The sequence below is a fragment of the Amblyomma americanum genome, chromosome 11 (assembly GCF_052857255.1).
Source record: "Amblyomma americanum isolate KBUSLIRL-KWMA chromosome 11, ASM5285725v1, whole genome shotgun sequence".
NCBI classification, from domain to species: domain Eukaryota; kingdom Metazoa; phylum Arthropoda; class Arachnida; order Ixodida; family Ixodidae; genus Amblyomma; species Amblyomma americanum.
Window position 1 is genome coordinate 99,844,336 of NC_135507.1, and position 144,179 is coordinate 99,988,514.

At 47.9% G+C, this 144,179-nt stretch overlaps 3 protein-coding genes and 1 pseudogene across 7 annotated transcripts; 3 read left to right on the top strand and 1 right to left on the bottom strand.

Annotated features, from left to right (window-relative positions):
* Positions 1-14,422: 14,422 nt before the first annotated feature.
* On the bottom strand, positions 14,423-20,279 carry LOC144110189 (uncharacterized). Its single transcript, XM_077643024.1, has 3 exons — positions 19,690-20,279; positions 18,887-19,015; positions 14,423-17,922 (listed from the first exon to the last, which is right to left on the bottom strand). Exons 1-3 carry the CDS (start codon positions 19,816-19,818, stop codon positions 15,826-15,828), a joined length of 2,355 nt encoding a protein of 784 aa, XP_077499150.1. The 5' UTR covers positions 19,819-20,279; the 3' UTR covers positions 14,423-15,825.
* Positions 20,280-23,162: 2,883 nt separating this feature from the next.
* LOC144109826 (uncharacterized) lies at positions 23,163-24,056 on the top strand (annotated as a pseudogene).
* Positions 24,057-74,062: 50,006 nt separating this feature from the next.
* Positions 74,063-112,790, top strand: LOC144109457 (proton-coupled folate transporter-like). Of its 5 annotated transcripts, XM_077642262.1 has the most exons (9): positions 74,063-74,128; positions 74,203-74,323; positions 79,069-79,247; positions 83,891-84,171; positions 87,304-87,938; positions 92,838-93,077; positions 96,823-96,906; positions 101,314-101,470; positions 112,149-112,790. In XM_077642262.1, exons 3-9 carry the CDS (start codon positions 79,152-79,154, stop codon positions 112,249-112,251), a joined length of 1,596 nt encoding a protein of 531 aa, XP_077498388.1. In that variant the 5' UTR covers positions 74,063-74,128; positions 74,203-74,323; positions 79,069-79,151; the 3' UTR covers positions 112,252-112,790. The 5 variants fall into 5 exon arrangements, with proteins under 5 accessions (XP_077498388.1, XP_077498384.1, XP_077498387.1 ...); XM_077642258.1 differs by lacking the exon at positions 101,314-101,470 and having other exon boundaries at positions 112,149-112,580; XM_077642261.1 differs by lacking the exon at positions 74,063-74,128 and having other exon boundaries at positions 74,184-74,323.
* A 16,763-nt stretch (positions 112,791-129,553) lies between these two features.
* Positions 129,554-139,042, top strand: LOC144110285 (4-galactosyl-N-acetylglucosaminide 3-alpha-L-fucosyltransferase FUT6-like). The gene is made up of 2 exons (XM_077643126.1): positions 129,554-129,686; positions 137,601-139,042. Exons 1-2 carry the CDS (start codon positions 129,630-129,632, stop codon positions 138,825-138,827), a joined length of 1,284 nt encoding a protein of 427 aa, XP_077499252.1. The 5' UTR covers positions 129,554-129,629; the 3' UTR covers positions 138,828-139,042.
* Positions 139,043-144,179: the final 5,137 nt, after the last annotated feature.

A 144,179-nucleotide genomic window follows, 5' to 3' on the forward strand; every position in this document is an offset into this window, starting at 1 on the left:
GTTTGCTGGCAATAAAATAGGCATGGTTATTCCAGGTCATTCTTTCATTGAATACAACGCCCAGTGTTTTAAATGTAGGTACTATATATAAATAAGCATTATTGAAGCAAATGTCTTTTACAAGTGTAACTTTCTTATTTTTTGCACTACAAATTGCTTTTGCTTTCGCGACTGTCACAAAATTCAGCGCATTTTCGAAAAACCGGCGCTGCGCCTAAACAATCGCGCCCGCGCGATAAAATAAAACAAAAACAGCGCGGAAGGACCCCCGGAGAGCGCGTAGCTTTGCGCGTACTGCTGCAACTCAGCTCGCCGGCGCGGCGCCGAGGGAGACATGGCCGCGCGCGGCGTCGATTTTTCTAGAATGTCGGAGTAGTTTCTGTTCATTGTCGACGGAGAGGGCATTGCCTTGTCCGCGCTAAAGTGTTACCCTCTCCACTTCGCTCCTGCGCCGAGAATGACCTAGTTTTTCTGGACGGTGATTTCCGCGCTCGACCAATGGGGTCGCGCGCCCGGCGCGAGAAGGAAGATGAGTTTGTGCCGTAGAACTGGCGTATATGTGCGCGCCTGCCTTGGCGCGAAGAACAAACAGACGCGGTCTGCGCCTATAAATGAGGGGCTGCAACCGCTGTCTGTTAGCCCGAGCCGCCGTTCAAACTTCTGAGAAGCGCGCCCGCTCGACTCCCGGGAGAACACCACACGCCCAGCCCGGACCAGCGAGGCAACGTGCGCCAGCCTGCGGGACGGCCCCGTCGAGCTCCTCAGGTCGTCGGGCTGTCGCAGTGCCCGGTGAACAAATTGTGTTTTGTTTGATTGTCTCTCTGCGTTAGTGCACTATAGTTGCAAAGATTTTTTTGAATTGCAATCCCTCTCGATTGTTACTTTGCACGAGTTGCATTGTATTTTTAAATCACTTTGTATGTGCTAGTACGAGTGATTGTAAATTCCTCTTTATCGTCTATTAGTTGAATAAACTGTTTTGTTTTGGGAACCGTTGGCTCCGACCCATTCTCTGGCTTGCGACCGGCGAAAGCCGTGCACAAAACGACCAACGCCCTTGTCACCTGGTAGCTAGTCTCCGGCTGAGCTTGCCACGCTGAGACGAGGGCATCACTGTTGTGACCGAGACCGCTATCTCCACACGCTCTAAGGGTGTCTGGGAGCGCATGCAAAAGTGCGCGAAGTGGACAGCGACATTTACCTGTAAACCATTTTTTTGTGTCCATTCATATAAATTAGAAAGGACAGAATTCACTGTATCTACTAAAGTATCTGCATGAGTTCCTGAAAAAATATACTCGTATCGTCAGCATATATTATGTATTTTGCAGCGGCGGTGGGCACAATATCATTAATAAAAATATTAAAAAGAAAAGGACACGTATGCTGCCCTGGGGAGCACCGGGGTGAAGTGATTCTCTTTCCGCTGTGTACCCATTACTACTGACCGTTTGTCCACGATTACTCAAGTAAGACTGTACAAGAGATCCTGCGTGATCTCTGAAACCGTAGCGGTCAAGTATGCGGATTAATAGTGAATGGCTCAACAAATCAAACGCTTTTGTAAAGTCTATGAAAATGCCGATGGCTATTTTATTTTGATCAAGATGTTTTAATATGTACTCTTTTTAATATGTATATTTTGTTTCTCCTCGAGCTTTGCGAAACGTTTGTGAATTAGTTTTTCGAGTGGTTTAGAAAATACTGGTAGCACAGAGATGGGTCTATAATTGCCGAAGCCATTTTTGTCGCCTTTTTTGTATATGACATACACACGTGCAATCTGCATTTTAGATGGAAAGATAGCATTAGCAATGCACGAATTAAAAATATGTGTGAGGCATAGAAGCAGGACATCAAGGACAAACTTAATAGGTTTTGATTGCATCCCGTCAGTGTCTATACTTGTGGTATTGTTAAGCTCCTGGAAAACATGCATTACCTCCTGTTCCTCAACAGCGTCGAGAAATATTGTTTCACTGCTCAAAGGGATGTTGCGAAGGTCGTTATGCACATATGGCGGGATTGAAAGATTAACGAAATGCTGGTTGAACTTGTTTACTAATTGTTGTCCCGATATCTCAACCCCATTTTGCTTGATAACATTAATCTTATTGCGAGTATTACAAAGAGAGAAAAGATTGCTTAATTTTTTAAACATTATCTCCGTCCTACCATCAGCAGAACCAAACTGGTTAGCGTAGTAAGTGTTTCTTGCTCACTCAAGTTCTTTGTTCAGGCGGTTTTGGTATATTTTGAAAGTCTTCAGCTCACTGATCTCTTTTGATTTGATAAATTTAGGATAGAGTTTATGCTTCTTATTAATTTTATTTTTCAGGTCAGGTGTGATCCATGGTTTACGGGTGCGATGACGGCGCTTTGTTGTTCTTACAGGAAAGCTTTCTTGGTAAACACTCTTGACGATGTCTAAAAAATGTTCGTACGCTTTGTTCGGGTCTGTCTCGTGAAGCACACTAGTCCAATCGACATTTGTCAACGTGCCTCTGAATTTAAGGAAGTTGTCGCTGTTAATAACCTGAAAACACTGCTCTGAATTCGTGAACTTATTTTTTCTGTGTTTTGTACAGAGGAATATGGGCAAGTGGTCACTGAGATCAGAAATAAAAATCCCAGCTTTGAGACTGTCAGTTTAAAAATTTGTGATGAACACATCTGGTAATGACGAGCAGGAAGGTGTAATTCGAGTTGGTGAATTAATTATATTGCAAAATTCGTTTACATTTAACAAAAGGTCTAGATATTTTGTATGACTATCTGGCAATAGTAAGTTAATATCTATATCACCACCAAACAGCAGCGTTAAACAGTTATCATTAGCATAAGAAAGCAATGATTCAAGAAAACTAAAGAAATTAGAAATACAACCTTGAGGGGGCCGATAACAAACAACAAAAATCACTGTTTCGACACGAGTGGACAAAATTTCATAATCGCATGTAGAAATAGTGAACATGGGTAGTAACCCGGGTTGCCATGCCTTCTTAAAACACACACACCGCCACCGCGGCCAAAGGCACGGTTTAAAAAGAAAGTCCGGTAGCTGTCTAACCGAGGGACGTCTATTTCGCTGGTACAACAGGTTTCAAAAATCATAATCACATCAAATGAATCATCAACATTCAAGTAAAGCTGATAGCTGCGATTCCTTATTTCTTATTGACCGAGCATTGATATGGATACATTTTAAGTGCTTCGAAAACGTTGAGCCGATATGCCTTCTAAGCTCACCCGGAAGAATCTACGGGGTGGTATAATGACGTACAGCATAGCCATGTGATTGAAATGCAACCGTAGGTTAGCCGATCGAGTTCAGACGTTTTAGTGATGTGAATGGCTCACATACCATCAGACTTCCTTAGCAATACCTTGCCATTTGTGTGCCAAATGTACTTATGATCGTGTACTTTCGCCCAATCCTTGACAGTTTTCAAGAGTTCCCGATTTCTTCTAGCCAGGTTTTCGACCACATGCACTCCGTCGCCAGCAGCGATCAGTTTCTTTCGATTCGTCCACCACATGTCCCTGACGCCTTGCCTAGCGAACCGGCAGATAACGCCCGGACTCTTATCGCGCCTTGCTGGCAAGCGATGGAGTCCATCTACATCTTGGTCACTAAGCAGTGGCAGTTCGGCGATAGCGTTCAGTTTTACGAAAAGATCTTAACTGTCCGTTTCCTGAATTCTATGAAATTCTTAGTTTTCTCGCCGATGTCGTCATTCCAGTTGGTCGATCTACCTTGAAAGTGATTCAACACTTTTCTCTTTCGCCTCAAGCTTGTCCACTCTAATCCTGATTTCTTTTATTTCTCGTTCATTTTGTTCAGTGCGCTGAAGCAAGTCAGACAACTGATCAGACATGAACTGCACGGCATCCTCAATGCCATCGACTGTTACTTTCAATGGCATTTAGACATTAAGTTTTTGACTTATTGTTCTGAGAATGATCAGTATATCCTGTTGTTGTTCTTCGCTGTTGGTTTCAGCTTTCTCAGTTCGCTGTGCGCGACCTTTCGGTCCTCTACATGCTGACACCTCCAGGCTTCGCGATATACGTCGCCTTTTGATTTCAGGGTAGCCCCAGACACTCCAGCGCACTTACCAATGTGATACACAGTGCTACAAACTGTGCAAAACACGCCATCATTTGATTCTCACACACTATCTTTACATGCAGGGCACACAGAAATTCTAGACATTGCGATGATTTTGGCGGCGGCGGCGGCAGCGGCAGCAGCAGCAGCAGCAATATAACAATATTAGATTTAGTTCATGATGACAAAAGGCCACCAATCTGCAACAGTACAGGCGACGGTTTAGCAGTGCGTTTCCGCGGCCACCGCTGCTGCCAAAGTGCTGCTGTTGATCCCTTAAGGTGATCTCATATCCAGTGCTGGCGACGACGTTGGCGCCACTGCGGCAGAAGGGCGTAGTCCAGAGCAGATGACGGGGCCGCTTTCACGGTGTGAAGGGGGCGTGCGCAGACTTCTTTCCACGTGTGGCCGTTGCTCAGTGCAGCAGGAAATCTGCAACAGTACAGGCGACGGTTTAGCAGTGCGTTTCCGCGGCCACCGCTGCTGCCAAAGTGCTGCTGTTGATCCTTTAAGGTGATCTCATATCCAGTGCTGGCGACGACATTGGCGCCACTGCGGCAGAAGGGCGTAGTCCAGAGCAGATGACGGGGCCGCTTTCACGGTGTGAAGGGGGCGTGCGCAGACTTCTTTCCACGTGTGGCCGTTGCTCGAGTGCAGCAGGAAATCTGCAACAGTACAGACGACGGTTTAGCAGTGCGTTTCCGCGGCCACCGCTGCTGCCAAAGTGCTGCTGTTGATCCTTTAAGGTGATCTCATATCCAGTGCTGGCGACGACATTGGCGCCACTGCGGCAGAAGGGCGTAGTCCAGAGCAGATGACGGGGCCGCTTTCACGGTGTGAAGGGGGCGTGCGCAGACTTCTTTCCACGTGTGGCCGTTGCTCGAGTGCAGCAGGAAATCTGCAACAGTACAGACGACGGTTTAGCAGTGCGTTTCCGCGGCCACCGCTGCTGCCAAAGTGCTGCTGTTGATCCTTTAAGGTGATCTCATATCCAGTGCTGGCGACGACATTGGCGCCACTGCGGCAGAAGGGCGTAGTCCAGAGCAGATGACGGGGCCGCTTTCACGGTGTGAAGGGGGCGTGCGCAGACTTCTTTCCACGTGTGGCCGTTGCTCGAGTGCAGCAGGAAATCTGCAACAGTACAGACGACGGTTTAGCAGTGCGTTTCCGCGGCCACCGCTGCTGCCAAAGTGCTGCTGTTGATCCTTTAAGGTGATCTCATATCCAGTGCTGGCGACGACATTGGCGCCACTGCGGCAGAAGGGCGTAGTCCAGAGCAGATGACGGGGCCGCTTTCACGGTGTGAAGGGGGCGTGCGCAGACTTCTTTCCACGTGTGGCCGTTGCTCGAGTGCAGCAGGAAATCTGCAACAGTACAGACGACGGTTTAGCAGTGCGTTTCCGCGGCCACCGCTGCTGCCAAAGTGCTGCTGTTGATCCTTTAAGGTGATCTCATATCCAGTGCTGGCGACGACATTGGCGCCACTGCGGCAGAAGGGCGTAGTCCAGAGCAGATGACGGGGCCGCTTTCACGGTGTGAAGGGGGCGTGCGCAGACTTCTTTCCACGTGTGGCCGTTGCTCGAGTGCAGCAGGAAATCTGCAACAGTACAGACGACGGTTTAGCAGTGCGTTTCCGCGGCCACCGCTGCTGCCAAAGTGCTGCTGTTGATCCTTTAAGGTGATCTCATATCCAGTGCTGGCGACGACATTGGCGCCACTGCGGCAGAAGGGCGTAGTTCAGAGCAGATGACGTGGCCGCTTTCACGGTGCGAAGGGGGCGTGCGCAGACTTCTTTCCACGTGTGGCCGTTGCTCGAGTGCAGCAGGAAATCTGCAACAGTACAGACGACGGTTTAGCAGTGCGTTTCCGCGGCCACCGCTGCTGCCAAAGTGCTGCTGTTGATCCCTTAAGGTGATGTCATATCCAGTGCTGGCGACGACGTTGGCGCAACTGCGGCAGAAGGGTGCAGTCCAGAGCAGATGGTGGTGGTAGTGGTTTTATTAAAAATAATAGTAAAAAGGAAGGAAAAGATTTTTGCTAGCCCCGGCATCTGCCATCGATACTGAAGCACCTGAGCTGGGGCAGCGGAAATAAAGGACAGCAGGCAGAATGGAGAAATGAAATAAAAGAGGTGAGGGGACAGGAATAGAGGATAGGGGGAGAAGTAATATGTACAAACTATTTACACAATAAGTAATGTGTCCAGGTTGTGCGCGTGATTAGTTCATTTTAGAGGAATTAAATCACACACGCGCACAGCACTGTGTAGGTTACAACTGGAGTGGGGCGTCCAGTTATTAATCGTTCAAGGTAGAACTCGCGGAGCGTTCGGTCACTGCGTGTAACTACCTGACGGAGAACAGACGGGACGTCAAGCCCGTGTGTTCGAGGAATGCACAGAGGCTCACCAAAGTTCGCTCACGAGTGCGCGCACTGCCCTGCGGCCACAATAGCGTCTTGATGGAGTCTGGTAGTATGCCCTGCGCCCTATAGGCCGCGAGCATATCGCGACGAGCATCGGCGAACGCGGAGCAGCGAAGGAGCAGATGTTCTAGTGTTTCCACTGCACCGCATCCGTCACACACATCACTCGTCGCGATTCCGTGACGCACCCGTCGTTCCCCGGGCCACACGCAGCCAATGCGCGCGCGGAGGATCATTGCACGTTGCGACCGTGTAAGTGCGCGACAGCCGGTGACGCTGTCGATGCGCTCACCTCCCGCGATGCGTGGGTCGGGGTGCTGCTTTCGGAGATGGTCGTGAACCGATGACGGGGCCGCTTTCACGGTGCGAAGGGGGCTTGCGCAGACTTCTTTCCACGCGTGGCCGTTGCTCGAGTGCAGCAGGAAATCTGCAACAGTACAGACGACGGTTTAGCAGTGCGTTTCCGCGGCGACTGCTGCTGCCAAAGTGCTGCTGTTGATCCTTTAAGGTGATCTCATATCCAGTGCTGGCGACGACGTTGGCGCCACTGCGGCAGAAGGGTGCAGTCCAGAGCAGATGACGGGGCCGCTTTCACGGTGCGAAGGGGGCTTGCGCAGACTTCTTTCCACGCGTGGCCGTTGCTCGAGTGCAGCAGGAAATCTGCAACAGTACAGACGACGGTTTAGCAGTGCGTTTCCGCGGCGACTTCTGCTGCCAAAGTGCTGCTGTTGATCCTTTAAGGTGATCTCATATCCAGTGCTGGCGACGACGTTGGCGCCACTGCGGCAGAAGGGTGCAGTCCAGAGCAGATGACGGGGCCGCTTTCACGGTGCGAAGGGGGCTTGCGCAGACTTCTTTCCACGCGTGGCCGTTGCTCGAGTGCAGCAGGAAATCTGCAACAGTAAAGACGACGGTTTAGCAGTGCGTTTCCGCGGCGACTGCTGCTGCCAAAGTGCTGCTGTTGATCCTTTAAGGTGATCTCATATCCAGTGCTGGCGACGACGTTGGCGCCACTGCGGCAGAAGGGTGCAGTCCAGAGCAGATGACGGGGCCGCTTTCACGGTGCGAAGGGGGCTTGCGCAGACTTCTTTCCACGCGTGGCCGTTGCTCGAGTGCAGCAGGAAATCTGCAACAGTACAGACGACGGTTTAGCAGTGCGTTTCCGCGGCGACTGCTGCTGCCAAAGTGCTGCTGTTGATCCTTTAAGGTGATCTCATATCCAGTGCTGGCGACGACGTTGGCGCCACTGCGGCAGAAGGGTGCAGTCCAGAGCAGATGACGGGGCCGCTTTCACGGTGCGAAGGGGGCTTGCGCAGACTTCTTTCCACGTGTGGCCGTTGCTCGAGTGCAGCAGGAAATCTGCAACAGTACAGACGACGGTTTAGCAGTGCGTTTCCGCGGCCACCGCTGCTGCCAAAGTGCTGCTGTTGATCCCTTAAGGTGATCTCATATCAAATCTGCAACAGTACAGACGGCGGTTTAGCAGTGCGACGGTTTAGCAGTGGCTTGGTGTAGCTTTCACCATCCATTACTCGTTCTTAATCGTTATGGCTGATAGCCATGCATGTTCTATCTGCGGGTATGACGAGACTATATCCCACATTCTTTGTGACTGCCTTGCCTACAGCGCCGAAAGGCAGTCGCTCTGCAGTGCGCTGGAACGTCTAGATCCACGCCCACTGACAGAAATGAAGATCCTCGGCCACTGGCCGCGGCGATCGTCGACGGTAAAGGCCTCCAAGGCGCTGCTCTGCTTCTTACGAACTTCTGTTCTGCACGATATCATCATCATCATCAGCCTTACTACACCCACTGCAGGGCAAAGGCCTCTCCCATGTCTCTCCAATTAACCCTATCCTTTGCCAGCTGCATCCACCCTTTGCCTGCAAACTTCTTAATCTCATCCGCCCACCTAACCTTCTGCCGCCCCCTGCTACGCTTACTTTCTCTTGGAATCCACTCTGTTACCCTTAAGGACCAGCGGTTATCTTGCCTTCGCATCACATGCCCTGTCCAAGCCCATTTCTTTCTCTTGATTTCGACTAGGATGTCATTAACCCGTGTTTGTTCCCTCACCCACTCTGCCCGCTTCCGATCTCTTAACGTTACACCTCTCATTTTTCTTTCATGGCTCGCTCCGTTGTCCTTAACCTAAGCTGAACTCTTTTCGTTAGCCTCCACGTTTCTGCCCCGTAGGTGAGTACCGGTAAGATTATGCTGTTGTACACTTTCCTCTTGAGGGAAATTGGTAAACTGCCACTCATGATCTGCGAGAATTTGCCATATGCGCTCCACCCCATTCTTATCGTTCTAGTTATCTCCCTCTCATGATCCAGATCAGCGGTCACTACCTGCCCTAAGTAGACGTATTCCGTCACAATTTCTAGGCTCTCGCTGCCAATTGTGAACTGTTGTTCCCTTGCTAGGCTGTTGAACATTACCTTGCTTTTCTGCATGTTAATTTTTATACCCATCGATCTGCTCTGCCTGTCTAACTCATTGATCATGATTTGCAGTTCACCTCCTGAGTGACTCAGCAAGGCAATGTCATCAGCAAATCGCAGATTATTTAGGTATTCTCCATTTATTCTTATTCCCAACTGTTCCCAATTCAGGCCTCGAAATACCTCCTGTAAACATGCGGAGAACAGCATTGGCGAGATCGTGTCTCCTTGCCTAACGCCCTTCCTTATTAGAATTTTATTGCTGACTTTATGGAGGACTATAGTAGCTGTGCAGTTGCTATATATATCTTCCAGTATTTTGACATAAGGCTCTTCTACCCCTGATTACGCAATGCCTGTATGACTGCCGAGGTTTCCACTGAGTCGAATGCTTTCTCGTAATCAATGAAAGCTATATATAGCACGATATAGGCTTTGACTTTTACGAACGCTGACTTTTATAATATAATTGGTTTTGGGGGGAAAGGAAATGGCGCAGTATCTGTCTCATATATCGTTGGACACCTGAACCGCGCCGTAAGGGAAGGGTAAAGGAGGGAGCGAAAGAAGAAATGAAGAAGGAGGTGCCGTTGTGGAGGGCTCCGGAATAATTTCGACCACCTGGGGATCTTTAACGTGCACTGACATCGCACAGCACACGGGCGCCTTAGCGTTTTTCCTCCATAAAAGCGCAGCCGCCGCGGTCGGGTTCGAACCCGGGCTTTTCGCAGGGACTCTCTCTTTCATTTGAACGCGACAGCGTTAACGAGCTCGTGTCGCAGAAAAGCCGGTGTCGGCGTCGGCGGCGTTGGCCGTCCGCGAAAAATCCTCCTGCTCGCACTCCTCCGCCTCCTCCTTTTTCTTCCCTTGCGGCTCGGTATGTGTGTGCAGCGAGAATTGTGAGACAGGCGTCATTTTTTTCCTTAAAACCAATTTTCATTTTTCTTCCCTTACGCCCTGGTTCGCGTGTCCACCGAGATATGTGAGACAGGCATCATTTCCTTAAATTGTCCAACAGGCCACGCGTCGCGCTGAACGGGCGATGGCGTTCCGTGCACCCCTTGGCAACGCCTCAACACGCTGTCGCGTCACTCTTAAAGACGAAGCTTAACGTCTCCTCCAAATTTTCACTCCCTCCTTTATCCCTTCCATTCGGGAGCGGTTCAGGTGTCAGCCAATATGTGAGACAGATACTGTGCCATTCCATGAAATCTTGGCACATTATCAACTTGCTCGGCGGGCGTATCCACTACCGCATCCTGCACTTACTAGACCACAATCGTCGGCCTTTGGCATGTCCATATATGCAGACGACATAGCTCTGTGGTGCCGGGGACCACCGCGCGAGGCGTTCCGCGTGCGGGGGTGCCTTCAGGGAGCCCTGACCGCAATCGATGCCAGATTGCGCGGCCTTGGTCTGTCGCTGAGCGCGGGCAAATCGGTGGCCATGGCCTGCGTTTCGCGCTCGCGCGCGCACCTTGCGCCACTGTCACTGGACGGGACTCCGATTCCTTGGCGTAAATCGGCGCGGTACCTTGGCCTGGACATCGACTGGCGCCTTTCCTTCCGCCCCGCGGTGACCAAGGCCTGTCTGCAGATGAAGAGGATCACCGCCGCCGTGCACAAGCTCACCGCTCGAGGCCAGGGCATCTCCCAGCAAGCCGCGCTGCGTCTATACAATGCCGCAGCTTTGGGGGCGGTGCTCTATGCGCTGCCGCTCGTCACGGCGCGCAAGCCGTGCTGGAAGAAGCTCGAGCTTCAGCACCGCAAGTCCCTGCGCGTGTGCCTAGGCCTGCCCAAAAACTCGCAGTGCGCCGCAACGTTGGCCGAGGCAGGAGCGTGGCCCCTTGAGCTTCAAGCAGCGCGCAGGGCACTGAATCACATCGACCGGCTTCACCGCGCACCGGATGGCGGCTCGCTGCTGCAGCGTATGCGCTCGCACCCGCGCTCACGAATGGGCGCGGCGCTGCTCGAATATGAGCAATTGACCCAAGGCCCACCCCCCCTACGGCTCCTGCGCGCCCTGGCCTGCTGCCTCGGAGGTACAGCGAGAGATCGTCGGCATCGCGGGAAAGCGGAGCACACCCCTCTGCGCTGTGCAGCAGCTGGCCAGAGCCGTCATACACGAGGAGCTCCAGGACCATCTCCTCGTGTACACCGACGGCTCAGTGGCCCGCGACAGCTGCTCCCTTGCTGCGGCGGCCACCATCCCCGCCCTGCGACTGCACAGCCAGCAACTGGCAGCCATCCTGGGCTCCTCCACCACGGCGGAGTTGATGGGGATCCGGCTCGGGCTGGACCTGCTGCTCACCCTCGGCCCTCCGCCGCCCAGGAGTGCTCTGCTGTGCGACTCCCGCGGCACCCTCAGCCGCCTGCAATCTAACGGCCGCGGTACCCCACTAGTGCGGGAAATTCGCTCGCGCATCGAGCGCCTCGCGCAGAGAGGTTGTGCCGTGCGTGCACAGTAGGTGCCCGGTCACTGCGGCATCGCCGGCAACGAAGAAGCTGACGACCTCGCGACCGCTGCACACCAACTACCTGCCAGCGATCTGCCCCTTGCGCTGGAGGACGTGCGTGCGGCCATTCACGACCATCTCCGAAAGCAGCACCCCGACCCACGCATCACGGGAGGTGAGCGCATCGACAGTGTCACTGGCTGTCGCGCACTTACACGGTCACAACGTGCAATGATCCTCCGCGCGCGCATTGGCTGCGTGTGGCCCGGGCAACGACGGGTGCGTCACGGAATCGCGACGAGTGATGTGTGTGACGGATGCGGTGCAGTGGAAACACTAGAGCATCTGCTCCTTCGCTGCTCCGCGTTCGCCGATGCTCGTCGCGATATGCTCGCGGCCTATAGGGCGCAGGGCATACTACCAGACTCCATCAAGACGCTATTGTGGCCGCAGGGCAGTGCGCGCACTCGTGAGCGAACTTTGGTGAGCCTCTGTGCATTCCTCGAACACACGGGCTTGACGTCCCGTCTGTTCTCCGTCAGGTAGTTACACGCAGTGACCGAACGCTCCGCGAGTTCTACCTTGAACAATTAATAACTGGACGCCCCACTCCAGTTGTAACCTACACAGTGCTGTGCGCGTGTGTGATTTAATTCCTCTAAAATGAACTAATCACGCGCACAACCTGGACACATTTCTTATTGTGTAAATAGTTTGTACATATAACTTCTCCCCCTGTCCTCTATTCCTGTCCCCTCACCTCTTTCATTTCATTTCTCCATTCTGTCTGCTGTCCTTTATTTCCGCTGCCCCAGCTCAGGTGCTTCAGTATCGATGGCAGATGCCGGGGCTAGATACTGCGCCATTTCCTTTCCCCCCAAAACCAATTATAATTATTATTACTCCAGGGAACGATTCAGTCACTTCGCGCCTAATGTAGAACCCCACTGTCCAGGCTGTGGGGAGGCGTACTGCTCTTTATCTCATATGCTCTGGCAATGACCTGCGTTACGCAGCTCATCGCTTACCACCCAATCCGACTGGGAGGCAGCCCTTAAGAGCGGCGACCTCTCAGAGCAACTACGGGCTGTCCAGAGGGCCTGCGACAGGGCGGAGGACCACAGTCTTCCGACCCCGACGTGGGTGCGGCCCGCGACGGCTACGGGGACTCCCTGAAAAGGGACGTACCCTAACGCGGTTCCTCAGGGCCGTCAATAAAGTTCTTTGTCTGTCTGTCTGTTCCTTTCCCCAAAAACCAATTTTCAATTTCCTAATGCATGAAAATGGAGGGAGAGAGGAAAGAGAAATGATTTTGCACTCAAGTGCAATAATGTAATTTTACCCCAAGGGTGTAAGATTGCATGATCTGCAAAAATCATATAAAACGCGTGAGCTAAGAGGAAAGACATGCGGGAGTGAGAAAAAAATAAAAAGCTTGAGATATTAAAACAAATTTTCTGCAGAAGTCACACATAAAGCCAGTCAGCGTTCTATGGTTCGGGAGAGTAGAGTGCAGGTGTTGGGGCCAAGGAGTGGGCGGGACCCGTTTTTTTCACGGAGTTAGCCGATGGGCGGAGCTTGACGTCGTCCGACGTCACAAAACAAAAATCTAAATAATGTTGTCGCGCTTGCCGCGACCTACCGCGGCCGGAGAACGACCGGCCAGATGTGAGATGAGCCGAGTCACCGAGTTGCGGAAACTAGCCACAGCTAGCCGAGCCATGCAGAGAGGCCAGGCAGGGTATGTCTGAGCGCGCTGTCTGGAGCTGTTCAGCCTTAGTAATAAAAATTAAGGGGTGCACATGAGTCTCCTTACGTGCAGAAATTCGAAAGCCCCAGCACATATCTCGAAGATGTGTTGCCAAGAGAACTTGCATTAACTAGGCGCGCCTTTACTCAGCTTCAAACGTCGAAATACATGATGGAACAGTAAGTGATGTGACAGCATTTAGTTGCAGAACTCTTTCAGGTTGCGGGACTTGCATTACTGTGCTCCGGGCACTTGCGACGGGCTGTAGACAATTCACTTGTGCAGGCACTCCTTTCAGCTAGTTCCTGGCTGCCAGGAACACCAAAACATTATCAGAAGGAAGAAAGCTTAGTAAACCACGGTTCAAGACAAGACAAAAGGATGTCAAAAAGTGTTCACAGTCATGTAACTACAAAGCAGCAAGTTCAGTGCCTATGCAGCTATATTAAATGTAATATGTGCTTGTTCCCTTTGCTGTTTCCCGAGAAAACACCCGTCGATAAAAACCAGTGAATCTGGCTGTAAATGGATTTGACTGAACGACTTTCACGTGAGGCAGCCCGAGAGCAATAGGTTAAAATAAAGTTTGTATGCCATTCCTTATGAGCCAAAACTCGGCTATACATGCTGCATACACAGAGTAATTGAAGAGGTACTGATATGAGGTTTACACGAGTTCAGTGCCTGTTTGCTGTCGTCAGATCCCTTTACATAGAGTACATTGGACCTGATCCATTGTCAACAAATAAGATTGGAGTTGTGAACGCAGGACCTCTTCTTCCCTGGAGATTTGTCTGAAGACTGCCGAGAATGAATGCCAGTGCACTGAAATCTGCTTCAGCTTTCTTCTCTCCGATAACTGAACAAGCATTCCACTGCATTTCATGGCTCATCGGGGAAGCTATACAAAGCTGCATTTATTTTATTCTATTTTTATTTTATTCAGCACTGCCGGCAACCTTTTGGTAGCTAAGACAGTAGCAATTACATAGCATTTCAAGTTATATTTTTTACAAATCATTGTCATACTATAACAAGAAAAATACAAAAACAACAAAATTGTACAGCGAAAAATCAACATTTATTAGCAAATTTTGGCACTTCTGAAATAAGGAATGCAAAGCAATCACAAGTAAAGAACAACGGCTGTTAAAATAGATTCGGACATTGACAGGCACCTTATTTGGCAACCCGTTCCACTTGCAATAGTCCATGGGGGGAGGGGGGGGGAAGGAACTGGTGTCCGCATTGGTCCGGTATTGAGGTACCAAAATCGCCTTGTGTTTCATCTGGGTTGGTCATGACGTGTTAAACCGCATGTATGTCTGGAAATCGTTTTATCTGGTTGTAAACGATGTTGAATATCATTTTTAGGCATTGCAACTTTCACCATGATTCGAGTGTGCAAAGACCGGACGGTTTTTAAACATCTGATACGGAGACCTGCCCAGGTATATTCAAAGCATGCTGTGCAAGGTGTGAATGATATTTTTTTACTGTGTTTCCACGGTGACAGCCTGGGAAGACTGCAGGGAGTGGCAGAAAAAGGCCATTGTGGGGAATTATCCAAGTAGCAGGTTAGAGTGTGTGATGAATTGAGAAGCACCCTCTGTGCTTCATTAAATGTGTCCATGACACTGCTATATGAATTAGAGGAGCAGCAACCCAAAGTCTGAAGAAGTACATTAATGCACCCACCAACTAACCCTGGATGCTTCCAGCAAAGATGAGCGTGACAACTCAGCCGCAGGCATGTGGCGTCGTCGCTGTACAAGCTTACATGGCATGATAAGGGGAGCACGTGAACAGAGGAAAAGTTGAATTGGTACAGCTGCCACTTCCTGACACACAGTGTGACTAAATAACAATGAAGCCTGAATCGCGTTAGCAGGTGGCTATGCACTACAGCCTTGCCGAGAGGTCCAGGTGCAGTGCTAGAATGGTCTCGTTTAGTAGGAGAGGCCCACAAGCCGAGGTGGACAGATGCAGTAGACTGATTTCTTGACGTAGCAAGGCTCAAGCAGGGAGTAAGCCTTAATAGAGATGCAGGCAAAGCTTTCAAGCTTCCTGTAGTTCTATTGCAGAACACTCTGGTGGTTCACCAAAACTGAGGGCATAGTCAAGATGATAGGATTATTACCATGTCAAAAATTGTCCCATTTGTTGACTCTTAAGCATAACAAGGTTCAGCCTTGAGGGAGAAAGTATCTCATGATGGTGGTTAAACTGGGCCAAGAATGAATAAGAAATCTTGAATTGCATCCTCCTATCCTCCATCTTCACTATATGAATAATGTGTTCTCCTAATAAGCCACACACCTAAGAAATGCGGTACAGCTGGTCCCATAGCAACCACTTTTACTGGTAAATACCTACTGTAGTGGCTCAGGCACTCCACTGTTCAGCATGGCATTGCAGATTAAATCCCAGTTGAGGTGACAACATTTCAGCCAGGACAAGATGCGACGATTCTTCTATTTTGTGCAATGCCAGCGCATTCTAGACCCTCTGGTCATGAAAATTTATCCTGAGCCCTGTACTATGGCATCTGTCATGGCCAGGTGCTTTAAGCTCCAGATATCATTGCTCCTTGTTTGTGAAATTTTCCTCTTGCATCATGGTGCCCCACTGAGTGATTCCTTACTCTAAGGGGTTAACATTAATGGTCTTGCGCAGCTCATCTGCCTGTTTCCCAACACGGCCTCTAGTGCGCCAGTGCTCCTTGTTCGTCCTTTCTGTTTGCAAAATCTTAGGTGCTGCTCGTACAGCATCCTTCTGTGAAGCGTGGGATGCTTGGCCTGAACAGCCTTTTGTTGGGGAGTTTCTGATGAACAGACCGCTGGTAGACGGAACTGATTGTGCAAGAAGAGAATAGGCTTCCTCCAGTTTTTCTGCTGCTTTGTCTAGAGCTGAAGAATCGCTGCAGTAAAAAAGGAGACTGCCACACTTCTCCATTATGCTTCGAAAGTTGTTTCGCTTCATCTTCAGCTGATTCGAAGAACATAGAGGTATGCTGAGAGCTGTCACTTCATGCGAACTTGCTCCTCCTCCATGCCCTTCCTGGCTGTCTGGTTCGTTTTCTTGGTCATCAGCAGTAGCACAGGCTGTCACAGCAACATGAGGCCGATTCAGGTAGCTTTCAGGAAGGTCAGAAAATGAACTCTCGGTCAGCCTGAACACTGCACAAAAGTGCTTGCACGGAAACTTTGTTGCTGCAAAATCCATGCACGTGCAGTTCGGCCCTGCAAAATCCACCGTGTGCCAGCTGGATGACGACTGCGACTGTACGAGGTACTGCCCTACCGCAGATTTTCTCTTGATGTCTTCATGCGTGTACTCGCATGCAGTGAACATCCTCTGCATTACATGCTTAATAAAAGCTGGTGGCCGGTTGTGCAAATATTCTGGGATGTTGTTTTTGTATGTCCGGTACGATGATGACAGGCTCATTACCTTCCTTTGGTGCTGATGTTGTCTGTCAGGCAGAAATTGCTTGACAAGTGTAGAGATCAGCATTGCCAAAGACTTTCTGCCATGGCTGTTTTTGATGTAATACTGCTTCAAGATTTTGTTTTGTGCTTCAGTGCCATTATTTGTCGTCAGCACTACATCATAGCTTAACCTATATGCACGCACCCACATTTCTTTCACTCTCAGCCAATGTGTGTCAATGTAACATCTGAATTTTTCATTTTCCCAATGCCGAGATGCTTTGAGATCATTAATACATTGATTCATTTCTTCCTCAGAGGTTGCATTGGCTATTCTTCGCAGCAGAAAGAGGACATCTTCTTTTGCAACAGTGCAATTCTCGGACCTTTTTAGCCACCTTCCCCATGCCTGCTCTCTATGAAAATCACAAATTGTGATTTGGCTTTGGGGGAAGCTGCTCTGAAGGGCATTGATTTCTACCTGACTGTAGTCAATCATCCAATACTGCGGATTGAAGTCGGGGCACCACTGCCTGAACACTTCAAGGGCCTCTGCGACGCAGGCACTCGTTTCAAATTGCGTTATGAAAACACCGGCACACATGTAGCCTTGTGCTGTCTTCACGACAATGAAGAAAAGTGGCAGAGCATAGTCTGTCGTTTTGTTCGTTGCATCCAGGCATGAAACTGATTGTCCATATTTTATGAGCATTTCATTCATAAATTTTGACTGGTAACAAAACAGTAGCGTTTCCTCGCATTCCTGCTCCATTTGCTCCAAAATGTCATCACTTGGAAGGCTATTGATTTGTTCAGTTTTCTTCTGATACTGTCTGTAAAAGAATTTGCTATCAGGCTCCTCTCTCTGATATTTATCAATTAACTGCTTAGCATTTTCTTGATCAAAAGAGCTAAACCTATCTCTCCGAAGAGCAGCCTGTATGTGGTTGTGTATGTCTTCTTGTGTTGGGAAGAATGCTCTGCAGCTTCTTGATGGCTTGTTTTTCCCTCCAAACAGAACGTCTTGTACATAATAGTCAAGACACTTTTTCACTTCCTGTACCGATGTCACGCCCTCACAAACAAGGTCCTGAATTCGTGCCGACACAGCTTTGTTTACAGTCTGGCTGAAGCCTGCCATTTCGCCAAATTGGTGAGCATGGTGGAAACTCATGGGCGAGATTGCCACATAGATGCGCTGTTCGGTTCTGCAGTTTATATGGGCCTTTTGCTCCTCAAGTTCTCTTATTTTTGCCGCCTTCATTTGCAGAGATTTTCCTATCCCTGTGTGTTGAGGGATGTCAACCTGAAATGCAAGCAGAACAATGAACACATAAAAATCTGATCACAATAAGAGTTCAACACAATAAAAGAAGCTCACTCTTTTATGTGGAAAAGATCCTTTCTGACAAATTAAACAGCAAAATAATTAATTTATCAGGGGCCAAGTGAAAGAAATGTGGTTTAGCATGAATTTTCTAAATGCCTTTGTTCATGCCTCCAATGACGTTAACTAGGCTTGCTTTTTCCACATAGCAATTCTTGTTAATCGATTAGGATGAACTCGAGGTTACAAGAAGGTTTTATTATTACAAGTAAAAGAAACTGATTTAATTTGTTTTCCTGTTCAACAGGATCCCTAAACTTAGCAAACAAATGATTATTACAAAAGGCCTGGCAAGTATAAAGATGAGAATGTGCAAATTGTGTGTTGCAGTGAAAGCAGAGCATAAACTTGATTTTTTGGTATTAATCAACTTGCGGTACAATCTGGTGCATGATCATACTATGTGGATACATAAATGGTCATGATAAAATATGCATATTCAATGCCGAAGCTTTATGCTTTAATGTAGGAAGTATTATAAATTAAAATCCAAGGCAAAGCACATAGCTGAACTTTTAAACACATAAAAAGAAAAGGCTAAGGCCTGACACCTGGTGCAATATCCAGCGAGAGCTACTGCTTCTTCCGCATCTAATTATTATAACTGGTGCTTCAGTGAGGTGCTATGAGGAGCTTCACATAAACAGCTCTTGCTGTAAAAGAGAAGCGTAAAACCATAGGCCATAGTTTCAGCCAAAACGAGCTGTACACTGAAATTTTGAAAAGTCTATTGGTCAAAGTATTGGTCTGAAATGTGTCTGAAAATGCTGTGCAGTATGTTCTGTGTACCTAATTATAAATTTATTCTTCTTGTTTTTCCAACTCGGAGATAAGACTTGTGCTTCACTGCATTGTTCAATAAAATGCGTGAACAGTGGCCAACCTTGAATTCTGGGTACATGCTGATCCACTTTAGATGCATGCTTGCAGTGCACCCCTTCTTCTTGGTTCCTTGCAGCTTGATCTTTTTTTTGCAAAAGACTTCGCTGGACCAGTCAGTTGGATCTTGTGCCTAAAAGCATAGCCACACATGAAAATTACCACTGTCTGTGCACGTTATTGCAATGAAATCAGTACCTTACTGCAGATTTTATGTAGTTCATATGCACAGGGTCTGCCATGTTTAGCTAGAGGATTTTAAAAATTTTCTGCCTCCAAAACACTACCCTATTTGTAACCAGAAAGTAGCAAAACGTTATGGTCTGTTTTGCTTAAGAAATGCTTTAATATAGACAGCTGCCTGCGCTGCCCTATATAATTCAGAAACTGCTGTTAACTGACTCCCGTTTGTAGGCAAACAAGGAAATTAGACGGGCAGCGTCAGCTGCTGACATCATTCGTAGAACTCGCCCATCTTTCGGGTTGGTGCTCTTTGCCCAGGCTGCCCTTCGACCCTGGATGGTCCTCCATACAATCTCCAATGGCTTCATAACGCGACTATGGATATAAGATGAATTACTGTCGAAACATGGGATTCAGCCAATGAATGCAGGACTTGTGCTGAAGCTAAACTTGATTACTAAACCGAGACTCATTTTTATAAATACTTAATATAATCATTTGCTTAACGAAAACATATGCCAAATGTGTCATCAGCCTGTACACAATTAAATAAGAAATAACTGCACCAATGATTGTTATTGTCATTATTACTCTACAATATTGTTTGGATCACAAGGTGCTTACAGTGCTAGTGCTTTCACATTTGTCCTTATGGTGATCAATTCCAAGCACACAGTCCTTGTCCACTTGTCGGACGACTTGAAACGGCATGTCCAGAGAAACAGGCACTGTACCCCGGTTTGAAGAGAACATCAGTTGAGCTGGGTAAAGGGAAAAAGTACACTCTGAGAGACACCAGTTAGACTTAGGGGCCCTAGGGGTCCGTTTGGGCGCGACACGTTGCAGGAGGAAGATGAGGCGTAGGCAAACTTCTCGGCAGAAATGTACAGCTTGGTTTATCTATTAAACCATTTACATATTTTACACATCGACCAGTGTGGTCGCTGCCATCAAGAACGATCAGGAGCGTCAGGCCAAAGCTCGCCCCTACGAAACTGTCCTGCCTGACCGACTTGACTCGTGCTACACATAGGGGCTCCTCGTTCTTCGGAACGTGGCCAGCGCAAAGTTTGGCCCTGTCCGTACTCTCACGACTCCGACTCTCCACCAAGAGCCCCTGCCCAAGTCACCCCCTTTTGGTGCCAAAACGCCTCTTTAAATCCGTTTCCCCAGCATCCTGGGGACCATTTTAGCGACCAATCAGGAATGAGCTTCTTAAAGCCAATCGGAGCATTTTCTCTTAAATTGAAGGGGCCAATGACACACCGGTGCCCTCGAGCTTGTTTGCTCGCGAGGACCGCGAGCATTCCAAGAAGTCGATCGAACTTTTCCACAAACTCCAAAAGCAACATCAACATGACAACAAAATACACACAAGCGCAACTTCCACCAGCCGGTGCTCTAAAAACAGATACAGGGTGGCATCTGAGCCCCGCTGGCCAGAAGCACCGACATCCAGCTGCACGACCGTCGCACGTGCACCCAGAGGATGGCCCGCCAGTAGCCTTCCAAGAGAGCTTCATTCTTCAAGCTACGTCCTCAAAGCTTTCTTTGACACTGCGCTCGAAAAGCCATAAAACGGACCTAAACAATGCGCCGGGGCGCAAGACACGCAGGCACTGCGCAGGCATGGAGCGGGTCCCATTCAGGCACCCCTCGCTGCCGTTACTGCTTTTATTTTTTAGCTCGGCAGCCCTCTGCCAGCAGCATTTGCTCTGTTTGTTTTAGAACGGCCGGGCGACCGTCGCCGGACTGTGGGCCACGCGGCGAGCTGCTTAAAAAAAAAAATCTGCATACAAGGACCAAGTCAGCGGCGCCCGGGGCGAAATGTGGATAACCCATTGCCCCACGGCCCGCAAACCCAACTACATCTACCCAAGAATCTATCTAGCACATAAAACAGGCTAATCACACCAGCTTGACACTTGCAAAAAAACAAACAAACCAGTGTTCCGAATCTTGCAAATTTTAGGTTCCAAAGATCTTTCTCTGAATTAAGTGACTTGCGGTTTTAGGCAGTTTTGTTACTCAGAGTGAATTGTGCTATGCAACATGACGAAAAAGGTTTTACAACTATAAATTGCGACTTCTTTCTGGTGAGAAGTTTTAAGCGTGGATCAACTTGTTTGGATGGCTTGTGCTATATACATATCCTGCTATTATATACGAGAACAATCTCTACTCCCCCCCCCCCCCCTTTCTTCAACCCCAGAAAAAAAAAAAAGCAAGAGTGGTTCAGATCTTGTGCATCATTGAAATCCCATTTGCAAGCTGTAAATATTTTGCTGCGTTAATTACTACAACAAGACCGTGACAATAAGATGGCTGATCGAACACACAGCGAGTATAATATTCGGCCAGTTAACGAAAGCGACTCAGGCTATGAGAGGGACATCGTAGCGAAGGGCTCCGGAAATTTCGACCACCTGGGGTTCTTTAACGTGCACCGAGATCGTAAGGCAAACGTGCTTCTAGAATTGCGCCTCCATCGAAATTCGATCGCCGCATCAGGATCGAACCCGCGTCTTTCGGGTCAGCAGCCGAGCCTCATAACCATTAGGCCACCGTGGTGGCTGCATTATACTATATATAAAATGCGTACATATATGTACTCTGAACATCGCTAGTTCGTCACGTTACATTAGTAGAGCATATATACTTCATACTTGAAGAGTACTCACATGCCCCACAGTTGTGATTCCTTGACGACGTCGTAGAAAACTGGACATGAACGGCTGCTAACTTCTTCTCGAACGCTTGCAGCTCTTCATCGGACTGCAAATAGCCAGTCCACTTGTCACCAGTTTTCTTGAGATCTCGGAGGCATTCCTTCATAATCACGTCTTGTGGGTCGTCCGCCGAATCAGGGTCCATCATCTCAAACTTTTACTAAACTCGAAGAGCCGCGCAGGACACTGTGAGCGCGTTTAAAGTTCCGTTTTCAACGCGCGAGAAGCCGCGCAGGACCCACTGTGAGCGCGTTTCAAAGTTCCGTTTTCAACGCGCGCAACACAGGCGCAAGCGCAGAAACAGCCTTTTTATTTTTTTTTAACAAATAACCACGTGACCACAACCGCTGGCACGCCTCTAGAGGCGCACACCGCGCGCGCGCGCACACAATTCGTTTTCTTTTCCTTCTTTTTTTTTTATCGCGGAGTGCCCACGTGACTTTTTGAGGTGACGTCAAGCTCCGCCCATCGGCTAACTCCGTGAAAAAAACGGGTCCCGGAGTGGGCGGTTCTGTACCCAGTGTTGACGGGTTACGGCGAGTTCTCTGTTGAGAGGGATAACTACCCTCTGTTGAACAATTTCAGATTATGTTGTCCAATGTGGCATAAATGAAAATCAGAATTGGCTGGCTGGCTGGCTGGCTGGCTGGCTGGCTGGCTGGCTGGTTGGTTGGTTGGTTGTAGCGAAAGCGCGGCGGCTTGTGCATCGGCAGAATGCATTTATGGTTAAAGCTTGAGCCGTCGTGGCGGAGTGGCAGCGCCTCCGCCTTTAAACGCCAAAAGCCCTGGTCCGATTCCGAGGCTCGGCACGTGTTTTTAACGTTACAGCGCTAAGGAGCCCGTGTCACAGAAAAGCCGGTGTTGTTTTCGTCGGCCGTGAGCGAAAAATTCCTCCTTCTCGTCCTAGCAGCGTACGCCACTGCGCAAACAAAATTGAAACAGGAAATGGCGCAGTAACTGTCTCACATATATAGGTGGACACCCGAATCAGTTTAGAGGAAATGGCATAGTAACTGTCTCGCATATATCGGTGGACACCCGAACCGCGCCGTAAGAGGTTTGACCTCTGGCTCATTTGAAGGCATAATAATAATAATAATAATAATAATAATAATAATAATAATAATAATAACAATAATAATAATAATAATAATAATAATAATGTAAAGACGAAGATGTGACAACGAGGTAGCGGCAGTGCTATCACTGAGCGCGTGCTGCTGCCGGGCACGCCTAGAAGGCCTCGTTCTGCGCCTGGTTCTGCCTTCCTGGTTCTGGTGGTGCTTGAGCTATTAAACCCTCTTTCAAGTGGTGGAGGTTGCTCCTGATCCCGTCCTGGAGCTCCGCAGCGGCACTGTAACGCCAGCAATGCCGAATAACGCCCCCCTGGCTCCCCAGCCACCGGCTGCTCCGCTTGTCTGCTCCGGCACACCTCGACAACGGGACCCGGCTGTCTTCAGTGGGCTCGGCGACTCTGACGTCGAGGACTGGCTGGCTTCCTACGAGCGGGTCAGCACGCACAACCACTGGGACGACGCCATGAAACTAAACAACGTCATCTTTTACCTGGCTGATGTCGCCAACCTCTGATTCCGTAACCACGAAGCCGATATCGCCACATGGTCCACGTTCAAGACGAGCTTCACTGAGGTATTAGGCCGTCCTGGCGTGCGCAAACTTCGCTCCGAACAGCGCTTACGCGAACGGGCTCAGCAGCCTGGCGAGACATTTACTAGTTATATTGAGGACGTGGTGGATCTTTGCAAGCGCGTGAACAGCGATATGATCGAGGCTGATAAGATCCAAAACATCATGAAGGGTATCGATGAAGATGCGTTCCAAATGCTTCTAGCCAAGCAGCCGGCCACCGTGGCCTCCGTCATCAGCTTGTGCCAGAGCTACGAGGAGCTCCGCAAGCAACGCGTCCTCACTCGTCGCACCGTACAGCCTGCCGACGTCCTGTCCGCTGATGTCGAGACCGCAGGAGGGCAGCAGCTCAGGCATGACATTCATAAGTTCATTCGAGAGGAGATCGCACGCCAACTCGCGCTCATCTCTGGAGTTCGGAACCCCCCGCCAGCGCTGTCTCCCACCCTTCAGCAGACGATCCGAGCCCAAGTCGCGGAGGCCCTGCACCCTGCCCCAGCAACCTGTGGCTGCCCCTCTTACGTACTCCGCCGTTCTTGCCAGACCACCATCCCATCCCTTGAGCCCTTTTCAAGACGCCACTCAAGCGCCGCCACCTTCGACGCCCCCGCCTGATTTCTCGTATCGGGCTCAGGTGGCACAACCGTCACCTCGCTTCACGCCGGCAGTCTCGCACTACGGTCGTTTGTGGCGTACTCGCGACAATAGGCCTATTTGCTTTGCCTGCGGCTTCGCCGGCCATGTAGCCCGCTACTGCCGCAGACGTCCTTCTTCGCCTGCTGACGTCCTGCCACCATCTGCGTATGGGTCTTACATACAGCCGCCCCGCGTGCAAGCGGACCCATTTCCTCCTGCCTTCTCTACCAATCGCCAGGCTGCCACCTCTCATCGTTCCTCTTCTCCGCGGCGCCGTTCTCTATCTCCTATGCGCCGTCGGGCCAGCCCTTCCGCTGCGGAAAACTAATGAGCGCAGTTCCCGAGGCAAGAGCTGCGTCCCCTGAGAACTCTACAAGGCCTCTGCTCTCACCAACAAACGTTATTGATGTTTTTGTCGAAGGTGCTGCAACCTGTGCTCTCGTGGACACGGGAGCTGCTGTCTCAATTATGGACGCGAAATTTTGTCGGAAACTGAAGAAAGTCATGACGCCATTTTCGGGAGTTTCTCTTCGCACTGCTACCGCCGAACAGGTCGAGCCGCTCGCAACCTGCACCGCGCGAGTCGTTATTCAAGACGCCTTGTACATCATTCAATTCCTGATCCTCTCCTCTTGCTCCCATGACGTAATTCTAGGATGGAACTTTCTTTCTGAGCACTCCGCCGTCGTCGATTGTGCCCGCGCCGAAGTTACTTTCTCTGCCCTGCCCAACGCCTACCCGGCCGCACCGTCTCCTGAATATCCGGCCAAAGTACACCTGTCTCACGATGTCGAGCTCCCGGCAAATTCCTCTGTCCTTGTATCCCTCTCGTGTGCCTCACCACGCAACCAACCTGCTGTAACTGTACTCTTTACCCCCTCGGAGTTATTTCTTCGCCGCAAGAACATGCCGCTACCCTTCGCTGTCCTCACGGTGACTTCCGGAACGACAGCCATGCTCGTCAGCAACCCTCTCTCATCTCCAGTGACCCTGATTCATGGTGAATGCCTTGGGTGCGTCGAACCGGCTGAACTTCTGCAACTTGACGACGACCTAGAAACTGCTCTCCCGCCATCGCTGGACTCTCTTACTCCTGTTCCCCTGTCACCCCCACCGCCCTCTGACATTCTGTATAGCGCCATTGATCAAGATCTCACTTCTCCCTACCGTGTCCAGCTGTTCCACCTGTTACACCAATTTCGTTCATCGTTTGACGCGTGCCAGTCTCCCCTCGGGCGTTCTTCACATGTCCACCATACCATCGATACCGGCTCCCATCCAACTCTGCGACAGCGCCCATATCGCGTGTCAGCGACAGAGCGTCGAGTCCTCAACGAGCAAGTGGACGACATGCTCGAGCGTGGGATTATACAGCCGTCGCGCAGCCCTTGGTCATCCCCGGTCGTACTGGTTCGAAAGAAAGATGGCTCCATAAGATTCTGTGTGGATTATCGCCGCCTAAACACAATAACTAGGAAAGACGTTTATCCTCTACCACGCATCGATGACGCCCTCGATTGTCTGCAAGGTGCGGAATTCTTTTCGTCCCTGTATCTGCGTTCTGGATACTGGCAAATCCCCATGTCCAAATGCGATCGTGAAAAAACTGCTTTCGTCACGCCCGACGGACTATACGAATTTAACGTCATGCCATTTGGTCTTTGCAATGCCCCCGCAACATTCGAACGCATGATGGATAACGTCTTGCGCGGCTTGCGCTGGAAGACGTGTCTTTGCTACCTCGACGACATCGTTGTTTTCTCGGCCGACTTCTCCACACATCTGACGCGTCTGCGCCAAGTGTTGACTTGCCTCACCGCCGCCGGCCTGCAACTAAATTTGAAGAAATGCCACTTCGGCGCTCGCCAACTGACCGTACTCGGCCATGTCGTATCCAAAGCGGGCATCCTTCCGTATCCGGCAAAGCTTCGCGCTGTTGCCGACTTTCCAAAGCCCTCTACTCTCAAAGAACTGCGGAGTTTCATTGGCCTCTTCCTACTTTCGGCGCTTCATCCGAAATTTCGCTACAATCATTTCGCCTTTGACGCGGCTTCAAGCCCAGAACTCCTTGTCGCCATGGTCCTCTGAGTGCGATGAAGCTTTTGTTACCCTACGTCGACTCCTTACTTCACCTCCCATCCTTCGCCATTACGACCCTAACGTCCCGACAGAAGTACACACGGATGCTAGCGGCGTGGGCATTGGTGCTGTGCTCGCCCAGCGAATACCTGGATTTCCAGAATACGTTGTCGCCTATGCGAGCCGCACGCTGTCCAAGGCCGAGATCAATTACTCCGTCACAGAAAAGGAATGCTTGGCCATTTTGTGGGCGATAACCAAATTCCGACCATACCTCTACGGCCACCCCTTCGACGTAGTCACCTATCATCACGCTTTGTGCTGGCTGTCATCGTTGAAGGATCCATCGGGTCGCCTTGGCCGCTGGGCTCTGCGCCTCCAGGAGTACGACATTCGAGTCGTCTATCGCTCTGGCCGTAAGCACTCTGACGCTGACGCCCTCTCCCGGTCTCCGTTGCCTTCCGACACTGCGACCATCTCGAGCATTGACTCCGAGCTGTCCTCGTTGCGCCCGGTAAACATGCTTGTGGAACAGCGCAAGGACCCCTGGATTACATCTCTCGTGCACCATCTGTCTGGGCCCGCTACGGCAGCTTCCTCTCGCTCACTTCGGCGACAAGCCCGCCACTTCACTCTGCATGACGGTCTCTATCGTCGCAATTACATGCCCGACGGTCGAAAATGGCTCCTCGTCATCCCTCGCCAACTACGAGCTGAAGTCTGCGCCTCTGTCCATGCCGACCCCCAGACTGCTCATGCTGGTGTTTTGAAAACCTACACTCGACTTCGGCACCGGTACTACTGGCGTGGAATGTAGAGCTTTTTACTCAAGTACATTCACTCATGCATTGCGTGCCAACGCCGCAAGTCTCCGTCACAGCGCCTTTCTGGCCCATCGCATCTATTACCTTGCCCTGCCCGTCCCTTTGATCGCGTCGGCATCGACCTTTACGGGCCCCTGCCCTCTACCCCTTCAGGTCACCGTTGGGTTATAGTCGCCATAGACCATCTCACGCGCTATGCTGAAACGGCGGCTCTTCCGGCGGCTACAGCGCGAGACATGGCCTTCTTCATTCTCCGCCAGCTCATTCTCCGCCACGGCGCCCCTCGTGAGCTTCTGAGCGACCGCGGCCGTGTGTTTTTATCCGAGGTTGTCCAGGCGCTCCTCGCAGAATGCCGCATCGTTCACAGAACCTGCACAGCGTACCATCCTCAGACCAATGGCCTCACCGAACGGTTTAACCGGACACTCGGTGACATGCTCACCATGTATATCAGTCCCGACCATTCCAACTGGGACCTCGTTCTTCCGTTCGTCACCTACGCATATAATACCGCCGTCCAATCCACCACAGGCTATTCTCCGTTCTTTCTTCTTTACGGCCGCGAACCTACAAGCATGCTTGACACCATTCTTCCCTACCATCTTGATGCATATGACTGCGCAACTGCTTCTGAAATTGCCAAGTATGCCGAGGAATGCCTCCAGCTCGCCCGTTCCCTCACGTCCGCTGACCAGAATCGACAAAAAGAGCGTCGGGATTCCGGCAGTCAAACTCACGTACCCCTTTCCCCCGGCTCACTTGTCTGGCTCTGGATCCCTGCTGGCTCTCCTGGCGTGTCGTCCAAATTCCAAGCCAAATATCAAGGTCCTTACCGTGTTCTTTCTCAACCTTCCCCTGTGAACTATGTCGTCGAACCACTGACACCCTCGTCTGACCTTCGCCGTCGTGGCCGTGAAATGGTGCATGTCAGTCGCCTCAAGCCTTACCATGACCCCTTGGTCTGCACTACGCCTTGAGTTGCCAGGATGGCTCCTTTCATCCCCGGGGGTCATTGTAAAGACGAAGATGTGACAACGAGGTAGCGGCAGTGCTATCGCTGAGCGCGTGCTGCTGCCGTGCTCTAGAATAACCGCGGACGCCTAGAAGGCCTCGTTCTGCGCCTGGTTCTGCCTTCCTGGTTCTGGTGGTGCTTGAGCTATTAAACCCTCTTTCAATAATAATAATAATAATAATAATAATAATAATAATAATAATAATAATAATAATAATAATAATAATAATTGTTTTTTTCAGCGTCTCCCGCTCGTCTCGTTTGGGTGCAGTGGGGACGTGCGGGCACGCAGGAATCACGCGGTGAGCGGCGAACGCAGCGCACATCCAAAGCGCGTTCACCACGAAGCTTGCGGCTTGCTGCCCGTTCATTCGGCGCCGAATCTATGCTGGCGTTCGTGGCATCTAGTTTGTCGAGAACGATGTGCCGACGAACTATGCCTGCAACTTGAGTCCCGCGCGTTTCGGTGAGGCGCCTGGCAGCGCTTCTACGTGTTTTGCCGCTCCGCGAGTCCGTTTCAAGCGGTAACCGCATGAGGCGAAAATTCGCGGCGACACGCCGCGCGATGGCATCGCGCGGTGGGCCGAGGGCCGCCGAAGCGCTGTCGCTCATCGCGTCGCCAAGGTTCTGGGTTTGTAGAAAATTTCGCCCATCGCCCGGAAGTGCTGTGCGAGACTAGCCAATGACGGTAGGCCTTGCGGGTGCGTAACGTCCGATCCGAATTGCGCGCGAAAGTGTTTTTTTTCTTCCGGCGGGCTTTCGGCGGAGCAGCAGCCGACGCTTCCCTCACCATGGCAGGTATACAAGAGTTTAATGAAAGGCTTATTGAATAAGTCCAGGAGGAAAGGGTGCTGTGGGATATGTTCTACACGCACTATAAATCGCAGCAGCGCAGGAATGTCGCCTGGCGCCGCATCGCAGCGACCCTTGGGTCCACTGGTGAGTCGCAAACCTTCCGCTGTCATTGTCGCTTCTTGCACGTGCGCTTCGCGCACTGGTTTTTTTTATGCCGCGTAATTACGTGTCTATATTTATATTCATAACTGGAACGTTGTCAGTGTCTTTGGCTCATGATGCTCAGTGGAATGCGAAGATATGGTTGGTTTGGTTTGGTTTATGGGGGTTTAACGTCCCAAAGCGACTCAGGCTATGAGAGACGCCGTAGTGAAGGGCTCCGGAAATTTCGACCACCTGGGGTTCTTTAACGTGCACTGACATCGCACAGTACACGAGCCTCTAGAATTTCGCCTCCATCGAAATTCGACCGCCGCGGCCGGGATCGAACCCGCGTCTTTCGGGCCAGCAGCCGAGCGCCGTAACCACTCAGCCACCGCGGCGGCGCGAAGATATGGAATATTTCGGCGGCTGGCATTTCGTTTAAATGTGAATGGTATGCGAGTGAGTGCTTTTCAGCGAGTCGCGTGCTTATCGCCCGCGGTCACGGCATTGAACTTGACAGCCTGGAGTTTAGTTTGTGGATCGTGAACATGACTGAGAACAGCGCGTGGACGCCGGACAAGCGCGTTAATTACGGCACCGAACCACATGAAACGTCTGACTTGTACTGTAATCATCGCTTAACTAATTAATGCTTGAAGCATTCTCTGTTTAGCGCACACTTGCGTGGTTATAAGTATAATCTACACTTCGCAGTTCCTGACGTGAAGGCCCGCTGGAAGAACCTACGGGATACGTTCCGGAGGTTGTATAAGGCCCGCAACCCCACACCCAGGAGTGGTGCTCCTGCAGAAGACGAAGACTGCTTTGATGGCGACGACGCTGCTACGAAATGGTTTTTTTATGACCAACTGCTGTTTCTAAGAGACACAGTCACTGGCCGTCCGTAAGTACGCTGAGTTTTACTTTTCAAAGTACAAGATGCTGGGCAGTGATGTAAACATTTTGTCATCATTAATCTGCAAGCTGCTTTTATCACTCACAGCCTTTATGTACATTTTCCTACCTGTTCCTTTTTCACTGCAGTCGTCAAGAAGTGGCATCTATATTGCATGATACAGCTATAGCTATAGATCTGGGACAGTTATCACTCTACTGTGATCAAGAAGCTGTTCGGTTGGTCATCACAAAATCATACTGTCAGGAAGCATAAGGCATGCACACTGTTTACTTTAGTGTTGAGCACCTTTGCTTCCTCGTATCTCTTCAGGACTTCAGGTAACTTGGAGCCACTGCCAGCTGACGACTGTGCAAATGGCAGTGTAACACCAGAGCAGATTTTTGCAAGCATGTATGCAGACGATGCAACATGCACGGACACTGGTGCTGGAGACAGCGATGCAGGCTCCACAACAGTGGTGCAGACTCCACAGCCATTAGTTACGAAATTGGAATGTGCTGCTGGCCCTAGCGGCATCACAAAAAAAGCAAAAACAGGTGTATGATGATGAAATTAATGCCCTTTCAAAAATAATAGGTAAGGAAGCTGATGAGGCTGAGCATTTTGGAATGCTGATTGCTTCCTATGTCAGGCAGTGCCCAAAAAGGCTGCGTGTACAAATGCATGCCGATGTGCGTGCGACAGCAGCAAAGTATGTGCTGTTCTCAGACTGACTTTTTTTTATCACTCTCTCCGTGTACATGCAAACATAACTGCTGGTGGAATTTTTACTGATGAAGTGGACTTCAAATCTGCAGCAAACACGGTGCAGTTTTGTGTGATGACTGCAAATATACCATTTGATTTCTTGTAAAAGAGGATTTTGTTCACTGTGCAATATATTACGTAAATATTTGTCAACAGCATTTAAAGATATATTCAAGGAATGGTTTGGTTTATGTCGGTTTAACGTCCCAAAGCAACTCGGGCCATGAGGGACGCCGTAGTGAAGGGCTCCGGAAATTTCGACCGCCTGGGGTTCTTTAACGTGCATTGACATCGCACAGTACACGGGTGTCTAGAATTTGCCTCCATCGAAATTCGACCGCCGCGGTTGGGATCGAACCCGCATCCTTCGGGCCAGCAGCCGAGCACCATAACCACTTAGCCACTGCGGCGGCTGTGTTAAAGAATGCAATAAAGGTAAAATTTTCATCCTGCCTACCAAAGAAATAGTTATAGGGCTTTGAAGTTGTCACTTCAGAAACGTGAAGTATATTTTTTATTCCCATTTCTGAAATAGCAAATTAAAAACCTTGTCAATCAGGTTTTATGATAGATAGGGTGGTAATAAAACCTTTATATTGCATTCCTTGATGTTCCAAAAACTAATGGCATGAATATTGGAGAGTTATCTGTAGCAAAATTTCTTATAAGCTGTTCACAAAAAATTTACATACCATGCCTCATAAGTGCGCAAGGACTTGTTACATGTGAAATCAAATGGCATATTTGGAATTGGCACACAAAAATACATCTTCCCTGAAGGTTTCATCATTGTTACTTTACAAGACCGTCTTCCATCCCTACGCATACGTTTCATCTCATCTGTCCATATCTTGTATACATTCTCCTGAGACCTGGCTATGGAAATTTTGTCCTTAATGAAGTGGAACAAAAGGCTGTGGCTGATTTTGTTTACTGCTGTGGTTGGTTAGCAGAGCAGTACAGCACTGTGGACCGTGGGCTGTTGTTGACAACTGCTGCTTATTTTTAAACTCATGCTTTTAGTCAGGTAGACTGACATCGTGGCGAGTTTTCGAGTGCGCTGTGCAATATAGGAATGTGAAATGAGTGGAACTAACTGATGTCCATGACAGTGCTATACTTTTTGTAACGAATTCTACAGGCAGAACAATGTTTTCTATGTAAGTATTACATGCTTGTACTAATCTCCAGAGGCCTCCACTACGGCGTCCCTCATAACCTGAGTCCATTTAGGACGTTAAACCCTCACAAACCAAATAAAATCTATATTGATACTCTTTCATAGCAATGATGAGCACTGTCAAAATGGTCCTAATTATAAACCACTCAGTGCTGAACATGTTTGTATAGCTGCAGCTTATTTCCTATTTATAATTCATGATTATGCTGTACTGTGCAACAAAAACAGTGGGCTTCAAGTACCTACAGGTACAAATATGCAAGTAGAAAGCTTTTCAGGACTTGTATAAATGTTTTTAGTCAAGTTGAACCAAAGTTACATGTGCATTTTTACTTCGTCGTGTGATATTTACTCAAGACTTTCTGCATTGTGGTTTTTAATGCAATACATATGTGATGTTAACTCAAGAAAACCTTGCAAGTTTTGTATTTTTCATTTCTGTTATGTGATGTTAAGGTAATTTGTACCTTTTAGTTTCCCTCACATGTTATTTGCTCAGGACAGGCATAAGTTACTTCTGCATTAAATTTGCCATGTATGAGGCAGGAAGAGTTGTTTTTATTTTTTTTTATTTCTGTACTCAAAGCAGCAGGTTATTTGTTTCTGGAAAGGGACTTTTTCCCACCGTGCTGCATCTTCATGCTCTGTGATATTAAAATGAAAGTGATTTTTTTCCACCATGCTGTATCTTCATGTTCTGCGATATATTAAAATGAAAGTGATTTTTTTCCACCGTGCTGTATCTTCATGTTCTGTGACAGATGAAAATGAAAGTGATTTTTTTTTTCCACCATGCTGTATCTTCATGTTCTGTTATATATCAAAATGAAATTGATTTTATTTTCCACCATGCTGTATCATCATGTTCTGTGATATTAAAATGGTACAAGTGGCAATGGTCCAAATGTTTTCATCTTTAAACAATAACTGCTCTGGCGTTTTCAACGCTGCTTTCCTGAAACGAGGCATTTTGTTATCGAGCCCGCAGGCTGCATTTTGATGGAGGTAGGATGCAACAATGCCACCACAATAGAAATCCGCTGGATGTTCAGAGAGAATAACTGTAATGGCATTACTGATATCAATCAATCACTTTATTTTGAACTAAGAAAAAACAGTTTACAAGTTCAGGCCTGCCAAAGCCTCATTGGGCTTTTACAGCAGCGCCTGGCAGACAGCGAAAAGTCATGGGCAGTGCTTTATAGAAATGAGGGATATATAAGTACAAAAGCAAACATAACGGTAGGTCAGAAAGACCGAAATTACATGGACACCGAACACTACATGGGATAAAAGGACAGGAAAAAGTGACCACGAAAGGGCCATAGAGGAGAGAGGCGAGGAATTGCTGTATAGCAGAAATCTAACATGCAATTGAAAGGTAAGGGGAAAACAGATGAACGCAATAGCTTCTTTAGTTTATAATTGGCATTCATAGACGAAGCATTTGACAACAACGGCCTGAGGCATCTACTCGGAATATACTGAACTTTACGCAGACTTGATCAAAAATGCTTCAGCACAACTGTTTCAAATAGGAGAAAGAGAAAATTTGGAAGCCTTAAAAAACAAAAAAACATCACATTCCTTTGAAATTTGAAAATCATAAGCACTGTTTTTTAACATTGAGCACAAGATGGAGTTGAGTCTTTTTTTTGCCACCGAAGCCTACCCTTCAGCAGTCATGGCAGCTGCTGCCGCACTGGCCTCTGCACTCCAGGCTGGTTCCATTGCCATGGCACCTGGCCCTCGTTAGAAAAAAAATGGATGAAATTCCTGCGGACACTGGCTGCAGCTTGCGAGCTTTTGCGCACCCTTGTGCCTTGCAGCTCAAACATCCCTGTTCGGCCTGGAGCCTCACTCCTCCACGCTCCCTCCAAAATATTGCCAAATACATCCTCAGCGTCTGCATAGTCTGCATAGCCGACAGGGCAGTATTCTGACTCTGAAGCACTCATTCCGCTTTAAAAGTTGTGTAATATACATGTTGCTTTTACTACGCTATCAGCATTGCTTGGCTGCAGGTGGATGGTACGGCCATAAATCTTCCACCGTGAAGCCAGAATGCCAAATGCATTCTCTGCATACCTCCTGGAAAACAAAAAGTCAGTTTCCTTGTTTAAAAAAACAGCACTGCTTCAGCAAGAAAGGCATGCAGGTACACTCACTCTGCACTGCAGTAAAACTTCTTCTCTGGCAGTAACAAACTGCGCAAACAAGTGGATAGACATTTAACTTGTGTCATTACAGAAGACAAACTGCACACCATAGATGCAAACAAAGGCAATCAACATCTCAAAATGACAGGACTTACACCAATACCTCTTTGTTAATTTTCATTTCTGTTTTCTATACGTTGCAAACAGAGGACTTTTCATGATGTAAAAAATGGTGCGAAGAAAATGCAAAGGGCGGACAGGATGACTCAGAGAAGCATTAATTAGAGAAAACTCGAGAGAGCCTGCAATTCTGGAGGGAAAAATCAGTAGCGAAGATGCCAGGAAAACATCACAGCCTTACAAGCACAGGGAAGAGTGCCGTAATGACTGCAGCGTCATTAAAGTTGAGGTTGTTAAATGGAAAAGAGCCCACTGAACTAGAAATCAGATTAAGTAAAGCCGAAAGTGAGGCGAATTGGTGAACGTTCACCAACTCGCCGAAACTTTTGGCTCTACTTAAGAGCACTTTTCTGCTGTCATTTAAAAAAAAACTTCATATAGAAAGGCTCAAAGCAGCAAATTTGTGCCATGCTGTATATACCTTGCACGGCACAGGCGGTAATTGAAGATCATCTCTTCATTGCTCGTCCGGCTCCCAGGTAGCGGTTGCATAAAATCTGGACGAAGCTGAAATGCCTCGTCGCCGATAAACACGTGAGGCAAAGTTGTAGCTGATCCTGGCAGTTGGGCTGCCCTCGGCAAGTTCAGCTTTCCCTTTTCAAGTCGTTTCCCAATAGGGGAATCCTTGAATATTCCTCCGTCGCTGAGGCGTCCAGGTGCACCGACATCAATGAGCCTGAACTGGTACCTGCTGTCAACCACTGCCATTAATACAATGTAGTAGGTGTCCTGTAAAGACATACAACTGCGGGTAATGCATGCATTACATTGCACATGATATCACAGAGATGTTAGATCCTTCAGTACTGTAACAACTTAAATAAAGCCAACACTGCCATACCTTGTAGTTGAAGTAGAGACTTCCAGACTTTTTCGGCCGCTTTATATTCACATGCTTGCCATCAGCTGCACCTAAGCAGTTCGGAAATTGCCACTGGTGCCAAAAACCTGCAGCTATGTCACGCCATTCACTCTCTGTTGGAGGCTGTAATAAGATAAGACACGTGTTTTGTATTGCTACAGTACATAATAGAGTGCATCATGATTGATGACATTCATCATACAACTCCTGTCAAGTGCATTTACTGCAGTATGTGATGTGGACCTTTGGTTCATAGTGTGCCTGCCAAGTGATGTTGGAGCAATGCTAACCATATCCATGCACAGTATAACAGGAACCTGCAAGGCATCAGCAATAATAATAATAATAATTGGTTTTGGGGGGAAAGGAAATGGCGCACTATCTGTCTCATATATCTTTGGACACCTGAACCGCGCCGTAAGGGAAGGGATAAAGGAAGGAGTGAAAGAAGAAAGGAAGAAGAGGTGCCGTAGTGGATAGCTCCGGAATAATTTCGACCACCTGGGGATCTTTAACGTGCACTGACAGCGCACAGCACACGGGCGCCTTTGCGTTTTTCCTCCATAAAAACGCAGCCGCCGCGGTCGGGTTCGAGCCCGGGAACTCCGGATCAGTAGTCGAGCGCCCTAACCACTGAGCCACCGCGGCGGGGCGCATCAGCAAACAAGGAAAAATATTCGTGGCGTAGTAAAGATATTCAAGAAAGTTAATTAGCCTATATTTTAGTAAGTGATCTATTACATGTGCAGTAAAACAGGAGAATACAGCCTAACGCATTTTGTGTCATGCTAAATAATGTATTACACCACATATTTCCTACCTTCATGTACAGAGGTGAAAGCACGTCCCACAGCACCTGGCAAGTGAGGTGTATAGCCTCCCTTGCCGTCTCAATTCCAATCCGGAACGCCATGGAGACGTCCGGTATGGCCATGCCTGACGAGAGGTACCTGCAAATGCGCATGTAAACATATACTCATGCGTTCAGATGACATATATAATTTACGGCATACAGTACATAGCCGCACGCAAGCACACATACTAGAAAGCTGCTCAACTGTGATGCCATCGCCGAATTGCAATCAAAGGAGCCTGTACATAGCGTGATATAACGTGCAGTGGGTAATTACAATGTTTAAATTACTCACCGCAGCGTCAAGGCAAGCCGTTCACCCGATGAGATAGGGTCTCTGCATAGCCACTGTTTAGATAACTTCTCGTCAACCATGCTGTGCAGCATGTCGAATATCTCCGGAGACATTCGGTAATATTTATGAAACAGGCTTTCGTCCCCATTCTTCATGAGATGCATCTGAAAACGTTTCAAGGAAAAATGGAACCAGTGCGCTAACACTACAGCATGTCCTGACTTACCGCTGTGAAGTATTCGCTCTCCTCCGCGCGGTTTTGCCCCACAGGACGCACCCAGTGCCTGTGAACTCCAGTCTGCAGTTGTTTCAGAACCAGCAAAGTTCTAAACATTGCCATTTTCCGGCGCCGTTCCATGGCAGACGACGATGGCGGAGGCGCGAACAGCAGAAAGAAAAAAGCGCGCGCTTTTCTGCATCACGTGATTTTGTGTAGTAGACTAAAAATAAAATCAGTACCTAAATAATTTTTTCAGTGTTTTTAATGTGTTTTATCTCGTATGAAGCCTTAAGAGCGTTGTTCAATGCGTTAATTAACGCAAAATGACTGAACGCTGAAGCTGCCGCAATCGAGCAACACTGAAAACGCGCCGCTCCAACGCCGAGTCCCGTCGCTTCGTGCGGTTTGCGCCAGCGACAGCGATGGGCGACGGCGGTGTCATCGCGCGACGTATCGCGAAGGAATATCGCCTCATGCGGTTACCGCTTCAGAGCACGTAGCAGAGCGATTTGTCTAACGGGCAAGGGGTCGCGCTGAACGGGCGTTGGTGTTCTGTGGACTCCCTGGCAGTGCTGCAACACGCTATCGCGTTCCACTCTTAAAGGCTAAGCTTAACCTTCTTCCAAATTTTTTTTATCCCCACACCCGTTTCCCTTCGTGCAGGGTAGCAAACCGATTATTCATCCGGTTAACCTAGCTGCCTTTCTTCTTCCTCCTCCTCCTCCTCCTGTAACATAATGTTTTAAAGCGAAAGCTTTACTACTCCTCTCCATAGCTTCGTCGTGTGCGCCGTGTGTGCGCGTTTGACCTTGAACCGACCTTGAACTAAGTGCAGCTATGACGTCACTCAGCCGCCGCCACCGAAACCGAGCGCTCTCCTCTGTTTCTAAAGGCCGTCGGCCGGCGTCCATTGTGTTCATTGGCGTTGCCGTTGGCAACGTCCGATGATTTTGAGGAAAGGAAGGGCGCACAATTGGCTCCCCGGGGCAGTGGACGCTTCAATCGCGCTTTGAGGTACGTGGCGGTGGTGAGAGAGAGATGCGGGCTAGATGCATTAGCGCTGACAACGTTGTGGCAGACACGCGGCACTGCAGCAATAGGCCGCAACGTTCATCAGGTGACCAACCTCTCGCGATCAACCATTAACTGCCACCTACAAAGGTGGCAGGGTGGGCGCGCTGCCTATCCAGTGCGCGGAACGCACGTTACAGACGCCAAGCCGCGTCTACATGCCCGATACACCGCAGCTTTCGCTCTCTAACCAGGTTTAGCAGTAGTTAAATCGCAGCTTTTTTTAAGTGATGATGATGATGATGGTGATCCGAACCCCCGTCGCAAGGTAGCCTCCAATTTCGCATCTCGACATCCCGGTGGACGCCTCAACCGCACCTTAAGAAAATGTAGTCTCATAATGCATGCAATTGAAGTTGCAGACGTCATTGGTCCGAACCCCTATCGCAAACTAGCTTCCAACTCGACTAAAGCATGTTAGCTATATTCAAAGAGAAATGCCATGTTGCAACCGGGAATGCTGTACGACGAACGGCTGCTTAAAATTTTGGTGAATGTACTCGGGAATACTGCCATTGCTTTGAGGTCAATTAGAGACCACGTCGCTGGTATTTCGTCTGGATCAGCGACATTGTTACTAGTAAGTCGTCAGTTTCCTTGCTGAGTTGAGTTTCTGAGCTTGCCACTCAGATCGAGTGTGATGTCATCTCTCTCTAACTTTTGTGTCATCCTGTTACGTCATCTCGCTCACCGGCGGCGCGGGTTCGATTCCCACTTAGGCCCAAGTTTCTTTTCTCATTTTAAGAGCGCGCGCTCTTACTAACGCTTGTCAAGGACGCGTCTGTCTGCAATGAATGTCCAATTGACCAAAATAGTTGCCACGTGACCACATTGTATCATATACCAACAGTGGGCGCGTAGCGTCTGAACTGATGTCTATACTTTTGATCCGTTGTACTAGGTGTTACAGGGAAGACTTAATTTTCAAAAATAGCCTTTTTGGTTTCAAAATACGGCTTTTGCGGCATAGTATTACTAGTGTTGGAGGGCACCAGAAAACCGGTTAATCGTTTTAAGTAGTCAGCTGGTTAACTAATTTTCAATAATTAACATTTGAACTGTTACGGTTAGGTACTTAGATGCAATTAGAAATTTGTAGCCGATCGTTGGTAATAACCATTTCCCCGCACGGGGGCGTCTGCATCTTGCAGGCGTTGGCGAGTGGCGATCCCATGGTTCCCGAGCATCTGCAGGGACATCCCCGAAGGGGATGATGGTGAATGATGCATCACCACGGACCCGAGCACCCGCGTTTCGCCGTGCGTGGCATCGCCGTGTCCGGGGAAAAGGGGATCCTGGTTGTTGAGCCGATGCCGAGCGTTTGGACTTTTAAGGCCCGTCGGCGGAGGCAACACACCATTTTGTCCCCAGCTTCCTGTAGACGGCACCTCCAGCCTGACCCGACCGGGGGAAATCGGCAGTCGCCTTTTCCTGTCCTTCCCTCTACTTTTCACTTTCCTATCTTCTTTCGCACAACTCTCCTTTCTTCTCCTCTCTTAATTACTTTTTCCTTCTTCCTGGCGGCTATGGTTAACCCTGTGTGAGTAACTACCCTCAGTTACTTCAGATTGCGTTATAGTGGCGGTGTACAGCTGGCGTGGGCAGGACTTGCGTCCAAGTTCCTGTCCCGTCCCCTTGTTGGGCTCCATGGTGGGCGGCTGGCCCCGCGGCCGAACAACCACATTTTATGGCTCCTTCCTCATCCAAAAGTGATCGCCATCCTAAAAAAAAAGGCGGACTGAAGATGTAACATCCCAGCTTCTGAACACAATGAAAGAACCTCTTGCCAAATTCCGTATAGTGCGCAGCAAATAAAAATAAAAAGACAGCGCAAATGATGTCTCCTTTTCTTGTTGAAAAGACACTCACAGAAACTTTGGGCACTGGCTACAAGCCGACGAAGTTAGCCAGTGGTGACCTATTACTTGAGATACGCGATAAAGTCCGACTGCCCAAACTCTCAAACATTACCGCCTTTGGAGAAACCCCAGTCAGGGTAACACCCCACAGGTCGCTTAATACTGTGCGTGGAGTAATATTAGACAATGACCTCAGCTACCTGACAGAGGAAGAAATATTAGAAGGGCTAAAGGAACAGCACGTAACAAATGTCCACAAAATAAAAATCCGAAAAGAAAACAAGGAAATCCCTACTAAGCACCTAGTTCTCACCTTTGCCTCCTGCACACTGCCTGACTCAATAGACGTAGGTTACAGAGATACCAGTCCGGACATACATTCCTAACCCCGCCGCTGCTTCAGGCGCCAACGATTTGGCCATGGTTCACAGAGTTGCCGTGATCAAGAAAAATGTGCAAAATGCTCCTCAAACGATCACATCTCGGATAAATACACTGCTCCTCCACACTGTGCAAACTGTGGCGAGGATCACCGAGCCTACTCACCGCCTCCCTCATGCTGCGTGGTGTAACACCCAGGAGAATTCGGGTAGTGATCACATTATCGAGATTCTCCTACAAGCAGGCCCAACACGTAGACCCTCTCGTGATGCTACCATCACGAAGTGGGACACCATCTCGGACATAGCCACTTGGTGCGACCAACTCCAGCGTGACGTCCGCGCCGTGAGTCGCCAACTCCCAGAGGACTGCTCTGCAGACGAGATGGATTCCCATCTATTGCACCTATGGGACGCCAAGGCGGGTCTCGAAAGCAGATGGCGACGTTAGCGCTGCACTCAGACGCCGACTGGCCCGGCTCAACAAGGAGATTGAGACGCATGCTGCAACTCTGTCTCGCCAAAATTGGGAATCTCTTTGTAACAAGCTGGACGGCAACATGAGCCTGCCCCAGACCTGGAACCTATTCCGCCATCTCATTGATTCGACTCAGTCCAAGACACACCAGAAACACAACCTCATAAAGCTCATGCACACATCCGAGGCCTCCCCGCAGGAACTTCTCGAGGAGCTTCGTGATCTCTACTTCCCGGCATATCCCTCCGCAGACCACCCTGACTACACAGGCTCCCCCATCGACCTTCTCGACCAACCGATCACCGAGGCGGAAGTGAGGGCGAGAACTTCAGCGCCACAACGCGTCCTCAGCTCCTGGCCCCGACGGAGTGCACAAGGCACTCCGCAACCTCGATTCCCCTCCGTCAAAGCCCTAACCGACTACTTCAACGAATGCTGGCTGCGCGGCGCCCTCCCACCTCAGTGGAAAGACGCCAAAGTAGTCTTTATTCCCAAATCCGGCAAACCACTTCTCCCCGCTAACCTCCGTCCCATCTCTCTTACGTATTGTGTGGGCAAGCTCATGGAGCGCGTTCTCTAGACCCGTCTTAGCCAGTATTTTGAGAACAACAACCTTATGCCTTCGTGCATGTTTGGCTTCCGCCCGGGCTTGTCCACTCAGGACGTCTTTCTACAGCTCAAGCACCACATCCTTGACTCCCCCGCGGGCGACACCAAGGCTATCCTCGGCGTCGACCTAACAAAAGCTTTCGATAACGTTACCCATGCAGCCATCCTAGAGGGCCTCCACGCCCTAGGTGTAGGCCCGCGGGTGTACAATTAGGTCCGCGATTTCCTGTCCGAACGAACAGCCACACTCACCATGGGCGACCACTGGCTGTCCGGAGTCTCACTGGGACCACGGGGAACCCCTCAGGGTGCTGTACTGTCTACTATCCTCTTTAATATAGCCCTTCTCCAACTCCCCACCAACTCGCCCAAATACCCGACATCCATTTCAGCCTCTATGCTGACGACATCACTATCTGCGCTAATCGAGGCAGTGATTCCGACATGGAACACAACCTACAGTCGGCGCTCAACATCATCGACTCATACGCTCGCGCGCGGCCTAGCCTGCTCCCCTTCTAAATCAAAACTCTTCTACCGCCCCAGGCCGCACGACCCCGCCAACCCTCCCATCTTACTCTAGGAAACCACCCCATTTCCCTGGTCTCCAAGATTCGCATCTTGGGCCTCGTCCTTCACTCCCACGGCGCGCATGGCAACACCATCCAAACTCTCCAGACCCAAGCCCAGCAAGCCACCCGTCTCATTCGGCGCGTGGCGAACCGGCGCGCGGGTCTGCGAGAGCGGAACACTCTCCGCCTCACCCAAGCTCACATCACGAGCCGCACGGCGTACTCATTCCCCTACCTCCCCCTAAATCAGAAGGAGCGGGACCGCAGCAACGCGCACCTTAGGAGCGGCACGAAGGTTGCCCTCCGCCTACCCCCCAGCACCTCTACTACCCGGCTGCTCAACATCGGTACCCACAACACGTTTGAGGAGCTGGCAGAAGCCACCCTAACAGCACAGCTGACTCGCCTGTCGAGTACCGCTGCAGGCCGCACTCTACTCTGTCAGCTATGCATCACCCCGATCAGCCATCCTACCGAGGGGGTTCCCATACCTCCAGACCTACGCTCCCATCTCATGATCCTTCCAATCTCTAAGAACATTCACCCCGAGCACGACGGAGAACGCAGGACAGCCCGCGCTAAAGCCCTGCACAAGCTCTACGGCAACAGTCCCGAGGTAGCCTTCGTGTACGCGGCAGCGTACTCGTCGGGCTCCCGCATGGTTCTCGCCGTCGCTAATTCTCAGGCCCGACTAATCGCATCAGGATCCGTCACCACAGACTCATCGGAAATCGCAGAGGAAGCGGCCATTGCACTCGCTGTTGTCTCCACCTCTGCCACCAAAATTATCTCCGACTCAAAATCCGCCCTATCCAATTTCGCCAAAGGCCTGATATCCCGGACCGTGGCTCGGCTTCTACGCTTCTGGCACCCTCACCCACCCCGTAACCCTTATTTGGACCCCCGCACACGCAGGCCTCCCGGGTAACGAGGAGGTCCACTCCCTCGCCCGAGGTCTCACATTCCTGGCCGGAGTTGGACCTCCTCCGCCATCCCGAGAGCGTCTGCTTACGTTCAAAGATATTCTTGCCTACTATCGAGATACTCGGCGCGTTTACGCACCGCCGGCTCCCTCCCTAACCTTAATCCAGGCCTCCCACTGGCGCCGACTCCAGACCCCAACTGCTCCCTACCCTATTCTCCTTCATGCCCGCTACCCCGATCAATTCCTTTCTTCTTGTAACCTCTGCGGGAAACCGGGAGACTTCCTGCATGTCCTCCTCACATGTCCTGCCTTCCCACACCCTCCATCCCCCACCACGGCGGAGTCATACTGTGAGACTCTCCTGGCCAGCTCCGCTGCTGCTGACCAGCGCCGGATAATTACCGACGCCCTGAAGTGGATAGCCCTCCAAGGTCTGTCCTTTGCCCTGTAAGGGCAGCCCCTTAAGGGTTGCCTCGTGCCATGTTAGAGAGTTTGCCCCCCTCGGTATTTGGCAATAAATGTTTCCACCACCACCTACTCACGATCATGCTCAAAAAGGAAAGTAGAAAAAGAAATAACTCTCAAAACAAATGAAAACATTACCTTCAAGGAAGCAGGGCGACGCGTCACAGCCAGCAAATTTTTCCTAGCTCCGAATGCAAATTTCGCCGATGCGGTGCGATGGGGTGGCGCACCGCACCGGTTTTCAACGCCTGCCCAGGCCTCACCGAGTTAGACCGCGGCAGAGCAATCCACCCCTCTGGCAGAGGCAGCGAAAGCTGCCCCGCCAACTCCGAGAGAGGGCCGGCCGACCTCCGACTCGGGAGCCAACAAGGCTTCTTCCAACCGGGAGAGGCCTACCACTCGTACACCCGTAGCTTCACGGGAGTCCGGCGCCTCTAGGGAGGCGATGGATACCCCCCCCCCCCCCCCCCGCACTTCTGTGTTGAAGGGGCGGCATAACTCTCTCGAGAGAAAAGGAAAGTAGAGAATAACGCCTCCTGAAAGCTAATCTTCCCCAACACCCAACACACTAAAACATGGCATTTTTGGTTCAATGGAACTTTAGAGGAATAATGAAGAACTGCACAGAAATTACAGACATACTAAAATCAATGTCACCTATAGCTCTATGTCTTCAGGAGACAAACCTAGGGCCAAAACACAAAAACATCTTGAAAAAATTCCGAATTTTTCGACGAGATAGAGAACAGGCGAACAGGCTCTCAGGTGGCGTCGCAATTATAACGCAAAGCGGCTTCCCTGCACGAGAAATAGCATTGAAAACAAACTGAGGCTAAAGCAGTCAGTCTAGTTACACACAAAACAATAACAATATGCTGTGTGAGTATACTACCACACCTCAAAGTTACTATCCACGATTTGGAAAGCCTTTTCCATACACTACATGAACCATATGTGGTAGTTGGGGATTTTAACGCGCACTCCTCCTTTTGGGGTAGTGAGCGCATAGACACCAGAGGCCAAATAATTGAAGACCTGATACTTACTAACAACATATGCCTAATGAACACAGGAAAAACTACATATATTGCTATCCCAGCTCGGGAAAAGTGAGCTGCCTTGATTTAACTTTCGTATCACCATCAGCTTTTAATTATTCTATTTGGGACGTTTTAAATGACCCCTGAGGAAGTGACCATTTACCCACAGTTTTAAAATTATCATCCTAAATCCAAATCATTCCAGCACGACCCCAGCGTTGGAAACTCCAGCTAGCTGACTGGTCGGTGTTTACCGAAAATGCCACATATTACATAAAGAATTCAATGATAGACTTAGCATTGATGAAAAAAATGAAAAATTTACCACCTGTATAATTTATGCTGCAAAAATAGCGATCCCGCAAACATCAGGACAAATCAGAAAAAATCACAAGGTTTGGTGGACACAGGAGGTTTGGTGGACTGGCAAAAAAAGAACAAAACAAAGCATGGGGAATATTTCGAGGATATCCCACAGCAGAGAACCTGTTATTATTTAAAAAGACCCGAGCCAGTGCACGTCGTATTCGCAGAAATGCCGAAAAAACGTCATATAGGAAATGTGTACCTAAAATAAATAGTTCACTACCGGCCAAGAAGTTGTGGAATGAGGTCTGCAAATTCAGTGGTGACTATTCTCCTTACACTTTTCCACTACTATCCGCTCCTTGTACACTAACAACATTACAAGAAACGGCAAACATATTAGGTGAGCACTTCGCTGCTGTTTCCAGTTCCTCAACATATGTGTACTTCATCGGCCGACGCCATGTGTATGGTGGCAGCAGGCACAACTTCGGAGGCAGAGGGGGCAGTCGCCATTCCACAATCAACTAGCCTTGTGCCGCACACATGAGCTAGCAGCGCGGCTCTGCAGAATACAGGCCGCGGACTGTAGACTTCGGTCGGCAGCGCATAGCGGCGCGTAGTCGAAGTGCATCAAAGCTGTGGCGTAGTAGTGGTTTGTGAGTTTAATGTCCCAGGACTCTACGTAGAGCATGGGCAACGCCGTATTAGGGTTCTCCGGATTAACACATTTTTTTATATATTTGTACGATAAATACGCTATGTACAGTAGTTACGACAGTATGGCAGTAGCGGCAACGCAAGCGCAGCAATTGTAGGAATGGCAATGCGTTACTATATTAGTCGTACCAGCGTAGGCCGGTTCTAAAACGCTTTAATATAAACACCCTGAAATTCGTTAACGCTCCCCGACATAACGAAATGCGTTTTCGTATTCCCCCCAAATCGAAATGTGGCGGGATTCTACCCGCGACCATGGGGTCAGCAGCCTAGCGCCAAAGCCACTGAACTCTTTTCTTACCGCGCCTATTCGAATATTTCAATTTGCGCGATGACGCAAAATGCACTATTGTGAGCAATCCCAACAGCATCTGGACAAGTGACGCCATTCAGTATGTTGCAAAAGGCCTGGACTTCAGTTCCGGGGGGTTTTTTTAGATCGAAAAGCCATCGACGTAGTGGTAGTAGGCACCGCGTGTCGGAAATAATCGGGAGCTGCGTAAAAAAAAACGTAGCATGATAATTTGTGGTTCTGGTGATTGATTGGTGTGTGATAGGCGATGACGAGCTGACGAAGTCGATGTAATTAATTAATTAAAGTGTAAATAAGAAGATGACAAAGACAAAGCAGATGACTCGCCACCACATTTGGGTTCAGCAACAGATCTGTTTGTACCGCTGTTCTAAATTACATGATAGAATCTCACCGACTGCCTTGCTAAGTGTTCCAAAATTTTTCTTTTCTATCAATTATTACATTTTGACAAAATAATTATTATTTAATCTCTCTCTTTATTATTATTCATATAATTTTGAAATCAAAACTCTCATCCCTTTTCTGTTCATGAGGAAGAATTCACCGGTGTTGCGCTCCCACGTGCTTTTCCTTTTTATTAACTGCGTTCAGGTGAATAGCCACCCGATTCTCGGCCGATCCCCCAGTGTGGGTTTGTGCCATGTTTTGATAGGCTAACAACAACAACACCAAGATGGTCCTGCGCGTCAGCCGTATTGCTATGGCCACGAGCGCCTGTGCCCGACCCGGTTGCCCTCGGATTGTTCTCGCCGCTGCTCCCATCCTCCCAGCTCTTTTCAATAAACCCCCGCCTTAGATTTGGTGGAGGTGCCGGGTTACAGCCCTGGAATTGCGCAACCGTACTCTCCCGCAACCTGCGATGCCTGGCGACGTTCAACATCAAGCCATGCAAGTGGGCCCAGCTGTTACCTGCGCCGGCTCCCTTCGCCAACGGGGCCCGGCCATCTTCAGTGGGACCGATGAACAGGATGTCGAAGATTGGCTCATGTCTTACGAGAGGGCGAGCCTTCACAAGAAATGGGACGATGCGACAAAACTAAATAACGTAATTTTCTCTCTCCCCGGCGAGGCTAACCTGTGGTATCGGAACCACGAGGTGGACATCCGAACTTGGTCTGCTTTCAAGACAACTTTCTCCGAAGTGTTTGGTCGTCCTGCTGTCCGGAAACTCCGCGCCGAACAACGCGTGCGCGAACGGTCTCAGCAGGTCGGCGAAAGCTTTACCAGTTACATAGAAGATGTAATTGACCTATGCAAGCGTGTCAACCTGTCCATGTCGGAAACTGACAAGATTAAACACGTTTTGTAGGGTGTTGACGACGACTCCTTTCAGATGTTGGTAGCGCGCGACTTTCGCACCGTTGTTGAAGTCGTCACCCTCTGCCAAAGCTACGAGGAGCTGCGGAATTAGAGGCACCGGACTCGTCAGCACCCCCGACAGGTTGAGTGGCTTGCTGGGCTGACGCCAGCACCTGACACCTCATCGCTGCTGCAAGAAATCAAAGACTTTGTTCGGGAAGAAGTGGCACGTCAACTTTCTATTCTGCCGAGCCCTACAGAGCGAGCTCCATATTTGGCTCCGGCTGTTCGACACGCCATCCAAGAGTAGGCTGCCAAGGCTCTTCCACCCGCTCATCCGCCACCACGCGGCTCCACTGACATGCCGACGTCGTCGCCCAGACGCCGCCCCCTATGGCCGCTCTGCTGATATACGCGGACGTCGTCGCCAGACCTCGACCGCCTACCAATTCGTTGCCTCCAATACCTGCACGAGCGGTGGCTCCTTCTCTTCGACCGGCTCCACTAGTCAGCAATCCCTGGCGCACCATCGATAACCGGCCTATCTGCTACAATTGCGGCTTGCCTAGTCATGTGATCCGGCTTTGCCGTCGTCGTCTCCCAGTCTACGCACCACTTCCTCTAGCTCCCGCGTACCGGCCTTCCACGAGTCAGTAATCCGGACCAGCTGAGCCGCCGTCTAGTCGTCCTTTTTCTCCTGACCGTTCGGCCCTTTCTAGACGCCGTTCACCTTCACCGACGCGCCGCTCCGTTTCTCCTATGCGACGTCGCCCCAATACCCCTCAGAAGGAAAACTAGGTGCCGCAGTTTCTGAGGATTGAACTGCGTCCACGTCGAACTTTCCAAGACCTCGCATATCCCCTGCTAGTCTGATCGAAATTTCTGTCGAGGGCCTTTCTGTCTTGGCCCTTGTGAGCACCGGTGCTGTGATTTCTGTTATGGCCGAAAAATTGGTTCTGTGACGATAAAGAGTAAAAAAACCTGCAATTTCTGCACGAGATGAAGAAATTTGAAGATCTACCTTTAGTGTTGTCACACTATAGAGCATCAACAATATTCTGAGAGAATAAAGCAAGTGGCTCAGGTCTATGCCAGGATTCTAGGGAAGTTAGATTTGTGCCTTGTGGCATTAGAATACCCAAGCTGGCGCGGCAAAGTAACTTGGAATACGGTGGCGCTAAAGCCATGTTGTGGTGTGAATATTCTATAGGTTGTTGGTGGATGTGTAGGGATTAAAGGTGAGACTGTATTACATTCTGAGGCGTACTAATGGCCGAATAATTGAACCAGTATGCACTGAATATACTGTGAGCGCGGTGCGCAAACTTTCACCTCTGTCGCCTGTATATGCCCATAATCGTCATCGCTCGCCTCTGTTATGAGGATTGCGCGCAGTGTGACAGGGTGTCCTTGAATAAAGGCGATTTTTTCAAACTGTATGGCTCCCAAGTGGTGGAGGTACCGTTCGTATTCCCCACCTCTCGCTTTGGACCCGCCTGCCGCCCTCCCTGGAGCTCCGTTCCGGCCTTCATTTCCGTTTTCTGCCCTCTGGTATGGATGAGGGAAACGGAACCCACTCACCTCTGGCGTCTGCACCGGCTGCTGCGGCTGCCCCAGCCTGGACCGTCACCAGCCTCCAGCTCCACCCCAGATCTTAATTTGCCGGCCTTCTTGGCAACGGTGTCGACGACTGGCTCAAAAATTACACCAGGGTCAGTGCTTTCAACCACTGGCTTCCTCCGACAAACTGATGAATGTCGCCTTCTATTTGACTGACGTCGCAAAAATCTGGTTTCTAAATCACGAGGACAACAACCCTGACTGCCCAACCTTTTCAGGGCAGCTAAGGAAATTTTTCAGTACGCCTTCTGTTCGTGCTGAGCTGGCCAAGAAAAAACTCGTCGCCCGTCTGCAGCAGCCTGGCGAGTCCTCCACTTCATACATCGAAGACATCCTCGCCCTGTGTCGCCGAGTCATTGCTGCTATGACGGATCGGAATGCGTTCGCTACCTTCTTAAGGGCATAGGCACCATCGCTTTTAACACCTTGCTGGCCCCGAACCGCTCCACTGTGACCGCCAATACCTCTACTTGCCTACGCCTGGACGAACTTCAGCCAAGTCGCCGCCAGCTAGACCCCTCTGATGTCGGCGTCCTCGCTGACGGGAACCTGCGATCCATTATCCGAGCCATAATATGGGAAGAGCTCTGCGGGCAGACCACCCTAGTTGTTAGCCCGAATCTCCTGCCACCTACACCGGACTTGCGCAGTGTCATCAAATATAAACAGGTCCCTTTCGCCTGCGCCGTGGCGCCCTCCACGTCTAATACCGCCTGTCGCTGGCCCACCAACGCCGAAATTGCTTCGCAGATATAGATCATCATGGGCTCTGCTGGCTGTCTTTCTTGAAGAACGTAGGTCGCCTTGGTCGCTGGGTGTTACGTCTCCAAGAGTATGCCTTCACTGTTACCTACAAATCCGTAAGAAAATACCTCGACGCTGGCGCCCTCTCTCGCTGCCCGTTGGCTTCAACTTCTAAGACTCCAAACGTAGCCTCCTCTCCACTTTGCCCTTCACGTCAGCCTTCTGATGATCATCTGGATGTTGCACCCATCGCTGTGGCTCGACTGGACATCCGCACTTATATCCTTGCAGCAGGCTGATCCTTACTGCCGCTCTATTATCGCCCTTCTCCGCAGCCAATCAGCGGCACCCAACAGTTGCTTGCGACATCAGCTCCGTTTCTTTCGATTTCACCATGGAACGCTCTGCCGCCCCACATACAACCCTACTCGTCAACGGTGGACCCCATACCAGCTGGGTGGGTGGGTACCACAGGTTACACAGCGCCACCGGCCAGTCCTAACCCGAGCACCCATCATCACAAAATGTACTGAATGGCGCACCAAGACGCAGAACGATGGCGACGCTGCTGCAGTCGCGGCCGAAAACAGTCCGGCGGCCCTGAAGCCAAGGTCGTGTCACGTCGCACACATAGCAGTTTTAAGTTACAGTGCCCACACGAACCGCGATCAAAATGGCAGTGGATACGTAGCAGAAACAACGTCGTGCGATCGCTTCGGTCGCAATTACTGCAACCGTAACAACGAATGTGGCTAGCTGCACGACGCCATGTACATTTCAGCATTCGGAAAACACGGCGTTCCTAGAGAGCTTTCGCAGGTGAACATTTGGCTGCCTTGACGGAAAAGCTTCAGGTCTGATCGCAATCACGTTCACTACGCGGGCACTTGTCACTGTGCTATACAGCTTAGGCACGCACAAGAAATTCGCCCTGAGCAGCTGTTACTCGACGCTGTCCATGATGATCCTCGCAGGTATAAGGAACGCTTGCAGCAGCAACCAAACGCTTCCAAATAGACACTTCGTGACACCGCCACCACGTACGTCTTGCGTCGGTTTGAAGACCGCGCTGTCAACTCAAGTCAACAGAGCCCAAATAGTGGAACTGCAGCTCACCGCTGAAGCGCGCGGCGAAGTTCGCAGTCGCTGTGAACACTCGTAATAGCAATATTCGGCCAATGTAATTCGTTTCGCGGTATAACCACCACTATTTAGGGCTCGCTCCTCATTTCGATCCATCGCGTAAAAATGCAGCCAATAGCTGCAATCCAGTCGCCGGCCGTATCCGATCGCCCACACAGAAGTTGAATTTGAACCAAGTTTCCTGGCCTGTGCGGTCCGTCACGGGGAGGATTGCGGACCCGCACAAAAGACTATCGTACGGCGGCCTTGAAGGGAGGAAGTTGGAGCGACAGTGCGGGGTCAGCGTAATTTGTTCAGCAGAAAGTTTTAATAAAGTTAAGTACGAGCAGAGTCCTTGCATGAGGTAGCACACTCCTGCCGGCAGGAGTACAAAGGCCCGTTTCCTTCTATTTCGTACCTATAGGCTCTACTGCGGGGCTACAGAGCGTTGTCCGCGATCGCCTATTCTGGGTTGTACCATTGTACCATTGCACTCTTTCGACATCTCTCTCGGAGCCATATTGGAGTCAACTGGCGACATTCCAGACGTTGCTCAGATGGTTTCTCGCACAAAGAATGCAAGTGTGTCGCCTGAGGATGAGACATTTTGGTTTGAAAATAAGCCTTGCGGAGAAGCTGACTTACAGATTTCCGCAAATGCCACCTGCCAAAGGTCAAATCGGCTTCAGACAGAGGGTTTATTGGTAGAAAAATAAAACAACGCCAACTGTAATTGAGATAAAAGGAGGATAAATCCAGGAGATTTAGGAGAGCACAACGGGATTATCACAGGCAGTGTCAACAAGCTAAAGGTACTCATTAGAGAGGTAGGCAGCGAGGCGTAGCATGTAGGATCGTCGCTAAACTTAGCGAAGGCAGTGTGAAGTGGCTAAAACAACAAAAAAATCTAAAACGGCAAACCCACATCGTTCCAATGACACTCTCAACTAAGCTAAGCTCAAACCACCATGCGTCTTCATTTTGCGAAAACATTTCTTTTTTCTGTTAGTGCAACTGGCGGAACACGAATGCAGTGATCACCTGCTTTTGTCACGTCCAGGCCATACATATAATTTACCTCTCTCTGCGTTCTCTGACGGCACTTGCCAAGGAGGCTGCGACAGTCTATTCGGCACCGGAGTGTGACCGAATTCCTGGATAAATGCCTAAAAACGCAAACCGCAATCCTAATTCCTCGATATATATCCCTATTTCTGGGAAATGTTAATTTCATCTAGTTACTGAGCATAACTAGTACAAATCGCCAGCTAAGTCGGGATTACTTAATCTAAAATATAAAAATGGATGGGTATCTTTCCAGAAACCAAGACATTTTCTGATTATTTCTGTACTTCGGTTGTAAATATCTCGTGTGTATTATTCCTCCGAAGGAAAAATCATTTAGAAGACAAACGAAACGTTTTTGCGTGTGACTCATACTTGTGGAGAAATCATTGGTTGAAATCTTAAAATGTGTGCCGTTTCATATACTGAAGTTAGTTGCACACGTAAAGGGAAGGGACTTTTCCGATTAAAACCGATATTTTAAAAAATGAATTCGGCGCATTTTTATCATTGTTTTGTTTAAAGGTAAATATCCAAACTCTGCTTGTAACACTGCTGGTGCCGCTAGAATCGGCAGCCAGTTGCAAACGTGCACCACTCGGTAGGGAAAACCCGTGCACCACTGGAGACGCTGGCACAATTTTGGATTTTATTCGTGTGTAGACACAATTTAACACTTGAAATACACGATTGCAAGACTCCGCAGTTGCCACGTATACTATACAAGAAGACTACATGATCGGCTCACAAACATCATAGAATAAAGAGTAATCAGGGTAAGAACACTTAGTAGTTTCACAGTAGCTAAGGCGTTTGGCTGCTGATCGCAAGATCGCGGGTTCGACCTCGGCTGCAGCAGCGGCCGGAATTTGAAAAAGGTGAAAAACATAAACGCAAGTGCGCTGTGCACATGTTAAAGAACCTCAGGTGGTCAAAATTAATCCGGAGCTCTCTACTACGGCGTTCCTCATAGTCTCTGTGTTTCTTCAGGAGGTTAAAACCACACAATCAAATAAACCCTCGCAAGTTTGAGTCTCGAGGCCGGAAATAAGATTCGGCATTGCAGTGCGAAGGCGGGTTCTCTACTTACTGAATCGTGCAGCTCGTTTTTTTTTCTGAGCACATATCTACAGCAATGCGAAAAAAGTACAGTCGGGGACAGAAGTCTGTGGACCAAGTCTCATTCAAACGAAGCCGAAAGCTCCGTTACGAGCCTCCGGCTGGATACCACGCTCTGGAGGTAAAAGTCAAAATTTTGTTCTCTCATCTCCAAAAGTGTGGTCTCCCACCGCCTGCTAACAGAGCGATGGGCTTCGTTTGAGGAACAAGTGGTCCACAGACTTTTGTCTTCGAATGTACCTTCGTATGCCACACATTCCTACAGCCCCAGCATGCGGTGCATAAGTATCAATATGAACAACGTGTTATAAGTTTCGGTCTAGTTTGACGACTTCTGTGCTGATACAAAAGTTCACACGCTTGCTTTTTATTCTTTCTGAGGTTACTTTCACCATAGAGTACTTTGGAGAGTCTTTACCTGAGCCATCTTAGCAGTAGTTCGCGCACAAAGGCGTCAGTTAAAGAAAAAAATAATCACTTGTTGCTAATAACGGATGCGACTCCACCAATCAGAGCTTACTTTTCTGCCGGCAGGTCTAGGTCGTCGTCAAGGAATGACTGAGCGCAAGAGCGCTTCATCTCGAGATTGGTGCAAGCGAAAAATAGCAACAATTGCAATCCGTAGAGGCGAATCATCCCTGCAACAGAGCGTACATTTTCCAGTCCCGGAGCGTTGCTCTTCGCCTACACTGCAGCTAGATTTCTATCTATTTCGCCCGATGTGTAAAAAAAGGGGAGGGACGACATGGTCTTCGTTCGGAAGCGCGTATCGAATTGATTCGGATACACTAGCCCGCATAACTTTTGCTTTACAAAGGAAATCTCCAGCTTTGAAGACATTATAACTTCTTGCATTACGTCAGCAGCCAATAAACTCCACATGGACGACTGGGATTGCTGAGAGCCTTTTGCGATAGAGAGACTCGCTGTGTTGTGCTCTGGACCGCTTGGATCATCGCCATTAACAGAGGATAAGATCCTCAGAACAGGGCTGCAGCACTCGACTGCTCTCAAGGCCTACTACACCATTCGTGAGAGCGACTGGCTTGAATGACAAACTTTGACTGATCCTCACCCCTTCTCCAATTCCCTTTTCAATCCCCTCATCTCTCCTTCCCTGTGCAGGGAAGCCAACCGGGACACCCTACTACTGGTTAACAACCCTGCCTTCCTTCTTCCTTTTTATCTCTGTTTCTCTTGCATCACGTCAGTAGTACGGCTCTTCAACGCTTTATTTACGTGACAGTTTCGATATTTTGCCTCAGTAAACCGCGAAAAACTGACTCGCCTCACTCAAAACAATCATAAGCTTTTTGCCAGGGCTCGTGGGACAGCCAGCCGACAACCTCCATGAAAAAAAAATTCGTTCTGCAGAGGGACCACCTCTGTGAACAGAGGCGGTCTCTCCACTGACGAAATAAAAAAAGGCAATTTGCTGACCGTTCGAACGATCTCAGTAGAACACGTTCTAGGGCAAGTTGGTTCATAGCTTGAGTGTATAGATGAAGCGCACAAAAACACAGCACGCAGGAAGACAGCGCCTTTCTCGTGTCTTTCTTTTCCTGTGTGCCGTGTTTTTGTGCGCTTCATCTACTCAAGCTCGAACGATCTCCTTTGTCCCTGGCAAGTGTAATTGAACACTGCTGAAATGTAGTCTTGCGCGTAAATAAGGCTAAAAGTCCATCTTGATGAATTCACTAAGGTGCGGTAGGTTTCAAGGAAGGACTTGAATACTACTTATCGTTCACCGAACAGCACCCATGCAGCTAATGAGGAGAGGTGCAGCTCTTGCTCAAGATTTTGCAGTTGAAAATTCTCCCAGCAGCAGGTACTCGTTAGACGGCTTGTATGTAGCCGTATGGCTGCGCTTAGGTAGATATTAATGACTAAATACTTGCTTGCTTCAAATGACCTTACACTTTGCCCTAGCATAGCTATATTTAGACACTAAACATAAATACGCCTACACGGGAGTAAGAAATGGAGTAAACTGTCCTCTAGCGCATTCCCTTTCATGAAAGAGAGTGCGCTAGAAGACAGTTTACTTCCTTTTTTATTCCTTTCTGTTTAGAATGTAGGTATGTACTGCAAGGTTCATAACAGGCCATTCAAAAGGCAAAGATGCTGACATAAGCTTGTTTGGAAAAGGCTTTGTCTTCGTGTAAGTATGCAGCTTCTATGTAGGCATGTATGGATGCCTACTGGTATGTGTTTACGCATGTACATGGCTAGACAAAAGTTTCCACACCGCAGGGTCTGCTTTTTAGCCGAGTGGTGGGGCACTTACGTCACCCTCGATGCTCAGTATATATATACGAGGTAGGAGAAGCATCATGCTCGCCTCTCACAACCTTGTTAGATTCATAGTGGTGTTAAAGACCCGACTATAGAATGCTTCAAAGCAGACCCTATGGCCTGGTAACTTTTGACCAGCCCTGTACGTACTGTATGTACACGTACTATTGACAACAAAGGTTTTCGAGACGCGTGCTGTCAGAAAATAATTTATTGTACCTGTGCCTCGCGACCCCATCTCGTGGTATTGTTATCAGTGGACACAGCATGCACGTCTCTTCATATTTTGACACATTTCAGGCGACTTGATTACGAGACTGCGCGGAAATAATTATCTTCCCGTAGACTCGTGCCCGCCAACACTGGTAATACTATGCCGCAAAAACTATATTTTTAACCCAAAAAGTCTATTAAAAAATTCTTTAAAGTGTGCACAGAAACACCTGGTGTGTGCTTTTGCTGCAGTCCTTTGTGAATGAAACTCTGAGACATACATACCTGCCTGATTGAGGCCTCTCAGCGGTGACCCGCGGAAGTAGTCTTGGCGAAAGTGAGGCAGACACCACGAGTCTTCTTCCGCTTAAGTACACAGATTTGAGAGCAGGAAAGCTGCATAAGTACCTCAGACCAGGGCCGCAAAACGCAGCGGCTCGCGTTTTCGAGTCGCACGTTGGGCAGCTGATGGAGGGTGAAAGATTACCTGCCGTATGGTTGCCCAGGCTAGGGTCTCGCTTGTGGTCAGCGCACTGACTGCTTTACTAGCTGGTGCGCCGTCTCACGGCTGAGTGGATGGCACGAGACTGCGAACTTAACGAGGATCTTCGATACCGCTCGTTTTGGGCCTGTCAGCGTAAAAACGTTGCACTGATGAGCTCAGGCCGATCGAAATGAATGCTGGCTGCCGATCCATACTGTAGAGCGGTCACGTTGAAAGGACTTAAAACATACGCATACACAATTTTTCTCTCATACACACACACATGCACACTAAATTGGTCCTTGTTTCTGTGTATGACACGTCTGGAAGCATGGCAGTCGGAAGAAAAGGCTAGAATCCGCATAGGGAACTCACCGAATTTATTCCGGAAGTCTTACAGTGCCAATAGGCCAGCTTTTCCATTTTTCGCCGTACGCATGTGGCCCTCATCTAACAGCAATCCCTGTTTCTTAACTAAATACTCAACCACCATCAGTACAGATAATAAGAAGCCTATGCATGTTTAAAAAAACGTTGTCGAAAACCAGAGTTCGTTTTGCGTACTTTTATTGTCCGGAGTTATGAATTCTGCACAGATAACACAAAAAAAAGGTTAGGAGAAAGATGACTGACGCCAACCTAGTTAATTTTGCAGAAAAATACGACGTTTCGGGACCAGCTTCGTCCCTTCTTCATGGTGTGACCACGGGTGAGGCGCTGTTTGGCTTTTTCAGCCTTCGTGAGGAAGAAGTCGAAACGTCGTGTTTTTTTCTGCAAAATTAAATTGGTTAGCATCAGTTACCTTTCTCCTAAATTAAATTTCCCAGCCAGACAGACTTCTGTCAAGTGCTTTCTTTTGAGTAAAAACAATGAATACTGATACCTCTTTTTCATATTTCTTACGGGCTGTGAAATCTTAATGACGAGGCGTCGTAGCTAATGTGAGATAATTTCCGCGCTGACGCGCTCGTGCACGCAAACACTACACAAAAACTTCTAGGTTATTCGAAAATTTTGACACTTACACAACCAGATAACCCATGATTGAGAGCGTTTTGTTATGTTACGAAAGGCTGAATCAACTTTGAAAAGCTTAATTACCTAGTTATCATCACCTACTCCGGGATTATAGTTACCAAATACCAACTCGCCTAGCAACTGATTTTAAGCACGATTCCAAGACAAAGGCTTCTCCCAGACCTGTGGCAGCTGCGACCACCTTGGCCCCGCAAACTTCCAAATCTCATCAGGTTCCATAGCGAGTTCATGTAAATTACCCACTAGCTCGAATCATCTCCGTTCCAAATCTCATCCACCCACTATACCTTCTGCCGCCCCCTGCTACGTTTGCCCTCACTTGGAATCCAGTTCGTTACCCTTAACGATCATAGGTTATCTTGCCTTCACATTTCATCCCCTGCCATGCCAGTTTCTTCTTGATTTCAATTAGGATGTCATTAAAACGCGTTTTTTCCTACACCCACTCTGCCCTCCATGTTTCTTAACATTACAACTGTCATTTTCCTTTCCGTACCTCGCTGCATTGTCCTGAATTTAAGTTGAAATCTTTTCGTTCGCCTACACATTTCTGTTCCATCTATAGGTGAATGCCAGTAAGACAGCTGTTTTATATTTTTCTGTTGAGGGACATTGGTAAACTGCCAGTCATGATCTGATAGAATCTGCCAAATGCACTCCACCGCCTTCTGCTCTTCTAGTTATTTCACTCGTGATACGGATCTGCTGTCGCTACTTGCCGTAAGTAGGCGTACTTCCTTGCCACTTCCAGCACCTCACTACCAATCGTAAACAGCTGTTCCCTTCACAGACTGCTAAAAAGTTCTTTAGTTTTCTGCGTATTTTTTAAACCTGCTATTTTGCTTTGCCTGTCTAGTTAACAGCTAGTCTTCTGAGTTAAATATCAAGGCAATGTCATCAGCGAATTGCAAATTACTTTGGTATTCTCCATTAACTATCATTCCTAACTGTGACCAAACTAGGCCTCTTAATAGGTCTTGTAAACAAACGGTGCATAACACTAGAGTGATCGTGTCTCTCTGCCTAACATATTTCCTTCCAGGGATTTTCTTTCTTTTTTATGGAGGGCAAAGGTGGCTGTGCAGCCGCTCTTACAGTATTTTCTTATGTTATTCTCCTACCTACATCCTGGTTCCGCCATGTCGGCATGACTGCTGTGGTTTCCATTGAGTTCAGTTCTTTCTCACAATTTATAGAGGCTGTATATAGGAGTTATATTCTGCTCATTTCTCTGTAATCTGAATAATAGCGGTGAATAATGCCGTGAATATAGTCTGTTGTCGAATAGCCTTTATGAAAGCCTGCCTGGTCCTTTGGTTGATTGAAGTCTAAGGTTGCCCTTATTCCATTATGGATTACCTTAGTGAATACCTTGTAAGAAACGTAGTTCAAGCTGATCAGTCTGTAACTTTTGAAGTCCTTGACGTCCCCTTTATTATGGGTTGAAATAATATTGAAGTCCTTCAAGACTGCGGTACGCTCGAGGTCTCTAGGCATTGCGCGCACTGGGTATCCAGTTCTAGCACAATCTGCCCACCGTCCTTCAACAGGTCTTTGACTTTGACGGCTCTATTAATTGTACTGGAAACCAAAGTTAATACGCGCAGGAGGCTTCTACTCGAGTCGTGACACATCCCACCGACACGGAAGAATGTTAATATCTCCCAGGGGACACTTCCCTCTTCTTACATCCTTGGTTTTCGGCCACTGACCCGGGAGTCTTCAACACGAGGGCTTAAAGAGCCAAGCTGCGCTTCACCCAGTCACACCATGAAGAAGGGACTGAGCCGGTCGCGAAACGTCGTGTTTTTTTCCCAAAATTAACTTGGTTGGCGTCAGTCATCTTTCTACTAAATTAAATTTCCCAACCAGACAGACTTCTGTCAATTTTCTTTTTAATTCAACAGGTCTGCTTTTACCTGATCCTCACCAGCTGCTTCCCCCTTTGCATTGCTCCTTAGGCTGCCTTTACTTCCTCCTTTGTTACCAATTGAGCATCCAATTTCTCTGTATTAGTTTTCTCTCATTTTCTGCCTGATTACTTCGGCTACTAAATATATCTGCGTGGAACTCCTTGGCTACATTAAATATAGTGTCCATATCGGTAATGATGTTGCCCTCCATGTCTCTTAGTGCTAATATATGATTTTTGTCTGTTCCTAGTTTCGACTTGATCGCTTTAAGGCTTCTTCTGCTCTTTAGAGCACGCTTGATTCTCTCCTTATTGTGCTTCCTTAAGTAAATTACCTTTCGCTTATTAAGTTTTTAACTCTGCCAGTTCTTTTCTGTCCGTGCGCTTAGACGCCTTCATGCTTGGGTGTTTACCGGTACCTGTTTAACTATCCTGCTGTTGCTCACTCTGTAATGATATCTCTGAGTTTTTTGTTCATTGCTTGACACTGAAATTGTCGTCCTCGGTTAAAGCCGAATATGTCTTCAGGAGCGAGATCCTGCTCACTCTGTAATGATATCTCTGAGTTTTTTGTTCATTGCTTGACACTGAAATTGTCGTCCTCGGTTAAAGCCGAATATGTCTTCAGGAGCGAGATCCTGAGTTCCTCTACTTTGCCTCTCACCGCTGTCTTGTTGATGGGCTTCTGCCTCACCAGTTTACTTCGTTCCCTCTTTAAGTCTAATTCGAGACCTTTATATCCTATGGTCACTGCATCGCACATTTCCGAGCACCTCCACATCCTACACGATGCCACGGTGAAGGCACAATATCAGGTTTACTTAAAATCTCACCATTACGGCGCTTATTCCATGCCCAATTCCGGTGCTCCTTTTTCCGGAAGAAGGTATTAATGATCCTTAAGTTATTTCGTTCTCCAAGCTGCACTAACAGCTTCGTCCTCACATTTTTCAAACCTATGTCGAACAAACATTCCACTAGAATAAGCGCAGAATATCCGTTAATTTCCGTCTGGTGTCTTCAGCTCTGTTCAGGAAAACGTATGTTCTACATGGCCTTCCATATATACGCATATATTAACGAGCCCCGATTTCCTGGCCCTTGTGCATACTCTAGAAGAGGCATTTTCGGCAAGAAATAGGGCCTAACTCGATTTTTCAGAGTTGGGTAAGATCGAGTTTTACTGAAAACGAATAGCTGTCGTATACCCTGCACTAGAAGCTAGCCTAAGAAGAGCCAGGAAATTCTGCTATTTTGCACACAGGTTGTTTTTTCCCGTTAGGCACCTGGGCGTCAGAAACATTACTTTTCGACTCCAAAATGTGTAGTGGCCCCGATAACATACCAAATGAGTTTCTTAGAACGTATGCTGAGTGGAACGTGAAGTGCTTGTTCCACAGTTATACGAAATCTCTACACGGCGACACTATTCCTTCTTAATGGAAAATCGCACGCGTTATCCCATTCATAAAAGCGGCGATATCAATGTTTTGTCTGATTACAGACCTATCTCGTCAACGTACACTATGAACAAAATTTTGGAGCCCATCATAGTAGAGCATATCATGACCTTTGTAGAAACTAATCAAGTAATCGACAGTGACCAACATGTCTTTAGAAAAAGCCGTTTCCACGAACGCACAGCTAAATGAAGCAATTCATAATTGTGCATTCCATTCGACCATTGGGGACAGGTGGACGGGGACAGGTGGGTGTGATATACTTAGACTAATCTAAAGCATTCGATCGCGTTTCGCGTTCTAAGCTTATTTATAAATTGGTAAGACGTCTTGGTACTAATAACGTAACTAATTCGCTAAGAAAATATTTGCCGTGCAAACCTTAACCGACTTACCACAGGCGTCTTCTGGTGTCCCTAAAGGTGCACTTCTGGCTCCAATTCTCGATTTTGCTTTTCATAAATGATATCGTACAAAATGTCGCCACTGTTTGTACGTTTGCAGCTGACTTCATCATATTACCGCGAATATTTATGAGGGTTTAAAGTCCCACAGCGGCTCAGGCTATAAGGGACGTCGTAGAGGGCTCCGGATAACTTCAACCACCTGGGGTTCTTTAACGTGCACTGACATCGCACAGTACATGGGCCTCTAGCAAGTCGCCTCCATCGAAATGCGACCGCCGCGGCCAGAATCGAACCCGCGTCTTTCTGGTCAGCAGCCTAGCACCCACAACCACTGAGCCACCGTGGCGGCTTCCGAGAATTTTTGCATTGCTTTTTTTTTGTTCATACTGAAAGCCCCCGGCACGCGGCATTGTAATTTTTGTTTGTGACGGGAGAGGTGAGCAGACTTATCTCGATTGATCGCGGCTCCGCGCGACTGCTTCCACATTGTTCTAGATTGTTGTAGTTGTTTTAGGTTCCTTGTCTCGAAGGTTCCTTGCGAGTTTTAAATTTAGCGCGCCCAACAGCGGCAGGGATTCACATATGCGACCGCCGAGCACTCATGTTGCTGTCACCACCGCCAAGTTATTCAGTTATTTGTGGGCGCAGGCCCGCCCTATAAATAGTTGCTTTGGAAGCCTCTACGGGACAATATATATGGTAATAATATGCCTCGAAGACCAGCGACCTATAAACAATGGCTTGTAATAAGGGAGTAATTACTTATTGACATCCACACGAGCGCAGCCATACGACTACAGAGCAAAGCTATACAGCGTTCTCAGAAGCCTAGTAGTTAAAGAAAAATTCGTCCTGGTCCGGGGGGGATTCCCTTAAACATATGGCCAACACTGTCACCACTTCTTCATCAATTCGCTCTCGCCTTGCCACAAGCTTGCCGTCCCGGTTAGCTCAGTTGGTAGAGCAACTGTTCCGGTGAAGCGGTGGTCCCGGGTTTGAACCCCGGACTAGGACGGATTTTTTTTTAACTACGAAGTTTTTGAGAAAGCTATATAGCTTTCCTTTGTAGCCGTATGTGGATGTCAGAGAGCAATGAGGATACACTCGGTTGGATGCTAATGAGTAATTACTTCCTTATTACAAATCTACTTCACCTTGGGGGATTCACCTAAACATTTCACCAAACAATGTATACATTCTCAGGTATGAGCTTACTGAGACGTGGCAGGTAGTCCTGTTTCTGTCAGTCTATTGTTTTTCCATTTCCTGTGAACATGCACCTTTTAGTGCATATCTGCATCCCCCAAACATAGCACCACCTCTTCAAGAAGGCCAGCGGCGTCCGCGAATAAATAAATAAATAATAATAAGTAAATCATTTTTATTTTCTCTCTCAAGTACAAATGCGGGCCTGCCAAAGCATAAGAAGGCATGAGTGGCAGCGCCCGGCAGCAGCCAGCACACATGGCAGATACAGGCACGAAAAACTGCAATAAAGAACTAAAAAAGAAAAAAAGAAGAGAAAAATACAAGTGCTCATAAAAGGAGACAGTAAAACATGAAGATAAAGAGCATCTAACAGAATACTGGAGTTAGCAACGCAATTTAAACAGACAGGCTTTCAATTTCTTTCTGGAGTTAGCGGAGAATATTAGCTTAGGTGAATGGCTCAGAACAGATGGAGCATAATGCTTTCTAAGACGCTCGCCGTATCACGTACGTACTCTGGGTACTAGAAAGCGATTGTGAGTTCGAATGTCTTGCACAGGGACGTTTGGAGCGCAAAAATCGTTTGCCCAGATGTATTTGAAAACTACTCTTTCAGAAAATAGGAGTAAAAGTCAGGCATATGTAAAAGTTAAAAAACACTATTATTTTTATCTCATGGCTTACGATGTATTGCCGATTCAAGAGTGGATTTCAGTATGCTGCTGAGCTTCTTTCTCCAAAAGGCAGAGCAGAAATAAGAGCAACTTATACCGTAGCGTAATATAATGTAGGCTAAGGCGCACACTATTTGCTTACTGCATACATAGGGCAAAGGGTCTAAGCAGAGTGCAGCAAACACGCGACTTTCCGGAGCTGAGAACAGACGAAAGACACATGGGTATTCCAAGACATGTAGGAGTCGAAGAACGCTCCTAAGCATTTGACCGTTGACAAAGGCATGTTTGGAGAACATTTACAATTGCCAAAATTTTGGTCTGTGCGGAATTTATTTATTTATTTATTTATTAACTTTCTTTCTTATTTCAGTGACCCTCTTGGCCCGGTGGGCATTATAGAGGAGATGGGGACTTGACAAGAGAGAGAGAAAGACGAACGGAAAGGCAGAGAAGTTAACTAGGCATCGCCCAGTATGCTACCCTACGCCTGGGAATGGGAACGGAGGGAGAGATAGAAAGGGGAAAGACCAAAGGGAGATCCCTTTTCCACATGACAAACACAAAAGTAAAGGGAGGGGGAGGGGAAACAGTGGTACATAACATTGCAAGCTACGAAGACAAATGAGGTTTTACAATACATAGATTACACAATAAAATAACAATAGCAAGCAAAAAAGAATGCACGCGTAAGCAGCAAATTATTTGATGCCAGAAACGATGGGTAGGGCGGGATCAGCAGCCTAAAAAGCAATGGCGCTCAAGATATACACACAGGCAGTAGCACTCGATGAAGCAAGAAATGAAGCTGATATGAAGTCGAACCGAACCGATAGTCTCGACTCAAAGGCGATCGAGCGCTGCTACACGGGCAGTTTCAATGGCGATCGAGTCAATAGCCTATCGAGTCAACGGAGCAGCACGGAACTCCATCGAGATATGCAACGCATTCTTGGCTTAACCAAGCTAAGCCTGGCCATTTTTTATGCGAAGCATACTAGCCGCACAACCGAGCTCTTCCTTGCTGCGCCGCGCGCGGCCGCGTAGCTACCACTTGACCTACATCGGCGCACCACGTGATATGACGTCACAACAGCTGTGAAAGCTGGGGCTCAACTCGTGCGCTCGCTTGCGGACGCGCAGCCTCCGCCGGCGGCCTAACTCCCGCTCCTACCGCTAGGAGATACTGACGTCACGCAATTGTATAAAAGGCGACGCACTCGTTGAGTCAGTTGAGCAGCGAGATGTCGGCCAGGGAGAGGGCGGCTCGCCAGACCGCAAAGCGCAAGTTACAAAGAGCCACTGAAACGGGAGAAGAACGAGAAATACGGCTTGCCAAGCGACGTATGCTTCGCATCCTAGGCTTAACCATAAGCTAAGCCAGGCCATTTTTTTTATTGTTAACATCGCTTAATTTATTGCTGAACCATTCAATAACTAACTCGGAGTCGTGTGGAATATATTATAATGCTGTCTTCCTTCAGGGTGGTGACGCTAGTGTTAATCTGATACGGCTTTGTTACAGATCGTGCTGCATTATTGTGGATAGCTTTTAACTTATTAACGAGGGTTACAGACTCGGAGTCCCAGACTGCAGCTGCATTTTCTAAGATTGATTCCATTCTCCCCCCTTCATCTACACGAGGCAGTGGTGGCCAAATTGGTGCCTATTGAGAGGTCCATGCACAGACTTATTTTTCGAACAGCGTGTACCACCGCCACTGCTGCTACTGCCATTGTTGCAAAGTACACTGCCCAAACAGGGAACCTCTGTGACCGTGGTCCCAATCCTGAAAATAGCGGTGAGCAAGATGGCCGCTGAAGCAATAGTGCGCATAGTCAATTGGCGTAGTGCCTTCAGTGTAATTGCACTTTAACAAGCAGGAGCGTAGCCATGTCGAATGCGAATTCATTCTCTTACAGCGAAGGGGGTCAATGTCTCTAACCTGGAGATCAATGTTTCGGTTACTTATGCAGCTCGCGCTTGAGATGGCTTGTGCGCTAGCACCTTTTGTTTTGCGGCGGGCTTGTGGCGGCTCCCACCAGGACGGGCTGGCAGGGAAGCAGCTAGGCCGCGCAGCGTCCTTGCATTTCCTTTATATTCAGTGGTGTAAGAGGAAGGCTTCTGCCTTTGCCTAAACAGGTATTGTTTTGCAGTGTTTGCGACTTCTAGGTATTCGGAATGACTAATAAACTCAGCAGCCAATAAAAACCTCTGACACCTCCTGGGCTCTATCGCTCTGGCTGTTTTATCATTGTTCTATAAAAAATGTCCTAATCGCATAGGAGTACCGCTGAACGGCATGCGTGCGTTTGGTGGATGGTTCTACTCCCGCATATCATCCCACACCGCGTCCCCAATGAGGTATGAGTGGCAGGTTTGCTGTCGAAAGCAAGTATTCTGAGCGCTGCTGTCTGGCATTTTCTGTCGGATAAAAATGATAATGAACGCACTAAATGGACGATAGTCAGAGCGACTGTTCCCAGGAGAACAATTCGGCCGCACATCCGTGGCCGACAGAGCGTCCATTCTCAGCCATGATTCGGAAGCACTGCGGAACAGGCGCAGTGAAGAAAGTTTCACTGGGAGTGAGTTCCGTTTCGAAGGATGCAGCCACGGGGAATCGGCTGAAGAGCAATGTTATCTCCAACCCGGGTATCAAGGAAATTTTACAATAATGATGCTTTTTCATTTTGTCAAACGATAATTCACTGTCTTATTGCTAACATTTCTGTAATGTTGAAAATAAACGTTGGAACAACCTTTCCTTATAAGATTAAACACTTAAAGTATACATAAATGGACCATTTTTAAAAATGGTTAAAGAAATTCTGACGGAGCATGCCGGCCCACCTTACCGCTTTGCAGAGATCAAAAACGAGAGCGACAGTGGAGCTCTACAGCACGGCACGACATGAAGCTCACACTCACCTACGAACCGACACCGTAGAATCAAGCTTACATGACCGTTACTGAGGGGCGCGCGATTAGTGGTAGTAGCGAATGGATGATAAGCAAAGTTCGCTAACAGTTAATGGGTCTGTACATACAATGTTGCACGACACAGTGTAAGAGGTTGATTGCAAAGTACTGCTAGTTGAAGAACACCTGTACTGTAAGAACGGCTGAGAAAGTTCTGGACCCCTCTGCTTTAAATACGCGTATATTTGTAATGTTGTTTTAAGTTATAATAAATGGAGTTTTTATGGAGTATATAAATGGAATATTTTGTTCACATAAATGGAGTATTTTATTTACTCAATTATACAAAGGAGGTACATGGGAGTACAAGGGAGTATATTGTTTACTACTCACATAAATGGAGCCCAAAAATGGCGACATGTTTGTTTATCCTCATTCAGGCTCATTCTTATTGCAGTGCGAGCGTCGGAGACTGGAAGTAAATGCGCGGGCCGCCAGCAACCCAATTTGGGAAACTACGCTGCCCTAATGTGAACCCGCTTCACGCGCTCTTTTCGCCGTCTGCAAGCCCAGCGGCGGCGTAGGCGGCAGAAGCCGTCCGCTTGTCGTCTGTTTTTGCTATACTAGCTCGTTCGATTGCCTGTGTTCGTAGATAAAGAAATGTTGCATTAGAATCAATAGTTATTAACTGAAAAGGAGTCGCGGGTAGTTTTCACGACCATGCACCGCTCTATATTTGACTAAAAACCAAAGCACAATAAGTTGAAAATGAAAACAACTTGAAGGTAGTAGAAATTGGACATTATTACGTGGAATTTTTCACATACGGTGCAGCAACAAGACAAAGACACTTCAGAGAATTTTGGAAAGTGAATGTTGACTACGCAAAAATATTATATTTGGCAGGACATGCATGCTCCGCGCTGCTTGTATACACGAGAAACTTGGGTCCTTGCGAACAGTCTTTGCGTTCAAAACAACAAAGGCAGTAAAATTCTATGGGATTCGGTGACCCTAATATAGTCCTTATTATCACTCTCAAGGAAAACCAAATAACTTCTGTTCTTTTAAAGTGCAGCCGTTGACTTAAGAACACAGCAGCCCGTCATAACTTTTCGATTGTCGTGTAGTCAGAGCGAATGCATCATGCATAAAATACGCTCAAAACTGGCAAAGCACCACTGTCACGAGTGAAAAAGTATGTACAGTCTATTTCAAGATAAGTAGCATTATTACAGTCGCCACGCGACCGCACAGAAACCGTGCCAGGCGCACAGCGCATTGCACGCAACTGACGCGTGTGACCCAACATGCCACTGCGAGGGGGAAACGAAGGGAATGAAAGAGTGGGACACATGTCGGCTCGTTCAAGCTGTTGTAATCAGTCGGCTCGTATAAGCAACCCCCTTTCTAGACCTGAAGAAGGCCGAAAGCGAGAAGCTGAATTGCCTCGTGAGAAGCTGAATTGCCTCACGAGGCAAGCGTGCAAAGCGGCTCTCGGCCTCCCCAGGAACACGTCCACCGCGAGAATGGGATCCTCTCTTGGGGTCCACAACACACCGCAAGAACTCATAGAGGCACAACTCGTGGCACAGGAACAGCGGCTCAGACAGACTTAGGCGGGGCTTCGTATCTTAAGCGATCGGGACATACGGAGGAAGTATTCCTCAGACCAAGCAGCCCTTCCGATTGAGATGCGCATACGAGGAGGACCAGGCCGAGAACGCGACCGTAGGCAAAAAGCACGAAGGGGACGAAAGTGGCTTATTTGTCGATGCGGCAGTCTACTGACTCGAGGGCAAGACCGCTTTTCTGTAGGCGCGGTCAGCATCTCCCGCGAGGTATATAGCAGCCACGGTGGTCACGGACAAAGCAGTGGAGGCCTGCATCGCCCTAGGAATTGTTCAGGAAGGTGCTAAAACAATTCTTATCGATTCCAAGGCAGCCCTTCGCAACTTTGCGAGCGGAACCATCTGCGCCACCGTCTACAAAATTCTAAAAACGTTACCTAAAGACACGAGCAAAGTGGACCTGGTCTGGGTCCTGGCCCATGTGGGCGATCCACGAAATGAAGCCGCTCACCGCGACGCTCGAGGTTTTGTCGGCCGAAGAGGTCTGGAGGCTTCTGACACGGGAAAGCCCCGAAGTGAGGCTTTGGACACGTATCAGACCATAACGCAATACTACAGAGAGGTATACGAGTGCGCCTGCCCGGTGCCGGCCTTTGGGGCCGGCGACCAGTGGGGTCGCACAGGGCGCCAGCATGAAAGGGGCGCCGAACCTGTCGGACGTGAAGCATTAGGTTCGACTGACTCCGAAGGACTCGCACAAAAGATCAGTCAGTGCCGCTGTCTTTGCCGTCCTCTCCACATGTCGCCTGTTCCCAAGGAGCACGCCACCGCCAGCAACAAAGCCAGCCGGGCTTCAAGCAGGAGACTCGTGTCCCCGCTCCAACGAAGCAAGCGCAGGGGTGGAAAAAAACTAATCCTTTGCACCCGACCGCGGCGGCTGCGTTTTTACGGAGGCAAAACGCTAAGGCGCCCGTGTGCTGTGCGATGTCAGTGCACGTTAAAGATCCCCAGGTGGTCGAAATTATTCCGGAGCCCTCCACTACGGCACCTCTCTCTTCCTTTCTTCTCTCACTCCCTCCTTTATCCCTTAGTGAAATACGAAAGGAAGAAAGAGGTGCCGTAGTGGAGGGCTCCGAAATAATTTCGACCACCTGGGGATCTTTAACGTGCACTGACATCGCACAGCACACGGGCGCCTTAGCGTTTTGCCTCCATAAAAACGCAGCCGCCGCGGTCGGGTTCGAACCCGGGAACTCCGGATCAGTAGCCGAGCGCCCTAACCACTGAGCCACCGCGGCGGGTCCATTTCCTTTCCCCCAAAACCAATTATTATTATTGCCGCCATAGGTATCAGCTTGAGAGGTCTGCGCTCTCTGTGCGATGACTTTCCTGCTTGTACACACTGGTGCGGCCCCGGTCACGCGAGCGTGCCTCGCCACGATAGACGAAAAAAAAAAAGCTGAATTGACACCGTCGTCGCAAAAACACGCGGCACAAGAATCTAAGGCAGCATTATGGTACCTCGTGCATTATAAATTAAAGACGCACGGACTGATAAGTTCATAAAATGACCGAAGTTGATTCTTTTTTTCCTTTGATACCTGCATTCTTGGCTCGCAATGTCGCAAGTGCTAGAAGGCGAATGTGCAGCATGCCGGCCAGAATGCTCGGACACAAACTGCCTTATGCTGCGCGATCTAATACTGCGTATGTGCGGGCGTATGCATGTGTTTGGTTTGGTTTATGGGGGTTTAACGTTCCAAAGCGACTCAGGCTATGAGAGACGCCGTAGTGAAGGGCTCCGGAAATTTCGACCACCTGGGGTTCTTTAACGTGCACTGACATCGCACAGTACACGGGCCTCTAGAATTCCACCTTCATCGAAATGCGACCGCCGCGGCCGGGATCGAACCCGCGTCTTTCGGGCCAGCAGCCGAGCGCCATAACCACTCAGCCACCGCGGCGGCTCTGTATGCATGTGTGTTTTGCCAGTGTGCTAATTCAAGAGCTTGAGAGCAATGTAATGGAGTCAGCCGACTGCGCTGAATAAGTAAAGAGCTAGCTCTATGCGACTGTTCGTTAAATGGACACTTTATTGGTCCCTTCATTACAAGGAACTAATTTCTGCTATTTATCTTGGAACAGTTATTGTGCGTGTCGCTTTGGTGTCCACGCACATGCCTCTAGCATTGGCTGGTTTCTTATAAAGGTTTGCACCAACCAGACAGCCAATATTTGCGCTTTGTTCGTGAGCGCTACCTTTTCGAAGAATAACTGAAGTCTGGAAATGCAACTAAACTTATTTTTCACTGATAAGCCTCTTTGCGTACGTGTTTTTAGAGCGCATCAGCTGCTTGTAATATTGGTGGTTGGTGACCCGCCGCGGCCTAGGTATGCAACCTCGGGCGGAGTCATGGCGACGACTTGGGGCTGGCGCTATTGATTCGCAGTCTGCCTTCAGGCAGCAGCCATCGAAATACACAGGTCACGCTAATGAACTGTCAAAACAATTTTCTTTTAATATCTTGCGTCCCGCAGTTAAATAAAGTGAATCGAAAAGGTAAATATAAAAAAAAGATTAGTTTGACGGCAGAGGGGGGGGCAACCTTGGCGAGAGTTCGCACAGGGCGCCTAATGAGGCAAGGCCGGCCCTGCGCCTGCCTCCTCCGTACGATTCGCTCAGCAGAGAACAGGCTACCACGTGGCAACGGCTGTAGACGCGGTCGCAGCCAAACCCGTGGACATCCTCTAGCATATATTCCGATATGGTAAACCTGCTGTGCGGCGAGCCTGCTACTTTGGACCACATAATCTGGGAATGCTTGGAGGATCCGCCTCATGGCGTCGCCCGCGCAATCGACAAGCTAGAACTAAAAAAGGCCCAGGACCCGATGGGATCAGTACAAAGATTCTGAAACTAACATGTCACGAATCATCTGGTTTGCTCGCGCTGATATTTCAACAATCTCTGGATACAGGACAGCTCCCGGACGACTGGAAACAAGCACACATCATTCCCGTACACAAATCAGGAAGTAACACCGATCCAAACAACTTCAGGCCTATCTCACTTACTTGTATCTGCTGCAAACTACTAGAGCATATCTTCTTTTCCCACATCATGAACCATCTGAACCTAAATAACTTACTTCTCGAGAACCAGCATGGATTCCGGCAAAACCGATCATGCCAGTCGCAACTCTTTGAGCTTGTAACTGACCTTCATCAATCCCTACACATGTCTCATCTCACAGACGCCATTTTCATTGACTTTACAAAAGCTTTTGACCGTGTTGCCCATAAACGCTTACTGCTAAAGACCCGAAATTTACAGCTCGACGACAAAACAACTACATGGATCGAGCAATTCCTAACCGATCGTTACCAGTCGGTCAAAATTGAGAACCTCATTTCTAAACCCACTTGCGTATTATCCGGTGTCCCACAGGGCTCAGTATTAGGGCCATTACTTTTTCTAATTTATATAAACGACATAGCCTCTAATATTACTTCATCAATACGGCTTTTCGCAGACGACTGCGTAATATACAGGCAGATAACCACCCCGACTGATGCACTAGCTCTCCAATCAGATCTAACAGAACTAACTGAATGGTGTTCAACGTGGCAGATGGATATTAATGTCAGTAAAACCAAGCATGTAAGATTCTCTAGCGTAGCAGAAACATCACAGAATAATTACCGGTTAAATAATAGTGGAATTGACTCCGTGTCGTGTATAAAATATCTGGGAGTGTTTTTCAGTCAGAACTTAACCTGGGATGCTCACATTGAATACATAACTAATAAAGCCTTTAAAAAAATTGGTCTCTTGAAACGCTGTTTACCCCTTGCGAACGCTGAAACACGGCACAGCGCTTATAGAACGCTTATCAGATCATCTGTTGAATTCGCTTCTGTTATATGGAACCCCTCCCACGCGATTCTTACAAATGCTCTAGAAGCAGTACAAAATAAAGCCGTCAGATTCATACTGTCATCCTACACACGTCATCAAAGCGTATCAGCAATGAAGCAAGCCATGAATCTTCAACCTCTTGCTACACGTAGAAAGTTCGCCCGGTTTTCATTATTTCACACCTTATACTATAGCGAAACGCCATTCTCCCGGAATCATATCTTTCCTGCACCTCATTGTTCAGCTCGCCTGGATCATGCGCATAAGGTACGTCCGATTTTCGCTCGCACACTAAAATATCAGAAGTCACCGCTGGTTTTGTCAATAAATGAATGGAACTCATTGCCACTCAGCCTTGTCGGCCATACTGAATTATCATCTTTTCAAACAGCTTTACTAACATTTCTGAACACGGAAAATGCGTCATAGAGTGCTGAATGATTTACCGTGTCCGTGACTTTTTGGCGGTCCTTTTTTGCTTTGCCATTTCTTGTGTGCTGAACAGCTCCGGAGCCTCTTTTATGTGCCATTGCATATTTAGTTACTTATTTTGCCCTAATTATTACTCAGTTGTTTGAACGTGTTGAATTTTGTGGTTTCAATATGTTATACTGCACTTAACCAAATGTTACCCAAACTCTGCCCTCTGTATATTTACCATCATTTGTTATGAGTTGATTTGTTATGTGTGCTTTCTTTTCATCATTCCCCCCCTATGTAATGCCCTCTTCTGGGTCTTTAGGGTAAATAAATAAATAAATAGATCTAGTTACATCTCCCTCTCCTGAACAATGGGATGCTGTCCTCGCCAGTTCGGACTCCGGCGTATAGACCAAGGCAACGGCGAGAGCGCTAGAGGTCGTCGACAGGCTACAACTGCCGGCCACCCGGAGCGGCTGAATCGACCCAGTAGACCCGCCATTATATTTGGTGACAAATAAAGTTGTTTCTCTCTCTCTCTCCACATGTCTCGTACAGGCCCCACTTCATGCTCACACCGCCGCGCCTGTTTAGCAAACTTCGCGCCGAGAAATGCCGCTGTGGGAGCTGCAGTCAGTTCAGACTCGTTCAGCGGAAGTCAAGGGAGCCGCGCGTCGTCGGATCAGAGAAATTTAATATAGCGAGATCCGCTTCCTCGTAGAGCCACTGCGCATGCGCAGGTCGCCCTGAGGACGCCACAAGCCGCCAGGCGCCCGGCGAGATATTAGAGAGTTTTAGTTCCATGTACGTAGAGGCTTCACGTACGTAGAGCTCTTACGTGTGACCAGTGCGCATGCGCAGAACGCAAAGGGTATGCGCGAGTCTCACGTACGTACGTGAGATTCGGATTTTTACGTTGCGGTCTTTGCGTTGCTTGCGTACGTAGCGTTGACAAACATGGCGGCGCCCTGCCCGCAGCATCACAGCGATAACAGCTTCGTCGCTAATCCCTCGAGGCGATATCGTGTTCTAAACTGTTGTATTCGCCTTCGATTTGCCCATTGTTGACCTCGCATAAGGTTTCAAGCGACAAATAGCTTTTGTTTTTCAGACAGAAGGGCGATTTTTCAGCTGTTAAGCCTGACGAAGTAGCGTTGGTCGTCGTCATAGCAACGGTCTCGCTATGAATGGCTTCGCTTAATGACTTGTCTTGGATGATTTTGTCTACAACCAGTGTCTGTGTTTCTTAGTAGATGGCGCTAGGCGTAACGCGCGGCGTGTTTCGCGTACGTGTAACTTTAAGGGTTTCAAACCACCTGCGTGCACGCTACGTAGACTTCTCACGTTTGCGTACGTGAACCCTCTACGTACGTGAAACAAACTCTCTATTAGAGAGTTTTAGTTTCACGTACGCAGAGGCTTCACGTACGTAGAGCTCTTACGGGTGACCAGTGCGCATGCGCAGAACGCAAAGGCTATGAGCGAGTCTCACGTACGTACGTAAGATTCGGATTTTTACGTTGCGGTCTTTGCGTTGCTTGCGTACGTAGTAGCGTTTACAAACATGGCGGCACCCTGCCCGCCGCTTCACGGCGATAACAGCTTCGTCGCTAATCCCTCGAGGCGATATGGTGTTCTAAACTGCTGTATTCGCCTTCGATTTGCCCATTCTTACCCTCGCATAAGGTTTGAAGCGACAAATAGCTTTTGTTTTTCAGACAGAAGGGCGATTTTTCAGCTGCTAAGCCTGACGAAGTAGCGTTGGTCGTCGTCATAGCAACGGTCTCGCTATGAATGGCTTCGCTTAATGACTTGTCTTGGATGATTTTGGCTACAACCAGTGTCTGTGTTTCTTAGTAGATGGCGCTAGGCGTAAACCGCGGCGTGTTTCGCGTACGTGTAACTATAATGGTTTAGAGAGTTTTAGTTTCACGTACGTAGAGGGTTCACGTACGCAAACGTGAGAAGTGTACGTAGCCTGCACGCAGGTCGTTTGAAACCCTTATAGTTACACGTACGCGAAGCACGCCGCGCGTTACGCCTAGCGCCATCTACTAAGAAACACAGACACTGGTTGTAGCCTAAATCATCCAAGACAAGACTTTAAGCCAAGCCATCCATAGCGAAACCGTTGCTACAGTGCTCATGACGACGACCAACGCTCCTTCGTCAGGCTTAGCAGCTGAAAAATCGCCCTTCTGTCTGAAAAACAAAAGCTATTTGTCGCTTCAAACCTTATGCGAGGGTAAGAATGGGCAAATCGAAGGCGAATACAGCAGTTTAGAACACCATATCGCCTCGAGGGATTAGCGACGAAGCGGTTATCGCTGTGAAGCGGGCGGGCAGGGCGCTACCATGTTTGTCAACGCTACGTACGCAAGCAACGCAAAGACCGCAACGTAAAAATCCGAATCTCACGTACGTACGTGAGACCATAGAATAGAGGAGGCTATGGTGAGACTCGCGCAGACCTTTTGCGTTCTGCGCATGCGCACTGGTCACCCGTAAGAGCTCTACGTACGTGAAGCCTCTACGTACGTGAAACTAAAACTCTCTACTCTCTATTCACGCCAGAGTGTAGGCGCGCGGCGCAGAATCTGGATTTTCGGAGTTCGGATTTTCGGGGCCCGCCGCGGTGGCTCAGTGGTTAGGACGCTCGGCTACTGATCCGGAGTTCCCGGGTTCGAATCCGACCGCGGCGGCTGCGTTTTTATGGAGTCAAAACGCTAAGGCGCCCGTGTGCTGCGTTACGTCAGTGCATGTTGAAGATCGCCAGGTGGTCGAAATTTTTCCGGAGCCCTCCACTACGGCACCTCTTTCTTCTTTCACTCCCTCCTTTATCCTTTACCTTACGCCGCGGTTCCGGTGTCCGCCGATATATGAGACAGACACTGCGCCATTTCCTTTCCCCCTCAAAACAATTATTATTATTATTACAACTATTATGACATCGGTCGCGCGCGCCGCGGTGCCATATACCGATGGAGCACTAGGAGATACATACGCTTACCATCCGCAGCAAGAGTTCCCGAAACGTTATTCGCTCGAGACGAATACTTCGAGACTTCGAATACGAAACATCCGAATAGAATCTATATCGAAACTGTACTAGTTCGACCGAATATTCGCATATGCCTTTCCAAATGTTATTAAATACGTGCTGCAGGCGTCCTTCTCTGCCAAGAACGTAGGCAACAAATAAGAACAGAGTTCATTGGAACCTTCGTTGCTTCGAATATCAAGCGGCGCAAAGTAAATTTTTGTTCGTTGTTACAGAAAAGCTGAACTTTCCTATTAAGCAGAAAGACTGCATTCTCCTCACACCTGTAGGTATTTCACACCGCTGCGTGTTTCGATGTTTCACCCTCGCTCCCATTTGCCCCCATCGAGACCAACCGTGGTGGGAGAACTTCAAAGCATGCGGTAGCGTGCTGCCATCTGTAAGGATGCTAGAGAGGCTTTCGCTAGTACGCAGTACGAGAACCGCGCGTTGCGAGGCGGTGTGGCCGCCGGAGCAGCAACAGCCGGAGATGAGCGGTTTCAAAGAGTGAGTGCATTGGGTATTGGTGCGATCAGCGCTTGTACTCAGTGGGCACGTCGGGCTATCAAATTGCTCCCCAGGGCTCGAGTGCCGTAGGCATCGTGTTGCGAAGGTACTGGATTCCGCAAGCAGCGTGTCACTTGAACACACAATGGAACTGTAATCTGACACGAGAGTCGTCACCGCCGTCACCTCGCAAAGGCAAGTGCATGGGCAAGTGAGCCCGTTATTCCGTTTCGGACTCCCTTTCAGACTTGAGGTCGTTAATCTGGTCATTTATCTCGAGCTGTTGTTGGCTGAAACAATTTGAAAATGTAATCTGAACAGCGATAAACTGCCGAACCAACCACCACCACCGGTGCGCGATCAGCTGCACATAGCCGCGTTTCTTGCGCTTGCGTTTGGACCGTACTCACTCGATTAGGTAAGCGAGACAGCGATCGCTATTTTTCGCACTTTTATGTCGTACTTCGGCAACACCTGAGCGTGTCTGTAGCACAAAAGAAGCATTCAACAGGCGTGTCTTCACTCATGAAGGCAGTTACGGAACAGGGACGTTGTTTTCGTGCGTTCGCGTTTGTGTTTTCCTGTAGACCGGCGCCTGTTTGTCTGAAGGCTGAGCCGCCACGCCTCCGACTGCAGAGGTTTTGAAGTCGCGTGAAACCAAGAAATGGCCAAACCATTGCTTATCGTACGTTGATCACGTGTAACACAAGTCCTTAATTGTTTTTCCCATTGTTTTTCGACATTCACGCATGTCCGCAAAATTCGCACTCCCGATAAGTTTCTCACAGTTAGCCAGCGCGGTTGCGGAACAACCTTGCAGGTTTGTTGCCGCGCATGTGGTAACAGACTAGGAAATCGGGGACGGATATATATATATCTTCCGGGCTTTGTGTATTCACCATGGACTCCTAATGCATCCGTGCACAGAATAACGGATTCTCTTAGCGGCCGGCTATCGGGAACGGATGTCGAATGTTTATATGTACAGTTGACAGAAAGTACACAGCGGTTTTATTGCACTGGGCCTGGCAACGGCGCACGTACTACACATGTTTGTGAGCTATGTGAGATTTTTTTTTGCAACGCTGGCGACGGAGCCGGTCTTTTTCTAAATGTAGGTACGTCGGCCCGTGACGGCATGGAGACGTTTTCTCTTGTGGCTTCGAGGAAAACGCTGCGTTTGTTCCCGTGACCGGCAGACCACATGCACGCGTCGCGGCGTTGAAGTAAATAAATATAAACTACCAGAGTTGAATGCGTCTACAGTGAAGGCACGACATCGCCTTCTCAGATGTGTGCTGGAAAACGAGATTGAGGTCGGTGCGAAAAGCTACGGCTGCCGGCGTGATGGGTGCGGGTTCTGTTAAATCCGCATTAATTATTAAAGAATTCCGTCTGAGTAACCCATTGACCGAAAAACCACTTGTAAAATAACTTTGTTTTATTCGATCGTGAGCTGCATAATGTGCCTTTTAGCTGGCCAGTCTTTTCCGTAGGCATAATCGGCTTGAGTTTCTTTTTCAGATTCGTTATATATATAGTGTGTGCTTTGTTGAATATCGGAGAGTTTTTTGTTTATGCGTAAAGAACGTGTTAGCACTATGAGTGTTTGTTTTCTAGGGAATTAAGTTCCGCTGTGAAGTCATATGTCATTGGGTTCAAAGTAAACAGATGATGTGATTGGTATTGGTTGAACACCATCTTTATGTTGCTTCGTTGCTTCAGATTCACCATGATTGCCTGGCAATTTCCATTTCCTTTAGCATCATGCATGTTACGAAAGCTTAAAAGCTCGAAATTTTGTCAGTGAGGTCAGCAAATCAGACCTCAACCTCACACGTGAGTTTGAGGTTGAGTGAGGTCGTCATCCACTGAGGTCGAAATTTTGAGGGCGAGACTTTTTGCAATTGCCGCTAGGTTGCTAGGTTTTGCTATAGGTTGGTGGCCTGCCCAGCAGATGACCGGGCACTGCTCACACCGTTATCTTTCGTTTAACTACTTTGCAGAGACCCATCGTTCACCTTAAACTGCTTCACAGAATGCTCACGTGGTGCTCGGGGGTAAAAAGCTTTGAGGATGCCGGTGTAGCATTGATTAGTTCAGTTTCGAACGAAAACAAGTGACACTCAAAGCAGCTTGTCTCAGACTAGTTAACGAAATGGTACCCGGAATTCTGTTCAGTTGTATAGTATTTAGGCATTTTTTTTTTTGTCGCGGGTTGGGGGCGGGGGGGGCTGGAAAAACATTTCGCTGCGACGAAATTTGAGCGGAGAGCCGTGGTGCTCTTGACAGAGAGAGCGGTTCACGCTGCCCACTCTAGTTCATTTGTTTTTGCCCGTGTGATTTCAATTGTTGGCACAGTGTTCGAAGACATAATTTAGCCCGTTCCTGTAAAGTGCAGCGGGACTGCCGAGTCATCGGAGAATTCCCAGGATTTCGAAACAATTACCATTGCCACCTGGAGGGAAGCGGCGGAAACGGAGGAGGGTCTTGACCTCCCAAGAACATCAACATCATCACCCTTAATTATTAGCTGCAATTTTTCCTGTTTTCCCACAGCATTATTGTCTTCGGTTGCTGGTAATGTAATCAATATTCTGAAAACTTTCAATTTGGTAGTGGTATATCGCTTCCCCAGGCGCATAAAGATACACTATTATCATCATCATCGCCATCACCTCGAGGGTCAGCGGCATGTGCCGTTGCATGATCGTTGCAGTATGTCACACATGAGAACTGCCGCGGTTACCTGCTGGTCAATCTGAATGTCATTAATGTCGACCGAGCTGTAGGCACTCTTTGGAATGCGTCATGCACGCATGTGTAGTAATGTGGAATCCATGTGGACCTTGAAATGGGGTTGGGTGGAGACTGGTATGACGTGACATCACATCGTTGTCATGTCACTAGGTGTGATGTCACATTAAATTGTTGTCATGTGACTAGGCTTGACTTCACATTATATCGCAGTCACGTGACCTGGTATTACCTCACACTCATATGATGTCATCACTAATACTAATTAGTCTTAGCATTACCTAATTATATTAATAAGTATTGGTTAGGCATGTTGATCAGTGTATTTGATTAGCATTAATTAATGATGTGACGCCATCATATTCGTGACCGGACTCGTCGGCTTGTGACATCACATGGTGCCGTTTCTTGCGGGCACTTTTTTGTGGATATGACCTTGAAACTGAGCCATCTAATGCTTTCCCATTAATAAAAGAAGCCGCTCGCTTCTACACAGACATAAATACAACGCGCCTCTGTGGGTGTATTACAGTTGCAGCTATACGGAGGACTGAAAAGAGTGTTTGCTGGGCGGCAAAATTTTCATCTTTGCTGATTACTGTCGCTATGTCGGATAGAGCTAAAAAATCGAAATATACTTTTTATGCGTCTGCGTAGCCGTCAAATTGGAAAGCGCATCTGCGACCGGTTTCTTTACATTCGCTATATGTCAAGTCTAAGAAGAGTACTGGGAATGCCCCCCCACCCTCCCAGTTTCTGGTAGATGATGTAGAAAGTCTGGGTGTGTCTATTGCTGGTTCGTGCATGAATGAGCAAGAGGCTTCCAATGCGAACAAGTACACGGAAAGCAGTTGCCGAATACCGACACTGATAAGCTTATAATGGGTTAGTGAAGCAAACTTAATGAATAAGCTTCTTCTATTGCGTGCACAACAGTAGTATCTGTACACACCTTATTAAATAATTATATAGACCGCTTAATGCACTATTGTAATAACTAGTCATCACAATGGTACCATCATCATTCTGGCTTTCCTTTCTCACAGGATTCTCAAAATTGTTTTTAACTGAGAAACTTATGAATCACTTTTCATTTTTTGTTCATTTCCTGAGGCCGAGCAGCCGACCTCAATCTCAAAATGTGAGGTTGAGGTGCATAATTGTACAAACCAGTAGAGGTCTTTCTGAGTTTTCAACTGAAATTTAAAAGCTCTGCTTGGACATTATAATATACAAATAATTTTTAAAAATTTCTGCTTGCAACCTATTAGGGCAACGCCTCACCATTGTTTCTTCACTTCACGTGGCATGCTTTCCTTTTAAGATATTGCAGAAATCAGCTGTTCTTTAACTTTAATGAGCAGTGATTATATTCTTATTGTACTGGTAACAGGGTTATGCGCCCTTATGATGCACAGTGGTTAGTCCCAAAGCGCTGTCTGTGTTTGTGTGTTCTGTTGGGTTTAATGGCGCATAAGCAACCAAGGCTATCATGCGCCAAGCTCAAGGTATCAGGAATTGTTTTCTGCAGATTTTTACAGATAAAATCTTATGGCAGTGTAGAAAGCTTGAAAAGTTCCTTTTCCTTTCCTTCTACTCAGTATTCAGAGCAAAAACGAGATTTATAAATGGCTAACATTAAAAGTTGTAAAGGAGGTCGGGTAACCTCATCACCCGTCCTTGGCTGGGCAAGGAAAAGCACTGTCTGGAGTAGCTTCAATGTGAAGCAGGTTAGACCTAGCAATGCTTAGCGAGTGTAGCACACCCGCAGGCTGCAGGTCGTTGCAAGAAGCGCATAATTAGCGAAGTTAGAATGTATTCTTGTTTCTAGGTTAGAAATATGCTTCTGTTGCCGTTTTTAACATGCCAAACATTTCTTCGAGTTCGATATATGCAGGTTTGACTGTACATACAAACCACACACGTGTCCTATCACTGTGTGTCATGGGCATGGCACATCTTGCGCTAGAAGCCGGGTTGGGGTGCCCATCTACTTTCAACACCTGCTCAGTGCCAAACTGCCTGAGGTTATCAGTGCATTTCTACTGTTTTGACCAGGCAGCAAGAGCAAATGTTGGGCTGTGGCTTGGGCGACATTTTCTATCCAGCTGCAGCAGAGGTTTTTCACCCTTTTTCAACCAGTAATCATTGACAAAACCTTTTCCTGTTGTGTCTCTTTTTAGCGGGCATGTGAGCTGTGTTCGAGGTCAGAGCTGACGAGGAGGAGACAGGGGTCTGCCGGGGCACCTGGCCATTGGCCCTGCCTATGCACGCGGCTTCTTCCCTGGATTCGGACGGCTTTGACGGTCCCCAGAGCAACAGCCGAACCCCTCTCCTGCGCACCAGGGCCCTGGGCGACCAGGTGGGCCGGCACGCAACTTGTTGGGCCAAGCTCAAATTTGTTTTCACTTGATAATGAGTGCCATAAATGCTGGTATACAGCCTGCATGCTGTACTACATGTTTAAAGATAAAATTTCGCACTTTACGGACTATCTGTAGGGGCAGATTATGCAGTACTTTTTTTTCAGTACCACCCATTATGTAATGAGATCCCCAACGGGATTCTGTATACTGGGTGTGTGGACATGGTACTGTAGGTGGCCTATACACCGGGTGCAGAGAGCGTCGTAAACAAAAAACGCTTTTTAGCTCAAATTGAGCCAAGCAGACTGTGCACTGGGTGTAGGCTGTATACCTAAAGTTACTTGGATAAAATATGGGGTCAGTTTTTGGAAAAGGTTGCATCTAGGAAACTGGATGAGAGCCCCCCACCTCCCAAAAAAGAGAATAATTAAGGAAGAGGACAAAGTGGATGAGGTCAGCAGTAGCAAAGTGAAACAAACAAGTGGAAGAATTCCAAGCCACTTGTAAACGCTTCAAGTGGAAAATAGAACGGAAAGAGAGAGGACAAACGTGGCTGAAAAGAAATGTTCCTTGAGATAGGGAAAAACGGAAAGATGGTGAGGAAAGAAACCCAAGGTTTCACGATTGAGAAAAGCCACAAGCAAGCAGGAGAGCGGAAGACATGCACACACACATGCCTCTCCTTGTTCATGAAATCGTGCCAAGCAGCTCCAAATGTAGTGATAGAAGTGCTACTACAATTGCAGCCAAATGCGCCATGAGCTGATTGCAGCTTTGGCATTGCAGCTTCTATGTCAAAGTTGCTGGTTGCTTGCTTTCAAAGTTGTCCTTTGATAAGACCGTGCTGAGGGACTGCAGGTGCCATTCAACAGGATGCTTCTTTAAAGACTGCAACAAGTGCCTGGAGTGTTTGCTCCCCATCAAGTGTCAAACCTGATGGACAAGTTTGCACGTCTTTAAACTAAATCATTGCAACCTTGAGCCACATAAACACCGGGGTGTTGCCTGGCAACTTGTCTTTACCCTCAGTGGGAGTAACAGGTCACCTACTGTATTTACACGATTGTAAGTCAATTTGAATGTAAGTCAACCCCCCTATCGCATGTCAGGGAAAAAAAAAAAGATGGGCTTGCCCGTGGGCACATTCCAAAAACGCGAAACTTGGCGGACGCTTAAGCTTCGCCTTTAAGAGCAGACTGTGATAGCATCATTGGGCTGCCGCCGCTTATCAGCAGTCGCCATCGGCCGCCGCACGTGGGGAGGTGGGGAGCTGGCTGTGTGTGTTGACGGCGCAGCTGCTCAAGAACGTCGGCTCGAGGAGCAACTCGACGGAGTCGCAGCAGGCTGGTTCACATGCAAGCGACTGAGCAAATTGAGCGGTTGAGCGGCGCATGACGGCGAAAAAGTTTCAACTTGTTGGAACCTTGCCTCTCACTCCGCCGCAATGAACCAAAACAAGTTTTTGTGCTGAGGCGGCGGAGTTCGCTTGCATAAGATCGAAACAGCTGTTTCGCCTAGGCTTTACTGAGACGAGCAGTGGCGACAGCAGCGGCACCTGTTGCTTGGTGTAAAACACTCGGACTGCTAATACAATATTTTTTCTACCCCTCAAGCTTCAGTGAACCTCTTATACGTTTTATTTACTGTAGTATACATTTGTTTAAGTTCAAATGCTAACATTGCAGGTTACGAGCATTGAGAAAGTTAAATTACCTGACCACGGCCGCTTCTTAATGCTCGCACTTTAAAATGTAATAGTCACTGGACTACTCGTCCACACTTGCGCAATTGCCCTCATTAGCGCTGCTGTCGCCATCGCTGCCGTGGTCCCACAGCACATTGCTCTAACGTCGTCGTCCAGCAAAATAGTCGTCCAGGAGCCGAGGAGACAAAAATTAATAAAGACTGTCAACAGACCAGAGCATCCAAAGAAGAAAGCCTTCATACAAAAGTGTGATCAATGAAAAAGTTGCTCCACAAAGCTGAACTTCTCGTTGCTAAGGAAATGAAAGCAAAAAAATTTGAAGCCTTTTGAAAGTGGTCGAGCCATACTAAAGAAATTGCGAGTAAGGCTTTTGGCTGCGTTTCAGGAGCGTGCTGATTTACAAAAAAGCTAGTCCAGCTTGAAAGAGATAAGGATATGAGACTGGTAGGAATGTGCACTTTTCTTTTGTCTGAAGAAATAGCACTTTACATCTCAAGTCTCTTATTATTCAGTGAAAACAAAATTTGACATTACTTGTCATGTCTTGAAGAATGTGCCAGTTCTTTTACGCAGTAGCATAAGAAGCTCTTTCTGCTGAACGCTCGGCGTCTCCTATTGTCCTGCTTCAGTCGGAAAAAATCCCACAAGTTTCAAATAAAGCTAACAAATTGTGGGAGGGTCCAAATGAAGCCAGGATCGGCAAGGAGGTGCCTCTAATAAAGGGTATTTCAGAATACAGAAGTAATTTACTAAAAGAAATCAGCCGGCATCGGGGTTTGAACCCAGGCCCTCTGCATGCCAGGCGAGCACGCAATGCATAGGCCACGAAGGGCCGCTGGTTCAATCGTGGTAGAGGAGTACCTAGTGAACGTGTTGTGGTATGTATAACTTAATAACATATGTTTGGGATGTGTACTGATGTTACAGTGCTAAAAAAAATGCTTAAATATGTTAATTAGATGTCAGAAATTGCGTGGAATGAAAAGGCAGTGTTATGGTAGTTCATTGCAGTGAAACAAGTTATGTGTACGAGTATGTAATAGTGTAGTATGTCGTGCAGTGTAACCTAGGTAGTGATTGGTAATTATGATTGGTTATTAGTAATCAGTAATGTGATCGGTAAACGTGATTGTAATTAATCGATGACCATGATCAGTAATGTGATCGTTGATTGGTAATTGGTAATGGTAATTGGTAATCATTGATTGGGGATTGGTAATCATGAGTGATAATTGGGATTGGTAGTTGGTGATCAGTAATGTGATTGTTGATTGGTAATCATTGATTGGTGATTGATAATCATTGGTACTTGGCAATTAAATGCACCTTATGATTGGTAATTGATACTTGTTATTTTGGAAGCTGCCATCATGTCTACTGTTAAGGCAAAGCTTAAGCATCCTCCTAATTTTTTAAAACTTTTATGTGTAATACATTTTACTAGTACAAATGACCTGGTTTGAGGAATTTGTAAATGTTAAAGTGCTAAACCAAATTGCATTAGCGCCTGCTGTGAAATCATCTGCAGCTGCAAGACCCACTTTGAAACGCCAAACACTGTTTCCATCACTGAAATAGTCACACTTCTCAAGGTAAATAAGTGTTGAGTTTATTTCTTTTACTCTGGATTCTGCTGAGATCGAAGGGATTTGGGCTGGTCAGCGGTTTATAACATTTCTTTTTTTTCTTCTTTATCATCGTGCAAGAGCACTGCTTTAATCAGCATAGTAATTATCCATTAGAATTCAGCTGAGCACAGTCATGCGGCCACAAAGGAAAGCTACATAATTTTCTCGGGACCTTTGCAGTTGAAAAAAAATTTTCAGTAAACATTCTTCAATGCTTTGCATGTGAAAAGCAACAATCGTTTTCCACTGTCCTCGTAGCAGGGCGTTAAAAACTTACAGGCTGTCATTGCAGGCCTTGGTTCAAGTGACGTTGTTTTATAACCTCCGTATCGTTGGCACACTGACGATATCTCTTTTGCTGTTCACATTTTTTGGCGCCTTCTTTCGTTGATTAAAAGCATCACCTAATATGGGTTTGGTGCATGAGTAGTACCCATCTGTTCAAAGCCCGCCTAGTCAGGCAGGCAGCAGCTATTTATATGCCATGCAAAGCACTGGCACATTTATTTATACAAGTAATCACATGCTATGGCCTTCGTGAGTTCAGCTGCCTTATAAGTTATGATAGGCATTGCATCTACAACATTGCATGGTTTTGATGAGAAAATAGGATGCACTGCATTTGCTCGCTCCTTGGGCACCCCTCGGTCCACTTCCGCCCCTTCCTAGCCTTTTCACATTTCGGTGATGTAATTTCCGTGGCTGCACCTTTTTGCGTGATCACAGCACATCCAACAAGACGGACAGTTTGTATCTCTGCACGCCTCTCAACTCGGACAAAATATTCCTCTTTCATGCCTTTGCCATAACTAATGTTCAATTCAGAATGTCCACTGTTTGGGTGCTTGGCATTATTTGTTTGAAACAAAATTCTTTTTTTTTTTTTCACGGGGAAGCATGGGAACATTAAACGTAACCACAGTTAAAACAGGGTGAATCAGTGGAGTCAAAATAGTGGAAGAATGTTTGCACAACTTTTTGTTACTGCAGTTCAAGCAGTACTGTTGTACAAGTAGTATTAAGTTATGCAGAAAGAGGGAGTCACACAAAATAAATGTGCGCAAGTCATGGGGACACGAGTGACAGTAGTTTTCTCCTATGGCCACTGTTTTGTGGTAGGTCAGCCTCATCCTAATCTGCTGCTCTCTGGATGCTTGAGCAAAACTCTTGTCTCAGCCCTGGGTCCTCATCTTTTGAGAGGCCTTTGTTCTGCAGTGGACGTAGTTGGATTCATGATGATGATGATGATGGCAGCCAGAGATGGCCACAGCATTCTCACCTCAAGCTTGCCCTTTTGTTTGCCCAGATGACGAGTTTTGTGGACGCGACCGAGCCAGATGTGGTGATGTCGTCAGACAACAAGAAGACCCCGGCACCGCCCGTGCTCCGGCACGTTGACTGGCTGCACTTTGTGCGCACGCTTCACCTGGAGCTGTTCCTGTTCGTGTATGCCATTTCGTACTCGATGCGGCTGGTCATGACCCAAGACCTGCTGCTGTCCAAGTCGTGCCTGCTGCGCTACGGCATCAATGCCTCCGCCTGCCGCAACCTCTCCTGGAATGTCACCATCAAGGACGACGTCACTAGGTGGGTGGGCTTATTCTTAAAACATGACCGGTTCCTGTTTCTGGGCTTGTGGCTTTCTGTTGAAGATTTTGGGCACTTATTTGGGACACAAAGTAGATTTAATTATCCGTTGCCGTTATAAGAGTCAGGGCAAGTAGAAATGGCAAGCGCCTTCTGTCATTAGCCAGTGGCAAGTGGCCCATCTGCCATAGTGGGGAGGTGCCAACCTACCCACCAAGCTATGAGCGAACTTAGTATACTACGTCAGATATGAATAATAATAATAGTGCCGCTAAGTATGCCTTCTCAGGTATAACATACTTTCATGTCTGGACCTCCAGTTTAATGAACTTAGTGTGTTGACCTCGGATATAATGAACCCAAGTGTACCACCTCGGACAGAACGAACATTTGGCTGGTAAAGCATTCAAATGGTCTACTGAGGATTGCCTAAGAGTTTTTTAATTGCCAGCTCTGTGTTTGAAATTACTTGTTCCTGCACTAAGTAAATTTGAAGATTCAGGTTCACGCAGTGCAGCAAACGCAGGCCAAAGACAGAAAGACATACGGAAACAGCATTTAGTGTGTATCTTGTGCTGCATGAACCTGAATCACCATCAGTTTGATGGTTTTTCTTTCCTTAAATATGAAGATACCGTATTTATTTGCATATAATGCGCGCCCCATCTTTTTACCTGAATTTTTGAAATAAATAAAAACCTATTATTCGCATAATTTGCGCTCCCTGCTGTACCAGACCGCCAGCATGTACAGAGATGTGCGCGAGGCAGGCTTGGGATGATCGGCGCAGCCGCTTTGCCGTGTTAGCTTGCGAAAGGTGGAAGTTGCAAGGGCACGTATTGTGTGCTGTTTACCCGGCTCACTCGTGCTGGCGGTCGCTTTCCCGGGTGATAAAGTTTCACGCGCGTCCGAATCTGAAACTAGCCGACCGTTTGCTGTTCGCTTCACCGCTAGTCAGCTAGGCTGCATGCAAGGGTGCCATTTTATTGCGCCGATTATCTCCTTGCCTCCCACTGCTGGATTCACAATTGTATCGTTGCGCGTTTATAGCTTTGAGCTGTGCACGCACCATTATGCTATCCCGCAGGGAACTATAACGGGGGGCAGGGCGGGAGGGTGTATGCATGTTATATTTGGCGTCAAGTTTTTTTTTGGCCAGCGAGGGATGTAAGATGGGGCCCGTCTACATCCCGGTCTAATATAGAGTATATATCTCGCATTATGACTTTTGTAGCGTTTTTTAGGACGTGTTCAGAAAATTTTTGTTTAATTTGTGCACCCCCTTTTTGAAGCCCTAATTTAAAGAAAAAAGTGGGCAAATTATGCGAGTAAATGCGGTATCTCCAAGAGGACCAGCTGCAGTACAATGTCATTAATTTGAACTTCCTGTATATCTTATATTTTAGCTGATCATCTCGTCCTGGGTATTAAAAAAACTCTCTTTTCTTCAAACTCGACACAATTCAGACCACATTTTGCTTTATCTCTTTTGAGTTAGAATTACAGCAGAACCCCTCTATAGTAAAATCACTCAGACCAGCAGAAATCTTTACTATATAAGGGTCTTTACTGTATTAGTTGCTGGTGATGGCATGGCGCTGAGGATGCTCTCTGGCTGCTTACTGAATAAAAAGTGTTGCCTTATAAAAGAAACACTCAGAAATACCTTCCATCGTGCTATTATTGAACCTTTATGTGCATTATTTATTTTGAGTTATCACATTTTATGTTATCACGCTTTCGATTTCGTCTTAGTCTTGTGGAAGCACTGCACAAATGCAACGTGGCTACGAATATAACGCTAGTTTGATTCCATGCAAAAACCAAAACTTTGCATGAACACGGTGCTGTCTTCTATAGACTCAGCATCATGTAAAAGGCAATAGGTAAGATCTTAACATGCGCGACACAGTCAAGCATGGTGAAACCGCCCACACAATGCCGCCACTGCCATGCTGCGAATGTTGGCCCTTTCCTTACCTTCTCTACTCACCACTGCACCTTTGCTAGCTTTCCTTTCTCGGCATACCACGCCGCCTTCTTTCTACACTAATAGCCAGGTTTACTTGGTATATTTTCTTTCCGTGAGCACCGCGCGCTTTGCCCCATGGCTTTCAGAAAGTTGGGTTCTAATCATGGTCTTGATCTTGGTGCTGAAACCACCTCAAAAAGCACCGTTCTATTGTCTTCGATATTCATTTGCCTCCGAACATTAGCCTCACTGTCTTCGACTTCGTGCGTGCCACAATGTCATCTTCTGCGGAACGATGTCGCTACAGCTAGACGCTCTTTACTATAGCCATTTCTTGTACAAAAAAATCTTTACTATAAACGAAAAAAATGTACGGTCATCTATGGAAGGTGAAATGGGACCCCAGTTTCGCTTTACTGTATCCGAGTTTTTGCTGTATCTGAGTTTGTTATAGCGGGGTTCTACTGTATCAAGAGGCAACTGTATTCAACTTCTTTGAAGAAATTATGTTTTCAAGAATCCAGTCTCTTCAGCAGAAAGGCCCAACTGGGGTTTATCATTGAAGACAAAGAAGGCGATTCTCGAATAAAAGGCGCAAGTTTTCCTTGTTTTCTTCCTTAATTTCAGCGTTTAAAGGCGTGGAGTTCCTGGTTCCTTCACGTTTCGTTTTTTGTGCCCTTTTGTTTTTATTTATTTATTCTTGCTGTGCCGTGCCGTTCCTACCATGCTTTTATGTTGCTAGCTGGCCAATATGTATTACAATTCAGCAAGGAGCAAGGGCTCTTTACTGCTTAGTCCTTCCAGCCATCGCAAGCTCCTGCACAGTTGAGCTTCAGAATAGGATTAAGGCATGGTATGTTGCAATTTAACATCTGAAACTGGCGCGTCGGCTGTGGGAAACATTGTAGTCAAGGGCTTTGGATTAATTTTGACTACCTGGAGTTCTTTACCATGGGCTGACATCGCACAGTGCATGGGCGTCTTTTGCATTTCGCTTTGAAATTCTACTGCTGCGGCTTGTCTGGGCTACTGTTCTCATTTTGACTGTCCTCGTGACTCTGGTAGCACGAAGTGAGGGAAGCGGTGACCGAAGAAGATGCTCATGAAGGATCGCCACCAGTCTTCTTTGGAGTGACCATTGCCCTGCTCTCTGCTTCCAGGTATGCCAACATGCACAACCTGGCCCTGTTCCTCATCCAATTTGTGCCCGCGGGGCTGCTGTCCATTTTCGTCAGCCCCTGGAGTGACCGGTACGGCCACAAGATACCGCTGCTTGTCGCTATAGCTGGTGGCATCCTCCAGGACTTGACGACACTCTTCACCGTGATGTCTTTCTATGCCCCACTCTACGCCACCGTCCTGTGTGCCATTCCCAATGGCTTCAGCGGCGGCCTCGTGTCTGTGTGTGCCTCTGTCTACAGCAACGGCACACGGACAGCCTCAGCAGAGCTGAAGACAGTGCGGTTCGCTGTCATCATGACTGCGCTGACTTTAGGTTTCCAGTTGGGGTTGTTTGTGGGCGGCCAGGTGTTCCGCGCGGCAGCAGGCAACTACACGGCCGTGTATGTGACGTCGGCCGTCCTGCTGGCAGTCATGTATGTGTGGGTGGGTTGGACGGTGCCATTCAGCACCCAGCTGCACCGGTCAAGCAGGTGGGAGCTCCTGCGGGACCTGATGCGGCTGGACAACCTGCGCGAGGGTGGGCGGGCGGTGTTTCGGCCACGGCCAGGCTTCAACCGGGCCAAGCTACTGCTGCTCATGGTCTCCATCTGGTTCATCCTTTTCAACAGCGAAAGTAAGTGAGCCTTCCGACTCTTAGTGTGCTTCACGGTTGGGTTTGTGTTGTCAACTTCACTATACTTGTCAAAACTCGTCTGCACTATGCGAGACATTACTTCTTGAGAGTGAATGGCAGGTGCTAAACAGAGTTCGTAGTTCCTTAAAAAGATTGTTTCCGAAATAGCTGCATTGCTGAAATGAAACTGCATCAATGCGGTTATTGTGTGACCGGCAGTGTGGGTGAAACAAAACATGATTGTGAAGCGCACTGCACTTCATTTGAAAATGCAGGCTCCATTTCACAGCCTGCAGTTTGTGTCCTGGCATCACAGCACAATGCAATGCCCTTGTTCATAATGAGGCAACCGGCAGACATATCCGGGTCTTTCGTTAGTTGCATCTCGGATATGTCATCCGCCAGTTGGCTCATTGTGAACAGAGGAGACGTAGTACTCTTGAAACGTCGCTATTTTTTGGCCATGCTCAGTGACCAGTCAGTTTTGTCAGCTTCTAAGATCACTTGGCCATCACTTCACTTGTACTGGAGCTACTATTAGACATCTTTTCAGGTGCCGCTGTCACCTACTGACTGTTGCGTTTCTCGGAGACAATCGAATAAAAGTAAAAGCTCTCTGAGCCGTACTGCTGACTTGGTAGCGTTCAAGGTAGCATTTGGCAGCAATTTCAGTTTTACAATCTGCTTGCATGGGCTGCGTGCGAGATTTGGCCGGAATTAATGGTCAGAAATCCCCATTGTCTGGAGTCATGACAAACCAAAACAACACGCTCTTGCTGCAGTGGTACTGGTAGGGCCATCTTGCACTCACCGAAGTAACATGCCCTCCAAACACAGAGGTGGAGGAGCTGTGCAGTTGGCTTGAAGGTGATTTCTTGACTGCTTTATCAGTATTGGGCGCAGAAAACATTTCGCCTTCTATTTCTTCATAGCTGGGCTCTCAGTTGCAGCAGCGTTGTCTTGCTAGCATGTCTGCCGGTTTGTGGAATCGCAGGCTGCAGACACCTGTCTGGGTAGTTTGCTGGGGGCATCTACTGTTTGTTTACTTTATCAGGAGTGCAACAGCTGTGCCTACTGCATCATTTTGATACAGTTGTATATTGCTGCACCAAAGACGAAATTTGTTGAAATGTGCCAACGATGCTCCAGTAAAAGTTCTCAGTTGTGCTAGTTTTAGCAGATGAGCCTCTTTGGAAATGTGCAGTTTGGTTAGTGTATCAGATGTTTCCAATCCAGTCCAGCAGCCCCTAAGGTGGCTAGGACAGAATGCAACAATGGAAAAGCACGAGCATGCTTGGTGTTGCACAGAAGGTGAGTGCAAAACCAAGTACACGCACAGAGGGCAAGTGCTGAAGAAAGCACGAGCTAGCGGAAGGCAACAGAAGGTGCTGCCTCGGAGCAGCCCACTCTTGAAGTGCACAAGAGAGCTTTGGAGGGCCATGTAGTTCGTGGTGAGCAAGGCATTGCTCACTATTTGTGAGGAAATTAAGACATGAACATGGTAGAAAGTGGCAGCATGTTCTTAATGACAGGCGCATGATGGCCTTAGTTGCCTATGTGCCATAAAACCCAACACAACACACAAAAACAAACGGGCAAGCGAGCCTTGAGCAGGCACATAAGAAAACACAGGAAAACTCGAAAAGCTAAAGTTCGAAAAGGCAAACCTTTGATGTCATGTCAGTGGCATTTACACTAGTCATGTATGAACTGCTAGTGAGCTTATAGTGATATGCACAAGTAGTTTGGCTGTTTCATTTTCATTTATTAACCCTTAAGGGTCCCATTAAAGGGACCCAGAAAGGGCATCTCAATAAAAATGCGATATGTATGGGATGTTATAAGACGACTCTTCATAGTTATACTCCAGCAGGAATTATTTTAATGCTTTCTGTGGAAGCTGAGTTATATGCAGACAAAATTTGAACTCCCGCGTCTTTGCGCCTTTCCCTCTCCTCTCGCACGCCAAAACGGCGGCGCTCCTCCGCCAGTCCCACTTACTTGGCCGCTCCCCTACCTCCACCGGCTGCGGCGCGCACGGAGTGGCCGCGGCCGCTGCAGCACATGACATCTAAATGATTTTGGCTCTGTGAACCAATGATAACCCTCGGCTGCTGACGTCATTTGCAAGACGTGACATCGTCTGCCAGGTTTTCGTACAAAAGCCCGGCACCGCGCGTTGCCGTGACGTGCGAAAGCAGGAATCTTTAAAAATGTATTGTAAATTTACCGCTCGCTTTTGAGGTCTCGTACGCGGCATGGACGCTCGGTGGCCTGTACTCTACATAGCGCAATCATTTTAAAGCCAGGCTCAAACACCCCTTTCTGTGGCCCTTTAAGGATATTACATGGAGGGGGTGGGGGCGGATACAGTGGTGTTATACATATTGTCGCCGACAAACGTAGCGCGACTCAAAAAGGGGCTTTTTATTCGAACGGTCAAGTAGACCAACAGCGTGCACCGGAGCAGAAGCGTTGACTTCCTTGTTGACACCCGGGCCAAGTCATGCCGCTTGGCCGCATGGCGGCGCTCGCAGAATGTGATGAGCAGTGTGGCAGTATGAACGGGCAAATAATAATATCAGAACAGAAAGGTCAGATGAACAAGATTAAAAAAAAGAATAGCGAATTCAGATAGTCAAGTAATGACACACCATGGCAAAAAACATGCAGCAATACAGACTACAGCGATGCAAGCAGTGCTCTAAAACAAGCTGAACGGATTGCAGCACATGGTAAGGTCTGCATGAAATTACACTTCGTATTACTTAGTTGCATTACTCAGTCAGAACACCTCTTCTGGATTCAGCTCCGGTATCCAGTCATGGTCTAGTTTATTCAGATGCTACTCACGCAGACAAGCAGTTTGGTGTAGTACAAGTAGTGTGATCTAGTCAGATGCTACAGTAGGTGCTTTGAGTACAAATAAAAATTTGTTCGCAGTTTTCGTGCCAACCTTTTCTTGTTCGTCTTGTGTTCCTTTTCTTGGTCCTGTTAATATTCTAAGCATTTGAATCAGCCTGGTTTGCTGGTTGGTACAAATTGTGGGGTTGAGTTGGGGAGATAAGTACTTTCTCCCCACTCAATCGCGGCTGACACGGTTCAAAGCCGCCCGGACCCCACCCCGTGATCGCGTACGCTACCGAGCGCTCGCCGACCACGGCGGGCCTTGCTTTGGGGGAACAAAGGAACGACACATTGGCTGACACAAACAGGCATTTATTGCTACAGAAACAATAACGCCAGCTAGCAACAAGGTACGCTAATGAATCGAGGTCGTCCGACTCACCAGCAAGGTTCCGAGCGAATGTTCGCCCGCGCTAGGGCAAGGGATATAAACTCCGCAGGCCGGACGGGACGAGTACGGGAGCCTGTCTCCCCGTCGCTTCTTCGCCCCATCGGCGAAGAGCGGAGCCCCGAGCGACGCGTCCGCTCAGGCTCATTATCCCGGCCGAAGAGAGCCCATCTCCCGCGGGCAGGCTTCAGCAGTCCCCCGCGCAGCGACGCTGGCGCCCTCTCTTGCCAGCTAATGTAACTGACAAGGGAATCCGCTCAGCCTCGAGGTGAGACCGCCGCTGCACGGTGCCTCGCGGGAAAGCAAACTCAGGGGCTGCAGGGCAGGTCCCCACAAAATCGACCTCCACCTTGCTGGTTTCAGCAGAATTCATTGCTCACAGACCTTATCCACTGAAGCTAAAACATGATCGCACCGATGTTAGTTTTATGGTTTGTAGCCCTGTTGCAATTATGTAGGTAATTCTAAATAGCCCCTGTAAAAATTATGTATTTTTAGTGTTTTCTGTTTCAAAAGTAAGTATTCTTCCTCGTTAAACTGCTCCATATCTGCATTCTTCTGCTTCAAAAATTGCTCCAAATCCTATTCCAACTGTTGGAACCCTGCTTTATTTCCACACTACCCGGCTTCACGTGAGAGCATTGATGGGCAGGGAATGGAAAGTATGTGCAGGTTACGGTGGTGTAGGTGGCGAATGAGAGTAACATACAATGGGCACACCATGAAAAATTAGCATAATGTATGCAGGCAGAAGTGGGAAATGCATTTATTTGTTGTTATTTAGATAATGCTGTTCGCTTCTCAGAGGCTGTTACAGGACAAAGTGAAATTGAAGAGCGAAAGATATACGAGCATACAAATGTAGGCACTGGAACTTAAATCAAGAGTAAATAAAAGACACTAAAAGGTCAGTATTTTGACTGCAAGGGTGACAGTACATTCCAGGAAGAATTTTGTTAAAGGTGCACAAAAGAGGAATCTGAACTCGTTTTTTTACCGCGGGAACTCGTTGTACATGTTCTGAGCATTCTTAGAAACTTTGAATTATTGTCCTGTGCAACCGATTTCCTTAATTTAAATCAGATTAAACGTCCCGGCTCCTGCCTTTTTTTTTTTTTGAACTCAGTGCTGAAGTTAGGAGGAGTCAACCAAAGCGTGGAGTGCTTTTCAGCCAGTCCCGTGGCGGCTTGCCGCTCTGCCATCTGCAGAGTGATGCGTAAATCAAAGAGTTCATCACGCATTTTTGTTTTCGTGGGCTTAATTTGCGGCTATGTTCTCTGCCGACTGAAAACATTTATTCACAGCAACATAAAAAACAATAAAAACGAAAACGAAGCCACCATGGGACTGATTGGTTGACTCCTCCCACTTTCAGCATTGAGTTAAAAAAAAGGTGGGAGCCGGTACGTTTAATTCAATTTATATTAGGGAAATCGGCCGCACGGGATAATAATTTGAAGTTTCTAAGAATGCTTGGAACGTGTAGATTTGCATTTTATTTTATTTTTGCATTTTATTTCCCGACTGCTTGTGGGAAAAAAGAATATCTGAATGGTGGCCACTGGCGATTGTAGCTCATGTGACTTTTCTCTCTCTTGGTGCAGCGGCGCGCAACATCAACTACTTCTACACGGAGACCCGATTCGATTGGAGCCCCGTCAAGTTCTCCAATGTGACGGCTTTCTTCGGCCTCATGCAGCTGCTAGCAACGGCCGTCTGTGTGGTCGTGCTCAGCCGGCTGCTGCAGGTGCGAGACCTGGTGCTAGCCTGTGTGGGCGTGGTCGCTTTTGCCCTGCAGAACGCCGTCAAGGGCTTCGCCACCCACGAGTGGATATACTACCTTAGTGAGTGTTGCTGCCTCCTCACCTCCGAGCACGCAATTCTGGTAGAAATCACAGAAACAGTCCTCGGGGAGTTGGGATGAGTAGCTTTCTTAGTGCTCTAGCACTTGTAATGGCCATTTCCTGCATTTAGCCATTGTGTGTTTGTCTGTCTGTCTGTCTGAAGCCTCTTTTTGTGGAAAGCTGCTCACCTGCCCAGGTATATACCGGGCGTTTTTTTAATTGTTTACAGATCGTTTTTTTTTAAACCCCGCAAGAGATATGTCGGTGTGGTCTATGGTTTGTGCGGGTGGATTGTACAGCAAGGTGGACATTATGTACTTGATAGAGCTCAGTGATTAAACATTTAACTAAAATTAACTAATCAACTTTTTACTTTTGATGTCAAGGGCCAACATTATATAAAGAAATTGAAGGCTGTCAACATGGAACCTGAGTTCAGTTTCTAGATTTTCTTTATCAGCTATGCATTTTGAAATATTTAATGTCAAAAATGTACATTTTTTAGCTTGTAACATTGGCTTCCCGCAATGCACATTTCTAACGTCACTGGCCGTAGTATTGTTGCGGAAATCCAGTTAACTGCTTCCACGCCATTGAATAGACAAACGGCTTCCATATTTGCTGTATGAGAAATGCGAGCAACGCCATTTTAAATATGTGCATTGCGGGAAGCCAACTTAATGAGCTAAAACATGCATATTTTTGATATGAAATATTTTGAACCGCATTGCCGATAAAGAAAATTTAAAAACTGGATTCGGCTCTTATGTTGACGGCTTTCAATTTCTTAATATAATGTTGGCCCTTTAAATCAAAAGTAAAAAGTTGATTAGTTAATTTTAGTTAATAGTTTAATCACTGAGCTCTATCACGTACATTAAATCCACCTTACTGTACAATCCACCTGCACAGACCACACTGACTTATCTCTCACAGGGTTTAAAACAATGATCTGTAAAAAGTTCAAAAAAAAACACCCGATATATGCACCACTTTGTGTGCTGGTGAACAGCTTGCCCACCATGTCTGTTGGCAGCTCAATTAATCGTGAGAGGCTGCTCGGGAAGAACAACTTGGATTGCAACTTAACCCAAGCAACCCAAGTCCCACCGATGGCAACGCCTGCCATAGAAGAGCAGTGATGCATCGCTTGACCGTTGCACCACTGCGCCAGGAGTGCTAGGAAGGCTACCAAGATCTATGAATGGAGAGAATGACCAGTTCCGCATATATAGACATTAACCCATTATCACTGTCCGAACAACTGCCATCCGTGAACAATGGATATGAACAGCAGGACCGAAGTGAAAAACTGAATGGCTAGTGCACCTAATTCGCATTTGGCCTAACCTCGCAAATCGACCATCTTTTTTTTTTTTTATCTAATAGCATCTGTACTTGGTCACCAAGAGTTAGGTGAAAGAATTTTTAAGAGATACTAAAAGCATGCAGGGTGATTTTTTTTCAGCTTTACAGATTTTTGTTTTAAAAACTGAGAGGTATGTCAGTGTGGTCTGTTCTGCTGGATTGTGCAGCAGGGCAGACATTTTATACCTCATGTGGAGTAATACTTAGATGATGAAGTAACTTAAATTAGCTAATAAGCTTTTTATTTTATTATTGGTTTTAGCAGGCATGGTTACATTGCAAAATAGATGGCTGTCAACACTGAAGGTGAGCCCTTTTTTCAATTTTAAATTTTCTTAATCAGCAATGTGGCTCAAGACATCAAGCATCAAAAATGCGCACTTGAAAGCTTGTTGAATTGGCTTTCCCGCATTACCTAATTATAAAACGGTGTTGCTGCACCTGGTACTGTCGCCGAAATCAAGTCAGCATCTGTGAAATATAGAAACTGTGTCTATATGTGATGCATAAAACGTGTGAGAGGCGATGTTTGAAATTATGCAATGCGGGGAAGTGAACTCGGTAAGCATTCAAATCCGTATTTTTGACGCTCAGTGTATAAAACAACATTGTCGATTAAGGAAATTTAAAAATACAGCTCACCTTCGATGTTGACAGTCATCAATTTCGCTGTATGGCATTGCCCCCTAAAATAAAGAATAAAATAGTTTATTAGTTAATTTTATTTAACTAAGCGCTTAATTATTGATCCACACCAGGTACATAATGCCTGTCTTGCTGTACAATCGAGCTCAACAGACTGTGCTGACAAACATCTCAGTGTTTAAAATAAAAATTTGTGAAGGTTAAAAAGAATCACCCTGTATGTCTGCAAACCTTCCCTCCAAACCTTCCGAGTGTCTGAACACGACATCATTTCTACCAAAAATTGGCCCCACTTTTTCTTTCAATTTATATTTTGTCAAAAAAAGCACTTGCTGCCATAATTGTCTCTGGTGGTGCTTGTAATCTGACCAAAGCCAAAGTGATCTGACCAAAGCTATTGCAGCTGATGGTATATTTTATAGAGCTGGAATGTTCGGGCCTTTGTGACAAACCGCCACCATTTCCAAAAGTCTGGTGTATGTTTGCAACCTGTTTGTAACCTGTTTGTAGGGAGGAGCAATGTCTAAAACTTCAGCTTTTCAGAACAAATAGCAGATTTTTGGCGTCCATCCTGCACTATGGGATCTCCCATGTTCGACCCATAAGCCTCCCTCTCCCGTCTCTGCAGACTCCTGAATTTTGCCCTTGCCAGGCTGGCAGGTATAAAAGAGAAAGTCCAGCTATATGAGCGGTTAGTGCCCCAGAGTTTACCTTATTTTTACTCGGAACAGACCATGGATAAATAAGAAAATTACGTGAAGGCAAAAGACCATAGCAATGCCCCTCAAGGATTCTGGCAGCTGCGCTCAATTAAATGAACTCTTTGCTTTCACATGCAACATTGTTTTGATGGTAAGTCCATACCACTGAAACAAGGAGGTAGCTGAATGCAGTGAAATGGAAAGTAGTGTCGAATGCAGCGCGCTGCCTGTGCTCAAAGGTTGTTTATTTCCAAAGCTTGGTGAAAGGACCGGAAGGGGGGTCCGTGCCATCGGCACATCCATCAGCAAAAGCGCACATACTCGCACCTGTGGTGGAAAAGTGGCAAGGCCCTCTTTTAATTAACCGGGGGCTGACTGGACGATTTTATCGTTCTGGCCCACAGCATGTGCTCCCAGTGGTCTGCAACACTTTGTGGAAGAGCCTTTGCCTGCCAGGAGACTAATTTCGATGTGCAGTTTCAATTTTGTGAAGTGAACTGCATATTTTCCTAACTTTTGGTATATCAGCGTTTAAATGTAGTAAAATTCTACTATGCATTCTGTGGTTTCGAAGGCTTTTGGCTCATTTCACATCTGTATGGTAACAAGCCTCTCAACTGCCCTGTTCTTTCCTGCTTTATGTGTTGTCTGTCTCTACAATTACCATTTTACTTTTGATTGGCTAGCAGGGTGACCCATGTAAATTGACCGCTTCTGCAGCTGGACCCTATTAGGGAAGACACTCAGTCCGGAAGACAACTTGCCAACAGAAGAGGAGTGTCTAAAACTGTTCCAAGTTTTGAAAGCCAACTTGACGTGTTGTAGGATTTTTCAACGGCTAAAAAAATGTCTTGACTGGTGTTCTCGTCAAAAGCTTCGTATACAGTGCTGATTTTCCAGGGTTATGAAAGCCTTCAAAAGAACGAGGGTGCTGTGCGGCAGCACAGGAAGTTGCCCTGACTGCAAACAGGTGGCAGCGCTGACCTTGCCAGCTCCGACTGCTAATGGTCCTTCTCGATTGGCCTTTGCAGGCTATGTGCTTGGGTCGCCTGGTGGAGCAGCAGGTATCGGGATATCGTCCTATGCCTCCAAGTTGATCAGCCCACACGAAGCAAGTGAGTGCTCACAGGCATGAACCGCAAACAATTTCTGGCTTCTTTGGCACGAAATTCTCTAATTGGCCGAGAGGGTCATGACATCATCACTATGTGACCCATGGACCAATCATAGGGCACCACTAAGTTTCAAAATCTGAGGACCCCCAATACTTTGGAACGTGGTCTACCCCTCAAAATGGATTAGGGCGGATTAGTGGGGATTGTTTGGTAGATTAGGTAGATGGTGAGGATTGATGGGTCGGGTTAGTAAAGTCCCATATGATCCAATGAAAGGTACTGGAACATTCTAGAAGGTGATGACTCTTGTATACCATTTAAGGGCAATGCCGCCGGTTCTAGCGAGAGTTTTGGCGAGAAAATCACTACATTAGACACTCACTGCAGACACCGTAGCAGGTAACCTGTATGCTTTGTCTTTAAAAGAATGTCTTTAAAAGAAGGCCCCCAAGTTCTTTTGTTGATGTATCAGTTTTATGGTGCGAGGCAATTGCTCAAAATTCATGCAAGCTATAAGAGGGACATCGCATGCTTTACCAAACTTGTCACAATAGAAGATCAGACGAAGTTCCACAGGATCGCAGAGGGCACTGCTGCTTGCTGGGATGCAGGCAGTTCTTGAATTTGTGCACTCACCATGTTATGCACACTTAGAAACAGACTACCTTACTGCTTTGCATCGCATGGTGAACCCCAAACCAGTCTCAAAAGACTTTTTTATTGCAGATCTGGCATCTTAATTTTTTTTTTGCAGTGAGCTGACTTAATCATTGTGAACGGCCTGCACTAGTGATGGCCTTGAAATCAAAATATTGTGTTTGCTGGCTAGTGGGCACAACGTTACAGTGTTCTAGAAGGCATTGTAGTTGCAAGAGCAAAGCAGGTTTCGATGGGAGGCGCCGAGGCAAAAAAACCGGATGGCCACGCGGGGCGCTGCCGTCGAATACTGGAGGGGAAAAGCTGACCATCTGCGTTGCTGCGTCGTTGCATTCAGCAAGTTGAGCGTTTTCATTGGGAAAGTGTGGCACTTTAAGCTCGTTGGGATAATAAAAGCGGGTGAGTGCGTCCCTGGGAGACATGAACATATGCAAAAAGTCTACAAAACGCGGGTACTACTCTACACCCAGCCGACCGTGACCATTTCGCCTGAGGGACACCCTGAGAATGCATTGCCAACCAAAGGCACCTAGAGCAAATAAGCACCTGGGGCAGGGAAAGTACACTGCAGAGCAAGTAGGCGGCCAGCGAACGCGGCCAAAGTTGACAAACAGTTACAAGCGATGAGCAGTGAAGCTCGAGGAGGAGGTGAAAGAAGATTGGCTAAACGAAATGGCCGAGGTGAAACCACTCGGCAAATAGCACGAAACGACGGTAAAGCAAGAATGAAATGGTGTGGACGAAGAGTAAAAGGAACGAACGGAAGTGTTGGAGGAGAGAAAGTGAAACGTTTGGATCGGTTTTATCGGGTTCAATCCGGGGTTTAACCTCGTAACCTAAGTCGCTATTGGGACAATTGACTCGGGTTACGAAGAACGCCGTAGCCACTGTGGATAACTTTGAATCCCTAGGGTACGTTCTTTAATGTGCACTGACATCGCACAGTACACGCGTGCCTTTATAGTACTTCGCCTCCATCTAAATGCGACTGCTGTGGCCGGGATCCAACCCAAATCTCTCGGGCCTGCAGCCAAGCGCGCACTACAACCATTGATCAGTCATCACGGCGGCGAACGAAAAGGGAAGCGTGAAAAAAATACAATAAAGCAAGTGCTCATTAAGCAGAAAAAAGAAGGCAATAAATAAAACTATGGGAAGAGAGAAACAGATTAGAGACCTACGTACACACCGACGCGGACAGAAACGACATTTCCCTTTCTGTGAAAATGAGGGCTCGCTCATGCAGCAGAAGTAATTTGAACGGTTTCAGTTATTTCTTGGTAAGGCGGCTTTTATTTGTGATCACTGAGCAGCTCTCAAAGACTGGCAGGCAGCCGCAATCCCTGCAGTTACACCATTAAGGCGTCCGCCACGGTACCTTTGAATCACCCTTTCCATCGCTTGAGCACCAGTACAAAGTGGAAACGGGGCAGCTTTTTGCATATATGTGTCATGTGAACATAACAGCTGTTATTTTATTAGTGAATATGTCCCATCTGAGAATGTGCGTCCAAGCCCGAAATGAATGCTCTATTAAAAGCGGAAGTTTGTTGCATTGTTAACTGCATCAAAATTAGCATTTTATAATTCTAAAATTGCATTTATTTGGCTTGTGGTTAAGTTAAAGTTAAACTTAAATTTGAAAAACGGCCATTTCTAAGATTAGGCAGGAGCAACATGGAACTCAATCATAAGGTCTGCATTAATTAATTAGTTGTGGAAAAACAAAGCTTTGAGAAGCAAGTATTAGAAGAACCAGTAACAGTTTGGGTTGGCCATTATAATTAATGGTGCAACCAATTTAAGTGAACTTAAACAAAGAATAAGCACTGGCACCATGGGTAGAAAATCGCGCACTATAAGGCGATTTGCATGAATGGCCTTCATTAAATAGTGGGCGTCATACTGCCATGCAGCTGATGCTATATCCGACCGTCCCATCAGACATGAAATGTCCAACTATGGAAGGGTAGCTATAAAATCTCCTAGTAGCATTATAAGAACGCCTTGAGCTCATGATATTGTTACATGGCAGCAAGCAGGTGAAGACAGGGCAACATGACAGATTGCAATGGGAGGATTTAATGGTGGTGGGCCTAGCGCGAGCGCTCCGTGCCGCGCCACTGCCCACCTTGTCGTCTTCGAGTCCGTGACACTACCCGGGCCTGTCGAGCGATTGTCCCGATCACGCGAACTGGAAGAACGGCAGTGAAGATGAAACGCAGGGCGTGACGATGGGCATGACAGGAGGGATGAACACAGAAGAGAAGAAGATGCAGGGCTTGCCGTCACGATGAAAGAGATGAGCAGATCATGATCAGATGAGCGCTGCTCCAGGAAGCTTCTGGGCCGTAGCTAGGTCACCTTGAGGCGACGGTCGAGGCCCATTAACACACCGAACTGCATGGGCAGGGGCTGTGTTCGAATATGTTGGCGGCTTCTAGGGTCGGTGGAGTCATAGGTTCAAGTAGCGGTGTCGTCGTAAAGCTGGCGTCTTCTGTTCGGGGCAGGGGACGGGGCTGGGGTGAACGGCATGGTCGATTCTGGTCTGGCGGGCTGGGGCACAGCCAGGCGGTGCGGACAGGAACACACGACCGACGACCACGGCACACGAAGAACACCGAAGCTCCAGGACCAGGATGGGAATGAACCCCGCACCTCCACCAAATGTTGCATGACGGCAAGCAGCTGAAAGCAGGGCTACATGACAGATGGCGACGGGATGATTTAATGGCGGTGGGCCTAGCATGAGCTCTCTGCGCTGCACCACTACCTACTTTGTCATCTTCGAGTTCGTGACAGTATTTTAATAGCTATATAAAATTTTCACGAATAAAACTACAGTCAGAACGGTGGTAAATTATTGCATAGGAAAAAAATCAAGGATCCGGTGTCCTGTTTTGTGAACCTCAACGAGTGAGTGAAACAGTAAAAGGCACTTGCGGACTGATCGTTCAAGCGCTATCTTATTTCGTCTGGAAGATATTCCACCTGACCTTCTTGAAAATAAAAATAATGAAACAAAACCCCGGAAAAAAACAAGATTGGCAGTTGCCTTTCTTCAAATAGAACAAACTTACAGCCAAAAGTTGTAGGTTATGGTTGTACCATTCCAAGGGCTGCCCAGGATATCCTACGGGGGTGGCATACGTCGAAGGGGGAGTTAATTTTTGGGCATTGTTTCTCTTCAAGACAAAATAAAAAGAAAAAATTGTGGCATTGAGACAGCGATATATTGGTTTCAGGTAATTCAATGCAAAGATTGAACCGCCTAGTTGCTTGTGAGCGAACAAAATCAATTCCTCCAGTGACAGAAAGGAGCGCAGGGCAAATTTTCGAGGTAGCGGCCGCCATCCCTTGTCGTACGCCGTCACTGAAACACAGCCACTGATTTTCCTTTGAAAAGTTGAAAATAATTATTCATTCATTTTTTGCATCTTCATTGGCAGCCAAGCGGTGATACATTAAAACAATGGAATACTTATGTGATAATGCCATAAAAAACTTCGCGAGTGTCCTGTCGGCCCCTTGTAGCCGCGTAGTGCACATACCGATGATGCGCTGTTTCTGCTCCAGGAGTCTACGCCAGCACCGCGCCGTGGCAACCGCTTCTAAAGCCTCACGGGGAGAGAACCACTTTTCCCATTATGAAACCTTCTAGAACACAGTAACAGCGTTGAATTTTTGTGCTTGGCTTGACTGGTGTCTGGATTCAGGGCATCTGTTTCACTTTTTTCCTGCCGCATATAGCCAAGGTGTTCTCATTCTGGACGACATGCGAGTCTCTGGTGCCAGCGTTTGGGGACGTCTTCTCTTCGCTGGTGTTCAACGCAGCAATAAGCTACCAGCCTGGCTTGCCGTTCCTCATCGGGGCTGTCCTGCAGCTGTTTCCTCTGGCTGCACTTATGTGAGCGTGCTTCTGTAGTGACAGTTGTTAAAAGTGGCCATGACAGGCTTGTTCGTATTGCAGTTTTGTACTTCACGAAATAATGCAAGAGCTTGTGATATTCCAAAAAACATGATCGAAATTGAGACCGGGAAGCTCCTCCCATCAGCAGCAGCTGCTGTATTGAATGCTTACGTGACGTCACAGGGGCATACATGGTGTTGCATCGTCTGCTACCACTGCTGTAGTGCGTGCAACGAGGTCTCTTGTTCCCTCTAGTTTCTTGGATGATCGAAGTAGCAGTCATCCATCAGATACTAGTGACTGGTGCCGCAAAAGCAATAACAGTAACATCAGTTTTTGTCAGTATATTTAGGGTCCGATCACACTAGGCAGATGCAATGCTGATCAATGGTCAATGGGCTGGTCAGTATGCAGATGCTGTGACTGGTGCACCAGTCTGTCACACTACACCGACGATGCCAGCACAGCTAACAACTGCATATCGTAGCAGTGTAAAGTGTGCGCTTAGTGGGAACCAGAAGAGTGTGGTTGGGGGCTAGTTGGTACGACTTTTGATAAACTTCACAATTTTAAAATTGCGTGCGAAGCCTCATGCTAGCCACGGCAACATACACAATTTATGTGCACCAATGAAGATGTGCTTTCATTCGGTGCCTGTGCATAAAACCGGGCGGTGAGCTGTCTTGGGCAAAACACCATGCTTCAATACCACTTGTCACTTGCTGCCATCTCTTGGGCTTGTGCGGCCGAGCGAAAGCTCCACTACTTGTGAGGTGATGGGCTGAAAAACTACACTTGCGTCTACCTTATCTGTATAAAATAAAGCAACAAAAGCGGCTGCATTTCATATCTTCACACTTTAACACTAATCAGTGGGGAACTTTTGCCAGATTTTTAAATTTCGGTCGACAGTGGACCACTGGCACCTAGTAAGACTGCAGGATTCATGTCTACAATTTTGGCTATTGCAAAGAGTGAATTCGCAAGTTTTAGCACTTGCAAATGGCCGTCGAGCATAGTTTTGGTGGCAGTGACCTCAAAGCGACAACTGCTTACATCGCAGGACGTGCATACAATAAGGGAGAAGTGCCGATGTGACCCGGTCTGCAGAGCATGTACTGAAGGCAACCGGCAGCAGTCGTTGGTATCCACTGTGGAGAAAAAATTTGGCTGTTTTCATTAATACAAGTGGTGGGCAAATGTATTTTTCGGTAAAACGATTTAAAATCTATTATTGGTGACATTGGAGGAAGCAGGTGCGATTAGTGGGAACCGCAGGTCCTATGTGAAGCACTTTCGAAGCAGGCGATAGCACCATCGGTGGTTATTACAATGTTATTGTTGTGTGTAATTAAGTGAAACTCTAATTTGTGAGCAAGAGTATATAATATTTTAGACAAGGAGAGTCCACCTTGCGTTCTGTGCCATACAAACAAGCAGTACTGTTTGTCTACAGCTGTGTAAACACAACCTGAGCACAGGGCTACAATTGTCATAATCGTCGCATTCCTGGGGGAACTTCGCGCATGCACAGTAAACGCTAAATGGTATACTATTATATTGAAGCACTCATTTAGCAAATATGTGGGGTTTTTGCCTAACAATGTCAAGCAGCAGAAAAAAAATTCTGAGGGCACTTAAGTCTGATCATGTGCAGGAATGCGAAAGCATGTAACTTTCTAGAACGCGGGTATTTTCCCACGGCGCCTGTAGGCCTTGCATTTTTTCTGTTGTGTTTGTTTTTGTGAAATTTGTTTATATAGCTTTTGTTTTTTCTGATTTTTTTTTAAATTTCTTAATTTTCCTTTGCTTCTTTTTCATTTTATTTTATTTGTTTTTACTTTTTTAGTTTTTATTTGCATATTTTATTATTATTTTAATTTTGTTTTTTGCGCTTTTTGCTTATTACTGAGTTTAACTAATTGCTAATTAATTAGTAATTACTAATCACCCATTACTTAGTAAATGCTAAGAATATATGGGCTATAGCAATTATGCCATTGATGACGTAACAGTGTGACACATTTTGCGGACGGACGGACAACGATAAGCCATTAAAGGCTTTCGCCTTAAAAAGCGGCAAGTCGCGTATAGCAGTGGGAACCGGAGGTTTCGCTTAGCACTGGGGCGAAATAAAGATGGTGGTGGCTATTTGTCGGTGCCGGCCGTGAAACATTCAAGACGCATTGGATTTTGCCAGCAGCTTGGCTTTGCAAAAGGGTTCTACCAATCAAAAAGAATGTGTTTTCGACTAACACACGCACACAGCTAATCAAGCATGCATGCAGCGGGGAAGCCGTCGCACTCTGCACTTTTCTCTGCTCCTTACTCTCATGTCACCATATCATAATATGAGTTTAATTATCAAGCCGATAAATAGCAGGCAAGAAATTGGTAGTCAGCTACTGAACGCCGCTGCCACAGCCTTCAGGACGCACATCTGCGAAGCCATGCGCGGCACGTGCCACTTTTCACATACGGGAGCACTTGGCTGCTGAAGAGACACCACACTCATAACATACAAATAACATGCTTCTAAGTTTAAATAGTACAGCAGGGGCCCATTGCTTTCTGTTTCTTCAACAACCAGATGGTGGGCACCACGAACAAGTCTGCTTTCCTAAAGACCACTAAGCTCGCAAACTATCCTGGTGGCTTCCGAAAAGAGAACATAAAAAATGCATTTTATTTCACCTAGTTAAAAAAAAAAGACTTTCAGGCAACTGCAGTCCATGGTGTGCATGCAAGTACCTCAACGCCATGAACAGCATGCAGCAGATGACGCGGAGTGGGTATGCCCTTGTGACGTCAGTGATCAGAGGTTGCCAGACCAGGAAGCTGTTTGGAAAAGAAGTGAAAAAAGCAGTTTTAAAAATATCTACCGCACTAAGTGAACTGAAGCTGAATTGAAGCAGTGTTTTTTCTTGGCTTTAATGTTCTCAAGAACAGAAATTTTTCAAGATTAGCTTTACATTTAAGCACAACTTGATTGCTGCAGCTGCCTGCTAACTTCACTATGAACCGTGCTGTCACAGCATTACGGGAACTATAACTTAACTGCTGCACTGCACATCGGTTTGAAAGTGAAACGGTCTCTTAAGTTCCTTTTTTTTGGCTCTAGGGCACTTGCTAAGGGCGGAGTCTGTGCACAGTCAGTTATAGTTGTCGACCATTTATTCGGACTTCACGGGGAGTGAGGAAAAGTCCGAACAAATAGGTGTCCGAACAAACATTCAGAAAAAAAGCCCTTTATTTTTACATACTTACTCAGGCTCAGCAATCAGCTTAAAGAAATCGTTGACATGCAATCAAATCAGTCTGAATCTCGGGGAGGGTCGTACCATCATTATAGGCAGCTGAAAGCAGTCGCTGCTTGTACAAGGTCCGCGGGCTACGGCAGCAGCGCATATGATGCGTCACGTTTCGACTCCGAGTTGTTGTTCAGGGGGGAAGCAGAAACCTGATGAATGATCTCGTTGTCCGGACTTCGGGTGGCTGTCATCTCTAAAATTTTTCTCTGCAAAGTGGAGGAAGACTTGGTTGCTGTGCCAAGAATCTTGTTTGCTTCGAAATGTTAAATTCCCGGGCCGCTGCGCTTTAAGACCGGCCACTCTGCACTTGCTGAAAAATGGCGATCTTTTTTGCCATTGTCATTGTAGTATAATTACCACGCTTGACAGCATTCCCCATGCAGACTATGTGGGCACTCTCAATGTCATAAGAAACTTGATGCAATGTTTCTGTATGCCGCGTTGGATCACTGCAGCCTCGACACAGCACACAAGACAAATGCCATCACACGATCACATAGACACCAGTTCCACAGACCAAAACGTGGCATACTCACAGCATCATACACATGGCTGTTCACCGTCATACACGAAAAAACAAACACAAGCTGCTGGATTGTCTATACATGGCTTAGGCCCGTTTCACATGCTGTGTCTAGAATGAAAATATTTGGCGTAGTTGGTGATGCCGCAGTGATTTTCGGTCAGCGCTTTCACATTCAATGCGTACTCAGTCAGTTGGAGGGGCATGCAAGGTTGCTTGATCTTCGCATAGGCAACCCATGATTAAACACAACAGAAACGCTACATGGAATACGTTCATGACGTTATGACCGCGGTACATTTAGTTGCAAGGCATTATTTCGTATGTTTTGTTAGAATTAAGTTTTGCTTCCAACGCGGCAAGAGCTGCCACGTGACTTCACGTCGCATGCCGTCTCTGCGCTCCCCATTGGTCAGTCACAGAGTGAACGCACCGACGCTGCGATTGAATTCCAACTGGACGGAGCCCAATCGCAAGCCATCTGCAGCTAGACTCTTCCCAGTCACAGACCGACAGAATTCGCAGGGTCGCAGGCAAAAATTGCATGCATGTGAAACGAGCCTTTGTCGACTGAGCTGAGACTGGAACTGCTGTAGCCACTCTACTGGAACACGCAGAAATGATGATGATGAGTGGGCATTTGCAGTAGTGCCTCCTCATGGGGCAGCAAGGGGCACAGTTGAAAACAAAAATGGTGTTCAGCGGGTCGAACCAAGATTCGGTCACTGTCAGTGGGGCGAAGTGCTGTCGATCGATTTGGCTCAGGGAGTATCTGAAAAATCAAACCAGAGGCTGCAAGGTGTTCGAAATTTCGCCATTTGTTATTTATTACACTATATGGGGAGTGCGGTGGTGCCGTGAAGCAGTCCAAATAATCAAGCAGTTCCGAATTTTAGAGGTCTGAAAAATCAGTCAGCGACTGCGCATGTACTCTGTTGAAGAATCAAGCCTTAGCAGTGATGAAGCATAGCTACTGGAGGCAAAATATCACCAAAGTGATACGAATTTTGTGCAGGGCCAACATTCAGACGGATTTCTGCGTACATGCCGAGTGCAGTACATGTGCAGTGATTATTTACTGTGCTTTTAGAGATCTGTTATTATGACTTGAGGAAAAAATTTGTCTATCCGAGTTGCACTTCATGTGTCGCAATACATAATGAGCACAGGTGGAGAGGGAAAGAGATAAAGCTACTGGCTGGCTGTTTTACACATAGTAGTTTTATACAAATATATAATGCATTGTTTGTGAGGGTAAAGCAGTGTAACATGCCTGTCCTTGTGCTTCGACATTCGCTAGTTTATGACCTCACATGACTACTATTCCATGTGTTTGGGTCTTCTGCTTATTCTTGGATAATAGTGAAATACCTGCAAATCATGCATTAGCAAGGCTTTGGTGGTGCTGCAAGCATGTTGCTGTAATTGTCGTATTGATAAATGATGGGGACAACTTGCTGGCGACCAACAATGTGGAAGCGCTGCCATGGTCTAGTGGGTTGGGTGCCCGCCTCGGCTGCGGGCGGTGGTTGGTTCGAAACCCACCGCCGGACACCCACCGGTAAAAATGGGTACAAGCGGCCCCCGGCCTGGCGCCCGGCTTTCTTTAGGGGTGTTCGCTTGGGAGAAGCTCCGTAAACTCGCGGGCCAAGCCTCAATTTCGGACAACCTCGCAGCCTGCTAAAGGTGGTACCTGTGGAGTTCGCTGACCTTTCTGCGAACTCGTTGGTCTTGTGTTCTCAAGGAAGGCCGCTCCAGTGGGGTCGGAAGTCCCCAACAAAGGAGCCCGTCCCGTCCCTGCCTCCCCTTCGTGCGGCGGACGGCCTCGTTTACGCCGCGCCGTCACGGGGATGACCCTCCGGGAAAAACGCTAACCATGTACAGCTGTCGACATGTGGTTGTTAAGGGGTTGACGAGGTTTCGGGGACGCACGAGATATGGCTGAGTATTAGCCGAGTGACCGGAAACCCACTATTCCCGTAACGACTGTGTTTTTCTCGCGCGGTGTATTCTGTAAACACTTTAGGGATCGTTTTGTCGCGTGTGCGAAAGAGATAGGAAAGTGGTAACGGCTGGGCCGTGGGTGCCGTGAGAGAGAGTGGTCGCGTTTGTGCTGTTTGTGTATTTGATTGCAACCTCTCCTTTCCCAAATGTTTAATCAGCAGTCTTTCCCCAATCTGTGATTAGTTGGCGGAAACCTTATTTTCCTTTCCCTGACCACTGATTGGTGAGGGGTGTCGTTTGTTACCTTATTGGTTGCTGTCCCCGCTAAGGGCGGAGACAGAGGGTTTAAAACCAAGCGCTCTGGGTTGAGCGGGGGCTGAATTCGTCTGATCCACGATTTAGTCATGTAAATAGTTTTCTCCTTGCTTTGTTTCTTCTCGTTTTTTTACCTATGTTGTAAATAAATAGTTAACCTTCTCCTTTCCTTGAGTAATGTGAATGTTTGCGAGTAGAACCACCGGGTCATCAAGAAACCCCGATTTCATCATCAAGTAGTTTCCTCTCATCGCCACCGGAAGGGGAAACTCAACTGTACCCCTTCGGCCAACGTGGTTCAAGATCAAGGTTCAAGATCAATGTTCAAGATCAAGGTTCAAACCTTGATCTATCTGCTGCAGTAGCAGCCATAAAAAAAAAGGGCCACAAATGGGCTTCTACTGCACGAGGCGGATTTAAGGTTGTTGACGGCGGAACTTATCGCTGATTCGTCAGAGCAACTGTGGTCAAGACCCTCTTTCCCAAACATCTCACCCAGAAGAGCCGAACACCAGGCCGGGGGATATCTTGTACCCATACAAAACCGGTGGGTGCCCGGCGGCACTGGGGATCGAACCCAGCACCTCCCGAATGCGAGGCGGATGCTCTACCACAAGGCCACGCTTCGGTAAAGAACTTTTCGGTCTGCCACAAGAGTTCCCCCCCAGCCATACACGGAGTAGGCCGGGGCCAGACCACTTTCCAAGAAGCGAGTCCCATAAGTTGGAGCAAAGCTCGACAACTGGTGGACCCCCACACCAGAGACTGCTCTTGTACCAATTTAGGTTTGGTCATCCTCGGGCCTGAAAGCCCTCCCATCGAGCGTGGCGGGCTGGTCCACTACTGCCACCTCGTTGGTCATGTCTGGGTCCAACCCAGGAGCTTCGGATAGGCGGGGTCGCTACTCCCCGTGGTGCGCTTCCGTGCTGCGCACCCCTGCCAGACGCCAAAGCGCCCTCGACTTCGGGTAATCTCTTCGTGCCGCACTCCAAGCGAGAGCCCGATTCTATCAAATTTTATTAAGCGTCTTGGCTTTGACGCCGGCCCTGGTGTACTAAGTCAGGACCTACCGCCTACGTACCGGGAAGTGCGAGTGTGGGCTTCATCCCACACCCCTATGGTCTCACAGCAGTACTACTCACAGGCTCGCAAGGGACGCAAGCGCCAGTCCTGCTTTCGCTTCACCCTCGGTCTCTTCGCCTACTGAGACGCCCGCAGGCCTCAGCGTTTCCCAGAGATGGCCCTGGTTGCCCGGAGGGGGACCGAGGACAGACCCAAGCAGCGCTCCCGAGTGATGTTAGGGCTCGGGTTACACAGGGACGCACGCCCCTACCCCTGATGACTTTAGTCATCGGGGATTTCCCTGCAGCGTATTCGCTTGAGACAGCCACAGCAGCCTATCCCTAAGCTGCCGAGGCGTATGAACTCTCTCGCTTTCGGTGAGAGGGAGAGGGTCACCACAGCCCTTCACAGGTTCACCAATGACAGTCGCCCCCAATAGACTGGGTTACAGGAGCACGCAACTGCTCCCGGCGTTACGCCTAGGGCCTTCATCGCCGAGGCCCGCCGCCCGCTGGGTTATAGGAGGACGCTACCCCTCCAACAATTACCCGGCCTGGGAGCATCTCACGTACTCCACAGCTCCGGTCGCAGACTTGGACTACGTCCAGGGAGCCAAACCTTCCGGTTCGGCCACCGAGAACAGACGGCCCAGTCAATCCAGCCCATCATCAGCGAAACTGCCAATGTTCTGGTTGAGGCCGCGGATCACCACCTTCCAAAAACCGTCGGCCCCGAGGCGCCGTAGCCCCTTTAGGGAGCACGAATTAGCCCTATTTTGAGTAGGGTCGCCCCGGGTGAGAGCTCACCCATGTTACTGAGAACCCAACCTCAGCCAGCCTTCGGCTTGCTTTACAGGCTCACGACAACCGAGCCCGGCTGATGAGACGGAGAACTTATGCAACACAATCTCCATCTCTCTTGGACTACTCTTAGCGTTACCCAGGGCTTACCACAAGGAGGTAGTAGTCCGTCGAGCCCCAAGAAGTTTTTGGTCTGCCACAAGAGTTCCCCCCCAGCCATACACGGAGTAGGCCGGGGCCAGACCACTTCCCAAGAAGCAGGTCCCATAAGTTGGAGCAAAGCTCGACAGTTGGTGGACCCCCACACCAGAGACTGCTCTTGTACCAATTTAGGTTTGGTCATCCTCGGGCCCGAAAGCCCTCCCATCAAGCGTGGCGGGCTGGTCCACTACTGCCACCTCGTTGGTCGTGTCTGGGTCCAACCCAGGAGCTTCAGATAGGCGGGGTCGCCACTCCCCGTGGTGCGCTTCCGTGCTGCGCACCCCTGCCAGACGCCGAAGCGCCCTCGACTTCGGGTAATCTCTTCGTGCCGCACTCCAAGCGAGAGCCCGATTCTACCAAATTTTATTAAGCGTCTTGGCTTTGACGCCGGCCCTGGTGTACTAAGTCAGGACCTACCGCCTACTTACCGGGAAGTGCGAGTGTGGGCTTCATCCCACACCCCTATGGTCTCACAGCAGTACTACTCACTGGCTCTCAAGGGTCGCAAGCGCCAGTCCTGCTTTCCTGCGCCAGTCCGCTCCCTCCCCCCGTAAACTCCTTAGCCTTAGCAGCATGCGCTCTGTAAGAAAAAGATTCAAGCATGAACAGCATCAGTAGATGCTGTTTTATTCAATGTCATTCAGTACAAAAAAGAGTCAGTGCAAACTTGAAAAAAACAAATTTGCCGTGCATTGTTTCATGCACATGAAATCCGCGGCAGGCATCCTTTTAGTAGTGGGATGTGGCTGACTAATCTGTCGTACACTTCCATTGATTGCGCCCGCTGCTGCCAAAAATCTTCGTGCAGAATTTTGCGGACAAAAGAAAAATATGTAGTCTGGGCTAAGCCCAGGCTGCCCACTGTCATCATCAATGGGGGGGGGGGGGACGCGGCAGTGAGGTGTTGCTCTAATCAGTTGCAAGCTATTGCGAGCAGCGAGTTATAAAAATTTATAAATTATAGGGTCCACTCAGAGCTTTCAAATGTGACTCAAATACCCGCAAAGACCACTTCTACGGATCTGTTGCACTAGAATATGCCCATAGAAATCATTTCAGGGTCCTTTTAAGTATCCCCTCAAGTTTTTAGCCAATTCCACAATTTTTTTACCTGGTAAATGTTTTTGCACATTGTTTGGTGTAAACCGGAGAGTGCTTGGCCTATTAAGGGGATAGAAATCCTCTGTCACCTTGAAGTTTTGTTTCCGCTCTTTGTGAAGGCATTCAGCACATTGCACAGGACCTGCAGGCTTGCGTGCAATCCATGTTACCCTTTGTTAGCAGTAGGTGCCTTCAGCTGTCCTGGTTGGAGTTGGTCTGCCTAAAGAAAACCTTTCCTATATAAAGGGGGTAACTACATAGCACCTTTATGTAACAGCACAGCATGGAATGATTTTAAGCTAAGTGTGTTTCAAGGCATGTCAACTGGAGTAAGAGTTCATCACATTACTATATGTCATTAAAAAAATTACCTCAGACATAGGAAGACAGGAAGGATGCAATACCATGAAAGTAAGTGTGAAGTTCAAGAAAGAGTGATGTATTAGGGATATTCTTATTGATTCGGTATTGCCTGCTTTTGTTTTTTCTGACGTCACTTAAGAAAAGAGGCAGCACCAGGACATGCATATATACAGTCTCCAACTGGTGTTTCAGAGTGACCCAGAAAATGGTCCGAATAATCAGAGTCTGCAAAATTCGTGAACTTCAAAAAAAAAAATCACTGTTCTGCGAAAAAAGCGGGCTTTAAAAGTCGCAAACTTCACCACTGCTCAAGTTCTATTTTCAAGTGGCAATATTTCACTGTATCTGATCCAGAGTGGTGCTTTCGTCATGTCTGTACCACGTCACATCACGATACCAGACAGTGTGACACGGCAGCAGGCCATGCTGCACGCACCACGTAAAGCAAAAACAGTCTGTTTCCAGGGGCAGCGATGGTTGGGAAGGTCGAGAGAGAAACCAACTTTACCGTTTTCAACGCGATTGCATGCTCTTTTTTGTTGGTCGCCTCGATGGCAATGAAGTTTCACAGTGGCGAAGAACCAGTTGTGGTTATGACAGTGATGCCCACTCATGCCTATGTTAGGCAAAAAAAAAAAAAACTAACTTTTGGTTGAAAAACGGCCTCAACAGTATTTCTGGCACCTATTTTAGTCCGAAAAACTGAACTTTTCGACATTATAGAGTCCGCTATTCATCATGAATATGTACATATTGCTGTCAGATGCATGACGGTCTCTCAGTAAGTCTCAAATATCGCACATGTCCGAATTTTGGAGTCTGAAAAATCGTTCGGTTAATGTATATTCAGCTTGTGGCCATATGCAAAGCATTTTTTTAGGCTCCATGTAGGACGCACATAGTCCATGGTGTCGCTCATCTGTCCTGAACACATTACATCCATTTTTGTGCCTCATAATAATGCATCACTGACTTTATGGCCACACCATCCTTGTGAGCCTGTTTTTCTTGATTTGACACCCACGTGTAACTTGTAGCTTTGCTTGCTCTTTTAGTTGCTGCCTGCGGATGCCGCATGCTGACCCTGAGGACGAAGACGAGGCCATGCTCGAGCCCAACCGGGACAGCTCCACAAACCAGCCTCCACACTCGCTCTGAGGGAAACCGCAGCATGTATGCCCGACCTTGCTGCTTCACTGCAGAGACAAGCTATAGCTGCCTCGGCTGTCCACTGTGGGATGTGCTTTACAACCGCCAAGGGCTGCAGCATCACCGCCAGCTGTGCTCGCGTGTCGTGTGTTTGTTGCGTATGCACAGATGTGCTCTGCTTGATGCCTAGCCTTGCCCTTGTGGCAATTCATTGGGCATAGTACAAAGGATGAGCTGTGGCTGCTGTTGGGGTTACACTTGGAAGTTGTGACAGGGTGCCAACAGACAGTTGGGCACATATCAAGTGCACAATCAAAAAGATTCTTCTTCGGTATGCTGTCGCTCATTGGAGCTGATCGGCATGTGTGGGAGATATTTGAAAGGCATAATTTTCTGTGCAGGAACTAGCTTTTGCGTGGCCCAAATGTGCGACCCGTAATTAGGGCTGTCCAGCTCTAATTGCAATGCAGCTCATTGGCTACAAAGTAGTTGTTTTTTCACTGAGACATGTCACAGAAGCTTTTGCAGTTACTCATGTATACCTTGCTAAAAAAAAAGAAACAACTGAGGTAATATGCGCTCAGAGCTAAAGAACTGCCCAGCGTATGGGTACCAATCTTTCAGAATTCGTCTTGTACCACTGTTCTCCCAAATCTGTTGGTTGCATTTCCTCACGTGCTTGGCTATATAGCAACAGAAACCACAACATGCTCTTTTCATCCTTTGTCCGTGCCAACAGTGCTTGGATTATAGTCTGGGAACTGCGCACATATGCATGTTATAGTTGTGGCTGTGGCCTGGAACAAGCTCACGCTCATATCTGCATCCAGATAGCAGCAGGAGCCATGCGTCGAAAACCAGACTGCACCTTTTTCTGAGATTGTGTGTGTGCGTGCATGTTTGTGCGTGTCTTTGCCAGTGCTTTCATGGCATGCAAGTAGATGTGCAGCAAAGGCAGTTGCAGGACCGAGCCAAGCTGTGAGATTTGACTGCCCTGTTGGTGCTCTTCGTTTGATGCAAAGGACTCCCAGAGGTGTGAGTTGAGACTCATTATGTTTGCCTTTTTCCATGTGTCATGCGACTTTTTGTGCCCCGTTTTCTTCAAGGTGCGTCAGTGCTTGCCTCGTCCAGTTGCGCAAAGTGCCGTCCATTGGCAACAAAAAAAGAAGGTAAAGGCTGCCTTGGATAAAGTGGGCCTTTACTGTTTTAGCAAAGGCCCCTGGCCTACTTTTGCCAAGGCAGAGGTGACCATTGCTCTTTGCAACAGACAGCTTGTACACGTTTCAATTTTGCACTTAGTCAAGGACCATTATTGTTGCATTTTCTCGCGCATTGCCTTGTCATTGATTTGGCTAGCAGAGTGCAATCTGCTGTTGCCAGGTGGCCAGAAAGCACTTTTTGACGACGTCCTTGACTGGCACCAGTGTGTTATGCTGCAACAAATGCCTTTCCTGTGGCAGCGTTCATTCATTAAAGCCTCAAGCACAGTAAAATAAGCTTCATAAGCATAAACATCAACATCATCATCATCCTGACTACACCCACGGCATGACAAAAGCCTCCCCCGTATTTCTCCAGTTTACCTGGTCCTGTGCCAGCTGTAGCCACCCTACTCCTACAAACTTTAGGCCTAGTCACATCCACGCACCTAACTTTCTGCCGCCTCCTGCTATGCTTGCCTTCACTTGGAATCCAGTCTATTACAAAGACCATCGGTTATCTTGTTTTCACATTACATGTCTGCCCATGCTAGTTTCTTCTTGGTTTCAACTAGGATATCATTAAATCGCATTTGTTCCCTCACCCACTCTGCCCGCTTCCTGTCCTAATGTTACACCAATCGTTTTCATTTCCATAGCTGAAGGATTTTTTTTTAGCTATTCCCACGAGTTAGGCACTGGTTGACTTTTATTCAGGGATCATTCATGTGCAGAAATTCGTGGTAATAACAAAAAAGCTGCCGCCATCGTGGCTGCTGCAGTTTACATATGTGTCACCTAGGCATGAACTGTAGAATAACTGAGGATTGGGCGAATTGGCTGTGATCCATCGCATTAAAAACCAGCACTAAAAAACACACACAGAGGACGAGACGAGACGCGCGGAAGGCGTTTCCATGTGTCTCGTCTCGTCCTCTGTGTGTGTTTTTTAGTGCTGGTTTTTAATGCGATGGATCACCAAGACATACCGAGGAGTACAGGGTCAATCTCACTTGTCTTGAGCGCTCGAGTGGTACCATCCAGGGGGAATAAAGCCAAATTCTTAAGCAGGTATTGACTTTCTCTGATTATTATTGCACTGGAGAGCAGCCGAATAGACATATGAACCATGCAGGCAGCAGCACCTTACCCCTAGCAAAGCAGCTGCGAAAAGATTTCACTCCGTTTGTCCCGCAGCACACCGCTTGAGCGCTTTGGACAAGTGCGATCGACTCTGTACTTGAAGTTAAGCATTCGCTGCTGAAAGATCTGCTGTAATGAAGCCAAAACTAGTTGCTTATTGGTCACCTAATCGAGTCTGTTTTATCTGAATGTACGTTGTAAATGCAGTCAACGAAGCTCAGTCAGTGGCAAAGATCAGAAGCTCAAGATGGCAGCATGTAGCAGCTTTGTATGTAATATCCAAACGTTTGTTGTAGCTGGATCTGTTTTAACGAGATTATACTCTTTACGGGTTGATTACATTCTGCACATTTCTCTATCACCTGGTTGTGAATATGGTCTTTTGTCAAGCAGCATTTACGAAAGCTTGCCTGGTCCTTTTGCTGATTGAATTCAAAGGTTCTCCTAATTCAGTTAGCGATTAACTTAATGAATATCTCGTAGATGATGTACAGAAAGCTGATCGGTCTGTAATTTTTCAAGTCCTTGAGATCTCCTTTCTTATGGATTAAGATAATACTTCTAAGATTCCAGTAATGTCGAAGTCATGAGGTATTGCATATGCAGGGTGGCCAGATTTTCTAGCACAATCTCCACACCATCCGTCAACAGAGATACCATTACCTGGTCCTTGTCAGCTGCTTTACCCCTTTACATTGCTCTAAGGCTGTCTTCACTTCCTCTTCCATTACTGGTGGGATGTCCAACTGCTGTGCACCGCTGCCTCTCTCATTATTGTCGTGGTTGCATTGGCTGCTGTATAAATCTGTGTAGAACTCCTAGGCTGCTCTAACTATTTTATCTATATTGGTAACTGGTAATTCCTGTCTCATCGCATACGTCTGATTTTTGCCTATGCCTAATTTCCTCCTGACTGCTTTTAGTAGGCATGTTCGAATAGTGGTTTTTCGTTCGAAGTAAATAGTAATTGCCTTTGCATAATTTCGAATTAAATATTTCGAGTACTTCTGCATACAAAAAAGGTTTGCATGGCACAATAGGCATTTTCAGAATTGTATTTTTTTGACTCACAGGGCCACTACATGAAGAAAGACAATGCTTTGAAGCTTTGTCAAGCAACTCATTGAAGCTGTGACGACTTTCTGCTAAAATGGCCATCGGAAACTGGGACAGCTGATCGTTATGTGTTGCCTATCTTATTTGGTGCCTATCTATATGTCAGGCCTCCAACTGCCGCTTTTAATTGCAACTGCATCATTCCACAGCTGTGCGTCTGCCGAACCGAAACCACACGCAGCAAGAGTTCCAAAACGTCATTTGCTTGAGACGCATACTTCGAGATTTCGAATCTGAAACATTCAGATTGGATCGAATATCAAATACTTTACTATTCGACCGAATATTTGAAATTATCGAATTTTCGCACATGCCTTGCTTTTAGGCAACCTCCATTCTTTAGAGCATGCGCGATTTTCTCTATAATATACACCCTTGTGTCAGTTGGCTTACACTTATTACCTTTGATAGCTCGCCCAGATCTATTCTGTCCGTTGGCTTACAAACTTTCATGCCTTGGCTTTCTTAATCAGATTTTTCCTCTCTTGAGAGAGCTCACCAGTATCCTGTCTAACTGCCTATTTCTATTGCACAATTCGTTATGATATTGTTACATGGCGGCCAGCCGAAGAAAGAGACGTGATGATCGATGGCAATGAGGTGATTTAATGGCCACTGGCTGAGCGCGAGCACTCCTGCCCGCGCCACTGCACTGTTCGTCGCCTTCTTCGTCACACTACCCGGGGCCACCGAGCGATTGTCCCAATCTGTGACGAAGAGATGCGCGAAGTGGTGATGGGCTGAAGAGGATGGCTGGACAGGAAGGAGAAAGTGGTGAGGTGCAGGCCGCCACGATGAAGGAGATGGCCGAATGATTCCTGGTCAACGAAGCTTCCGGGCTTCAGGTCGCCATGAGCCGACGGTCGAGACCCCAGGACGTGCTGAACGGCCTGGCCAGGGGAATTGTGTCTTCAGATGTAAGCGGCGTCTTCGGTTAGTGGGGTCGGTTCAGTTCGTCGTGTTGAGTGGTCTGTGCGGGGGACGGGGCAGGGGGAACAACGGCGGGGTCAGTTCGGGTCTGAAAGGCTGGGGCACGGCCGAGCGACGCAGGCCAAAAACTCACGGCCGACGACCACGGCAGAGGCAGGACGCCAAAGCTATCCGGACCAGGATGCCGATGATACCCCGCAAGCTCCACCATATGTTACGTGGTGGCCAGCCGAAGAAAGAGACGCTATGATCGATGGCAGTGAGGTGATTTAATGGCCGCTCGTCATCTTCAGTTAAAGCCAAATATTTGTTCTGCAGCGAGATCCTAAATTCCTCTACCTTCCCTCTTACCGTTAGCTCGACCGCGAGCACGCACAAGAATACACGAAGTAAGCGTTCACTTGTTCGTTTACTCTTTACCCAGACAATCGAACAGCACTACTGCAGCAGTTCGCTACGCACCTCCATGTACAAGCTGCATACGTGCCATGCTTAGCTTTGTAATGAGACTGGCTGCATTCGTGTTGCAACTTTTTTCTTTTTTTCCTCTCATTCCCCATTCATCCTTTCTGAGTGAACTTTTTAACATAATTACTACCATCAAGTGTGCTTTTATGCTGTCATTCAATTATTGGCTCACTTTTATTCCTGATTTTCAAGGAGTACACTTTACCCTTGGCTGTTGTCAACACAGAGCTTTGCCTTGGTTTGGATTCTAGCTCTGCACTGGTGCAGGCACTGTGCAGCTGGCTAATAATTTACAGCATTACCAAGAGCTGTGTTTTATCAGTTAGTAGGAACTAATCTAAGACTTTTTGGCTGCGTCTTTTCAGCATCTTTAACAGTAGAGTTGTGTTGCTAGCTTTGTTTCTTTTTCTTTTTTCCTCCCCCTTTTCTTTGAAAATGTTTGTTTCTGGCATGGTGTGGTAGTGGCTGCAACTCTTCGAGCTCGCTAGTGACATCTAGTGACTGGAAAAGCAAGTGGGAGTGCCCGTGCACTTAGCAAAGGGCTAGAATTTTCGCTATGCGATGCGACCAATGAATGCATCTATCTGCTTATTTGTTCCCTGTGATGTCCGGTTTTCATTAGAAACTCGCCATGACAGCGGCAATATTTTTTTTATGTATTGTTTTTTGCTCTGTCTTGTCATCCCATTTACCCAGTTTTATATGTTCCACTTTTGACAATATATTATGTTTTGAATGCAAATTTAGAAAATCAGGGATTTTTAATGTTTTTGTTTACCTTTTAAGAGCTGGACTGCTGCTTTGCCCTTACTTGCTTTATTGCAGTGGTCTGGGTGGTTTTGCCGGCCTCCTTACAGTAACGTTTATGTGAGGACTTGCAAGCCTCCCATGCTTGCCATTCAAAGGACTGCTGCTTAGTCTCCATATTGAACTTGGGTCTCAGAAGTGTGCTGCTTTTCAACATGCTTACGAGGAACTAGAAATAATCTAAATGGTGTAAGGCCACACAAAATGTTCGTGTTTATGTGTGTTCCTATGCAGTTGGGATAGGCACGTTTGTGGCCAGTTCGACCGTAGCCAAACTGATGGCAAAGAGTAGCAGTTTGTGTCAACCCTCAAACATCTTATTGCAGTCGAGGTGACGAAAGTATGTAGCGGATTATTGCGGTGAAGTCGTAATTCAGTGTAGAGAGTGTAGAAGCGATTTAGTGCTGAGCTGTCATTACAAAGTCTTCACAGTTGCCATCACCTCAAGACTGCCAAGATCAAGACGAGTTCATATTCAACACAGGAGGCATTTATTATGCCGTATCTGGCATCTCGTGACAAGTGTTCAGCATTTGTTCATGGAGGGACATCCTCCCCCCTTGTTTATCGCCCATAATGCACTGTCTTGGCCACTTGATCACTTGATGGGGACATCGCTCGGAGAACACAGCTAATGCCAGCAGCAGACCCTCGTGAGTACTGCTCTTGGCATAAGTGACAAAACACTGCAAAAAACATACACCATAGTTTAATTCTAGCTGTCGCAGAGGTTTCTCTCAAAGTCTCACCAAGGGGATTACTCAAAACGGGGAACCATTAAAAGTACAAACTGGGTCCAGTGTAATGCCTCTGCATTATATGATGTTTCAACAGCCTCCAGGTGCTCATACCTGGTTTTCCTTTTTTTTGTCTTTCCTGTTGTCACCTTGTAGTAATGGCACATGGACCATTCTTGATGGCTGTTCTTGGCACAGCTATAATGTGCACTACACGCCTTGATTGTGTGCCTTTTGATCGACGTGCCCTGTTGTCGTCGAACTGTGCCCATAGCCGCTGTTTTTGTGTTTCCCTTGCTCATTGTAGGCTGCCATTTCACTGTGTACTTTCTTAGCAATAGCTGTAAAAGGCACCTTTCCCAGTTCCGCGCCATCATTGGTGCAACGCTGAGAAGAAACGAGAAGCAAAGAAAAATACGGTCACTGTGCTGCGGATTTGTGGCACCATCTGGCGGGAACTAGTGCTTGTGCCATTCGGGCTTCTGAACAGAGAGGGCGCACAGTGTAGCGTAGTAAATGGCACATTCACCACTGCGGCCAGCTGCCGCTGACTGGTGCATTAAAGGGGCTGTGAAAGGGGGTCTCAACAAAGATGCGATGTGCCTAGGATGCTAAAGGACGCAGCTTCACAAATATCATCCAGCAAGAATTTTTTAAGGCGAAAGCCTTTAATGGCTCATGCTCACAATCGCGTCCGTCCGTGCGCTGGAATCGTGCCAACTGTGGCCTCTCCTCCGTGCAGCGGCGCAACCTCCTCCCCTCCTTAGCAACCGGCGCGGCGGTGGGGTGGGGCTCCAGCTGTGCTTAGCAACCGTGACGTCACACAGTAGCGGTAGAACGAGCGCGCGAGCATCGGCGGTGGCAGCTGCATCACCGCTCCTTCGCCAGATGTCTTGTTGCGGTCGAGTGAGTGAGACGCATGGCTCCGAAGCGACCCAGTGATTCCACGCCAAGGGGTTCGGGGAAGCGGCAGCGTACGCCGGATTCCCCCAACACCAAACGCCGGAAGAACAAGGAGCGAATGCGCATGCGACGACTGAACATGTCACCAGATGTGAAAGCAAGGGAGGCAAAACGGAAACGCCAACCGCGACTGATTAGATCGCCGGGTACCAAAGGTAGGGAAGCAGAACGAAAGTGGCAGCAGCGACTGACTATGTCACCGAACAGCAAAGCCAGGGAAGTGGAGCGCAGACAAGGCTTTCGCCAAGCACACTTTAGAATTTCGAAATTGTCTTAGGTAATTTTCGATGCATTTTGTGGAAGCTGAGTTATCTGTATTGAATATTTGAATTTCCGCGTCTTCGAGCCTTTCCCTGTCCTCTCGTCACTTTTTGCCCGCTGAAATGTCGTCGGCGCTCCTCCGCCATCCCCGCGCACTCACCCCCTACGCCGGCTGCCGACGCACGCGAACCAATGCTAGCAGTCCGCTGCTGACGTAACGAGCACGGATTCGGGCGAAAGCCCAGCACCACAGGTCGCCGCTACGCACGGAAGCGGGAGTTCTTAAAACTGTATTGTAAATTATCGGCTCGCTTTAGAGGTCTCATACGCGGCATGAATGCTCATTGGCCTGTACTCTACATAATGCGAGCATTTTATAGACAACCTCAGGCACCCTTTTCAGGTACCCTTTAAACAGGCATGGCAGCTGTCAGCGAGATATTGAAACTTGTATTTATTCACGAACGAGGAGTTTACCACCATGATCATCATCAGCCCGACTGCGCCCACTGCAGGACAATGGCCTCTCCCATGCCTCTCTAACTAACCCTGTCCTTTGCCAGCTGCGGCCGCCGTACTTGGACAGATTTAAACGATGAAGCAGTGGCACCATTATTGTACAAGCAGAGGTTGCGTGTCTCTGCTGTTCTTATTGCAAAGCTGGCTTGGTCAGGAGTTTAAAAACAAAAAATTTTCTTCTGTAAAGCTTTGGGAAACTGCAGGTTTTCCCTGTAGTCCAGCGCCTGCATTGAGCAGGGTGTATCAGTTCTGTTTCAGTTCATGCTGTTTTTGAAGTTATTTCACGCAAGTGTGTAGCACTTCATTCAGGCCTAGAGCTTTATATGCCAGTTGGTAGTCTAACAAGGGACTATTTAATTGGTTTGCCAAAATCGACCATTGGTCAGCACACACAAAAAGTGTGAAAAATTTACAAAACGTATGCTAGGAGAGTTTCTCTCCCATTGCATAATTGAATTTAAGAAATTGTTCTAATTAAAAAAATGAAGCAATTGAAATGGAAAGTCATGTAGCAAATATTTTGTTGTGTTGTGTGTTGAGGATCCTGTAGCACAAGAAATTTGGGCAGGAAGTAATTTATTGCCATCAGTCCCTGCAATTAGGCTCTGTTTTGCAACTCGAAGTTTTCCAGATTTTGCAGCATAATTCAGTTTCTGCTGGAGAACTGAGTGCTGATTTGCTTTTATGTGTTGACATTGCCGCCTGCCAGCAGCGAGTTGAATGGTAAGATTTTCACAGGGACAAACATGCTTCCTTCTAAGTGCAGAGCATAGCATTCCTTTCGCTTCCTCTGTCTTGTTTCACTAAGCTTTGTGGCTGGCCATGTTTAGGCACATGTGAAGCCACTGAATTTTCTCCTTTCGGCTAAACAGTATATGCTTGTATGTTTCATATAATGGTCTTCAATTTTTTTGTTATGGTTTAAATTCACAGCGACATTGAATTCCGCTTGCTTGGGGCTTACATTTATGCACTCACAAGTGTTAATTTGGGCTGCAGCAACATTGCAAATGTCGTATTTTACCAGCGTCGAACCGACCTGAGATTTTGCTCGCTTGTTTGTGTCCCCCACATTTATTTGTTTTTCCAAGTGCGCAAAGACTTTCAATGCCAATGTGACTCCCATTGTGTACTCAGTGTGAGCTTTGTCTCAGTTCTGGGTTTTTGTTTTGCTGTAGCCACTTGAGAGATGACGGAAACGTCTCTGCCCTTCTTGTGGTACTGGTCTGCTGGGTGAAGCTTTGCTGCTTTTAGAGTGCATTGCAACCGTGCCAGGCACCAGCCTTGAAAGGCCCATTGGTGGTCTCACCGTCATTTCTTCTATTAATGTCTTTGATAACCTTTAACTGCTCCTCTAGGCATGTGAGGGTTGTGTTTTCAGTCCAGACTCCATTTCAGAGCCCTATCTGTGACTCACTCAAGAATACCTGTTATTGCATTTTGTTTTGAAAAAGGGAGTTTGGCCAATAGCCATTGTGGCTCGTTACTACTCCAGTGTTGATTAAAAAGTGTTTAGGCAAATTTTGTTAATTTTTGGAAAGTGCAGCATTGCAAGTGGTCTGCAAGTAGGAGACTAGTATTCGGAATTTTTTTTAATCTGTTCAAATGAATTAAATTAAGGGTGCTATATGCTATAATGAAGCATAACAGTGCAGTTTGTTGTGTGTTGTCTTGGCCACATCCTTGTCTTTTTGTGTGTTGAAGTTTTTGCCATAAAACATTGCCTTGAAGCTAGTTTGAAAGGCAGATTTTTGTTTATTAAAAATATTGCCACTGGCGATATTTATGTTTGGCGTTGCTAATTTTGGCATGTATAAAGTGGGCAGGCTTGGAACTCAATCCAAGCTGTGCTTTCAGCAAAAACTATGTTTGACAACCTTTCACGTGATCTTTCAGTTTTTTTAATCCATGATGTTATTGACCCAGCCAGCCGTTAACTAACCTAGAACGAGCGAGCGTTTCTGGTAGTTTCAGTCTAGTCCTTTCTTTATTTGTATATGTGCTCGTTTGCCTTTTTTTTTACTCTTTTTGTGAACTTTCGAGGTAATGCACTTCCATGCATATGTGTCGTTATTATCAGGTTTAGCCTACTGGGGAATAGATGGTCAGTGCGACTGGTGCCTGTCAGTCCAGTCCTGAGGCTGGAGCCTTAAGACATAGCCATGTTGCTAAAAATATTCACGAATGGATATAGGTATATACGTTGTGAGATGCAGAATGTTTTATAACGGACAATGCTGTTAGCTATCAATTGTTGACTGTGACCTTGCCTTTTTACTTGTAACCAGTACTCAAGGAACAGCTTAATTGTGTTCTTGGTTGTTGTAAAAGTGTTTTTGCCACGCAATAAACAGTAATCTATGTGCAGTGGGGTGCATCCTTCATTTCTTGCGTTTGTGCAGCCTTCTACAAGTTTGGTTCACACATCAAGACAGTTTGTTACGAGTACATGAATCGGAATGGATCAACAAATAAGGCCGTGTACGAACTGTCAGGCATTTGCTGGGCCTTGCTTAGAGGGAAGACGCTTTCAAATCAGAAAAATGGTTCTTTCAAAAGTTGCAAGTATCTGTACATTTCTATGATTTGTCTTCTATGCTGTCACGAAATTTCTTTGTGTACCCCGCTGCAGTGGCTTAGTGGTTAGGGCGCTCGGCTACTGATCCGGAGTTCCCGGGTTCGAACCCGACCGTGGCGGCTGCGTTTTCATGGAGGCAAAACGCTGAGGCGCCCGTGTGCTGTGTGATGTCAGTGAACGTTAAAGATCCCCAGGTTAAAGTGTGCTTCTAGTACACTTTACCCAGGTGGTCGAAATTATTCCGGAGCCCTCCACTACGGCACGTCTTTCTTCTTTCGCTCCCTGCTTTATCCCTTCCCTTATGGCGCCGTTCAGGTGTCCAAATATGAGACAGATATTGCGCCATTTTCTTTCCCCCAAAACCAAGTATTATTATTATAATAAGCTTTCAGGGAAGTACAAAAAAAATTTTACCAGCCGCAGTGGCGCAGAATAGGCGTTTTCTTTTTAACTTTCGCGTCTTCACGGCGCTGTGACGATCGGCGATGTCTTGAGGCCAGCGGGAGGTTCGTTTCGTCCTTCAAATCATGGCGCTGCAGCTTGGCTGTAAATCCACAAGCAATGGTACAAAAACCGAAAGCTTCAAGGTCTCAGCACGTGACTGTCACGCATCAGCGAAGAGAGAGAAAGCGAAAAAAACTTTATTGCCAAGTATTTGCCAAGGGCGACTGTACCTCAGTGTGATACCCATGCAGGGGTGACTTCCAAGGGCCTGTTAACAAGAACTTCCTGTGTTTTCTGCTTCAGCAGCAGTTGATTCAAGCTCTCTTCGTAGCTGGCAGGAGCATGCTCGTCATTATTGGTCTCCTGCACTGCATCGGTCTCGTAATCCTTCGGTTGCTATAGCAACTGGCAGATTTTACGCGGGAGCAATGAAGCGACGTATGCTCTTGCGATCGGCTGGCTACACTAGCTCGATCGTCTCGATTATACTGTTCTGACAGCGCTGTAAAATTCAGGAAGCGCTGGTATTGGGTCCGGACTTCCAAGCCGGAAGGTAAAGTTACCAACGGCACAGAATGTTTTGAACTATAGTTCTGCGGGGCTGCTGAGCACGCATCCGAGTTCTTGAAGCTCCGCGCGGTAAGCGCTTGTGCGGAAAGTGGCTTGCTCGTTGGACGCCATGGATGTGCAGCCGAGTTCTTAGTTCGCTGCTAGTATGCAAATTACAATCAGCTAGAAAGCACACCATGTGCATGCAGAAGGAACTAGGCGGCCAAGAAACACCGCACTGAAAAGGACGCTAAGGACTACCGTGGTGCCTTTAAAAGCAAAAGTGGCAGTCAAATTTAAATGCCTTTCTCTATTCATTCTCATTTTTCTTGCTTGTTGCATTTTGTGCAGCCGATTTGTTCGCGACTGTGTTGTGAGCAAAAAAAAATAGCCTGGGTTTATCTCCGTTTAAACATATCTGCGACGTGCGAAAGTGCTTTGGCGTAAATGGTGACGCCACAGAAATCGACACCATAGCAGCGCGATAGCGCAAATCTCTGAAGCTGTGACGTACTTCTCTGGGCGTGGCCCAGGCCAAATTTAGAGGCCATCGTGTCTGGCATGGTCAATTATGGTTGGACCTCCATTCTGGTCCAAACTGGCCAAGGTCATAATTTGGGGGTGACCTGGGCTAAATTTTGGCAACCGCCGGCCGGCGCAGACCACATTTGGAAGTTCTCATGGTGCCGGGAATGCTGGCTGGACATCGATTTCGGTCCGAATCGTCTAAGATCAAATTTTAAGGATGACCCGGGCCAAACTTTTAGAGATGACCAGGGTCAAAGTTGGAGGTCACCAGCGTGTCAGGCATGCGGTTTGGTTCAAATCGCCCATCGTGTCTGGCACGCTCCGTTATGGTTTATGGGGGTTTAATGTCCCAAAGCAACTCGGGCTATGAGGGACGCCGTAGTGAAGGGTTCCGGAAATTTCAACCACCTGAGTTTCTTTAACGTGCATCGACATCGCAGAGTACACGGGCCTCTAGAATTTCGCATCCATCGAAATTCGACCGCCGCGGTCGGGACTGAATCCGCGTCTTTCGGGTCAGCAGCCGAGCGCCATAACCCCGCACCACCGCTGTGCCGCTGTGGCCTGCATGCTCTGTTATGATTGGACATCGATCTTGGTCCAGTCGTATAAGGTCGAATTCCGGGGGGGTGAGCCGGGCGAAATTTTAGCAATGGCCGGCCGGCGCAGGCCACATATGGACGTCATCATTTTCAATGTCGTCAAACTAATTTTAGGGAAAGGAAATGGCGCAGCATCTGTTTCACATTTAGGCGGACACAAGGGAAGGGGTAAAGGAGGGACTGAGAAGAGAAAGGAAGAAAGAGGTGCCGTAGTGGAGGGCTCCGGAATAATTTCGACCACCTGGGGATCTTTAACGTGCACTGACAACGCACAGCACAGGGGCGCCTTTGCGTTTCGCCTCCATCGAAACACAGCCGCCGAGGTCGGGTTCGAACCCGGGTACACCGGATCAGTAGCCGAGCGCCCTAACCATTGAGCCACCGCGGCGGGTAATTCCCGCGCCAAATTTAGAGGCAATCGTGTCGGGCACGGTCATTTATGGTTGGACATCGATTAGACCATCGATTTATCCTTATCGATCAGTGAAGCTCGCATTCTTCGCTGAATGTACAATTCAATCTCCTTCATACACAGCGAAAGTTTTTTTTTGTATGGGTACAAAATTCCACACCTCTGTGCTCAAACTGTCCACACACATATGCAGATATGGAGCACTGCCTTACGCAGTGCCACTCACCCTTCCTGTCCCCCGCCTATCCTTTCCCCCCACCCCCACCGTGGCCCATCTATAATAATAATAATAATTGGTTCTTGCGGGAAAGGAAATGGCGCAGTATCTGTCTCATATATCGTTGGACACCTGAACCGCGCCGTAAGGGAAGGGATAAGGGAGGGAGTGAAAGAGGAAAGGAAGAAGGAGGTGCCGTAGTGGAGGGCTCCGGAATAATTTCGACCACCTGGGGATCTTTAACGTGCACTGACATCGCACAGCACACGGGCGCCTTAGCGTTTTTCCTCCATAAAAACGCAGCCGCCGCGGTCGGGTTCGAACCCGGGAACTCCGGATCAGTAGTCGAGCGCCCTAACCACTGAGCCACCGCGGCGGGTGGCCCATCTAGCTGGCTCGCCTCCCGGAACCTGGACCTGCAACGCGCCCTCGTCACCTTGGCCCAGGCCCTATTAAACGTCTAACATAATGGCTGTTTTAATAAACATGTTACACTACCACCACCACAGTATAACATCATTAGCAAATAAATGATAGGACTCTGACAGCGCCTTGCAGTAGGGGCATGCAGCTTAGGAATCTTGAATTTCGTCAGCTCGGCAACAGGCACAAACACATGAAGGACGAATAACAACGCTGTGTTTGACATTGTGTCTATTGCCGTGCTGACCCCACTCAGGCTAAGTACCAGCCAGCTCAGATACAACCACGTGTGAAGGGGGGGGGGGGACAACTTTATTGCCAAGGATTTGCAGATCTTGAGCGACTGCACTTCAGTGTGACCCCCATACAGGGATGACCTCCAAGGCCCAGCTAGCACGCGCTTCCTGTATTGTCAGCTCCTGCTCCAGCAGTAGTTGCTTCAAGCTCTCTTCTGAGGGAGCTGGCAGGAGTTTACGGAGTGGAAGCTTGACCTCATATCCCCATAATATATGATTTTGGGTTGCCAACTACTCGCATTTTAGGCAGGCGGGGTTATACTCGCCGTTCGTAATAAATAACCTTTCTGGGACTTAGAACGGATCGGGTCTGGATCCTTTTTAGCATCGTGGCCTGTGCTTTTTTAAGGTCCGCATGCGGAGGCGGAAAAATTCGTCTTCTATAATAGTTTGTTATCGCATGGTACGTACGCAGTCGGTGCTTCACCCCGGGGGTCAGAGTCTGAGGGGCTGATCTCCCGGTTCATCAGACCTCGGGCTGTACGATTTGCCTCCTCGTTCCCCGGATTCCCTGAATGAGCTGGGACCCCTACTAATTGTATTAAATGTTGTGGAGTGAAACCCCGCAAGATGTGGGCTGCCATGTTGCCTACCGCGCCTTTACATAAATTCGTAATGCTTCGCTTGTAGTCACTTATTAAGACGGTTTGCGTCAATGGATCCGTGATGGCTAGCGCCATGGCCGCCTCTTCGGCTTCTACAACTGAGGCTGATTTAACCACAGCTGTGTTAATTATTCTTCCTTCCCCAGTCACCGCACATACTGTGAATTTGTGGTAGCTTTGTTTAGCTGCATCTATGAATACTGCATGGGGGTTGCAGTCATACTCGACTTTCGACGCATCAGCTTTCGCATCGTGTCTGCCTCGAAGCCTATTCTTAGGTATTGGTTTGACGATTAATCGATGCCAGAAGACGTCCGGAAGTGGCGGTCGGCCTTCGGATTCTGTTGCAGGATTATTTTTTGAGTTTTCTTAGTATGTCTCTCCCAGCCTCAGTGCGACAGAGCCTCTCAATCTGTGGTCTTGTGGGCCTCAGTTAGTTCATCTAGGGTATTATAGACTCCTAGCCCGAGAAGCCTTTCAGTGCAGGTAAATTTGGGCAGTCCAAGAGCAGCTTTGTACGCCGTGCGTATGACACTAGCTGTTCACAGATTCCTGCTCGTTAAGACAAAGGTGATAGTTAGGGAAAAAGTAAGCGATTCGTCTAACAAGAAAAGCTTGGATCAGCGTGCATAAATCAGTCTCCTCCATCCCACGGTGCTTTGTGGCCAATCTCTTAAGAAGTCCGGCAATTTGGCGCGTGGTCGTTTGTAATCTTTTGATGGCTTCACCATTGTACGTGTTACGCTGGATTAACATACCCAACACCCTGACAACCGGGACTTAATTCCTGCAGCGGATTCCCTGCCACAGTGATGTTTATGCTCTCCATGCTGTTCTTTCGTTCATTTTTCTTTGTTCTGCCTCGAGTAATCAGGAGCTCAGATTTCTTAGGCGAGCAGGTGAGGCCGTTTTGTTGCACAAAACACTGAACGACATCTGCTGCACTCTGCAGGGCCTCACAAATTTCTCCGTCCGATCCGCTGTTTGTCTAGATCGTGATATAACCCGCATAGATTGAGTGGTTTATATACGGGATGCTTGCTATACAATAGCGGAGGCAGATTCCGCATAGTCAAGATGAAAAGAAAGGGAGAACTGTTCCTTAACTATGGAGTGCCTCTGATACCAAGACTGATACTCCCACTCTTGAGTTCTCCCATGTGGATCTCTGCAGTCCTGTCTTTTAGGAAATTAGCAATATATTTATAGGTACGGGTCCCTATCTGCCTTTCCAATGGCTCAGGCGTTTACGGAGCCGACAATTGTGCTTTTGCTTAAGTCAATGTTTCTGAAAGCTTTTTTTTTGTGTTTCCCACAGATGTAAAAGTCTAGCGTCTGGGACTGGACCACCCTCGGCCTCCTCAGCCTCAGTAGTGGCATTTTCCGTGTCCCTAATCAGCTCATCGGTCCATTCCTCAAGATAAATTATACCTGGCGATGAGCGTTGATCTGGAACGAATCGAAAAGCGTCTCATCTAGTGCTCTTAACTTTAGACAACACAAATCCACAAACCTTCGCAGACAAAACAAAACAAAGAACAACCAAAAATGTCCTTTATAGAGGGAAAGCTCTGTTCTTCCCGTTCTTCGAGGTCGTGTTGTTATGCAAAACGACGTGGGGAGGCAGCGGAGCACAAAATAAAGAAAAATGAAATAAAAACATAAACAATAATAAAATAAATGTAGAGCATAAAAAATAAATATATGGAAACAAAAATAAAAACCAAAATGAAAACAAAATAAAAGCCAGAAACCAAAAATCAGAAAGACAAAAATATAAAATAAAACAAAAACAACATGCATCCAAGTAAAGAATTTTAGAAAGAAATGTGTAAAGAATTGCAGAAAGAATTACAGAAAAGCATATTTTGCTTTGCATTAAGGTTCGGCAGAATTCCGACGGACCTGCGTCACATATGTTACCGTGTAAATAGAATACTTGCACATTATACCTGTCTCCTCCCTATCCTTTCTGCCTGTCCTCTCACCTCTTTCATTTCATTTCAGCAGTCTGCCTGCTATCCCTTCGTTTCCGCTGCCCCAGCTCAGGTGCTTCCCGCAGCGATGGCAGATGCCAGGGCTCGCAAAAATCTTTTCCTTCCTTTTTATTATTAATTTAAATAAACCGCTACTACTAATGCTACCTGCGTCAATTTTTTGCCTGTACGCAAATCCGCTGCGGTGGATCAGTGTTTATGGCGCTTGGCTTCTGGCCCGAAAGACGCCGGTTCGATCCCGGCCGCGGCGGTCGAATTTCGATGGAGGCGAAATTCTAGAGGCCCGTGTACTGTGCGATGTCAGTGCACGTTAAAAAACCCCAGGTGGTCGAAATTTCCGGAGCCCTTCACTACGGCGTCCCTCACAGCCTGAGTCGGTTTGGGACGTTAAAGCCCCATAAACAACAAACCATGATCCTACGCAAAGAAAAAGAAAAGGATGATGAGGAAATTGACACGGAGCCAGGTTTTACATGTCAGCACGTGCCAGCACGCGCTGCATTTAGAAGAACATGGGTGCGGAGCAGAAAGAGGCTGCACTGAGCCCAGAATCCGTTCAGACACCAAAGCCCGAGAAACGTGCCTGCGCAAAGATGGATTCAACAGAGAAGGGAGCAAGCGCCAAGCATGAGGAAACACAATTTGTTAAGGTAAGTTTCGTGACCACTATGATCCGTACCTTCACACGCCACCCACCGCGGCGGCTCTGTGGCCACGGTGGGACGCTGCGGCCGCATTTTATCAGGGGCGGAGAGCAAGAACTTCTCCCGTGTAGTGCAATTTCGTAACACGCTGAACAGCTCCAATGGTTGACAGTTAACCAGAGTACTGCACTACGGCCTGAGGCATAGCTCCCAGCGTTCTTTTCATTCACAAAAAAAGGCCTTTCTTTACCTTAGTGAACTACTCCTAGACGCTGACAGCAGCCTTCAAGCATTTTTTTTCTTGCTCTTTATCGCGTTTGCTGTCCAGAAGGTCATAACTTGCATGCCGCGGTGGCTCTGTGGTTAAGGCGTTCGTCTACTCAGCCGAAGTACCCGGGTTCGAACCCGACCACGGCGGCCGCGTTTTGATGGAGGCGAAACGCAAAAAGGCGGCCGTGTACTGTGCGATGTGTGTGCACGTTAAAGATCCCCAGGTGGTCTAAATTATTCCGGAGACCTCCGCTACGGCACCGCTTTCTTCCTTCCTTCTTTCAATTCCTCCTTTATCCTTTCCCTACTGCGCGGTTCGGGTGTCCACCGAGATATGTGAGACAGTTGCTGTGCCATTTCCTTTCCTCAAAAACCAATTTCGAAGCGAAAGCTTTATTGGCCGTATCTGTCTCATAAATCGTAGGTGTCCAACGATATATGAGACAGATACTGCGCCATTTCCTTTCCCTCAAAAACCAATTATTATTATTATTAACTCGCGATTTCGCCGTGGCGGTACTTCATCGAGGCACGTGACGTCACAACGCGCGCCTCGCCGCGGAAGGTTACTGTGCTTCGCGCGCTCGCCGCGCCATCTGGCATGGCGTCACACCGCGCCGCTCGCCGCCGCTGTTTGGTAGGACGTGACACCGCGTTCCTCGCCGTTGCGCTCGCCTCCGCTCGCCTCGACAGCTGCGCCGCATGCGTGATAAGATGTCACAGGATGCAAAGGGAGAGCTGGCATGCGCCGCAACCACAGCTGAGGCGATAGTATGAACGGCGACAATTCTGATAAGCTGGAGGAGGCGTGGAGAGAGAGAGTTGTTGCCAGGAAGAAAGAAAAGGAAAATGCACTGGCTCAAGCCGAGCCGCAATCGCTACCACGTGCAGATAGTAGGAAAGTTGAAAGATGGGATAGAAAGACAGGATGGTAAAGACGCGTGGTATAAAGACCCAGGCCGATCCCGGAGGCAGTGCAATACCGGACCAACCGGTGGCGGGAGTGAAGCATCCTTCAAGCTTTCCACCACATTTCCAAAAATAAGTCCAATTGGACCCGTAACGGATACTCTACGGGGTCCGGACATTCAATTGCTCCTAGGAGGCGTGGAATCGACCGCGGAACGAGGTGAAGAGGAAACGAATCGCCCAGGAAACAGACGACCCGCCGCGGTGGCTCAGTGGTTAGGGCGCTCGACTAATGATCCGGAGTTCCCGGGTTAGAACCCGACCGCGGCGGCTGCGTTTTTATGGAGGAAAAACGCTAATGCGCCCGTGTGCTGTGCGATGTCAGTGCACGTTAAAGATCCCCAGGTGGTCGAAATTATTCCGGAGCCCTCCACTACGGCCCCTCTTCTTCCTTTCTTCTTTCACTCCCTCCCTTATCCCTTCCCTTACGGCGTGGTTCAGGTGTCCAACGATATATGAGACAGATACTGCGCCATTTCCTTTCCCCCAAAACCAATTATTATTATTAAACAGATGAACAGTGCGCCGAACGACTGGCTAAACGCCGCTGTGAATATGCCGCCGCGAGACAGGCACGTTTAACGTCCGGTGTCTCGACCGCTAGCAGCAGCGACAGTAGCCGGAGGAGAGTCCTGAGTCCTGCTTCACTGAAGACGGCCCGTGATGAACGATGGAATGCGACCAAGAGACATCAGCGGCGGGCTCAAAAAACCGAAGAACAACGTGTCGTTATCCTAGAGAATAGGCGTATAAGAGTGACGCGACCCTTCAATCCTGGGATAGCCTCGGTGCTGAAATCAAACATATGGACCTACAGGTCATACTGGACGTTTATGTCTGTGCTTCATACGTTGTGGAATATGTGAACAAGGCCAACTAAAGAGTTTCACACTTGCTTTCGCTACATATATCCTGGTATAGCCGAGCTAAGGCACTGCCATTTTTTTTCTTGGGTACTCTGGCTCAGTAGCCAAGTAACCACTGAGCCACCGTGGCGGGTCGACTTGGAGGAACGTCGACATTAGAACAGCAAAAAGAGACGAAAGGAGAGGGAAAGGCGCGAAGAAAAGTTGAAAATTGGTTTTTAAAAAAGCAAACGGCGCAGTAACTCTATATCGGTGGACACCTGAACCACGCCGTAAAGGAACGGATAAAGGAAGGAGCGAAAGAAGAAAGGAAGAGGTGCCGTAGTGGAAGGCTCCGGAATAATTTAACCACCTGGGATCTTCAATGCGACTGACATCGCACAGCGCACGGGCGCCTTTTGCGTTTCGCCTCGATCGAAATGCCCGCTGTTGTGGCTCAGTGGTTAGAGCGCTCAGCTACTGTGCCGGAGTTCCCGTGTTCGAACCCTGCCGTAGAGGTCGCGTTTCGATGGAGGCGAAACGCAAAGGCGCCCGTGTGCTGTGCGATGTTAGTGGAAATTAAAGATCTCCAGATCGCTTCTCGTCCTTTTGGCTAAGATCAAAGTGCAGGTGAAAACTGAAAAAAGGTTTTTGGGGAAGGAAATGGCGCAGTATCTGTCTCACATATCGGCGGACAGCTGAACTGCGCAGTAAGGGAAGGGATAAAGGAGGGAGTGAAAGAAGAAAGGGAGAAAGAGGTGGCGTAGTGGAGGGCTCCGGAATATGTTCGACTACCTGGGGATCTTTAACGTGCACTGACATCGCACAGCACACAGGCGCCTTACCGTTTCGACTCCATGAAAACGCAGCCGCCGCGGTTGGGTTCGAACCCGGAAACTCCGGCTCAGTTGACGTTGACGAGCGCCCTAACCACTGAGCCACCGCGGCGGGTGGCCGAAATTATTCCGGAGCGCTGCACTACGGCACCTCCTTCTTCTTTCCATTCCATCTTCTTCCCTTCCCTTAAAACGCGGTTCGGTTGTTTACCGAGATGTAAGGCAAATAACTGCGCCATTTTCTTTCCTCAAAAGCCAATATTCCAATTTCCATCGAAACTCGGACGCCGCGGCCTGCTAAAATTAAAATTGGTTTTGGGGGAAAGGAAATTGCGCAGTATCTCTCTCATATCGGTTGACACCTGAACCGCGCTGTAAGAGAATTGATGGAGGGACTAAGAAAAGAAAGGAAGAGAGAGGTGCCATAGTGGAGGGCTCAGGACTAATTTCGATCACCTTGGGATCTTAAAGGACCAGCGGTTAGATTAATAGTCTTATAACTGATTTAATATCTGCTTCGGGTCCTTGGACCCAAGATATTGAAATTATTTTTGGAATATGGCGGTGTGCTTGAAGCACTCCTGCGCGGGTTGGCCCGGTATTGCACTGCCTCCGGGATCGGCCCGGGACATAATAGCGCGAGCCTTTTATTTCTCTCTTTGCTCTCCCATCCTTTAACTCTCCTATTTTCAGCACGCGGCGCCGAGCGTGGTTCGGCTTGAGCCAGTAGGCAGACCCGTGCACTTTCCTTTTCTTTCTTCCTAGCAGCAGCAGCAGCAGCAGAAACAACTGTTATTAGACGAAAAAAAAATCTTCCAGGGTGGTCCCCTACTGGTCCAGGAGTCCACGGACTTGCGCCTCACATGAAGCCCGATCCACCAGCCATTTCTGGCCGGCGGGCTGAGCGGTCCGTAAAGCAGCCAGCGGTTACTTTGCCTTCCGCTGGTACCTAAGGATAACAGAGTGAATTCCAATATGGCATGATGCCAACAAGAACGCTGTATGACAAACGGTTGCTCACAATTTTGGTACGAATATACTTGGTATATGTGGCGCCTCACTGAGAACAGCCAGTGGGGTATATAAGGCGAACCCAAATGCATATGACTGTCCGAAATTTCGGGATGAGCTTGATGTATGCGTCCTACGGCTGCTTGGTGACGTCACCCTTTTAAGGCGATATCCTTTGATGGCTCATACTCGCGGTGACTGTTCGTCGGTTACATCGCCACCTAGATCACGTGACCTAGGTCACGTGGCGCCACGCTCGCTCCAGCTGCTCATCTTCTCTGTCGAGAAATGAATTCGACCCGCCGCGGTGGCTCAGTGGTTAGGGCGCTCGACTACTGATCCGGAGTTCCCGGGTTCGAACGCGACCGCGGCGGCTGCGTTTTTATGGAGGAAAAACGCTAAGGCGCCCGTGTGCTGTGCGATGTCAGCGCACGTTAAAGATCCCCAGGGGGTCGAAATTATTCCGGAGCCCTCCACTACGGCACCTCTCTCTTCCTTTCTTCTTTCACTCCCTCCTTTATCCCTTTCCTTACGGCGCGGTTCAGGTGTCCAACGATATATGAGACAAATACTGCGCCATTTCCTTTCCCCCAAAACCAATTATTATTATTATTAAATGAATTCGAGAGTGGCAAATTCAAATCAGTGCAGTGAGTCGCAAACGGCTTTCGCCTTCCCGCAGTAAGTGCCTCCAACGAATTTTTTCCCTTGCCATCGGTGTGATTTTCTGTACCATCTGCGAGTGCACACACTAACACACAAACACACGCCGCCGGCTTCGCTTTAGGAAAGGGAAGGAAAAGATGAAAATTGGTTTTTGAGCAAAGGAAATGGCGCAGTAGCTGTCTCACATCTCGGTGGACACCTGAACCGCGCCGAAAGGGAACGGATAAAGGATGGAGTGAAAAAACAAAGAAAGAAAGAGGTGCCCGTAGTGGAGGGCTCCGGAATCGTTTCGACCTCCTGGGGATCTTTAACGTGCACTGATATCGCACAGCACACGGGCGCCTTTTGCTTTCGGCCTCCATCGAAACGCTGCCGCGACAACCGGCTCCATGGATCAGAGGACACATCAGTGAAGCTTTTAGGTGCCTGGCGGTGGTGTCCGCTGCATCCTCTGAACTGCGTCTACTAAATGACTTGCACAAAGCTATCCCAGCTTCCGCTGTAAATCCGGCCAGGGCGCAAAGGGAGCAGGGACCGTAGCGTACGCGTTAGGGCCGCTGCAATGAGCCGAGACCAAACGTTAGGCGTGAGCGATTCCTGAGATGTGAGCTCTAACACCCCGTGAATGACGGCAACATCCTCAAGCACGGGCATGCCGCGTAAACTGCACCAGTTAAAGACGCCAAGAAACTTAAGTTCACCTGAATGAGTTAATGGCGCATCCATAAAATCGCGCCTGATGGTCTTGTATGCCACTAATTCAAAAGTATAAGCCGAAACGCTAAGGCGCCCGTGTGCTGTTGGATGTCAGTGCACGTTAAAGATCCCCAGGTGGTCGAAATTACTCCGGAGCCCTCCACTACGGCACCTCTTCTTTCACTCCGTCATTTATCCCTTCCCTTACGGCGCGGCTCAGGTGTCCGCTGAGATGTGAGACAGATACTGCGCCATTTCCTTTCAACAAATCCACTTTTCAATAAAACGAGAAAAAAGAAATGTTGGAGGACTCCTAGTGCTTATGAGTTGACGCGATAGTGTACGCAGTTTGGTGGGTCATCTGATTCTGTTGCGACTCTTCAGAATTGTCGTTACAAGATTCTTAGGGCGACAATATACACTGATACTTGGGATCAGCAAACATTGGCTTTTCATTCTGAGCAGTTTGATACCTTTGAACGAATTGTTCATTTTTTCCGATTGTTTCAATTAATTTAACCCGCCTCGGTGGCTCAGTGGTTAGGGCGCTCGGCTACTGATCCGGGGTTCCCGGGTTCGAAACCGACCGCGGCGGCTGCGTTTTTATGGAGGCAAAACGCTAAGGCGCCCGTGTGCTGTGCGATGTCAGTGCACGTTAAAGATCCCCAGGTGGTCGAAATTATTCCGGAGCCCTCCACTACGGCACCTCTTTCTTCCTTTCTTTCACTCCCTCCTTTATCCCTTCCCTTACGGCGCGGTTCAGGTGTCCAACGATATATGAGACAGATACTCCGCAATTTCCTTTCCCCAAAAACCAATTATTACTAATTATTATTCAATTAATTACACACTTTAAGTTTTCTTAGCATCATCGAGTATTCGCTTTTCATTCTGAGCATTCTGACTCGTTTTAACCCATTTTTCTTATTTTTTTCATTTATTTATTTATTTAATCAGTTACAATGATTTCATTAACTCGACGTCGTCTATCACACACCAATCAATCACCACTCATTAGAACCACAAATTACCATGGTATGATTTTTTTACTCAGCACCCGATTATTTCCGACGCGCGGTGCGGACTATTACGACCTAACGAGCTGTATACGCTGCCGCGTAAGAATACGTCTGCAGCAAAGTAAGGGCATTATTCTGGCCGATGCCCTTCGAGTTTTCGCTGCTATTCGCAAAACCATGACCGAAATGCTGCTAGCGCTCATCATGAGCATTACCACGAATGTGTAGTCGTCATAGTTGTAGAACACATTTATTTGTCCACACTTTACAGGCAGAGCATATTGCCCGCCTGGGAGAACAGTCGACGCTGTTCTTATTCCCCTCGGTGGCTAGCCAGTCGAGCCAGGTGATGACGGAAAGCGAAGGAGAGTGATAGGAACCCGGCTGCTGAGCAGCAGGGCAATAGAAGAGGCAATCAGATATGTCCTAGGTATACATAGGGGCGGTTGGGACAAGAGCTAGGGATCCGATCGATAGCAATAGAGTATGAGGTAGGAGGGGGCGATCACTGCATTCATGTGCCGAATAAAGCAAGCCTCCGGCACGTTGATTGATGAATGAGGCGGAGGGCAGAGGTATTTTTCGGCGTGGAGCTGGGGGTAGACCTCTTTGATGGGGCTGCGCAGGAAAAGTCTCCCACCGTCCTCCGAGGGCGTGGCCCAGGAGATCAACGGTGCCCGGTGAAGAGTATCGCGAGGGAGCCCAGCTCATCGCCGTCAGTTTCGAATGCCCAGGAAACCAGCGGAGGGAAACGATGGAACGCTGCAGTGCGTAGACCCATCGTTAGACTTCCCGTTTGAGTGAACAGGATAGAGTGTGCAGTTTTGTATGTCGCGTATAGACGCTTGGGAGTGGAACAGACCGTGTACTCCGAGAGGGAGGGAATGAGCAAATGACTGAACTGCATGCGCAATGGCAACGATTTCGAGGAACAATGCGTCCTTGGGGCGGAGGTACGGCCCGCAAGTTTGGGTTGCAGGTGCGGGGAGGCGGGAATGCTACAGCGCGTAGCCGTAGGGACCTCAAGGAGCCGTGGAAGAGGCATCCGTGAAGGTCACTTTCTCGGTACAAAGAGAAGGGTATGGTGCTGCGTCATATAATTTTTATGTGATGGGACTTCTTATTGTGTGCATTAAGTTGAAGCACACGCAAAACTGCGATTATATCTGTCAGATCGATCTGTCGCTGCTATCAGGTTCCATAAAAAGGGTAAATGAGGAACAAACAGATATCCACTTTAGACATTTGTCCAACTCGAAAAGGCTCAATCTCGTCTGGAGGTGCTTGAGCAGCGTGATTGTTGAAGCTGCTTGCATGGTTGCTAATGAATCCTTTTAGGTTGTTCATTGCATGCATGACACATTCAGCATATTTGCAAGATTGATAGCTGAAGCGCTTCCAATGACATCCGTTGTTGCGACGCTTCATGCGAATAAGCGGCGAATGTCTGTGAGGGAAGCGGGGGTTCAAGAAGTCAAAATTCCTGACTTTGCGCAATGTGGTGCTACTAAATTAAACATTCAATGTGAAATTTAACTTGAAGTCACATTATTAGAGGAGCAGGTGTTATTCTCGTTTGACTGGCGTCATCGACTCACTCTTTTTCAGGCCCCCGTAGCAGAGCCCAGAAACCTGCGGTGCTTTTTCGTAGGTGTCTGTTTTCTTTGCGCCTCGATGACCATCTTCGCACTGATCTACACTGACTTCAAACTCCCGAAGTGGACAACATGGACCAGCACGAGAAGATTGCAAAAACGGGTGAAGATCTTGTTCTGGACAAAAGCCTTCGGGGCGTGGAACGAAGTTTACAACTTCACGTCAAGCGGTCTAACCCCTCACGACAACTGCCCGGTTCCGTGCTTCCTGACCAATAACAGGTCCCTGATAAGAACGGTAGACGCCGTCGTGATACACGACCGGGACGCCGACGGTAACAACCTTCCCAAGTATCGTGCGCCACACCAGCGATGGGTCTACTGGAATTTGGAGTCTCCTGCTCACAGCCGACCACAACAAATGAAAAAACTGAAGAAAGTCTTCAACTGGACGTACACGTACAGGCGTGACTCAGATGTTTGGCACCCTTATTCCTTCGTTGCACGACTAACGCCTGAGCGCAGCAGTTCGCCGCCTTTCGTAACATGGACGAACCGTTCCAAGCTAGTCGTGTGGCTGGTGAGCAACTGCCGAACGCCTAGCGGCCGAATGCAATTCGTGAAGGAGCTCAAGAAGCACATCCCCGTCGACATTTACGGGACCTGCGGCAACCTGAAATGCTTGAGAAGGCTAGGATGTCCAGCGAGTTTCGGAAGGACGTACTACTTTTACTTGGCTCTGGAAAATTCGATATGCCCTGATTACGTCACTGAGAAGTTTTACGTTAATGCTCTTCAAAACGAAATTGTTCCTGTGGTTTTCGGAAACTACTCAGACTTGGCACCTCCGGGCTCGTACATCAATGCGCTTGATTTTGCTTCACCCAAGCACGTCGCTACTTATTTGAAGGCGGTTGCGGCAGACCCGTCACGATACCAGAAGTACTTTGCCTGGAGAAACACCCACGGCATCGTTCCAAGCGGCATCACAGATCACTGCGCCCTCTGCAAGGCGTTATATGAGGCGCGGCCAGAAAACCGGAAAGTGTACAAGAACATCGTCCGCTGGTGGCACGGAAATGGTTCCCTATGCACCTCGTGGAAGCCAGTAAGAGCTCCGGATACCGTCGCGCCAGCCGGGCGAACTATGAGCCCAGGCTTCGCAGCAACCCTTCGTCCGACTGGATCGACCTTTCAAGAAGAAAAGTCTATCGGACGAAACAATAAATCTGAGCATTGATCCCTCAAAACCTGAGGCGCAACGCTATCCCAAACAATGTGCCAACATGAGGATAAACATTTTCACGTGCAAGCAAGGCACAGCTAAGATGGATAAGACTGTTTTCATCGGCTTAAAACATTCACCCATTTGACAGCACATGTGATGACATTTATAAATGTTATATTGTCTCTCGTGTATTTATGTATTCAGTGTTAGAAGCATAGCTAGAGAACTGGGCGGCCAACTGCAGTCAAAATGATAATGTAGACATTCTATCGAAATGGAGACGCGATGTTTATCCACTGATATGCAACCAAGTGTTGCTGGAGATCGCCTGAAATAAACAACCTGCGCTTGGTGGAGGTAGACTGAATACAAATGGGGTAAATCTTTGACAGCGTTGCTGGAATTTGTGCGACCACATGCCTTCTTTTTCGCGCAACGCATGCTCGCTCTAGTGCAAATGATATTGTCGAAGATGCGCGTAGCGTCATAAAACATAGCAATTATCCTTGTGTAACCTATCCTGATTTCTCTCCGGAAAAGGCTCTCGTGCTAAGAAGCGTTGTTTTACGACATTTGGATAATACATGAAACCTGCATTCTTCGCTAATAATTTTTCTTCGTTGGTGTCGTTCAGCTCGCGCTCTGACTCCGATCTCTAGCACTGAAAGCCGTTCGCGCGTTCAACTCGAAGGACCTAATAATTTACATTTTCCTCAGACAATAGTCGCAATAACAACTGAACGAATCTTCATGTGAATGAGGAAGCTTAACAATAGCTTCTACGTATGCGCTCTGTACAACCCGTTGGCATACCAAGAGATCACAATAAGTATCACTGCATCATCCACGAAGTTACAAGCATTAGAGAAGTCGTCGTCATCAACAGTTCATTTTGTCAGTCTGACATGAGAACAATAATTAAGCGATCCATACTGATACTTTATGAACGATAATGGTGCGTCACCGAGCTGGAAAACAAAGTATTCGTTGCGACGATATGGAGTCATTCGTCTGGTAAGGCCGGGTTGCGCGTAGGACTTCGCGCATTCGATGCATATATACAACGGGGACACTACCAAGGCAGAAAAAAAAAAACATTCCCATGATCCGAGATGTACTACGCAATGTTCTACACCATCAGCAATAATTAGCACCAAGTCTTGGCGACAATTTGTTTGGCATTCGCAATTGCATTGTTCCTCTAAATTAAGGGGGAAGTCGTCAGCTGGGTTAGCACCAAATGAATGAAAAACCATCGTCGCCTTAGAAGATGGAAACATACGATCGAACTCTCTCCGCTTAGCAGGAAAACGAACGCCACAAGGGTCAGTCCTGCCCCCCTGCTTGTTAACATATCAATGAGCCAACTGCACCCCACAGCCCCCTACTAGATGCCATGCGGTAATCAGACACGCGCTGTGTGCGGATGACATTGCCACCTTGGCCAGCTATGATGGCGAAATACAGGACGCGCTACAAGCAGCAGCGAACGGCAGCCAACAATGTGCACGGACATGGGGAATAGCGTGTGCAGCGCAACTCATAACTGCTCACGGTCACAAAATGCCGAAGGAAAACCGACCCACCACGGGACCTCACGGTCACAGTTGAGGGCGATCCCATTAATAGGGTAAGCAGAGTATACAGTTGTTGGGCCTACCTTTACAAAAAAATACAAAGAACACGTACACGATGGTGCTACTAAAAAAAACAATAAAATAACCGACATGATCCGAAGGATCACCAGCCGCCGTCAGGGCCTAAAAGGAGCTGACGTTCTCCGTATCGTACAAGCAATAATTATAAACCGCATCACATACCACGCTCCGTATCTACGCTTCACACAGACAGAAACAGAGAAGCTAGACACCCTAATCCGCACAGCCGTAAAAACGGCGATAAGCATCACTATCTATGCATCAATGACCAGAGTATTACGATGAGGTTTACGCAATACTACTTGCGAAGTAATCGAAGCCCAGAAAGTCAATAAGATAGACCCAAACACACGCCGACAGGGAGGCATGTCCTCAGACATTTAGGATACCAAATTTTCACCTCGCGAACTTCAACCAATAGCATTAAAAATGAGAGTCTGCATTACAATAACACCAATACCACGAAATATGCACCCCGAACACCACACCGGTAGGCGCAAAGTCAAGGGCCGAGACCCTGCATAGAACATAGGCAACGACCATGACACCCTCTAAACAGATGCTGCAGACCACCAAGCTACAAAGGCAAAGGTAATAGCCGTGGCTGAGCGGAGAGGCGGTGCGATAGCATCAGTCACAGCACGCACCGAGGTTGAGGTTGAGGTGTTGAATGCTACAGGTGGGGTTAGCCTTGCTTTGTCTGCCGGCAATTGCTCCACCGCAGCGTCCCTTCGATATTAACAATGCCGCATCTACTCCGCTAAGCGCACAGTCTCTTATAATAGCACACATTCTCTCCCGCAGTCACCATCTATGCACACAATCAATCCACACAGTTCACAACACAGTCCACTCCAGAAGTCACCATCTATGCACATATTCAGTCACAGTAGAACATAGGCCATTGTAGTGCCACACTCCATACACACATTCACTCACAGTATAAAGTAGTCCACTCCGGAAGACACCATCTACGCACACATTCAATCACAGTAGGCCATAGTCCGTTTCTGCTGTCACCATTTAAAAACAAGATCCGTGTTCTGCAGAAATGTTAAAAGAAGGCGTTCAGCCTCCCTTCTGCATGTCTGGTTTCCACTCGGGTAGACAATGTCCTGCACTGTGCTGTGACGGGTTCCTGTCTTCTTGAAGGAAGCGAACATCACATGCCTTTCCGCGTTGTACTTTGGGCAGTACATAATATAATGTTCGATATCCCCGCACACACCACATAAAGAGCAGAGCGGAGACGATGCTATGCCGGTCTTATGCATCCATGCAGGAGTGCGAGCAGAGGCCGTGCGAATTCGATGTAGAAGGGTCGCCTGAGATCTCCTTAGCCCATTGGTCACACATGGCTTGTGAGACGCACTCCACAGGGTACTGAAGTGATCGAGCACCGTTTTCCTGCAGAGACTTTTCCCATCTTAAGGTACTTTTTTTTATGGAATCCTTGAAAGAGCTTTATGGGCGAGACTGTCTGCCACCTCATTACCGTTAACTCCTATGTGAGAGGGCACCCACTGGAAATGTAGAGTAAAGCCTCTGCTGTGCAGATTCTGCACCAAGCGCAGAGAGCTTAGAGACAAGGCGTCAGTAGGGAATCCGCGCTCTAACCTCTGAAGGGCAGATTTTGAATCAGTTAGGATGACAACAGGTTGAGCCGGACAAGACCCTAACTTCCGTAAAGCGGCCTCAATAGCAACACTTTCAGCCGTTGTGGGGGATACAACAGCAGTACAGCGCACGGACCCCTTACAGTCCAAAGAAGGAATGTAAAAAGCCGCTGCGCTAGCTTGTTTGACCTTGTCCAAAGAACCATCCGTGAAAATTTGAAGATGGCAGGCATACTCTGTTTCCAAGTATTCCAGTACAAGCGAACGCGTTGCTGCCAAAGGAGCGCTGCGCTTTGCGCTCACATGGGGAATTGTGACCTTACAGTCGAGGGTCGGAAAAGACCAGGGGGGTTTCAACCGTTTCCTTTGCCTTCGGACATTAATGCCTAAAGAACTAAGAGTATTGAGTGCCAAGTAAGCCTTCGACTCATATCTCTTGCAGAGCCGCTGGAGAAGGGATCGCCCAGCTACCGTCCCTCCTAAGCGGTCAAGATGCATTAGTAGTCTCTGAGAAGCGATAAGGCTAAGAGGTTTCGATAGGGACTCATGAAGTACTGCCTTATTCGCAGCCGCCTGGGGAACTCCAATGGCTCTTCTTAGGCCCTTTCTGTGGACAACTTCGAGACGCTCAAGTTGTGATGCCGATGGGGAAATTAAAGGTAATTGATACATTATCCGGCTGACCACCAGCGCTTCATGAAGTTTGACCATTGAAGAAGGATGGTTTCCCCATTGCTCACGTGCAATTCTGAGGATCACATTGAGACGAGAAGATATAGATGAAACAATCGCGTCTACAGCTTTTCGCCACTGTAGACGGGAGTCAATAATGACGCCCAGGAAACGCGCGTGGTTGAATTGACGGATGCAAGAGTGACCGAGGTCTATCTTCAACCGCGCTAGACGTCTTCCTACACCTGGAAACAGAATAAAGCCGGATTTGTACACTGACAGAGACAACCCCAAACCTTGAAGGTAAGCTTGTGCCGAAAGTATAGCCTGTCGAGCTATCAGGGCTAATCGCTTGTGTTGGTAGCCAGTAATCCAAATACAGATGTCGTCAGCATAAAGTGACATACGCACTTGCCTGCAACTTTTTTTCAACGAATCGGGTAGGCCAGCCATTACGGCGTTAAAGAGCGTGGGGGAAAGAACACTTCCTTGAGGCACACCTCGTGATAGAACCCTTTCGGTGCTTAACGTACTCCCTAACCGTACACGAACCGCGCTATCACTTATAAACTTGTAAATGAATCTTAACATGTGGCCCTGTATGCCCATGCCTTGCAAACTGTTTAGAATTGAGCTCTGAAGCACGCTGTCGTAAGCTTTCGCAACATCAAGAAAAACGGCTAAGGTGGAAAGGCCGAAAGCTCTGTGGTGTTCAATGTGACTGATCAAGTCTAAGACGCTATCTTGGGCACTAAGACCTCGGCGGAATCCTGTCATACAGGATGGCAGTGCCTTGCTGTCCTCAGGCCACCATGATAAGCGTTCATTTACCAGCTTCTCCATCAACCTAACTACACAGGAGGGCAATGACACTGGGCGATACGAGGCAAGGTCTGTCATGTCTTTACCAGGCTTCAGTACCGGAACTACATGTGCCACCTTCCATGACGGAGGAACATCGCCAGTCTCCCAAACTCGATTGATGAAGTTGAGGAGCTCCTTTCTGAGTTGCAAGGGCAGATTATTCAGCATTTGATTGGTGATGCTGTCGGGACCTGGTGAACACCGGCGCCGCAGGCCACTGAGCGCAGTCTGAAGCTCACGAAGCGTGAACGGGACGTCCATGATAGACCTGGAGGAAGCAGGCGGTGTATATATATCTATTCCAGAATCAGCACGTACGAGTGCGTCTGCAAATTCCTCTGCCGAGCACGCAATAGGTTTTTCCTTGCGTTTTGCAAGAGCTTCAAAAGGCTTCGAAGGGCGAGATTCTCCAGCAAGGCTGCCAATAACTCGCCATATTCTCGTTATCGGTGAGAACACAGTCAAACTAGCACAGAATGAGGCCCATTGCGACCTGTAAAGCTTGTTCGTGTGCCGTCTAATAGCAGAATTCAGCCTATTGAAGGTCGTCTTCA

Excerpts from the sequence above, each read along its gene's own strand:
- LOC144110189 (XM_077643024.1), bottom strand. The coding sequence starts at position 19,818 with ATGTTCTCTTCAAACCGGGGTACAGTGCCTGTTTCTCTGGACATGCCG. Across the intron at positions 19,016-19,689 it reads AATGTGAAAGCACTAGCACT|GCACAAGATCCAACTGACTG; the intron begins GTAAGCACCTTG and ends CTATGCTTTTAG. Across the intron at positions 17,923-18,886 it reads GCATGTACCCAGAATTCAAG|GTTGACATCCCTCAACACAC; the intron begins GTTGGCCACTGT and ends CTTGCATTTCAG.
- LOC144109457 (XM_077642258.1), top strand. The coding sequence starts at position 79,152 with ATGCACGCGGCTTCTTCCCTGGATTCGGACGGCTTTGACGGTCCCCAG. Across the intron at positions 79,248-83,890 it reads CCAGGGCCCTGGGCGACCAG|ATGACGAGTTTTGTGGACGC; the intron begins GTGGGCCGGCAC and ends TTGTTTGCCCAG. Across the intron at positions 87,939-92,837 it reads CATCCTTTTCAACAGCGAAA|CGGCGCGCAACATCAACTAC; the intron begins GTAAGTGAGCCT and ends CTCTTGGTGCAG.
- LOC144110285 (XM_077643126.1), top strand. The coding sequence starts at position 129,630 with ATGGATTCAACAGAGAAGGGAGCAAGCGCCAAGCATGAGGAAACACAA. Across the intron at positions 129,687-137,600 it reads AGGAAACACAATTTGTTAAG|GCCCCCGTAGCAGAGCCCAG; the intron begins GTAAGTTTCGTG and ends ACTCTTTTTCAG.